The sequence below is a fragment of the Myxine glutinosa genome, chromosome 9 (genome assembly GCF_964187855.1).
Source record: "Myxine glutinosa chromosome 9, kmMyxGlut1.1, whole genome shotgun sequence".
Classification (NCBI taxonomy): Eukaryota; Metazoa; Chordata; class Myxini; order Myxiniformes; family Myxinidae; genus Myxine; species Myxine glutinosa.
The window spans coordinates 17,966,781-18,110,959 of record NC_136269.1 but is presented as its reverse complement, the minus strand read 5'-3'; the positions used below and the strand labels follow the sequence as shown (position 1 = coordinate 18,110,959).

Below are 144,179 nucleotides of genomic sequence, written 5' to 3'. Positions count from 1 at the left end.
TTGTTGAGAAAGTAGATGGGAGGGTTGTCCAGTCGGTCCTTTCGGAGAGACATTGTAAGAGTGTGAGATTTGTCAGGATTGAAAGACATGTTCCACTTGTTTGACCAGTCTGTGATTTTGTCCAGGTCTGCAGAGAGTGAGGAGGCTGCAGACTGCCGATCTGAGGGATGAGGAATGGAGCGACAGAGAGTAGAGTCGTCAGCAAAGAGATAGAGAGGATTTTCAAGAGAGTCAGAGAGATCATTGATGAAGACCAGAAAAAGCACAGGGCCCAGAACACTACCTTGGGGAACTCCAGCCTGAACAGGAAGAGGAGATGAGAGAAACCCATTCAGGGCCACACGTTGACTACGACCAGAGAGGAAGTCCGCCAGCCATGCGTGGAGATTTCCATGGATACCAAAGGAGGAGAGTTTGGAGAGCAGAGCAGGGTGCCAGACCGTATCGAAGGCACGTGAAATGTCAAGGGAGACAGCTCTAATTTCCTGTTTGGCGTTGAGGACCTCCATCCATTGTTGAGAAAGCAGAAGCAGCATGTCCAGAGTAGAGTGACCAGGTCTGAAACCAAATTGATGATCAGAGATCAAGCCATTGGAGAAGAGGAAAGATTTAATATCTGAAGCAATGATGGATTCCATGACTTTGCTGATAATTGGGAGAAGGCTGATTGGTCTGTAGTTGCTGGGATCTGTTTTTGCACCTTTTTTGTGCAAAGCGGTGATGTTGGCTGATTTCCAAGCAGATGGCAGATGACCTTGAGCAAAAGAGAGGGTGAAGAGAACAGAAAGAGGGAGTGAAAGAGCAGAAGAACATGATTTTAGGACCCGTGGGCTGATGCCGTCAGGACCAGTTGCAGAATCAGAGTCGAGGGTTGACAGAAACTTTTCCACCTTGTCAGGAGGAAAGGACACAGAGTCCAGGAGCAGCTGGGTACGACTGGGTATGGTGGGTACAGAGAGGGATGGGTTTGGGACACAAGATTTAGAGGCAAACACAGAGTTGAGGCATTCAGCTTTTTCACGTGCGGAGTCAGCCGTTAAGCCGTTTGAGGTGAGGGAGGGGATGGAGGGGGAACAAACACCAGAAACAGATTTGACCAGACGCCACCAGGATTTGGAAGAGGGAGACAGATAAGAGAGTTCGGTCTTGAGAATGGTGAGATATTGTTTCCTGGCTCTCCTGAGGGTGGAGACACACTTGTTTCGGGCTTTGTGAAAGGAAATGAGATTTCCTTCCGTTGGATTTGCTTTCCAGGAGACGAAAGCAAGTTGTTTCAGGGCAACAGCCTCACCACAAGATTCCGTGTACCATGGACGGGAGGAAGGGTATGACAACTGAAGACGAGATGGTATAAATCTGTGCATGAGAGAGAGCAATTTACTTTGAAAGAATTCCCAGGATGAGTTGATGTCAGAGGCGGTAGAGATGGGAGACCAGTCCAGATGATTGATGGCTGCTTGAAGACCGTGCCAGTTGGCCTGAGTGAAATGCCAGACTCGTCGACGCTGAGGAGGCTCTCTGAGAATGGTCAGAGAGATGTCCACTTTGACAAGCACATGATCAGATGAGCCGATTGGAGCAGAAGAAGAGCAGCAGACATTTTCAGGGAAGTTTGTCATAACCAAATCCAGAAGAGAAGAAGCTCCATTGACTGAGATCCGGGTCGGGAAATTGACAGATTGTGTCAGTCCCAGTGAGTCGCAGAAGTCCTTTGCTGAAGAGCCATGGCTGGTGAGAGAGGTACCCACACCCAGCCAACTGGCATGGTGACAATTGAAATCACCACATATGAGGAAGAGAGAGTTGGGATGGGTAGATAGAAGTTGGTCCATATTATCAGACAGTGAGATGTAGATGGAGTCATCGCTGATTGGTGGACGGTACAACACACATATGAACAAAAGGTGGGAGCGAAGGGGAAGCCGTAGCCAAAGGTATTCCTGGGGGTGAGGTGGAGAGAGGGCAGTGGAGGGCGAGTGAGGAAGAGAGTTTTTTATAAAGATAGCAACCCCACCTCCAGGACGAGGCTCAGGTCTATCATACCGGAGGAGGGAGTAACCTGGGAGAGATACCAAGGCATCAGAGATATCATGAAGGAGGAAAGTTTCTGTTAAGCAGATCACATCTGGTTTGTCAGAAGCAACCTGTATGGAGAGGTCAGTCAAGTTTGAGCGAAGGCCCCGGATGTTTGAGGTCCATACCGTTAATGAAGAGGAAGGGGGAGCATCGGGTCCAGAACAGGGGGGGGGGAGGGGTAGGGTAAGATGTGGAAGAGGAGGAAGAGGTAGGGAGAGCTGTTGAAGGTGTGTCAGAGATTTCAGAATAGCTTGGAGAAAGGGAAGAATGGGGCAGACAAAAGGTTTGATGGAGATTGGGTGAGGCACAGTGCGGTGTTTGTATGTTATTCGCATAACTCAAAAAGTATTCAACCGAATTGCATGAAATTTGGTGGGATGATTGGTTATTATACGGGACACATTTGATTAGATTTTGGGAGCAATCGGGTCAAAGGTCAAGGTCAAGGTCACGAAAAGGTCAAAATCGTGGTGTGGAGTCATATCTGCGGCGAAGGTATGCGCTCTACCGAGTGCCCGTTCTAGTTGGTCACTGAATTCAACCACCAAGTGTTCTTGAGGTCAACATAGGCCAAATGGTCAACATGGGCCAAATTTCTAAAATCGTCACTTTTCATCCTGTTGACCCGAGCTTTGATCAAGATTGTAAATTTAAATCTTCATGAAATGGACAATTTGCTGTATCATTGGTAAACTTTTGGGGGAGGGCGTATTTTGCAAGTATCGTGCTACGCATGACGTTTTCTTGTTTGTTTGTCACCGGCCTACAGGTCACAATTTTCAACCGATCTTCACCAAACTTCACCAAGTGGTAGAGTTGGTCAAATGCCAGAAGCCTATTGTTTTTGGGGTCAATAGGTCAAAAGGTCAACATAGGCCAAAGGTCACCAACTTTGCTAAATTTCTAAAATCCTCAATTTTCATCCGATTGACTTGAAATTTGAAGACCACTTGCATATCTGGTCATTGAATTCAACCACCAATAATTTTTGAGGTCAACATAGGCCAAATGGTCAACATAGGCCAAATTTCTAAAATGCTCAATTTTCATCCAATTGACTTGAAATTTGGAGAGGACTTGCATTGAATTCAACCACCAAGTATTCTTGAGGTCAACATAGGCCAAATGGTCAACATAGGCCAAATTTCTAAAATCCTCAATTTTCATCCATTTGACTTGAAATTTGAAAAGGACTTGCATATCTCGTCACTGAATTCAACCACAAATTATATTTTAGGTGAACATAGGTCAAAAGGTCAACATAGGCCAAATTTCTAAAATCCTCAATTTTCAGCCAATTGACTTGAAATTTGAAGAGGACTTGCATATCTGGTCAGTGAATTCAACCACCAAGTATCTTTGAGGTCAACATAGGCCAAAAGGTCAACATAGGCCAAATTTCTAAAATCCTCAATTTTCATCCAATTGACTTGAAATTTGGAGAGGACTTGCATTGAATTCAACCACCAAGTATTCTTGAGGTCAACATAGGCCAAATGGTCAACATAGGCCAAATTTCTAAAATCCTCAATTTTCATCCAATTGACTTGAAATTTGAAAAGGACTTGCATATCTGGTCAGTGAATTCAACCACAAATTATATTTTAGGTGAACATAGGTCAAAAGGTCAACATAGGCCAAATTTCTAAAATCCTCAATTTTCATCCAATTGACATGAAATTTGAAGAGGACTTGCATATCTGGTCACTGAATTCAACCACCAAGTATTTTTGAGGTCACCATAGGCCATCATGTCACATTGAAAACTTTTGGGGGAGGGCGTATTTTGCAAGTATCGTGCTACGCATGACGTTTTCTTGTTACTTGCAAAATCGAAGATTTTTCAAGTATATTGGTCGGTTGTGTTTGTGACTCTGTCTGTCTGTTTGTTTGTTTGTTTGTTTGTCACCGGCCTACAGGTCACAATTTTCAACCGATCTTCACCAAACTTCCCCAAATGGTAGAGTTGGTCAAAAGCCAGAAGCCTATTGTTTTTGGGGCCAATAGGTCAAAAGGTCAACATAGGCCAAAGGTCACCAAATTTGCTAAATTTCTAAAATCCCCAATTTTCATCCGATTGACTTGAAATTTGAAGACCACTTGCATATCTGGTCACTGAATTCAACCACCAAGTATTTTTGAGGTCAACATAGGCCAAAGGGTCAACATAGGCCAAATTTCTAAAATCCTCAATTTTTATCCAATTGACTTGAAATTTGAAGAGGACTTGCATATCTGGTCACTGAATTCAACCACCAAGTATTCTTGAAGTCAACTTAGGCCAAAAGGTCAACATAGGCCAAATTTCTAAAATCCTCTATTTTCATCGAATTGACTTGAAAATTGAACAGCATTTGCACATTGAGTCACTAAATAGGGAAACTAACTATTTTTGAGGTCGAAAGGTCAAAGGTCAACTCAAGGTCAACCTTCCAAAATCATCATTTTTCATCCTGTTGACCGGAGCTTTGATCAAGATTGTAAATTTTAATCTTCATGAAATGGACAATTTGCTGTATCAATGGTAAACTTTTGGGGGAGGGTGTATTTTGCAAGTATCGTGCTACGCATGACGTTTTCTTGTTTGTTTGTTACCGGCCTACAGGTCACAATTTTCAACCGATCTTCACCAAACTTCACCAAGTGGTAGAGTTGGTCAAATGCCAGAAGCCTATTGTTTTTGGGGTCAATAGGTCAACATAGGCCAAAGGTCACCAACTTTGCTAAATTTCTAAAATCCTCAATTTTCATCCGATTGACTTGAAATTTGAAGACCACTTGCATATCTGGTCATTGAATTCAACCACCAAGAATTTTTGAGGTCAACATAGGCCAAATGGTCAACATAGGCCAAATCTCTAAAATGCTCAATTTTCATCCAATTGACTTGAAATTTGGAGAGGACTTGCATTGAATTCAACCACCAAGTATTCTTGAGGTCAACATAGGCCAAATGGTTAACATAGGCCAAATTTCTAAAATCCTCAATTTTCATCCAATTGACTTGAAATTTGAAAAGGACTTGCATATCTCGTCACTGAATTCAACCACAAATTATATTTTAGGTGAACATAGGTCAAAAGGTCAACATAGGCCAAATTTCTAAAATCCTCAATTTTCATCCAATTGACTTGAAATTTGAAGAGGACTTGCATATCTGGTCAGTGAATTCAACCACCAAGTATCTTTGAGGTCAACATAGGCCAAAAGGTCAACATCGGCCAAATTTCTAAAATCCTCAATTTTCATCCAATTGACATGAAATTTGAAGAGGACTTGCATATCTGGTCACTGAATTCAACCACCAAGTATTTTTGAGGTCACCATAGGCCATCATGTCACATTGAAAACTTTTGGGGGAGGGCGTATTTTGCAAGTATCGTGCTACGCATGACGTTTTCTTGTTTGTTTGTTTGTTTGTCACCGGCCTACAGGTCACAATTTACAACCGATCTTCACCAAACTTCACCAAGTGGTAGAGTTGGTCAAATGCCAGAAGCCTATTGTTTTTGGGGTCAATAGGTCAAAAGGTCAACATAGGCCAAAGGTCACCAACTTTGCTAAATTTCTAAAATCCTCAATTTTCATCCGATTGACTTGAAATTTGAAGACCGCTTGCATATCTGGTCATTGAATTCAACCACCAAGAATTTTTGAAGTCAACATAGGCCAAATGGTCAACATAGGCCAAATTTCTAAAATCCTCAATTTTCATCCAATTGACTTGAAATTTGGAGAGGACTTGCACATCTGGTCACTGAATTCAACCACCAAGTATTCTTGAGGTCAACATAGGCCAAAAGGTCAACATAGGCCAAATTTCTAAAATCCTCTATTTTCATCGAATTGACTTGAAAATTGAACAGCATTTGCACATTGAGTCACTAAATAGGGAAACTAACTATTTTTGAGGTCAAAAGGTCAAAGGTCAACTGAAGGTCAACCTTCAAAAATCATCATTTTTCATCTGAAAAATCGTCACTTTTCATCCTGTTGACCCGAGCTTTGATCAAGATTGTAAATTTTAAACTTCATGAAATGGACAATTTGCTGTATCATTGGAAAACTTTGGGGGGGGGGGGGGGAGGGGGGGGGGGTATTTTGCAAGTATCATGCTACGCATGACGTTTTCTTGTTTGTTTGTCACCGGCCTACAGGTCACAATTTTCAACCGGTCTTCACGAAACTTCACCAAATGGTGGAGTTGGTCAAAAGCAAGAAGCCTATTGTTTTTGGGGTCAAAGGTCAACATAGGCCAAAGGTCACCAACTTTGCTAAATTTCTAAAATCATAAATTTTCATCCGATAGACTTGAAATTTGAAGAGGACTTCCATATCTAGTCACTGAATTCAACCACCAAGTATTTTTGAGATCAACATCGGCCAAAGGGTCAACATCGGCCAAAAGGTCAACATAGGCCAAATTTCTAAAATCCTCAATTTTCATCCGATTGACTTGAAATTTGAAGAGGACGTGCATATCTGGTCACTGAATTCAACCACCAAGTATATTTGAGGTCAACGTAGGCCAAAAGGTCAACATAGGCCAAATTTCTAAAATCCTCAATTTTCATCCGATTGACTTGAAATTTGAAGAGGACTTGCATATCTGGTCACTGAATTCAACCACCAAGTATTTTTGAGGTCAACATAGGCCAAATTTTTAAAATCCTCAATTTTCATACGATTGACTTGAAATTTGAAGAGCACTTGCATATCTGGTCACTGAAATCAACCACCAAGTATTTTTGAGGTCAACATAGGCCAAATTTTTAAAATCCTCAATTTTCATACGATTGACTTGAAATTTGAAGAGGACGTGCATATCTGGTCACTGAATTCAACCACCAAGTATATTTGAGGTCAACGTAGGCCAAAAGGTGAACATAGGCCAAATGTCTAAAATCCTCAATTTTCATCCGATTGACTTGAAATTTGAAGAGGACTTGCATATCTGGTCACTGAATTCAACCACCAAGTATTTTTGAGGTCAACATAGGCCAAATTTTTTTAATCCTCAATTTTCATACGATTGACTTGAAATTTGAAGAGCACTTGCATATCTGGTCACTGAATTCAACCACCAAGTATTTTTGAGGTCAACATAGGCCAAATTTTTGAAATCCTCAATTTTCATACGATTGACTTGAAATTTGAAGAGCACTTGCATATCTGGTCACTGAATTCAACCACCAAGTATTTTTGAGGTCAACATAGGCCAAAAGGTCAACATAGGCCAAATTTCTAAAATCCTCGATTTTCATCCAATTTACTTGAAATTTGAAGAGGACTTGCATATCTGGTCGCTGAATTCAACCACCAAGTATTTTTGAGGTCAACATAGGCCAAAAGGTCAACATAGGCCAAGTTTCAAAAATTCTCAATTTTCATCCGATTGACTTGAAAATTGAACAGCATTTGCACATCGAGTCAATAAATAGGGAAACTAACTATTTTTGAAGTCAAAAGGTCAAAGGTCAACTCAAGGTCAACCTTCCAAAATCATCATTTTTCATCTGAAAAATCATCACTTTTCTTCCTATTGACCCGAGCTTTGATCAAGATTGTCAATTTTAATCTTGATGAAATGGACAATTTGCTGTATCAATAGAATTTTATTCTTGGGGGGGGGGGGGGGGGGGTGGGGCGGATTTTGCAAGTATCGGATTTTGCAAGTATGACATCTTCTTGTTTAATTCTTAATTATTTTTTAAAAATGGACAAAGGAGGAAAAAAAGGGCAGGGTGTGCACCCTCCAATGACCCACCAGCCAGCCCCCTCATTCCATCTTCCTCCCCTCCCTGTGTGTGTGGGGAAGGGTGAGAGGTGGGATAAGGGGGTGGTGGGTCAAGGGTGTGGATGCACAGAGGAGAGGATGATGGGGTATATGGTGTGGTGTATGGGTGTAGTGTGTGTATGTGGTGTGTGGGCAGAGAAAGAAGGGGCAGAGTGAAAATATTTTATTTCATTTATATATATACTAGGGCATGCCCGTACTATATATATATCTAAAATTATATCCCCCCCCTCTATTTACATGAAATGGTTTGGTCCAAAGCGAACGGCTTGCGAGTACGGTGACAATCCCCCCCCCCCCCCCTCTATTTACATGAAATGGTTTGGTCCAAAGCGAACGGCTTGCGAGTACGGTGACAATCCCCCCCCCCCCCCCTCTATTTACATGGAATGGTTTGGTCCAAAGCGAACGGCTTGCGAGTACGGTGACAATCCCCCCCCTCTATTTACATGCAATGGTTTGGTCCAAAGCGAACGGCTTGCGGAGTTTGGTAAAGAAATCGCCATAGCTCGGTAACTACTTGTCCGATTAATTTAAAACCTTGAAAAGGCACATCCTCGGGTCCCCAGCAATATACCTGGCAAGTTTCAAGTATATCGGACCGGTAGTTGTCGAGAAACAGCGGTCGCGCACACACACACACACACACACACACACACACACACACACACACACACACACACACACACACACACACACACACACACACACACACACACACACACACAGAGAGATTACTGGAATTATAGATACTAGGGCATGCCCGTACTATATATATGCCCGTACTATATATATATCTAAAATTATATCCCCCCCCTCTATTTACATGAAATGGTTTGGTCCATTCGCAACGCCAAAGCGAACGGCGAACGGCTTGCGAGTACGGTGACAATCCCCCCCCCTCTATTTACATCAAATGGTTTGGTCCATTCGCAACGACCACAGAACCCCCCCCCCCCCTCTATTTACATGAAATGGTTTGGTCCATTCGCAACGCCAAAGCGAACGGCGAACGGCTAAATCGCCATAGCTCGGTAAGTACTTGTCCGATTAATATGAAACCTTGAAAAGGCACATCCTCGGGTCCCCAGCAATATACCTGGCAAGTTTAAAGTATATCGGACCCGTGGTTGTCGAGAAACAGCGGTCACAGACAAACATACACACATACACACATACACACATACACACAGAGATTAATGGAATTATAGATATATATATATATATATATATATATATATATATATATATATATATATATATATATATATATACACACATATATATATATATATACATACATACATACATATTGTTGCGGATATGGGATTTGCATCCATCCATATCCGCTTGTAAATATTCCCCTATTTCCTCAATACTTCCCAACTATCCCCAATCCCCCATTCCCTAGTCCCATTTTCTGTAAACAACACTCTGTAGACCCGACCTCCCCCTATTTCCCCCATTAAATGTCGTGCCCAGGTTCACCGCATCTCATGTAAGACAACTATAGGACATCTTGCTAGTTATTCTTAGTCTATGTCAGTTAAGGACTCGTTTCCATTAATTCTGACCCTTCGTTGCACCAGAATGTGATTGTATGGCACCGTTAGGAAGTTTAGGACCTCCCAATACCTCCCCGCAGCTCTTCCTCACGGTTCAGCAACAACAACAACAACAACAGCACGGCGGCGGCGTGCACAGGGAGTGCCCGTCCTCACTCCGGCTTGGTTGGTAGGGGGTGTTGGGAGGGCACGAGGCCTTCCCCACGAGCCGCCATCAAATATGTGCTCGACGGGGTTACCAAATAGGGGCTCCCTGTCAGCTCCTCGTCAAGGGCGGAGCCCGGTAACCCCCGCACCCAATGGGAGCGGCGGACCGGTCCCATCTGGGGCGGAGCCAACCAGCCGAGGGCGTGTCACTCCCCGCTGAGCATGCGCAGGAAGAGGGAGGTGACGTCAGATGCGCGCTGAGCTTGAAGCAAGAAAGACGCCACCTCCGAGCGCTGTGAGACCTCCCTGCATCTCTTGGACCGTGCTTGATCCTGTCCCCGAGCCAAGGTGCACCTTGTGCTATCGACTACCTGTCCCTTCCTGCCATCAATCCCTGTGTAAGTCAGCCTTGTTCCGTTTGTCTGTGGTCTGTCTGGGATAAAATAAGATTGTATTTAAGTGCCTATCTCTTCTGTGTCTTTACCTCACTACCTTGTAATCTACCCCTTTTCTCCCCCACTGTAATTATATCCTCCTCCGGAGGTCTTGAGAACTGTACCCCTTGCGTCGTTTCATCTATCCCAGTCGTTGTGTCCTTTCCATCATTGATTTAGCATAGCGCGATTTGGTCAACGTTTGGGTGGAATTGGGGTCGTCGGGGAATAACTGTTAGGTCGCGGTAATACACCACCGCTCGGTCGAAATAACATCTAACCGCGATCCGTAACAATTGGTGTCGAGGAGTGAGATTCGAGGCCCGAACCAAATTTTTTTAAAAACATCGAGGAAAAAATTTGGTCAAAATTATAAAGACACCGAAATTTGATTTTGTTTAAAAAAAAAAAAAAAACCCGAATTTTGAAGGTAGATCTATGGCAGATCTATGGCATCTATGGCAGATGATCTATGGCATCTATGGCAAATCTATGGCAGATCAAGACGGCTGGGTTCCGGTAGAGGAGAGTGAGGCAGGGTCGATCCAGGACCAAATTGAGGGACATGAGGAGAGCGAAGCAGTGAGGGCGGCAGGTTCGCAAAATGGCGCCTCGCACATGGCTACGGCGACCGCGCCCGCGACCGTAGCAGCGCCGCTGGTGGATTCGAACCTTTTTTTCCTGCAAATGAGCACCCTTATGGGACAAATGGGAGACCAAATTGGAGGTTTGAAAAACAGTATAGAGGCTCAGAGTGAGCAAATGGGGGTAATAGGGTCCAATAGCGAGAAATTGAGGGAGGACATGGGGGTCCAGATTGGAGGGTTAGGGAGTAGAATAGAGGGATTAGGAAACAAATTTGAGGGATTAGACAATAGATTAGGGGAAATACAGGAGGGGTTAACGGGGGTAGAAAACAGAATGGCCGCTCAAGAGAATCAAATGGAAGGGATGAAAAAGGGGTTAGAGGGGTTAGAAAACAGCATGGAAGGCAAATTGAGGGACATGAGGGACCAAGCGGAAAGGGAAGTTAAACAAATGGGGCAGCAGATAGAGGGGGTCAGAATGGGGGTAGAAACTAAATTGGATGCTCACAGGGAGGAAATGGAGCAGATGAGGGTGGCATCTGGGCAGGAGATGCAAGTGATGGGAGAGGAGATCAGAAGAGGTGTGAGTGAGGAGGTCGGAGGAGTGCGCGAGGAGGTGAGGCACTGTAAGGAGCGCATGGAGAAGGAGGTGAGAAAGGGGACTGTAAAATTGCAAGGTGGAATAGAGGAGTTGACGCTGGGAGTAGAACAACTGACAGTGGGACAAAAGGAGTTGGGGGACCAGGTAAAGAAGAACACAGCGGTAATAGAGGGTTTAAAATCGACACAGAAGGAGATGAAAAAGGACGTAGGGGTAATTAAAAAAGAGTGTCAGACGGTACATGAGGACCTGACGAGGAAAATGAACAAGGTGGTAGAGGTGATGGAGGTTAAAGAGCGGGAGGTGCGGGAGCACATAGAAAAAAATAAGGTGGAGTTAGAGGAAGAACTTAAGGGGGCGCACGAGGAGATGAAGGAGGTGAAGCAGAAATTAGAAGAAGTGGAAGAAGGGGTGAGCGAAATTAAGAAGCGACGGAGAGAGGATAAGAAAGAGATAAAGGAGGAAGTAAAAGAATTGGTCCAAATTCTGTGTTCGGATCGTGATGATGTGCTCATTAACCCGATGAGGGATTCGCAGGTGATGGAGGAGAAGCGAAGAGAAAGAGGACCCGGTGTAAGTGGTGACCAATATGGTCGTGCGTATGATGCGCCAGGTGATTTAATAAGCTTGGGGGTCGAGATGGACCCGGATGTTCGTGAGAGGCCAAGAGTGAGGTGTATGGCTGGTCCGGAGGGTATGGAACGAGGGTGCGAGCGAGAGGGTCCGGTGATGGGAGAGGTGCGAGGTGTGAGTGAGCAAGGTTGTGATGGTATGGAATGGGTAGCGGGTTGCGGAAGTGTGACCCATGCATCGACACCAACAGGGGTAGTTTTTAGAGGGACAGTGGAGGCACGGGAGCCCCTTGGGGGTAATGTACTGTGGGGGCCCGGCCGGTTCGGCCCCGCGCTGACCCCGCAAGGGGCGACGCACGGGGTCCGGCAGGCGGGCAACGACTCACATACGAGGTGGTCCCACAAGGTCCCATTCGCGCCGTATGACGGTGGGTAAGGGTGGCATCCCTGCCACCCTTCCCATGAATGGGGGCAGATGCGCTATAGATTATGGGGTGTATGGCAGTGAAAACTAGCCCGGGTGGGTTAGGATATTGTGTGTAATGATCTAGCGAAGATGACATTAGGTAACGTTAAGGTTAGTTAGTGACAAGGATACCTGTAGAGGGGACGCAGGTAGATTAGAGTGGATAATAATGACGAGGGAGCGCAATAGTTTAAAGGGACGACTGGGAAGCGCAAGTTTCAGAGGGGAGTAGTTAGATGAGATGATGCTGTGTGAGAACTGGACAGGTGTGTGGAGCAGTGTATGAGTAGTGAGTGTTGTGGATCAGCGCGAATGCGCTTGGGGGAGAGAAGGGTGCAGGCGGCACCAAGTATGAGAGCACAGGTGTGCAAGTACAGGTGTGTGGAATACATGGAGTATTGGAATGAGTGGTGTGGAGAGAGTTGGAGTAAGTGGTACGGAGTGGTGTGCATGGTGCGAAGGTGTGGATGGGGGAAGAGTGGACCCCTTTTCACGAGTACCCGGGGAGGGTAGTTTAAAGAATAGTTAGAAGGTATAGGTAAATTGTGGTTGGATATTGGCATTTGTGGTGCGGATGCAGAATGGTATTGTGGATGGGTGCATTGGTGTGGTGAAATTGGCTGGTCGTGTGGCCTGTTAGTATGAGTGTGAATGGTTGGGCACTCCGCCACTGTTAGATGTCGGCCAGGTGAGGCCGCAGGTGGGCTCTGGGAGCCGTTAGTGTCAGTGGGTGCCTGAGGATCCCGGGTGTGGATCGGGCAGGCCGTGCCAGAGAGGGCACTGAGGGGGTGAGAGTGCGAGAGGGCCTTCCCCAGTTAGTTAGGTTAGGGTGAGGAGCAGGTGAGCTCGGGAGGCAACAACAGTGGTGGAGGTGTGCAGGTGGGCGGACCAGCTGGGAGCGTCACACGACCCAGCCACCGAAATTGTGCGGGGGCACCGAGTGATGAATCGGGGGAGTGAGACCCCAACTTGAGAAGCACCACAGTTTGGTCAATGGGAATTGGTTTTTAGAACCCATAGTGTAAGTTGGCCAATGGATTGGCAGGGAAAGACCCCGGGTAATGTAAAGTTGTTAAAGTCATTTAGGAAATAGTTAGGATTGATGAACCTGTCGCACCCTACGCAGCCACTTACGTGAGGTGGTGATGATGACTCCACACCTGTGTTCCTTTGTTCTGTGTTGCAGGAAGGGAGAATTGCTGTGTGGATTTGTGAGACGCATCACGACGTGGATGAGACATTGGGGTGATTCCATCTCTCCCTCCTTAGGAGGGACTGATGATGAATTGGTGATGGCAAATTTTGATGTTGAGTTGGAGATGGCAGATTTTGATGAGAGTTGGAAATGGCAAATTTGATTGGTTAGGAGGGAGAGAAGACGAATTTGGTTTATGGGAGGAACGGGGAAGACAGTAGGGACGTTGTTGATGTGTAAAGTAGATGTTTATGGGTAGTGTTGTGTTTTGTGGATACAGTAAGGGGTAAGGGAGGGGCAATGTAGGTTATCTGGTGGGGGGGGGGGGGCGTACGGTAGGAACGTACCTGTCTCACCTGGTTCCCATGTGCCCCCAGTGTGCATTACCTTATATTGCGTGCACTTTTGCGCCCTTACCACCTTACTCACTTGTCTTCTTTTGTCTCCCACCTCCGAGGATCTGGCTTTGGGGCAGAGAGAGAGGAGAGAGAGGTGCTGGCTCCGCAGTTGTGGGCCTGTAATTCCGCTGCTTGCTGCCTGGATCGATACACCATATGGACCGCAATTTTTGTGGCCGCCCACAATGGACCGCAGTTCTTTTGCGGTCCAGCACCACCAGTGGATGGACCTCTGGGTCAACGTGGCACCTATGCCATACAGGTGAACCACTTTTAGTTGGCCCCCCTGACGGCCACAATTTAGAAATGGACGCGGTTGGCGCCTTTCTTTATTTCTAAAGAAGCCAGAAGGCCAAGTGCACTCCATGAAGGCAAGACCAGCGGCAGAACATCGGCCGGCTGCGACACCACCGGTGACCATGGACACTTGATTGTGCATTTATTATTGAACACTTTATTGGTGCACCGGATGGTGCTGACTGTGCATAATGGGGTGGTGCTTTTGGTGCTTGGATGGGGTGCTCTGCACATTATTAAAGGCCGTAGGGCCACAGGGCACTCGTGGGTTGGTGTATCGATGCTGGCATGCGTGCTCTCTCTATGCATAACATCTGCATGTGTTCCTCAAAGAACAGGTCCTGGATCGTAGTGTAAATATCAGTCTTGTATAAATGATGCTCCCTACCGGCTGTATGTTTAGTTTGAGGATGCTTTCCGCGATTCGGTTATCCTGTGGGTGTGTTTCTGTTAGGAGAAGGGTGCAACGTCGCAGGGGGACATATTTACTCATTTGTGAACATCTGTAAAACTGTCGCACTCAGGGTTGAGTTAATAGTAGAGGGAACTACATCTGAGTGCCACACTAACGTAGGTAAAAATTTATCGGGTCGGGTCGCCCCGAGGTAGAGAAGGGTGCAATGTTGCGGATATGGGATTTGCATCCATCCATATCCGCTTGTAAATATTCCCCTATTTCCTCAATACTTCCCAACTATCCCCAATCCCCCATTCCCTAGTCCCATTTTCTGTAAACAACACTCTGTAGACCCGACCTCCCCCTATTTCCCCCATTAAATGTCGTGCCCAGGTTCACCGCATCTCATGTAAGACAACTATAGGACATCTTGCTAGTTATTCTTAGTCTATGTCAGTTAAGGACTCGTTTCCATTAATTCTGACCCTTCGTTGCACCAGAATGTGATTGTATGGCACCGTTAGGAAGTTTAGGACCTCCCAATACCTCCCCGCCGCTCTTCCTCACGGTTCAGCAACAACAACAACAACAACAGCACGGCGGCGGCGTGCACAGGGGGAGTGCGCGTCCTCACTCCGGCTTGGTTGGTAGGGGGTGTTGGGAGGGCACGAGGCCTTCCCCACGAGCCGCCATCAAACATGTGCTCGACGGGGTTACCAAATAGGGGCTCCCTGTCAGCTCCTCGTCAAGGGCGGAGCCCGGTAACCCCCGCACCCAATGGGAGCGGCGGACCGGTCCCATCTGGGGCGGAGCCAACCAGCCGAGGGCGTGTCACTCCCCGCTGAGCATGCGCAGGAAGAGGGACGTGACGTCAGATGCACGCTGAGCTTGAAGCAAGAAAGACGCCACCTCCGAGCGCTGTGAGACCTCCCTGCATCTCTTGGACCATGCTTGATCCTGTCCCCGAGCCAAGGTGCACCTTGTGCTATCGACTGCCTGTCCCTTCCTGCCATCAATCCCTGTGTAAGTCAGCCTTGTTCCGTTTGTCTGTGGTCTGTCTGGGATAAAATAAGATTGTATTTAAGTGCCTATCTCTTCTGTGTCTTTACCTCACTACCTTGTAATCTACCCCTTTTCTCCCCCACTGTAATTATATCCTCCTCCGGAGGTCTTGAGAACTGTACCCCTTGCGTCGTTTCATCTATCCCAGTCGTTGTGTCCTTTCCATCATTGATTTAGCATAGCGCGATTTGGTCAACGTTTGGGTGGAATCGGGGTCTAGTCGGGGAATAACTGTTAGGTCGCGGTAATACACCACCGCTCGGTCGAAATAACATCTAACCGCGATCCGTAACAATATCTTAACGGAAAAGCAAAAGCGAATTTTTAATATATGTCGACACGTTGCCGTCGGTGTCATGTTGGGCGGTGTATGACACATCATGACGCGATTTTAAAAAAATATATCTCTGCATTTTCCCGCGTGTGTGGAATGTTCTCAATTATTGCTGACACCGAGTCTAAAACCATCGCTAAAAATGAAATCAGATGGCGAGTTAGATTGGAGATAAAGGCGTGAGAGAGACTCAATGGCCTTGAAGTTACAGGCCTTTGAGAATTCATTTCGTTCTATAAACGACAACTTTCATCGGATTTTCTTCCCGTTTTTTTTCAACCGAGTCTAAAACTATGTTAGCGACTGTGAAAAATGAAATGATTTATCGAATTTGATTTGAAATAAAACTGGGAGAGAGAGGAAGACACCACGGGCCTACAAAACAGGACTCAAAGCTATGCGAGTTAATAAAATGGTGGATATTTGTTTATATGAAGCCTCTCCCAGAATGGGTGGAGCTACTCTGCAAACCGAGTAAGCCACACCCCGGACAGACGTCCAACAGACAGAATCATCTACGGCTATTATAATATACTAGCGGGGTCACCCGTGGGAATCCCACGGGCATGGATGTGTGTGACATTTCGACATATTGAGTTCGATGCTGCACCTGCACATTCAGTTTTCTAAAATGGTTACTGGCAATTGATCACATCCACAAATCCACACAATTTATGTACTTTACATAACGTTAATAGGAATACATGCCCGTGTAGATGGGAAATACAGTTTGTTTGAAATAAATCACAAATATCAGAAGAAAGTTTTTAAAATTTAGAACTATTCTCACTCAGAGTTAAACATCACCGTAATATTATGCGGTTGCTTCAACGTTTTCGGTGAATTATATGTCATTCCCATCTATACGGGCATGTATTCCTATTAACGTTATGTAAAGTACATAAATTGTGTGGATTACATTGTTTGTGGATGTGATCAATTGCCAGTAACCATTTTATATAACTGAATGTGCAGGCGCAGCATCTAACTCAATATGTCGAAATGTCACACACATCCATGCCCGTGGGATTCCCACCCGTGGGAATCCCACGGGCATGGATGTGTGTGACGAATTTTAAATATATGTCGACTGTTATTTTAGGCGGTGTATTTTCGTTTATCATCATGGCGCGATTTTAAAAAATATATCTCTGCATTTTCCTCTCCAATACCTCCTCACACTTTACACACACACCGGCCCATGTTTACATACACACACACACACACACACACACACACACACACACACACACACACACACACATACACCCACACACATATACACATACACACACATGGACATCGACACACATACACACACACACACACGTACAGACACATATACACATATGCAAATATGTATACACATATGTATCCACATATACACATATGTATCCACATATACACATATATGCACATTATACACATATATACATCTATACATCTACACACACACACACACACACACACACACACACAAAAAAAACAGACACGCACACACACGTACAGACATATACACACATACACAGACATATATACACATACAACAACAACATGCATTTTAAGGCCATTTTCCCTGCTAGAGCGGGGGTTAGCCGACATACACACACATATATACACACACACACACACACATATGCACGTGCACACACACGTACACATGTCCCACATGTATATATCCCACATGTATATACATGTTTAAAGTGTACGTGCCCTTCCGCCCGGCAACGCTGGGTACTTCTGCTGGTAACTAATAAAATAAAAACGAAGAAATATCTCTCGGTAATTTCATGAAACTCGGTGGAATTGGATGAAATTCGCTCGGTGAATTCACTCGGTGTATTCGGTTCGGCTCGGTTCACTCGGTTTAAAGAAAAAGCGATAATGTCGACATGTTGCTGTCTGCGTCATGTTGGGCGGTGTATGATACTTGTTGGCTGTTGGGCGGTGATATGGTGTATTTAAAAATATATATCGATAAAATCGATAAAAAAAAGTTGTCCATCGATAAAAATGAAATCATATGGTGAGTTAGATTGGAGATAAAGGCGTGAGAGAGACTCAATGGCCTTGAAGTTACAGGCCTTTGGGAATTCATTTCGTTGTATAAACGGCAACTTTCATCGGATTTTCTTCCCGTTTTTTTTCAACCGAGTCTAAAACGATGTTAGCGACTGTGAAAAATGAAATGATATATCGAATTTTTAATATGTATCGACACGTTGCCGTCGGTGTCATGTTGGGCGGTGTATGATACACCATGACGCGATTTTTAAAAATATATCTGCATTTTCCCGCGTGTGTGGAATGTTCTCAATTATTGCTGACACCGAGTCTAAAACCATCGATAAAAATGAAATCATATGGTGAGTTAGATTGGAGATAAAGGCGTGAGAGAGACTTAATGGCCTTGAAGTTACAGGCGTTTGAGAATTCATTTCGTTCTATAAACGGCAACTTTCATTGGATTTTCTTCCCGTTTTTTTTCAACCGAGTCTAAAACTATGTTCGCGACTGTGAAAAATGAAATGATATATCGAATTTGATTTGAAATAAAACTGGGAGAGAGAGCAAGACACCACGGGCCTACAAAACAGGCCTCAAAGCTATGCGAGTTAATAAAATGGTGGATATTTGTTTATAATTATATGAAGCCACTCCCAGAATGGGTGGAGCTATGGGTGGAGCTACTCTGCAAACCGAGTAAGCCACACCCCGGACAGACGCCCAACAGACAGACAGACAGAATCATCTACGGCTATTATAATATAGATGCTCTTCAATCTTAATGATATCATTAGAGTTTAAAAGTTTTTTTGATTCCCAAGCCCAAGTCTCAATTTCGCACTTATCTTCTTCACGATAAATCTAACCCATCAACCTTTTCTCTCAACGTTGAATTTCGTATCATACAGCATATTTCTCATTGTACAACATTTTTTCTACAACACAAAACAAAGTAGTATACAGTTCTCTGTCGGCTTTGTGTTTATCAACCAATGTAAAGTTTCATTTAATCTTTTATCCAAGTTCAATTCCCATGGAATTCCAGTTGTTGCAAATTTACTCCCCGCCAAAAACTTTTGCATATCTCCTCCATTTTTATCTCCAGAGATGAATTTACACTTTTTAGAGCCACACATCGAACATGTACCTTTTGTTTAACTCCATCAGTTTTACTTTTCACAGATGATATATTTTAAGTATAGGTTTTCTTTTTACACTTGAGACAATAAATTACCGTCATTGTATTTGTTTCCAAGAAAATTTCAAACAGAGAGCGAAAACCTTTTTAGCTTCCAACATATGCATTTGTATCTTCATTTTAAAAACATCCTGAGATCCTGAGAATCCTGAGAAATTCCTTCACTTTCTTACATTTATTTTATTAAAAAATTGTAAAACCCCTCAATAGACTTGTCAATTCATTTATTTTCCTCTTCATTGCGTTGAGTGTGATTTTATTTTCTGTAATACCTCCAATATTTTTCTAATGTCACTGGTTTCCATATTTTTACATTTACTCATCTTCTCTCTATCCTCTCTCTCCCCCATCTCTCTTTATTCCTTTCTTTTCTCTCTTTTCTCCTCTCTCCTTTCGTCCTCTCCTCCTCCTCTCTTTTCTCCCAGTCCTCTTTTTCTACCTCTCATCTCTTTCCTCTCTCTCTTTTCCCTCTCCTCCTTCTCTCCTCCTCTCCTCCTCTATTTTTCTTTATTTTCTCCTCACTTTTCTCCCTCTTCTCCTTCTCCCCCTCTTCCCTCTCCACCTTCTCCTCCTTCTCCCTCTCTTCTTCAACTCCTTCCTCAATGCCTTGCTACCCTTGAACCATCTCCCCATAGAATATCAAAACATATTGTCGTGTGACTACCCTGGATTTAACACCGCACGGTGACACAGATGACCAAACGAGCTTTCAACTCCAAGGTGTTCAATCCAATGGCGGACCTTCGTTACACGCGAGGGAAAGGAGGCCGAAGAACTTACCTTCACGAGTCCACCCGATGTCCTCAACCCTGCAATAAATCAACTCAAACCGACACGGAATTAAAATGAACAAAAATACCGGATTTATTAAAGAAAATGCCGGTAACAAAGAAAACACGATAAAACTATATTCCTAATTGGAGCGCTCCCACACAGACGCGAATAAAGACAAAGTATAAAATAACTGGAAAATAAATAGATGTGATTTGTGGCACTTATCTCCAATCGGCTCTTGAATCTTGTCAGGAATCGTCAAAAATTGTCTGAGGCCTTGGCGGGAAATGCGCTCGCTGCACTGCAGTGGGCGCGAACTATGCCTCACGCACCTGCGTTCACCCAGCCACGCTCGTCTTCGTCGTCCGTGCGCGGGAAACCGCAGTTCTTGGCCCACAGCTCTTCCTCCTCACGACCACCAGCAAGATGTCGGAACTTCACCGTTCGCGATGTAGCTTTCTTGCGCAAGAGCAATAGTGACCGTTTGCTATGGATCCAGAACGAGAAGGCAAGATGTCGGCACACGACCGTTCACCACCAGATCCCAAAACGAGAAGAGAAAATGTCCGCCGTTCCACCTATTTTGTACTTGAGGCTCTGACGTCACCCGATGACATCTCCGTGTCGCTCATATCAGCGAGTTTCATCTTACCAGTGCTTGTGCCAATCAAATCCCGGTCCAATCACTGCTCTTCGGGGCGTGGCTCATGAACCTGCCTGTGCTTGTGTGCTCACCAAGTCAGTGTTATCAGCGATAGTGCTTGATGCCTGGTTTCCGGTTGGTTTTAATTAGTGTGGTTAATGGCCGATTTCCTCCTCGGTGCCTGTAGTGCGGTGTCATAAGGAACACAAGAAAAGATTACAGAGGCAATTATATACAGGGGATTAATTACCCATAATCCTTCGCCAATTAACAAACCCCACTCCTCTCATGGGGATGAAGATACACTTACACGACATCCGGTCTACACAAATTTCCTACTTATGATACATTGTAGCGGCTACCGCTGGGTTTACACAATCGCCTTGCACCTACCAAGGACGCGGAGCGATCACCATGCCGGGCTCGTCCAGGACGCCCTGGCAGGCCCGCGCTCAACTTGCCAGGCCTCGGCCGGGACGCCCGGCCACACCCCCTCTCGCCTTTCCCGGGCAAACGCTCCGGGATAATGTGTGTATATATATTGCTGCCCGATAAACTGGCTTTTCAGAGTACCCGAGTTGTTTGGTGACAATAAAGAAACTCGGACGAATTCCAGCTTTTTGTCGCGTCCATTCTTCCGACTACGTGGGAGCACAGCTCCTTCATTGGTGACCTACCGACATGGACACGGCAGTTGCCCTTAAACTGCCTACCTTCTGGGAGGCTCACGCGGCGGTTTGGTTCGCCCAGGCGGACTCCCTGTTCGCCCTGCGAGGCATCACGGCCGACGACACCCGCTTCCACCATGTGGTAGCAGCGCTCGGTTCAGCCACCGCGGCCCGCGCCCTGAGCCTCCTCGAGAGCCCGCCAGCCGCTGACAAATACGGCGCGATTAAAAAGCTCCTCCTCGACGCTTTCGCCCTCCCATCGGCGGAACGCGCACGGCGCCTGCTTGACCTGCCCGAGCTCGGCGACACGCACCCGTCCGAGCGAATGGACTACATGCTTTCGCTGCTCGGCGAGCACTCTCCGGCATTCCTGTTCCGGGAGCTGTTCCTCCGTCAGCTGCCTAGCCCGGTACGCCTCGCCCTGGCGAGCACGACGATCACGGATCCCCGCGCCCTCGCCAGGGAAGCCGACAAGATCTCCACGGCAGGCCAACGCATTGCAGCAGCGACCTGGGGCCCACCGCCGTCCGACGCAACGTCCATGGCACCCGAGCACCCGGCACGGTCAACGACCGAACGGCCGACGCAATTGGCGGCCGCAACGCCGAGCCGACCACCTCCAGCACGACGACCGGGGCCTCCACCTGACCAAGCGTGGTGTTACTATCATGCCAGGTTCGGACAGAAGGCCCGGACATGCCGACCCCCGTGCACCTTCGGCAGGCCGGGAAACGGCCGGGCCGGCGTTCATTACCAGCCATGAGCGAAGGCCACACGGGCAACTTACTTTTCATCACAGACAAAGCGTCCGGACGGCGCTTGCTGTGCGACACCGGCGCCCAACTGAGCGTCATACCCGCCTCCGATCAGGACAGGCAGTCCGCGGTTTGCGGCCCCTCCTTGGTTGCGGCCAATGGATCGGCCATCCGCACCTTCGGCCCGCGCAACATCACCCTCTGCTTCGGCGGCCAACGCTTTACTTGGACGTTTGTAACCGCAAACGTGCCCATGGCTCTGCTAGGCGCCGACTTCCTCTGCGCACACGGACTGCTGCTGGACGTCCAACGGTGTCGCCTCATCAACGTCGAGACCTTCAGCTCCCTGGTATGCACATTGAGCAGCTCCGCTCCGACCGAGCTGGCATGCGCCCTCCCAGCGGCGAACGAGTTTGCTCGCCTGCTCACGGAGTTCCCGGCCCTCACGCGGCCGACATTTTCGGCCGTCGCAGTACGACATGGGATCGAGCACCACATACCAACCACGGGCCCGCCGGTCTACGCCAGAGCCCGCCGCCTCGACCCAGCCAAGCTCGCCGTGGCCAAAGCCGAGTTCGACGCTTTGGAACACCTCGGCATCGCGCGGCGCTCCGATAGCGCGTGGGCTTCGCCACTACACATCGTCCCAAAACCAGGGGGCGGCTGGCGCCCATGTGGCGACTACCGCCGCCTTAACGACGCTACCACCCCCGACAGGTATCCGATCCCGCACATCTAAGACTTCTCCGCCCGTCTGGCAGGACGGGTCATTTTTTCAAAAATCGATCTCATACGGGGATATCACAAGGTACCTGTCAGGGCGGCCGACGTCCCTAAAACGGCCGTCATCACGCCGTTCGGCTTATTCGAATTCCTACGGATGCCATTTGGCCTCAAGAACGCGGCTCAGGCGTTCCAGCGCTTGATGGACGGCGTGCTGCGTGACCTGCCATTCCTCTTCGTTTACCTGGACGACATCCTCGTCGCCAGCACGTCCCGGGCCGAGCACCTCCTCCACCTCCGAACACTGTTCGGGCGCCTCAGCGAGCACGGCCTCATCGTCATCCCAGCCAAATGCCACTTCGGCACGACGGCCGTTGATTTTTTGGGCCACCACATCACCAAGAACGGGGCCGTGCCGCTGCCAACCAAGGTCGAGGCCATCACCACGTTTCCGCGTCCCCGCTCCATAAAGGCCCTGCAGGAATTCCTGGGAATGGTGAATTTCTATCACCGCTTCGTGCCCCGCGCTGCTCAACTCATGCGGCCCCTCTACGAAGCCCTCTGGGGCAAGCCGGCCAAGCACGACATCGTCTGGTCCGCAGCAATGGACGCGGCCTTCCAAAGCTCAAAGCGGGCCCTCGCCGACGCAACACTGCTCGCTCACCCGGTGCTCAACGCTCCCATCGCCCTCACCACGGATGCCTCCGACTACGCAGTGGGCGCCGTACATGAGCAATGGGTGAACGGGGTTTGGCAGCCACTCGCATTTTTCAGCCGGCAGCTCCGGCCGAACGAGCTCAAATATAGCACGTTTGACCATGAGCTCCTCGGTCTACACCTGGCCGTTCGCCATTTCCGCCACCTCCTGGAGGGCCGACCCTTCACGGCGTTCGTCGACCACAAGCCGTTGGTTTACGCAATGGCCAAGGTCACGGAGCCGTGGTCGGCCCGCCAACAGCGCCACCTCTCCGCCGTGTCGGAGTTTACCACGGACATCCGGCACGTCACCGGCAAAAACAACGCCGTGGCCGACTGTCTTTCTCGGGCCAGCGCGAACGCGGTCCACCTCGGCGTGGACTTCGCGCTTATGGCGGCGGACCAAACCACCGACACCACGGTGCAAGCCCTCCGGGCGGCGGACACGGGCCTCCGCCTGGCCGACATCCCCTTCGCGGACACTGTCCTGCTCTGCGACGTCTCCCAAGGCCAGCCTCGCCCCATCGTGCCCGTTACCTGGCAACGCCGCATCTTCGCCTCCCTCCACGGCCTTTCCCACCCGGGCCGGAAAGCTTCCCAGAAGCTGGTGTCGGCGCGATTCGTCTGGCACGGCCTTCGACGGGACGTCCGCGATTGGACCAGCACCTGCACAGCCTGCCAACAGGCCAAGGTCCACCGACACACCCATGCCCCGCTGGCACCTTTCACCGTGCCCGAACGACGTTTCGACCACGTCAACGTGGATCTGGTGGGCCCCCTCCCCCCATCACGGGGGTTCACACACCTGCTCACGATGGTGGACAGGACCACCAGGTGGCCGGAGGCCGTTCCCCTCGTCGCCACCACCACCGCCGACGTGGCGCAGGCTTTCATCACCACCTGGGTCGCCCGCTTCGGCGCACCGGCGGACATCTCGTCGGACCGCGGACCGCAGTTCACCTCCGAGCTGTGGGGCGTGGTCGCCCGCAACCTGGGGGTCAAGCTCCACCGTACTACGGCCTACCACCCCCAAGCCAACAGGTTGTGCGAGCGATTCCACCGCTCCATGAAGGCCGCGCTCATGGCCGGCCTTCAAGATGGCGGTTGGGCCGACCGGCTGCCGTGGGTCCTTTTGGGCCTCTGCACGGCCCCCAAGGAGGACCTCCGGGCATCCACCGCCGAGCTTGTCTACGGCCAGGCGCTACGCGCCCCGGGCGAATTCGTGCCCGACGCTACCAGTCCCTGGTCCGCAGCTCACCAGCGCTCGGACCTCCAGGAGGCCGCCCGACGGTTTGCCCCCGTGCCAACATCCCACCACGGTGACCCCCAGTCCTACGTCCCCCCAGCGCTTCGCACAGCGGAGTACGTTTTTGTGCGTCATGATGCACATCGGGGGCCACTCCGGCCGCCGTACGACGGACCCTTCTGGGTCCTGCGACGGGACGACAAGTCGTTCGTCATCGACATCGGCAGCAGGTCGGACCGGATTGCGGTGGACCGCCTCAAGCCGGCGCACGTGGACATCGACCAACCGCCACGGTTGGGCCTTCCGCCGCGGCGAGGCCGCCCCCCGTCCATGGTGCCCCCCACTCGACCGCCCACCACCACACCGGACCTTCCCCCCCCCCCCCATGACCCGCAAGGGGTCGCTTCGGCCGGGTCATCAGGACCCCCGTCAAAATTGACCCTGCCGGTGCAAGTCGATTCTGGGGGGACGTGTGTAGCGGCTACCGCTGGGTTTACACAATCGCCTTGCACCTACCAAGGACGCGGAGCGATCACCATGCCGGGCTCGTCCAGGACGCCCGGGCAGGCCCGCGCTCAACTTGCCAGGCCTCGGCCGGGACGCCCGCTCTCGACTTGCCAGGCCGCGTCCGGGACGCCCGGGCATGCCCGCCCTCGACTTGCCAGGCCGCGGCCAGGACGCCCGGCCACGCCCCCTCTCGCCTTTCCCGGGCAAACGCTCCGGGATAATGTGTGTCTATATATTGCTGCCCGATAAACGGGCTTTTCAGAGTACCCGAGTTGTTTGGTGACAATAAAGAAACTCGGACGAATTCCAGCTTTTTGTCGCGTCCATTCTTCCGACTACGTGGGAGCACAGCTCCTTCAACATCGAGGTTTCTTCTTCATCATGACAGTCGGAGCACACAAATCCATACAATTCTACTTGGACTAAGGTATTGCCTACCCCCTACAAACGCAACACAGCCCCCGCCCCCCACCCCCCTGGAACCGTAGCTCCCGCAAGGTTCATTGCAGGCGCTACCATTCCAGTCTTAACACTTAGACTCACACTTAATTAGCCTATCAAATAAATCAGGAGGGCTGTGGGAAGCGAGCCTTAGCTACTTACCGATTCTCCTTATTGTTCTACCCCCTTAAGCAACTATTCACATTTCAAATATTTACAACGCTTGAAGTCCTTGCTCCTAACTCCTGGGGCAGGAAGAGAATGTCAACACACACAAAAAAAACTACCTCAACCACAAAACTTACCAAAAATTCGAAATTCAAAAACGTTTGTACAACCCCAGTCGACAGACCACATCCCCTGGTGGATGCCACAATACCCAACGTTACCTGCAGGGCCATCCCAATGTACCCCAAATTTCCACCGGCCCTGTCCTGGTTTTACAGGTGAGTGGCATGGCTCGGTGGATTTCTCCCTCATTCACTCACACAAATCCCACAACCATTCACACACATTTCAAAAATCAACAGAGCACTAGTCTCACCCCCTGCAAGACCATGGCATATATGTCATTACACATGTGTGTGTGTTTCTACTAGGCAGCGGGGAGGTACCGTACAAGCAAGATGGTGGGGGCGCTTCAGGCTGTAGTGCCCGCAGTTCAAAAAACAAGTCGCCCGACTTACGACTTCTTCACCCCCCCATCCAAATTACTCATGTCCCAATTTAAATGAGCAAGTACTGAAGCCTGGGACTGTACGCCTCTAGGCCTTACCTTTACCTTGATGTGCAGGTAGTTGCAGGTTGGTCGGGTCCAAGAGTGCCATCCACCCTACTGAATCCCAAATTCCCATGGAGCCAATCAATTTTTCTCAAATTGCTCTTTTTATCCCACTGTACTGGCAAGTATGTGGATCCGCCTCCTCCGGTGACCTTTACTACACTACTCACTTTGGCTACGACAGCTCTGCCCCTCTATTGTGCAAGAACCATCGGGATAAGTTGAGCAGCTGAAATGCCAACAGGGCCCATGAGTGTCCATAAGGGTGCGACCCACCATCCATCCTTCAGCCCCCTGCGAAGAACACAGCTCCACTAGCCCTAGCTGGCCAATGTGGTGAGCACCTGCTGCCAACTCCACCATTCCCAAGGCCTCGGACCTGGGGGGCACGGTCGCAGTGCGTGGCATCCACATCACGTCACCTGCACCTCTCACATCCCGCCAGTCCACTCACATGCAGCCCCTAGTGCTCACACACACTTGACCACGCCCAAGGTCTAGTTGACAGCCATGCTCCCCCAGGAGACTCAATCCCAGAAGACATGGTCCACACACCTCGGCCACCCACAGCACCACGTTGACCCCCAGACTACCCAACTACAGCTTCACAACCCCGCATCCAAAATATCGGCGCCGTCGCCCCCATGGCCAGTTGAAGACTGTGTTCTACTACGTTATCCATTTTTGTCCCAGCCTTCAACATTTTGGTCTAACACACCTGGATCTATAATGGTGTCACTGCTTTCCAGTGTCCACCACAGCTTCACAAAATTCACCCTGAAATTTGAATATAACTCTCAGATTACCCATGTCAAATATTTTTTTTTACAATTCGCTATCTTCACCAAAGAAGGGTGCTTCTCCATACACCTGCCAGCCGAGCATGGCCCCGTATGCTCGGCTCGTTCCAAATTCTCAATTCAATAATCCCATGGCTCTCTTCCCAAGCCGAGAGTCCACAAATCACAATGGATCATCTGTGGAAGATCATTCTCACACCATCATGTTCCACAGATGCCCCAATGGCTGTCCCGCGGGCTATAATCATACCTGTCCATGCAGTTCGACCCGCGTTCATAGATCAGCACAGCATGGCAGGTCACCACATGCTAACTGTCCTAGAGTCTCAGGGAGAGGCTGCCAGGACGCATGCCCGGGTGGTCACCACATCAGGCCCTTATTGGCAGTCCTGTGGTGTCGCCACCAAAGCGCGACCTACAACACCTCCCCCTAATGGTCCTCATTATACACCATCCCAGGTACCTGTGAGAAACCACCTCGGATCCCCCCGGAGGTCTTAACCCCCACCAGGGTCCGGCGACCCTGCCGGCCCGAGACACTCGCTCGGGCGGCGCCCCAATGGACAAGGGACGCCACACTCCACCAGACCCCCATGGGGCCCAGGCCGTACCATGACACACATTGTCGGACCCCAATTGCAAATCCTGCCAGCACAGCCCCCCAGCAACCCCCCCATGTGGTGTACACATAAACAACCTTATGCTGCAGTTTCCCTACATATTCCATTGAGATTTCTCCTACGCATCCAGAGTCCATGCTACTTCCTATGCAGTGCTACCTTTCCTATGGTATTCTTTCACCTACCCCCATAAACGTAACATTATATTCATCTGGGTTTTGAGATATTCTTGTATCAACAATTATTTTTTCTCATAACAAGATACCAATAAGATTTGCTGATGATTTCTAAAAGAGTTTTATATTTCATAACTTTTAGAAGTTCATTTTTATTTAATATTTTAATCAAGTCTCCATTTGTGGGTTTGGCAATATCAGCATAAGACCAATTATTCTTAATTAATAAATTCCCATGTCGATGTTCTAATTCATAAGGAATGTAATATCTAACACCCTTTTCTTGTAAGTATCCTTGAATACAAAAATTATAATTCTCTTGTAGTCTTCTCCCTGCCATTTATGTATAAAAAATTCATGTTTCTGAAATATATGAGAGATTAATATAATGACAGGTAATACAAAGAGTGTACATGAGATACGTGGTGTGGACAGTGTACATGAGATACTTGGCGTGGACACGGATACATGAGATACGTGCTGCGGACATGGAGTGTACATGAGATACATGGTGTGGACACAGAGTACATGAGTTATACGTGGTGCAGACACAGAGAGTACATGAGTTATACATGCTGTGGACACGGATACATGAGTTATACGTGGTGCGGACACGGAGTGTATATGAGATACGTGGTGTGGACACAGAGTACATGAGTTATACGTGGTGTGTACACAGAGCGTACATGAGTTATACGTGGTGCGGACAGAGAGTACATGAATTAGACGTGGTGCGGACATGGACAGTACATGAGATACATGGTGCTGACACAGACAATACATGAGTTATACGTGGTGCGGACACGGAGAGTACATGAGTTATACGTGGTGCGAACACCGAGAGTACATGAGTTATACGTGGTGCGGACAGAGAGTACATGAGATACGTGCTGCGGACACGGATACATGAGTTATACGTGGTGCGGACACGGAGTACACGAGATACGTGGTTTCGGAACTCGGATGCGACACGGGCGCGTTGGATCAAACGATCGTTTTGTTTCACTTTTCCGAAAGTGTTTGAGATTTAAATTTTATCGTCGGTTTTATTCGCTTGGGAAGCGGCGTGACGTCATGGTCCGAATTGCGTCGTTTTGCGGGTTTTTGGGTTATATCGTATCTATGGGTGTCGAGTGTAGGAATAAGAAGAAGAAGAAGAAGAATGAATAACTGAGGAAGAGGAGGAGATTATAAAGACGTGTGCGCGAGGTTCGCCATGTACGGAGGTCGCCAAGCGGGATTGACCCTCACTGGGGATAAGGGGACAATGACTCCGGCGGGCCTGGCCCCTCTGCCCCGCAGTCTCAGCGCGTTGCTGAATTCCACGGGAGGCTCATGGAGGGACGTTCAGCGAACCCACGCCCAGAGAAGCCGCATCCAGGACGAGTTAAGCCGGCGTGGGGGCTCGGACGGGGCTCATCGCGTCCCCGGCAAGGCAGTGAATCCGGATGCAGCTCTCGCTCTGCTGCGGAAAGAGATGGTTCGTAGCGGGGGGAGAGGAATAAGAGGACATTGGTTTTCACACACTTCTGTTTTGCTGCCACAAAACTTGCTTTAAAAAAAAAAATTCTAACTCCGGTGGCTTTTCCTGTTCATTGCATCCCCGATGAGCTTTTCCTGCTCATCACATTCCCTGGGGTGTTTTCTTGCTCATCACATCCCCCTTGGGGGCTTTTCCTGCTCATCACGTCTATCAGGGGCTTATCCTCTACATTGCATCCCCGATGAGCTTTTCCTGCTAATCACATTCCCTGGGGTGTTTTCTTGCTCATCACATCCCCCTTGGGGGCTTTTCCTGCTCATCACGTCTATCAGGGGCTTATCCTCTTCATTGCATCCCCGATGAGCTTTTCCTGCTCATTACATGCACTGGGGAGGTTTCCTGCTCATCACATCCCCCTTGGGGGCTTTTCCTGCTCATCACATCCCTCTTGGGGGCTTTTCCTGCTCATCACATCCCCCTTCGAGGCTTTTCCTGCTCATTACATGCACTGGGGAGGTTTCCTGCTCATCACATCCCCCTTGGGGGCTTTTCCTGCTCATCACATCCCTCTTGGGGGCTTTTCCTGCTCATCACATCCCCCTTGGGGGCTTTTCCTGCTCATCACATCCCCCTTGGGGGCTTTTCCTGCTCATCACATCCCCCTTCGAGGCTTTTCCTGCTCATCACGTCTATCGGGGGCTTATCCGCGTCATTTTGCGGCTTATCAGCGTCGTTTTGCTTATCCTGTTCATTGCATCCCCATGAGCTTTTCCTGCTCATTACATCCACTGGGGGGGAGGGGGGTTCCTACTCATCACATCCCCCTTGGGGCTTTCCTGCTCATCACATCTCTCAGGGGCTTATCCTGTTTATTGCATCCCCGATGAGCTTTTCCTGCTCATCACATCTATCAGGGGCTTATCCTGTTTATTGCATCCCCGATGAGCTTTTCCTGCGCATCACATCCTCTTGGGGCTTTCTTGCTAATCCCACTCAGAGGCACACCACTCCCCCCACCCCAGAGATTTCCCCCAATTCCAACGCTGTCCTTGGCCATCTTCCCATTCAGCCACTCGTTGCACTGTTTCCCATTATCCCACTCTCCTGGGGCTTTTCCCCAGTCATCCAACCCTCTCAATGCTTCGCCCCAGAATCCCTCGTCCTTCAATTCCCATTTATCAGAATCCTCCATACCTTTTCTTGCTCACACACATTCAACAAAATGGAACACGGATGCCATGTTTCGTCACTTCCACAACAAGACGTAGGTGTAATTGAACCATTTGTGGTGAAATCCAAACTCGAGCTCGGCTTTCTTTGATCATTGTCAGCAGAACATGACATTAAATATTTATTTTACATGACATTAAATATTTATTTTGAGTTAGTGCAGATGGGAAAAACGCACCACGGTCATCCTAAAGTGTAATTTGCACTTCCCTACTGAATGGGATTCAGGGTTTCCGTAGACACGGGCTCCCTGAGGCAGCTGCACATCCCTGAGCCCGCGGTTGTCACGTGGACACGGGTTTCCGATCCGTTGGGATTCGGGCAGTTTCAGGGTGCACGGGAAAACGCCATATTTGCTCCCATGTTGTGCTCCAGGTGGGGTTGCGTCAGCTCGACCTGTCCCTGCTTTGCCAACTGTGGTCGCTGCATGAAGGTGTGGAGGCGCTGCGGGCGGCGCTGCCGCCATCTTCACCTACTCCGTCCGAGCCTGGCTCACCGCAGGACCTGGATGTGAAAACGATGGATTTGCACGCACACGTCGTCGAGCCAGCATCCATTGCGAAATGCCGAGCTCTCAATGGCGAGCCCCCTGGTGCCCTCACACGAGCTGGAAGGGGGGGTATTTGGAGATAAAAGACCCCCGGACCCTCATCGTGAGTCGGTGCACCGATTGTTCTGCGCACGGGCAGTGACGACTGACTCCACACTTAGCTGTTTAATTTGAAGAACGGCAGGGAATTCCAACCCATGAAAGGGCTTTGTTTGTTTTCAGGAGGCCCAAGGTAACAAGACCAGACTCTCTCTCGTGTCCCCGTCCCACAGGTGGTACATACCGAGCCTCACGTGCCTAAGTTTTTAATTTTCCATACAGGAGCCTAATGCCATGTTTTGAATCACATATGGATAACCTTGGACTAAATATATGTGAAAAGTTTGTTTACAAACCGAGTGTTGGAGAATCGGATGGATAGGCGGTTAGGGCTGCTTCAGGAGCTTAGGGTGATAGGAAAACAAAAACACATTAATATCGTCATTTTGACTCAATTTATTGACATTTCGCATGCAAGTATATTGAACATGAACTTGAGTAATTTGTAATGGCTTTTGTACGTTATTTGTAAGGGGAAACCAACGGTGTGATCCTGCAAAACCAATTCGCAGGTTACACTTGTGTAATGGGGTGGGGGAAAAAAATAAAAACATTGTTAAATATGAAGAATGTCCGAGTAGAATTGTTCAATTTGAAGAATGTACGAGTACAATTGTTCAATTATTTCAATGTACGAGTACAATTGTTCAATATTTGAAGAATGTACGAGTACAATTGTTCAATTAATTTGAATGTATGAGTACAATTGTTCAATTATTTCAACGTACGAGTACAATTGTTCAATATTTGAAGAATGTACGAGTACAATTGTTCAATTATTTCAATGTACGAGTACAATTGTTCAATATTTGAAGAATGTACGAGTACAATTGTTCAATATTTGCAGAATGTACGAGTACAATTGTTCAATAATTGCAGAATGTACAAGTACAATTGTTCAATATTTGAAGAATGTACGAGTACAATTGTTCAATATTTGAAGAATGTACGAGTACAATTGTTCAATTATTTCAATGTACGAGTACAATAATTGTTCAATATTTGAAGAATGTACGAGTACAATTGTTCAATTAATTTGAATGTATGTCAATTATTTCAATGTACGAGTACAATTGTTCAATATTTGAAGAATGTACGAGTACAATTGTTCAATTAATTTGAATGTATGAGTACAATTGTTCAATTATTTCAATGTACGAGTACAATTGTTCAATTATTTCAATGTACGAGTACAATTGTTCAATTATTTCAATGTACGAGTACAATTGTTCAATTATTTCAATGTACGAGTACAATTGTTCAATTAATTTGAATGTACGAGTACAATTGTTCAATATTTGAAGAATGTACGAGTACAATTGTTCAATATTTGAAGAATGTATGAGTACAATTGTTCAATATTTGCAGAATGTACAAGTACAATTGTTCAATTAATTTGAATGTACGAGTACAATTGTTCAATTATTTCAATGTACGAGTACAATTGTTCAATATTTGAAGAATGTACAAGTACAATTGTTCAATATTTGAAGAATGTACAAGTACAATTGTTAAATATTTGAAGAATGTACGAGTACAATAGTTCAATTTGACGATTCATTTGAAATCTGCAAAAACAAGTCGAATCGCGGTGCTAGTTCTGAGTCCGTTTCTGAGATGAGGAAAGTTCTTGCTTGAACCTCGTCTCAAATGATGTTTTGACCTTAAATGGATGGAAAATTACAGTTTGCTCATGGACTCTGTCGTTTTGACCTTCAATGACTTGCCGTTTGGAACTGTTCGAGTGTGTGAGAGATTTTGATCATTCTGTTAGGGCAGCACTTGCTTCCTTTTACCTTCCCAGGTTATTGTAGACATTTATTACATTTGCAAAAATTGTGCAATTTGACCTCATCTCACTTCCCCCCTTATGTGGACAGATCCCCAAATGGCTGAATTTGGTGCTGTTTCAGTTAAATTATACCCAAAAATCAAATTTTGTTACGCTTGCCAAACAAGCAACAGTGAAACAAAACTGGCCAGGGAGACTTGCCGTGCATGCTAAACAGTGGCTGCTCCTGCAACCATGAAGAGTGCCTTTCAGGCCTGTGGGTGATGGAGGGAGGGAAATACCTTCTGGCGGGCAAAGCCCCATGGTTAAAAAAAGGAGAGAAAAAAAAAAAAAAGCACTTGCTCAGGAGGTACACCCCTGCATGGGTGAGCTACTAATGGCGTCCATATGTGTCCTACAACCGTGGCACGATGCCTTTCAACAGTTGCAGGAATCCCTGCTGCAAATGCCTTTTGCCAGTCTTTCAAATATAGAAACACTCTTTGTGTTAAGGATTGGTGTTGGGAATAACAGAGATGCTTTGGACTGATGTTCAAAGTTAAAATGAAGTTTTCCATTCCCCTCGTTGCCTTTTCACTGGAATAATAATGACGTCTAACCGTGCTAGGTAGCCCACAGGCCGAAAGCTTTGCCAATGCACGTTCAGAGCACAGAAGTGCTGTGTCCACAATCCAAGATAAGTGAAACCACTTGTTTGCTGTCCGCGGGCTCCCTAAGGCAGAGGATAAGTGTAACCACAAGAACCGTCCTTGAGAGGCGCACAGATGTTTTCTTGATTTGTAGCTCACCTGCTTACAAACTAGAAAGGTCTGACATAATTGTAGACCGCTTTCACAAAAAGACAAACGGAACACTCCAAAGCTGACAGTGGCAATTTGTATTATCTTCATAAAGGTCGTTATTGGGGAAAGTTTACGATTCCTGTGAGGTTTAACCAAGGTAACGTGCGTGTGTAATGCATGGTTTTGGCACAAAGTAAACAAAAGGAGAATCGCTTGAGTTTGGAGATAGACTGACGCCCTCAACTGAAGTGCCGTCCCAGACGGGTGGACTTGTAGTCGACGCGAAGTTGGACGAAGGCGTGCAGGACGTTACGATCCAGCGCCGTGAGCTGCTCTCCGGAACACATCTGCTTCAGGTTGTCTGGAGCCACCACCAGAAGGTTGCACAAGGCGTGCAGGCTATCGAAGAGCTGCACAACCAGTGGGATCTGCACAACGGAAAATACAGAGTATTTAAACTCCGATGTACTCCCAACACTTGTTCCGTCAAATCGTCCCAAGGAAGAACCACGTCTATTTGGTATACACAGTCATGATGTGGGAGCAGCTGACTGTACAAGTAACAAATTTTAATGAACCAGCATTTTTACATTCACGATGCCAAAAATGCATAAAATCACGATACACTACAAATCATTACCCCACACACAGGGGTGGCATTAGCCATTTTGGGGCCCCATGCAAAACGCAAGTGGCCCAGTTTGCCCCTGTGAGCACTTTGGTGTCTGTCGACAGTCTGTCTGACATCTATGTATTTGGTCGCTACTTATGCAATCTCAACCACGTAAGCTTGCCAAAGAGGGCCTACGGGTCATACAGAAAAGGTTGTAGCGACTTCATTTCCCCCTCCCTCACCAGGAGCTCCCAAGGTGGGACGATGCAAGTTATCTTCGTAAATGTGTGCCATGTTGCGCCGCTCCCGGTGGTGGTGGTAGAGGGTATTACAAGTGACTTCAGAAACATCAATTGTATCACGAGTAAGAGGGCTCAGTATTATTATCATCACACTAGCTTAGTGTCGCTTTAGACTCAACTGCAAAAAAAAATCTGGAGGGATTGCCATGTTTTATTGTCTTTGGAGGGATTGCCATGTTTTAGTCTTTCTCCACCTTGGAAAGCTGCATATATAGCAGCTTGAGCATCGTTCCACCTTATTGTGGCATTTTAATGGCGTAGCCCATAGGGCAATGCCGTCTGGCACAGCGTTTTTCTGTCCGTATGGTGTATGTCCCTTCCGCCAGCATTTTGCAGGTTTATTCCCTTTAAAATTCGTCTTCTCTGCAACCATTGGTCGGATTAACACTAAATTTTCACCATAGGAGCGCTTCCTGTATAATTTTAAAAATGATAGTTATGGAGTCATAGGTCACGGGGTACATGCGCCATCTTGAAAAAACCCGAAAAACCTTGCATCTCTATATCTTTGAAACCGCACCATTTAAAATATTGAAAGGTGGCTCATTGTAAAGTACTCCCCATGTGGAATAACATATCTTAATGATGTCATCGGTGCCTTCATTTTGACGTCATTAATCGACAGGAAGAACGCTTGATCCGATCAATATGAAATTCATTCAGCATGATCAAGGGATAAATTGGTCGAGAAAAAAAAAGTCATCGGTCATATGGTTTGGCAGCCATATTTTTACAGCGTAGCCCGTAGACCAATGCCATCTGGAACAGCATTTGTCGATATGTATGTCCCTCACAAACGTCCACCAATCAGAGGTAAGGATCTGGTCACATGACAGGGGCACAGCACATCCTCCATTCAGCAGATCCAAGCCTGGCTATGCCGCTGCTAGACTGAGTCTTGTTCCAAGGCCACTTCAAATGACAAAAGTATTAAGAATAATGATAATAGCATAATAATTAATATTACATTATTGCAAAAGAATAATAACAATATTAAGAAAAATTGGCAGTAATAAAAATAACAACGTGGTCTCCCCTGGTCACTCCTGTAGATATATTTTAAATTATTTGATGCGATTAGAATAACGGTAACCCCCCATAATCTCACTCGACACCGCCAGCCGTAAACACAAACTCTCACAAGCAGATCCAGGGGCGTTCCATTATCGATCAGCTTGCTAGCGCTCGCCAAGTCAGCCGTTCCTTGACCGTTTTGTTGGAGTGGTTGCTCGAATGCTTAAGGCACTTGGCGATGCACTCGACACGCTGCTTGGTAATGGAACACACCTCAGCACATGTGCTGGAACGAGGGCCCTTTTCTGGTCCTGATATTCTGCTTGTGCCATGAAAAAAGTTAATTTCGGTAGTCGTGTGGGGGGTCCCTTGTTATCGGGGGGCCCCGTGCAATTGAATGGGATGCATGACCCTAACGCCTCACCGCTGCCCGCGCACGTGAAGCGAAAAGCGAGGTTAAGCAATTAGTTCACGTCTGCCTGTCCCTGTGTCCACAATAATCAGTTTATGAGCAAGGAATGACTTGATTTCAATTTAATGTTATATTTTGAACACAAAACGGAAAACAAACCTACCTGTAGTTTAACAGTACTTTGACTTTGTCCTGATTGCACGTGTGCAAAAAGGAGTGAGATCTTTTTTTTCTTCTCTACTCTGCCTGGGCAGTCAAACAAAATTGAAAATCAATCCTTCTATTGTGAGGAAGTAACCTCAATGCTGCACAATAGGGCTGTTCCCACGCATCAACTAGCAAGGCCTGAAATCTACCCTCTCACTATAGGATTGGGATGCCATGTCCGCAGTAACTATTGAATCCACCTGGGAATACTTCGACAAAAGCTTGTAAAGGGACTCCTTGATTTGCGTTTCTAAAAAAACAATGTAAAACGTAAATGGAAAAAGATTTTCCGACAACGTTAGAAATTGAAGATATGTTCCTGAACGGATATTTCTGGTCGTCATCCAACTCCAACCTAAGTAAAGACAGTAACTATTTAAACACAGTTCCTGAAAATAAATACCAAAGACATAATAACTAAATCAATAAAGAACGTAAATGAATGTATAAACTAGACCAGCACTTGGTACAGCATATACCTCCACCAGGCTGAACAGTTTACGTTTTGTATCCCACTGATGAGCCGGATCCGGATTCGGATCTTCACCAAAATCGAATCAATTCGTCCTTCTCACACCCAACCTGTTGTCCAGGTTTCATCCGAATCCATCCACGATTTCTTTGTGCTATATATAATTTTTGGCCCATCTCTCAATGGTAAAGAATCACTTAAAAAATTATAGTAGCTGGATCCAGATCTTCACTAAAATCTAATCATTTTGTCTGTGCTACACACCCATCCTATCCACCAAATTTCATCCAAATCCGTCCATAACTTTGAGATATCCTGTATCTGTATACAGACAGACAGGGGTGAAAACATAACCTCCACCCACTTGAGGTGGTGGAGGAAATGAATAAATTACAGGCGCTTTGAAGTAAATGTGTATGTTATACCGCACTCACTCAAAATATGTGGTGTGCAGCGAGTGTCGAGGCTTGGGAGGTGCGGGTGGAGAGGATACTGAAACGATGAGGTACTTGATTTTATTTTGGCGGCGTTATTAGTAATTGTCCTCAGTGGAGGGAGGAAGGCTGAGCACACAGACAATATTCACCAAACGCTCGAATCGCTTCACCACATCAATTTTGATGTCCAAACTAATAGCTTTTGAGCCAACCTTGTGGGAGTCTCAGCTGGAGTACTTGAGGGTAATTTAACACTCATGATGAAGGGGTTTGGCAGAGTTTGGCACAAAATAATATTAATGAAGGACTGGCGATACCTCTCACGGGTACAGTACAGACCGCATGACAGGGTGAGAGAAGTCGTGTACTGCGCACCGCAACTCACACTTCCATTGTGTGCCGGCACAAAATTAAAAACAAAATTCTGGGTAAAAACAATAAACCCGTTAATTCTAAAATTGAGGCGTAAATAGAAAATTGTTCAGTACTTTGTCTAAAGCGTCAAGTCAAAGAAACGTAAATAGAATGAGTGCAAATGGAGGACCATGTTTAACTCGTGCACCGTGCTGCTGCGCCATGAGATGTAACCTTGAGCAGTGCAGAGCTCTTGTTTCTGCACGACCAACCCAAGCATCACAGACCAGGGTGTACATGACCACTCGGCCGTTTGTACACATGATGAAAGGAAAATGTAAAATGTAGACTCACAAAATGGCGGACGGTTTGCCTGCCCTTTTTGTCTCGATTTTAGACCTTGTAACGATGTGCAAGTAACAAAGTAAATAATATTATAACAAGCAACTAAACACTGTCCAATACACTATTGTACGGTGCAGTGCCACTCCCACACAACTGCTTTCCATTCCCTCAGAGTTTGAAATATATATATATATATATATATATATATATATATACATATACAGTGTGACCCCGTTATAACGCGATCGTTGAGGTCCATAAAATGTCATCGCGAAAAAAGCGGGGTCGCGCTAAATCGGGGTTCAAGAAAATCAGCGTTCAAACTGACCCAATGTTGACCTAACATCCTAAAACAACAAATAAAAACATTCAAGAATATTAGCAATCGTCATTTACAGTTTATTTCTTTAAAAAAGTGATCGAGTGTTCCTTGCTTGAACGTAGCATGTCGCTGGCTGCGAGCGAAATCTAGAATGCTTCTGAGTTGGAGTATTTTTATGTGGTCCACCTCTTGGGTCTCCAGCCAACGGAGGCTTGCCTCGAGGTGTTCAATGGCTTCAGACACTTTTGGGGGTGGGGGTGGAGGCTCTTCATTATCATCTTCTTGTGGCTCGAGAACCGGTACACTTGCATCCGCCGGTGCTATAGTTACGTTACGGACGATCTTGGCGTCCGTCAGGTGCTCATATGTTGGGCATTCGTCGTCGGCAGAGTGCCACTGGTGTAGCTCTTCTTTGCTCCATTCAGACATTGGAAGGCCTTCTGAGCGAGCTTGAACAAACCACTCGTACAGGGAGTCAACGAGGCTGACATCTTTGGCTGTCTTCAGGCGTTTGGCTTTTAGTCCTGCTTCTTCTTCAACTTTGCAAAGTGACGCACGTAACTTTTCTTCTCGAGATTTCCAGCCACGAAGTGTCGATTCTGGTATCCCGAGGTCTCGTGCAAGTTGAGTTTGACTTTTCGTCTTGATCGCGTCAAGTGCGTGAAGCTTATCTTTCACAGAAAAAGATTTTCTTTTTCTAGCAGTTTGTTCCATTTCCGGAAGAAGTTCCGGAAAGAGCAAAAAAAAAAAGGTCCAATGACTCATCGCGTTATATCCGAATTCGCGTTAAATCGGGGCGCGTAAAATCGGGGTTTCACTGTATATATATATATATATATTTAAATGCAACTAATTATACGCTTATATTATGAAATTTGTATTTCATTCTTTCCTCTTCGCGAGGGCCAAGATTAAGAATCTCAAATAAACAGTGGATTGAGTCTCCTTATTAACGTCCTTGAGTAAAGAAATGACACCAGAATATGAAACCACAATCCCCCACATCCCCCAAACCTGGAAGTCATCGGCGGACTTGCGGTACTCGTTGAGGTCACAGATGGCAAGCATCCCCCCATTGGAACTGTACACAAATTGCTGGAGATGTTCCAAGATTAGTCTGTGGAAGCGCAAACCGAGTTCAGTCAACACCGCCTCCACGTTCTTCCCATCCATGGATCGGCGCACACGCTCCACTTGGTGTCGAACATACGTACATACTTTCGCACATGCCTGTGCAAAGACAACGTGTAATGAGGACGATACATGATCAAACTAGAACAGCACTCAGTAGAGAGCATACCTCTGCTAGGCCTGAAACGTTTGTTTTGTATCCCACTGATAGACGGGATCTAAATACAGACCTGAACCAAAATCGAATCGGCTTGTTCTTGTCACTTACCCAACTCATCCACCAACTTTTGTCATAAGTCGTCCACATCTTTTTGAAATATCATGCCACACATAGTTTTTGGCCATGTCACTAAATGGTGAGGAATCACTTAAAATAAATAAATTATTGTATCCGGATACAGATTTTCACCAAAATATAATCAATTCGTCCTTCTCACACACCTAACCTGTCCACCAAGTTTCGTCCAAATCTGTCCACAACTCTGAGATATCCTGCTATGTATCGTTTTTTTGGCCCTATCTCCCAATGGTGAAGAATCATTTAAGAAATTCTACTAGCTGGATCCAAATTTTCACCATAATCTAATCATTTCGTCCTCGTCACAGATGCTACCTCGCCGCCAAATTTCTTCCGAATCCATTAATAACTTTTTGAGATATCTTGTTGACAGACAGACAGACAAACAGACAGGGGTGAAAACGTAACCTCCATCCACCTTCGGTGGCCGAGGTAATAAATAAATCAAAATTGTCTATCAAAATAAATCCCAAGAAATGTTCCTCATAATGAGATGAATGAATAATTAATTATTTCCTGACCTTTGTTAAAATTAAAAAAAAGACTTTGGATTCATGGGGTTCAGAAAATATTTGAGACTTTGTGGAGCATCTACAGGTTTTTTTTTTGTATATAAGATTGAGGCTCGTGAAAGAGCTGACATTAGTCACACAAAAAGTCTAACCGACACATAAAACATAAGGGGAGCGGTCGACAAGATGGGGAGAGAGGGGGAAGGACACAAACACAACATTTGAGAGCAGGGACATCGGGAGATCTGTGGGAGGGAGAGGGCTTGGGGGGGAGGTATAAAACATATGGACACTGCCAGGACTTCCAGGAAAGAAGTTGGAATTTCAAAAAAGTGGATCTGGGGTGAAAAAAAATAAAAATAAAAATCATTACCCCACACACATGGGTGGCATTAGTCATTTGGGGGCTCCATGCAAAACGCAAGTGGCCCAGTTTGCCCCTGTGAGCTCAGACAAAACCTTGTACATGTACATCACCTCAGGACGAAGACTTTTCAAACACAGAACATAATTAAATATAACTCTTCTCCCCCTTCCAGGACACTACAACTGTGCCCTCGGAGTTACAACTTTGTGTTTGAAGTATTAACTCGTTTGATAATGACATGCAGCAAACAAGGGTAAGCAAGCAATCCATGTACAACTTGTACTACCCATATGGTAAATCTCACTATTAGAGGCCATCTACTTATTGCATGCAGCAATTTGAGGGTGTTGGGGGTTGATATAAAGAAGGGAAGGTAGTGTACAAGGAAGTGGTGGTGATGCCATTGTCGCACACATCTTGTATTGCACTTCATCCACATTTACCGTCTAGAGATTGTACAATCACATGCAAAACACAAAACATCAATCAACAGAATACTTTGGCCTTGGAGTGGGTTGGCAGATGGAGGGGTGGGCGGAGGGCTCCGTGCATTTTTAGCCAGTGCAGGAAAAGCGCAATTAGGAGTGGGCTAGCAGCGGATATGGCGCTTGGGGCCTAGTTTTGTAGCAAGGATCAGCAAACCAATAAGAGTGCCTTTTAAGATGTATACACGTATGGAGATCATTCATGTGGAGATAATTTTGCATCCAAAAGGAAATAGCGCAAAGAAAGCAGCCGGTCAATTTTGTTGCAGGAAAGACGGGTTAGAGATGGCGGGGGGGGGGGGGGGGGGGGGGGGGACAAGCCAAACAATACGACAGAGAGCAAGAACAAAAAATGATAAAAGCTCGAGGTACAAACAAAGGTTATAATAAAGCTTGCTTAATGCCAAATACATCGATGTTTTATGTGCAATTCCTTCCAAAGGAAACCAAATTGTTCTACAAGCGGCAGCATCAGTAATAGTAGTCTTAAAAATGCTAATAAATAAATAAACAGCAAACAAGAAATCAACAACTCCCAGGAAGGCTGGAGGAAATTGCACATTACTGGCATGCACGGGGAGGAGGAAGGCGTTACGTACCGTCGTGTACTGGTTTATAACTCTGCCCTCGTCCTCCGGCCGGAAATCAGTCTTCTTCTGTTCTGCATTCAAAATCTGTTTCATCTGTCCCACCATGCAGTTGAGTGTCCTAAAATGAGAACATGCCAAATTGTTGCCTCCTACAAGTGTCAGAATAAGGGATATGGTACGACGAATTAAATCAACAAAGCATTACCTGCGAGATCAATGGCTTTTGGTACTTCAGGCGATTATCTCGGAGTACCAAAAGGTGGTCGACACTTTGTCCAATTATTATTACCTCCACCACCTAAGGTGGATGGAGGTTATGTTTTCACCCCTGTCTGTTGTTTGTTTGTGAACAGTATATCTCAAAAAGTTGTGGACGGATTCGGACAAAATTTGGTGGAGATGTTGGGTATGTGACAAGGACGAAATGATTAGATTTTGGTGAAGATCCGGATCTGGATCCAATAATTTTTTTTTAAAGTGATTCTTCACCATTGAATGACAGGGCAAAAAACGATATATAGCACGATATCCCAAAAAGTGGACAGATTCGGACGAAACTTGGTGGACAGGTCAACACAGGACCTATGAGGACAGGACAGTGTCACAAGGTCAACAAAATGCTTTCAATTTTGGTGAAGATTCGAATCTGGATCCGAGAATTTTTAAAGTGATTTTCTTCACCAATGACCGAAGGGGCCAACAACGATATGTAGCATAATATTTCAAAAAGTTGTGGAGGACTTGTAACAAAACTCGGTGGATGAGTTGGTTAGGCGACAAGAACAAGGCGATTCGATTTTGGTTCAGGTCCGAATCCAGATCCGGCCTATCGGTGGGATACAAAACAAATTGTTCATCCTGGCAGAGGTATGCGCTGTACCGAGAGCCATTCTAGTTTTTGGTCAAGAGTTTACCCAAATACAGAAGCAGAATAAATGCAATATACAGTGTCTATTCACCAGTGGTTAGAATTAGGGAGACATGGGGGCAAATCCAACAGAGTAAGGATCACTATACATTATTGCTGTGTATGATAGCTTATTGACCATTACACATTTTGTGCAACAAACAAATCGTTTTAAAAGTATTTTACTTTAAACATTTGCCATCAAAATACTCTCCTCCCTCCCCCTTGTTTATTACAAACAGGAATCGAGTGGTGAAATGACAGGGCAGCAGGGTCACAAAACGACGGGATCCGGGTCATTATGCAGGAGTGGATGTGGGACAGGAGGGGGAAGAAGAGGATAGGGGAATGAAGTGAGATGGGAAGGAAGCAATGGTGAGTGTGGGAGAAAACAACGTGACTATGGGCAGCACATAAAGTACTGGAGAGAGGGGCGTGGGTAAACAAGACAGCTCGTCCTTTTCACAGATGAGGGAATGGAGGTGAGAGTTAAGCTTCGAAATGGAGAGACAATCCACGTGTAGGAATATGGAAGAATGCGTGTGATGTTGGCGCACTGAGGGACAATATGTCATGAGGCGTGAGGCCAAAAATGAGGGAATAGGAAAACAAGAGTGCCCCACCCAACATGCATGTGCGGGGCAAGAAGCAGACCTTGGGACTTGGCCTCCTGCTACGTTATGTCAATACAGCAAAAGTCGCTGATTTACGCTGTGGATGCGTTCCTAAAAAGTGCAACATGATATGAAACGACGTGAAAAACGATACGATTTTCCCATATACATAGTGTTATAATGGAGGAATTAATGCGTTGCCAGGGAAAAAAATTTGGTCACTCTAACTTCAAGCCTGGTGTTGGATTCACGGTAAACGTGGTTGGCTTCAGATCTTTCAGTCTTGAGTTTGAGCCCCATTGTGTCTCGAGACATTCCGATACCCAGGGGGCCAAATGAGTTTAACAGACATGGTGTGCCATAAAAGGTTTGCTGCCAAAAATCATATCTATATATATCTAGGAACAAAATGTATATGGACAACCTTGTCAACAAGCTACTGGAAATCTGTAGGAAGCCTCTAAACAACATGACCCGATATGCGAATACGGCGCATTTAGCAGCGATCAGCCATTATGGTTTATCCATGTTTCTTGAGCAATGATGACGGAAAAACTTAATTCTAACAAACCAAATATATCATAAATAAATTATTACTCCCTGAACCATTTACATCTCAATATCAAGACATATTTTGGGGCAAAACATTAAAGAATTGTTCAAAATGCACGCTCAATCCTGAATTTAATCGTTTTGTTTGTGAACGTAACATGAGAAGACGCATTTCTGTGCTGTTAGTTGTCACTTTCTGATTCACTGCTGCTGTCAAAGGTGGCAGTGTAGTGGGCACGGCTGCACTTCTTTTTCGATCCCCAACAGCGGCAGCCTTTATAACAGGCAATGTTCTTCTACCCACATGAGCAGTTTGTGTTGCAGCCCTTGGTTCAGCCACAGGAGATCGTCTGCATCATCTGCTGTGACCAGGTCGGGTGCGTGGACCGCACTGGTACCAAATTTCCATCATCCATGGCCCACCCATAGTCCTCACGAGGTTCTACACTCAGCTTGCAAATGTGAGCACTCGTCGATTGCAGTCACCAACGCCGCACGTTTGAGATGTTGTTGGAATGCGTTCTCTGTGGGCGGTAACAGCTACAGCAGAGTTGACTTGTTGTTTAGAAACTTGTGAACTCGGAGCTTTCCAAAGTCTCAGCCCTCAAAGTTATCACCCTTGTTGGTAGATACAGCGACCACAAGCTCCTTTGTCTGGTTGATTACATCTCCTGTGATCTGAGCAGGTCCTTGATCTTCGTCTGCAACGTCTTCCAATGCCGAGATGTCGGTTGTCTTGCTTCTGTATGAAGGCAGAGTAATTATGTGTGCTTCTTCTTTGCCCCAAAATGTCTTGATATTGAGATATAAATGGTTCAGGGAGTAATAACAATTTATTTATGATATATTTGGTTTGTTGGAATAAAGTTTTTCCTTCGTCCTTCATCATCTTCATTCATTCATCATTTTTTCATTCATCATCAGCCTGGTGTTGGGTTCGAATCCCGGTCGATCGCTGAATTAACGCCAGGGGGGTTGACTCAGCCTGTCATCCCTCCGAGGTCGGCAAATTGAGTCCCAGCTTGCTGGGATGAATGATCACGGTGTGTACCCCGATTTAGAATAGGCACACCGTATCCCTGCGCATCGTAAGAGCGTGACCAAGGGTTGGCGTCAGGAAGGGCATCCGGCCATAAAAACGTTGCCTCAAACAGGGAACCATGATTGTCATGGGGCCCACAAGGCTAACCCCCGCTCTAGCGGGGAAAATGGCCTTAAAACGATCATTCATTCATTCATTTCTTCATCATTGCTCAAGAAACATGGATAAACCATCATGGCAGATCGCTGCTCATGAATGAATGTGATACTCTTGTTACATATTTATGTGAATGTATGTGAAGTACCATGCAGGTCTTTGCTTCCGTGTGTAGTATATTAAGTTGTTGTGTAGTTGTTGTGGTTGGAGGGTCAGGAGCCCTTCTGAAAGAGTGGCAGGAAACGGAAGTGGCCGGAAGCGGAAGTGACGGGAAAGGGAGGAAAAAGACACGAGGGAAAGAAAGGTTCCTTCTTCCTCGCCCCGCTCCGACAAAAGGTGGAAGCGACCTTGCGCTGCGTGGAAAACGCGCCGTTTCGAAACGTCTGGCGAGAGGAGTTACCTGGGCGGTAAATACCTTTTGACACGTCCAGTCACCGTGAGTTCGTGCATGAAACCAAGCGTCCGGGACAGTTTGCCCCGTCTACAAAGACGCGTACGGGTCCGCACGTTGGGCCTCGCTCGCGTCGGAAGCCGCGCTGGGTTTTGCCCCGTCTACAAAGACGCGTACGGGTCCGCACGTTGGGCCTCGCTCGCGTCGGAAGCCGCGCTGGGGTTTTGCCCATCTACAAGGACGCGTAAGGGTCGCACTTGGGGCCTCGCGCACGTTGGGAGCACGTCCGCCCGGGGTTCGTCCAACCGCCCGTGTGCGGAGAGGAGAGACATTGACCACGGAGGGAGTCAGGAGTGGGGCTCACGTGAGGAATGTATAAGATTAAGATGGCCATCTTAGAGTTTGTGTAGATGAGTTCACATGGTTGTAATATTGATTGCGCCTGGTTGTGTATTGTTGATTGCTCGGGGAAAATCTCCGTGGTTGTGTCTTTGAAAGTGTTTGGTATCATTACCATTGGAAATATATACTTGCACATCAGTTGTCTCCGGGGTGAAATTCCTATGGATTGCGTGGCGAATGCGCCTATATAATACTATTTGCTGGCGAGGGTCCTCTCACGGTCCGGGGGTCACCGAGACCTGGTATGCACTGAGGGGACCACGTAACAGAATTGGGGGCTCGTCCAAATTACGATTTGCGGTTTCGCAATTGGGTCTACGTCCGGGATCTAAAAGTGTATAAAATAATAAAATAATAATATTTTTGGTAATTAAAATTTATTAATTAATTATTAATTGGTAATATTTTTTTTTGAGAAATTGGGTAAAATCTTGGGTGAAGGTTAACAGGTGTTAACGATAGACACCATGGCGTTTGTGGCACAGAACTTTGGGGTAACACCGAGTGAGGCACAGTTCCGAGCGTTGCTAAAGTCGGACCTCTTGAAATTGGCCAAACATTTTAACTTGGAGGTCCGAACTAATTTGAGGAAGGCAGAGTTGCAGGCCACGGTGATACAATCTATGGTGGGATTAGGAAAATGGGACGAGTTAGCCTGGGAGTGGCTACCCGAAGAACCAGAAGACGTTGAGCTCCGGAAACTGGAGTTGCAGTTACGGAGCCAGGAACGGATTAAAGAAGAAGAAAGGAAAGCAGAAAAGGAAAGAGCAGAAGAAGAAAGGAAAGCAGAAAAGGAAAGAGCAGAAGAAGAAAGGAAAGCAGAAAAGGAAAGAGCAGAAGAAGAAAGGAAAGCAGAAGAGAGGAGGGAAGAGAAACAAGCAGAGGAAAGGAGAGTGGAAAGAGAACTCCAGGAAAGAAGAGAAAAGGAACAAGCAGAGGAAAGGAGAGCTGCAAGGGACCTCGAAGCAGAGGAGAGAAAAGCGGAAAGGGAATTAAAGGAACGTGACATGGAGCTTCAGCGGGAAATCAAGTTCAAGGAGCTGGAGTTAATGAGAGAACGGGGAGAGGCACCACCCTTGCTGACGGGGTCGACACCTAACCAGAAAACCTGGGATGTGGGCAGACATGTGAGGCTGGTTCCACCGTTCAGTGAAAAGGAAGTCGCGAAATTCTTCCCACACTTTGAGAAAGTGGCTCGACAATTAAACTGGCCGGAGGAGGCCTGGACCATACTCGTACAAAGTGTGCTGGTGGGGAAAGCTCAGGAAATTTATTCGGCGCTACCAATGGACCAATGTGCAGATTATGAGGTACTGAAGAAGCACATCCTCAAGGCCTATGAGTTGGTTCCGGAGGCTTACAGGCAAAAATTCAGGAATGCCAGGAAGAGGGAGAGTGAGACCCATGTGGAGTTTGCCAGAGTGAAAGAAAACATGTTTGATCGGTGGTGTGAGTCAAAAGGAGTCGGGAAAGACTTCGAGACATTGCGGGACTTGATCCTGGTGGAGGAATTCCAGCAGTGTGTCCACGAGGACATCAAAGTGTACCTGCAGGAAAAGAAGGTACCAAAGTTGTGGGACGCAGCCACCATGGCAGATGATTATGCCTTAACCCACCGAATAGGGGTCCACGAACCTAACTCCTCGCCTAGATCTCCGCAGGGGAGGTGGGGAACAGCAGGTGCGGAGAACGACCATACATGGCGGCGGCCTCGAGATGATTATGGGGACAACTATGATACCCCACCGGTTCGAAATCAGAGGGATGCGGGCCCAAGACAAACTTATAGTTCGGGGGGCCCGAGGCAGACCCCGAGTTTTTCCTCCGGGCCTACTTGCGCGTTTTGCAAAAAACCTGGACACTTGATGTCCAGTTGTTACCTCATGAAAAGGGACAACCCAGAGCGGAGTCCGACTATTACAACTCCGAATGCGATGGCTAGCGTAAGAAATCGCCATCAAGAGGGTTACCAACCATTTATTTCCGAGGGGTTTGTGTCACTGGATGGAGCCTCGACTAACCGGAGACCGGTTAGGATATTGAGAGACACAGGGGCCCATCAATCTTTAATGCTTGAAGGCATTTTGCCATGGTCCGAGGAGACGGCAACGGGGGATAGTGTTCGTTTACAGGGGATCGGGGGCGGTGTTAGTGCTCCCCTTCAGGTCATCCAGTTGGAGTCCGATTTGGTGTCAGGACCGGTCACCGTCGGTTTACAAGCCACGTTTCCTGTAGAGGGTGTATCTGTGGTTCTCGGGAATGATTTGGCCGGGGGTCAAGTTTATGGTAACCTGAGGGTTGATAAAGAGCCCAGCAGGGAAAATAACACCACACCAGCTCGGGATGGTGACAAAAGTGCCAAGTTATTTGTAGGGGGACTGAACTTCAAAACAGAGGAAGAAGTTCTGACCTCTGTCTTCAACAGATATGGGCCGCTGGTGGAAGTGCGGTTGGTAAGAGACTGGGAAACGCAACAGTCAAGAGGGTTCGGCTTTGTCACGTTTGCCAGCACAAAAGACGCCAGAGAGGCAGAGAAGAATTGGAATGGCAAGGATTTGGAGGGTCGGACCATAACAGTAGGGAAGGCATTTCGTAGGCGTCGAGAGGTCTACAGGAGAGGACAACTGGGCGGTAGTTTTGGTGGTGGCCGCAGTCAATATTATTATGGAGGCTCCCTGAGTTACGGCCGCTCCCGAAGGAAGAATGGGCAAAGTAGTGGCCGAGAAGAAGACCGGTATTCAGGGGACTACAGGGACCAGTGGTCCCACCCTAATTATTAGGGACGTTCTGAGAAGTTGAAGCACTGAAGGCGGCGGAGCCGCCGAGCCAAGATTCCTACACGAATTAACCGTGAACGCCGTTCCTAAAGGCGTCCATGTAGTGAACTTTCCTGCACGGACTAACCGTGAACTCCACGTTCCTCAAGGCGCCCATGTAGAGAACTTTCCTGCACGGACTAACCGTGAACTCCACGTTCCTCAAGGCGCCCATGTAGAGAACTTTCCTGCACGGACTTACCGTGAACTCCGCGTTCCTAAAGGCATCCATGTAGTGAATACTCGGCTTGGCCTCCCGGAAAAGTGCTATCGAGTGGCTTAACTGGCTTTATTTTTAAGTGATAACTGTGCCCGGGGGGAACTGATAATGTGGGGGGGTTGAGTTATCTGGTTTGTTTCTCCAAATTGGCCGGCAAAGAAAGTTTTCGCTGGGTTCAAACTTTCTTTCTTGAAGGGGGGGAGTGTTACATATTTATGTGAATGTATGTGAAGTACCATGCAGGTCTTTGCTTCCGTGTGTAGTATATTAAGTTGTTGTGTAGTTGTTGTGGTTGGAGGGTCAGGAGCCCTTCTGAAAGAGTGGCAGGAAACGGAAGTGGCCGGAAGCGGAAGTGACGGGAAAGGGAGGAAAAAGACACGAGGGAAAGAAAGGTTCCTTCTTCCTCGCCCCGCTCCGACAAAAGGTGGAAGCGACCTTGCGCTGCGTGGAAAACGCGCCGTTTCGAAACGTCTGGCGAGAGGAGTTACCTGGGCGGTAAATACCTTTTGACACGTCCAGTCACCGTGAGTTCGTGCATGAAACCAAGCGTCCGGGACAGTTTGCCCCGTCTACAAAGACGCGTACGGGTCCGCACGTTGGGCCTCGCTCGCGTCGGAAGCCGCGCTGGGTTTTGCCCCGTCTACAAAGACGCGTACGGGTCCGCACGTTGGGCCTCGCTCGCGTCGGAAGCCGCGCTGGGGTTTTGCCCATCTACAAGGACGCGTAAGGGTCGCACTTGGGGCCTCGCGCACGTTGGGAGCACGTCCGCCCGGGGTTCGTCCAACCGCCCGTGTGCGGAGAGGAGAGACATTGACCACGGAGAGGAGAGACATTGACCACGGAGGGAGTCAGGAGTGGGGCTCACGTGAGGAATGTATAAGATTAAGATGGCCATCTTAGAGTTTGTGTAGATGAGTTCACATGGTTGTAATATTGATTGCGCCTGGTTGTGTATTGTTGATTGCTCGGGGAAAATCTCCGTGGTTGTGTCTTTGAAAGTGTTTGGTATCATTACCATTGGAAATATATACTTGCACATCAGTTGTCTCCGGGGTGAAATTCCTATGGATTGCGTGGCGAATGCGCCTATATAATACTATTTGCTGGCGAGGGTCCTCTCACGGTCCGGGGGTCACCGAGACCTGGTATGCACTGAGGGGACCACGTAACACTCTATTGTGAGGAATCTGTGAATGATAACAGAACAGGTACACATCATGCCATAATATTGTAGGAAACAAAAATAAACCTGGACAAGTTGATGAATAAATAAACACAGACGTGTGATGTGTTTTGACTCAATAATACTAAAAACAGGAGAACAAGTTAATTTGGTAATCCCACTGGTAGGTTGAATGAATGAATGAATGAATGAATGATCGTTTTAAGGCCATTTTCCCCGCTAGAGTGGGGGTTAGCCTTGCGGGCCCCATGACAATCATGGTTCCCTGTTTGAGGCAATGTTTTTATGGCCGGATGCCCTTCCTGACGCCAACCCTTGGTCACGCTCTTACGATGCGCAGGGATACGGTGTACCTATTCTAAATCTGGGTTCACACCGGGATCATTCATCCCAGCAAGCTGGTACTCAATTTGCCGACCTCGGAAGGATGACAGGCTGAGTCAACCCCCCTGGCGTTAATTCAGCGATCGACCGGGATTCGAACCCAGGATCCTAGGATCCCAAGCCGGCACCCTAACCACTAAGCCAACACCAGGCTAAAATAAACATATTAACATAGAGTTAACCACTCTTATCCAATCACTAACCACTAAATTGTTTAGATGCTTCAAAGTGCGCTTAGAAAGACAAAGTTACAAAAGGTGGTTGTTTTATCAAGAAACATGGATAAACCATAATGTATGGTTTATCCATGTTCCTTGATAAAACCACCCCATAATATCAAAGTGGAATTGTTTTTTAAAAAATTTACAAAATATTTTATCACAGACATCCAGTCACAGACACACACGGGCAACAAAGAAATATATATTTTCATAAGTACCTGTTTTCAACACCATGAGTCGATACTTCGTAGAAGCGCCTTTGTCAGCGAATGGAGCTTTGAGTCTTCTTGGGTATGCCTGTATCAGCCTTGCACATCTGGATTTGGGGAGGTTCTCCCATTCCCCCTTGCAAATTTGCTCAAGCTCTGTCAAGTTTAATGGGGAGCATTGGTGAACAGCAATCTTTAAGTCTTTCCATAGATTCTCAATGGGATTCAAGTCTGGGCTTTGGCTGGGCCACTCAAGGACTTTCACGTTCTTGTTCTGAAGCCATTCCAGTGTTGCTTTGGCTGTATGCTTGGGGTCATTGTCCTGTTGGAATGTAAATCTTTGCCACAATCTAAGATCTCTTACACACTAAAGCAGGTTCTCCTCAAGGATTTTCTGTATTTGGCTCCATTCATTGTTCCCTCTATCCTTCCAGATCTTCCAGTACCTGCCGCTGAAAAGCATCCCCATAGAATGATGCTACCACCACCCTGCTTCACGGTAGGGATGGTGTTAGATGGGTGATGAGTTGTACTTGGTTTCCGCCAGATGTAGTGCTTTGCATTCAGGCCAAAGAGTTCAATTTTCATCTCACCACAGAATCTTTTGTCTTATGCTCTGAGTCTTTCACGTGACTTTTTGCAAACTCAAGGCGTGATGTCATGTGCCTTTTTCTCACGAGTGGCTTCGATCTGGCCTCTCTCCCATAAAGCCTAGATTTGTGAAGTGCTCCAGAGACTGTTGTGCTTGTGGCAGGTTCTCCCATCTCAGCGAAGGAACACTCTAGTTCAGTGAGGGTGGACATTGCGGTCTTGGTCACCTCCCTGACTTGTCCGGTTGCTCAGTTTGGTCGGACGGCCAGCTCTTGGAAGAGTCTGGGTAGTTCCATATTCTTTCCATTTCCTAATGATGGAGCTCACTGTGCTCCCGGGAACTTTCAACATTCCAGAAATTGTTTTATACTCTTCCCCAGATCTATGCCTACTCACAATTCTATCTCCGAGTTCTACGTACAGTTTCTGCTCTAACATGCACTGTCAACTGTGGGACCTTGTCTAGAAATGGTGTTTCTGTAAGTTTCTAAAAAAAAATAAAAAATTCCACTTTCACATTACAGGGTATTATTATGTGTAGATCAGTAACAAAAAAAAAATCTCAGTTTAATCCATTTTAAATTCAGGCTGTAACAACAAAATGTGAAAAAGTCAAGGGGTGTGAATACTTGAAGGCACAGTGTTTAATCATTACTGAGATACCGACCTGTTAATCAATACTGACCTGTCTATGCCAGTAGCAAGTTTAAACTCCATCTGCTCAATCACTTCCTTCTTCCTCTGCAAACACTCGGTCATTTTTGAAGATGAGCTGAAGAGAGGAATCCGATAAATAATCATCATATACTACCACAGCCCTGACATGGTGGAGTTATTTTTAAGTGCAGTTTATTTATAAGATTGAACCGTGAGGGTCTGCGAGCTTGCCGTTTACCCATTACAACATGGCTCCCGATACACACTCAGTTTTCCCATTACACCATGGTTCCCAATACACGCCAGTTTTGCCGATTACACCATGGCTCCCGACAAGAGCTCAGTTTTCCCTTTACACCATGGCTCCTGATACGAGGTCAGTTTGCCCATTAAAACAAGGCTTCTGATACATGCTAGTTTTGCGGGTTACACCATGGCTCCCGATACGAGCTCAGTTTTCCCATTACACCATGGCTCCTGATATGAGTTCAGTTTGCCCATTAAAACATGGCTCCTGATACTTGCTCGGTTTTCCCATTACAACATGGCTCCTGATACGTACTCAGTTTTCCCATTACACCATGGCTCCTGATATGAGCTCAGTTTGCCCATTAAAACATGGCTCCTGATACTCGCTCGGTTTTCCCATTACAACATGGCTCCTGATACGTGCTCAGTTTTCCCATTACAACATGGCTCCTGATACGTGCTCAGTTTTCCCATTACAACATGGCTCCTGATATGCATTTGGTTTGCCCATTAAAACATGGCTACTGATACTCGCTTGGTTTGCGATTACAGCATGGCTCCCGATACGTGCTCGGTTTGCCATTATAACATGACTCCCGATACGTGCTCGGTTTGCCATTATAACATGACTCCTGATACGTGCTCCGTTTGCCATTTCAACATGGCTCCCAATACGAGCTCGGTTTTCCCAGTAAAACATGGCTCCCGATACGTGCTCGGTTTGCCATTATAACATGACTCCCGATACGTGCTCCGTTTGCCATTTCAACATGGCTCCCAATACGAGCTCGGTTTTCCCAGTAAAACATGACTCCCGATACGTGCTCGGTTTGCCATTATAACATGACTCCCGATACGTGCTCCGTTTGCCATTATAACATGACTCCTGATACGTGCTCCGTTTGCCATTATAACATGACTCCCGATACGTGCTCCGTTTGCCATTATAACATGACTCCCGATACGTGCTCCGTTTGCCATTATAACATGACTCCCGATACGTGCTCCGTTTGCCATTATAACATGACTCCTGATACGTGCTCCGTTTGCCATTATAACATGACTCCCGATACGTGCTCCGTTTGCCATTATAACATGACTCCCGATACGTGCTCGGTTTGCCATTATAACATGACTCCTGATACGTGCTCCGTTTGCCATTTCAACATGGCTCCCAATACGAGCTCGGTTTTCCCAGTAAAACATGACTCCCGATACGTGCTCGGTTTGCCATTATAACATGACTCCCGATACGTGCTCCGTTTGCCATTTCAACATGGCTCCCAATACGAGCTCGGTTTTCCCAGTAAAACATGGCTCCCGATACGTGCTCGGTTTGCGATTACAGCATGGCTCCCTATACGAGCTCCGTTTGCCATTACAACATGGCTCCCAATACGAGCTCGGTTTACCATTACAACATGGCTCCCGATACGAGCTCCGTTTGCCATTACAACATGGCTCCCAATACGAGCTCCGTTTGCCATTACAACATGGCTCCCGATACGAGCTCCGTTTGCCATGACAACATGACTCCCAATACGAGCTCGGTTTGCCATTACAACATGGCTCCCAATACGAGCTCCGTTTGCCATTACAACATGGCTCCCGATACGAGCCCGGTTTGCCATTACAACATGGCTCCCAATACGAGCTCCGTTTGCCATTACAACATGGCTCCCGATACGAGCTCCGTTTGCCATTACAACATGGCTCCCGATACGAGCTCGGTTTGCCATTACAACATGGCTCCAGATACGAGCTCGGTTTGCCATTACAACATGGCTCCCAATACGAGCTCCGTTTGCCATTACAACATGGCTCCCGATACGAGCTCGGTTTGCCATTACAACATGGCTCCAGATACGAGCTCGGTTTGCCATTACAACATGGCTCCCAATACGAGCTCCGTTTGCCATTACAACATGGCTCCCAATACGAGCTCCATTTGCCATTACAACATGGCTCCCAACACGAGCTCGGTTTACCATTACAACATAGCTCCCGATACGAGCTCGGTTTGCCATTACAGCATGGCTCCCGATACGAGCTCGGTTTGCCATTACAACATGGCTCCCAATACGAGCTCCGTTTGCCATTACAACATGGCTCCCAATACGAGCTCCATTTGCCATTACAACATGGCTCCCAACACGAGCTCGGTTTACCATTACAACATGGCTCCCGATACGAGCTTGGTTTGCCATTACAACATGGCTCCCGATACGAGCTCGGTTTGCCATTACAACATGGCTCCCGATACGAGCTCGGTTTGCCATTACAACATGGCTCCCAATACGAGCTTGGTTTGCCATTACAACATGGCTCCCGATACGAGCTCCGTTTGCCATTACAACATGGCTCCCGATACGAGCTTGGTTTGCCATTACAACATGGCTCCCAATACGAGCTTGGTTTGCCATTACAACATGGCTCCCGATACGAGCTCCGTTTGCCATTACAACATGGCTCCTGATACGAGCTCGGTTTGCCATTACAACATGGCTCCCGATACGAGCTCGGTTTGCCATTACAACATGGCTCCCGATACGAGCTCGGTTTGCCATTACAACATGGCTCCCAATACGAGCTCGGTTTGCCATTACAACATGGCTCCCGATACGAGCTCGGTTTGCCATTACAACATGGCTCCCGATACGAGCTCGGTTTGCCATTACAACATGGCTCCCGATACGAGCTGGGTTTGCCATTACAACATGGCTCCCGATACGAGCTCGGTTTGCCATTACAACATGGCTCCCGATACGAGCTCGGTTTGCCATTACAACATGGCTCCCGATACGAGCTCGGTTTGCCATTACAACATGGCTCCCGATACGAGCTCGGTTTGCCATTACAACATGGCTCCCGATACGAGCTCGGTTTGCCATGACAACATGGCTCCCGATACGAGCTCGGTTTGCCATTACAACATGGCTCCCGATACGAGCTCGGTTTGCCATTACAACATGGCTCCCGATACGAGCTCGGTTTGCCATTACAACATGGCTCCCGATACGAGCTCGGTTTGCCATTACAACATGGCTCCCCAATACGAGCTTGGTTTGCCATTACAACATGGCTCCCGATACGAGCTTGGTTTGCCATTACAACATGGCTCCCGATACGAGCTCGGTTTGCCATTTCAACATGGCTCCCGATACGAGCTCGGTTTGCCATTACAACATGGCTCCCGATACGAGCTCGGTTTGCCATTACAACATGGCTCCCGATACGAGCTCGGTTTACCATTACAACATGGCTCCCAATACGAGCTTGGTTTGCCATTACAACATGGCTCCCGATACGAGCTCGGTTTGCCATTACAACATGGCTCCCGATACGAGCTCGGTTTGCCATTACAACATGGCTCCCGATACGAGCTCGGTTTGCCATTACAACATGGCTCCCAATACGAGCTTGGTTTGCCATTACAACATGGCTCCCGATACGAGCTCCGTTTGCCATTACAACATGGCTCCCGATACGAGCTTGGTTTGCCATTACAACATGGCTCCCAATACGAGCTTGGTTTGCCATTACAACATGGCTCCCGATACGAGCTCCGTTTGCCATTACAACATGGCTCCTGATACGAGCTCGGTTTGCCATTACAACATGGCTCCCGATACGAGCTCGGTTTGCCATTACAACATGGCTCCCAATACGAGCTCGGTTTGCCATTACAACATGGCTCCCAATACGAGCTCGGTTTGCCATTACAACATGGCTCCCGATACGAGCTCGGTTTGCCATTACAACATGGCTCCCAATACGAGCTTGGTTTGCCATTACAACATGGCTCCCGATACGAGCTGGGTTTGCCATTACAACATGGCTCCCGATACGAGCTGGGTTTGCCATTACAACATGGCTCCCGATACGAGCTGGGTTTGCCATTACAACATGGCTCCCGATACGAGCTGGGTTTGCCATTACAACATGGCTCCCGATACGAGCTCGGTTTGCCATTACAACATGGCTCCCGATACGAGCTCGGTTTGCCATTACAACATGGCTCCCGATACGAGCTCGGTTTGCCATTACAACATGGCTCCCGATACGAGCTTGGTTTGCCATTACAACATGGCTCCCGATACGAGCTCGGTTTGCCATTACAACATGGCTCCCGATACGAGCTCGGTTTGCCATTACAACATGGCTCCCGATACGAGCTCGGTTTACCATTACAACATGGCTCCCGATACGAGCTCGGTTTGCCATTACAACATGGCTCCCTATACGAGCTCGGTTTGCCATTACAACATGGCTCCCGATACGAGCTTGGTTTGCCATTACAACATGGCTCCCGATACGAGCTCGGTTTGCCATTACAACATGGCTCCCGATACGAGCTCGGTTTGCCATTACAACATGGCTCCCGATACGAGCTCGGTTTGCCATTACAACATGGCTCCCGATACGAGCTCGGTTTGCCATTACAACATGGCTCCCGATACGAGCTCGGTTTGCCATTACAACATGGCTCCCGATACGAGCTCGGTTTACCATTACAACATGGCTCCCGATACGAGCTCGGTTTGCCATTACAACATGGCTCCCTATACGAGCTTGGTTTGCCATTACAACATGGCTCCCGATACGAGCTTGGTTTGCCATTACAACATGGCTCCCGATACGAGCTCGGTTTGCCATTACAACATGGCTCCCGATACGAGCTCGGTTTGCCATTACAACATGGCTCCCGATACGAGCTCGGTTTGCCATTACAACATGGCTCCCGATACGAGCTCGGTTTACCATTACAACATGGCTCCCAATACGAGCTTGGTTTGCCATTACAACATGGCTCCCGATACGAGCTCGGTTTGCCATTACAACATGGCTCCCGATACGAGCTCGGTTTGCCATTACAACATGGCTCCCGATACGAGCTGGGTTTGCCATTACAACATGGCTCCCGATACGAGCTGGGTTTGCCATTACAACATGGCTCCCGATACGAGCTGGGTTTGCCATTACAACATGGCTCCCGATACGAGCTGGGTTTGCCATTACAACATGGCTCCCGATACGAGCTCGGTTTGCCATTACAACATGGCTCCCGATACGAGCTCGGTTTGCCATTACAACATGGCTCCCGATACGAGCTCGGTTTGCCATTACAACATGGCTCCCGATACGAGCTTGGTTTGCCATTACAACATGGCTCCCGATACGAGCTCGGTTTGCCATTACAACATGGCTCCCGATACGAGCTCGGTTTGCCATTACAACATGGCTCCCGATACGAGCTCGGTTTACCATTACAACATGGCTCCCGATACGAGCTCGGTTTGCCATTACAACATGGCTCCCTATACGAGCTTGGTTTGCCATTACAACATGGCTCCCGATACGAGCTTGGTTTGCCATTACAACATGGCTCCCGATACGAGCTCGGTTTGCCATTACATGGCTCCCGATACGAGCTCGGTTTGCCATTACAACATGGCTCCCGATACGAGCTCGGTTTGCCATTACAACATGGCTCCCGATACGAGCTCGGTTTGCCATTACAACATGGCTCCCGATACGAGCTCGGTTTGCCATTACAACATGGCTCCCGATACGAGCTCGGTTTACCATCACAACATGGCTCCCGATACGAGCTCGGTTTGCCATTACAACATGGCTCCCTATACGAGCTTGGTTTGCCATTACAACATGGCTCCCGATACGAGCTTGGTTTGCCATTACAACATGGCTCCCGATACGAGCTCGGTTTGCCATTACAACATGGCTCCCGATACGAGCTCGGTTTGCCATTACAACATGGCTCCCGATACGAGCTCGGTTTGCCATTACAACATGGCTCCCGATACGAGCTCGGTTTACCATTACAACATGGCTCCCAATACGAGCTTGGTTTGCCATTACAACATGGCTCCCGATACGAGCTCGGTTTGCCATTACAACATGGCTCCCGATACGAGCTCGGTTTGCCATTACAACATGGCTCCCGATACGAGCTCGGTTTGCCATTACAACATGGCTCCCGATATGAGCTCGGTTTGCCATTACAACATGGCTCCCAATACGAGCTTGGTTTGCCATTACAACATGGCTCCCGATACGAGCTCGGTTTGCCATTACAACATGGCTCCCAATACGAGCTTGGTTTGCCATGACAACATGGCTCCCGATACGAGCTCGGTTTGCCATTACAACATGGCTCCCGATACGAGCTCGGTTTGCCATTACAACATGGCTCCCGATACGAGCTCGGTTTGCCATTACAACATGGCTCCCGATACGAGCTCGGTTTGCCATTACAACATGGCTCCCGATACGAGCTCCGTTTGCCATTACAACATGGCTCCCGATACGAGCTCGGTTTGCCATTACAACATGGCTCCCGATACGAGCTTGGTTTGCCATTACAACATGGCTCCCGATACGAGCTCGGTTTGCCATTACAACATGGCTCCCGATACGAGCTTGGTTTGCCATTACAACATGGCTCCCAATACGAGCTCGGTTTGCCAATACAACATGGCTCCCAATACGAACTCCATTTGCCATTACAACATGGCTCCCAAAACGAGCTCCATTTGCCATTACAACATGGCTCCCAAAACGAGCTCCATTTGCCATTACAACATGGCTCCCGACACGAGCTCGGTTTGCCATTACAACAAGGCTCCCGATACGAGCTCGGTTTACCATTACAACATGGCTCCCAATACGAGCTCGGTTTGCCATTACAACATGGCTCCCAATACGAGCTCGGTTTGCCATTACAACATGGCTCCCGATACATGCTCGGTTTGCCATTAGAACATGGCTCCCGATACATGCTCGGTTTGCCATTACAACATGGCTCCCGATACGAGCTCGGTTTGCCATTAGAACATGGCTCCCGATACATGCTCGGTTTGCCATTACAACATGGCTCCCGAAACGAGCTTGGTTTGCCATTAGAACATGTCTCCCGATACATGCTCGGTTTGCCATTACAACATGGCTCCCGATATACGAGCTTGGTTTGCCATTACAACATGGCTCCCAATACGAGCTCGGTTTGCCATTACAACATGGCTCCCGATACGAGCTTGGTTTGCCATTACAACATGGCTCCCGATACGAGCTTGGTTTGCCATAACAACATGGCTCCCAATACGAGCTCGGTTTGCCATTACAACATGGCTCCCGATACATGCTCGGTTTGCCATTACAACATGGCTCCCAATACGAGCTCGGTTTGCCATTACAACATGGCTCCCGATACGAGCTCGGTTTGCCATTACAACATGGCTCCCAATACGAGCTCGGTTTGACATTACAACATGGCTCCCGATACATGCTCGGTTTGCCATAACAACATGGCTCCCGATACGAGCTCGGTTTGCCATTACAACATGGCTCCCAATACGAGCTCTGTTTGCCATAACAACATGGCTCCCGATACATGCTCGGTTTGCCATTACAACATGGCTCCCGATACGAGCTCGGTTTGCCATTACAACATGGCTCCCGATACATGCTCGGTTTGCCATTACAACATGGCTCCCAATACGAGCTCGGTTTGCCATTACAACATGGCTCCCAATACGAGCTGGGTTTGCCATTACAACATGGCTCCCGAAACGAGCTCGGTTTGCCATTACAACATGGCTCCCAATACGAGCTCGGTTTGCCGTTACAACATGGCTCCCAATACGAGCTCGGTTTGCCATTACAACATGGCTCCCAAAACGAGCTCGGTTTGCCATTACAACATGGCTCCCAAAACGAGCTCGGTTTGCCATTACAACATGGCTCCCAATACGAGCTCGGTTTGCCATTACAACATGGCTCCCGATACGAGCTCGGTTTGCCATTACAACATGGCTCCCAATACGAGCTCGGTTTGCCATTACAACATGGCTCCCGATACGAGCTCGGTTTGCCATTACAACATGGCTCCCAATACGAGCTCGGTTTGCCATTACAACATGGCTCCCAATACGAGCTCGGTTTGCCATTACAACATGGCTCCCAATACGAGCTCGGTTTGCCATTACAACATGGCTCCCAATACGAGCTCGGTTTGCCATTACAACATGGCTCCCAATACGAGCTCGGTTTGCCATTACAACATGGCTCCCAATACGAGCTCGGTTTGCCATTACAACATGGCTCCCGATACGAGCTCGGTTTGCCATTACAACATGGCTCCCGATACGAGCTCGGTTTGCCATTACAACATGGCTCCCAATACGAGCTCGGTTTGCCATTACAACATGGCTCCCGATACATGCTCGGTTTGCCATTACAACATGGCTCCCAATACGAGCTCGGTTTGCCATTACAACATGGCTCCCAATACGAGCTCCATTTGCCATTACAACATGGCTCCCGATACGAGCTCCATTTGCCATTACAACATGGCTCCCAATACGAGCTCCATTTGCCATTACAACATGGCTCCCAATACGAGCTCGGTTTGCCATTACAACATGGCTCCCAATACGAGCTCGGTTTGCCATTACAACATGGCTCCCAATACGAGCTCGGTTTGCCATTACAACATGGCTCCCAAGACGAGCTCGGTTTGCCATTACAACATGGCTCCCGATACGAGCTCGGTTTGCCATTACAACATGGCTCCCAATACGAGCTCGGTTTGCCATTACAACATGGCTCCCGATACGAGCTCGGTTTGCCATTACAACATGGCTCCCGATACATGCTCGGTTTGCCATTACAACATGGCTCCCAATACGAGCTCGGTTTGCCATTACAACATGGCTCCCAATACGAGCTCGGTTTGCCATTACAACATGGCTCCCGATACGAGCTCCGTTTGCCATTACAACATGGCTCCCGATACATGCTCGGTTTGCCATTACAACATGGCTCCCAATACGAGCTCGGTTTGCCATTACAACATGGCTCCCAATACGAGCTCGGTTTGCCATTACAACATGGCTCCCAATACGAGCTCGGTTTGCCATTACAACATGGCTCCCGATACGAGCTCGGTTTGCCATTACAACATGGCTCCCGATACGAGCTCGGTTTGCCATTACAACATGGCTCCCGATACGAGCTCCGTTTGCCATTACAACATGGCTCCCAATACGAGCTCGGTTTGCCATTACAACATGGCTCCCGATACGAGCTCGGTTTGCCATTACAACATGGCTCCCGATACATGCTCGGTTTGCCATTACAACATGGCTCCCGATACGAGCTCGGTTTGCCATTACAACATGGCTCCCGATACGAGCTCGGTTTGCCATTACAACATGGCTCCCGATACATGCTCGGTTTGCCATTACAGCATGGCTCCCGATACGAGCTCGGTTTGCCATTACAACATGGCTCCCGATACGAGCTCGGTTTGCCATTACAACATGGCTCCCGATACGAGCTCCGTTTGCCCATTACAACATGGCTCCCGATACGAGCTCGGTTTGCCATTACAACATGGCTCCCGATACGAGCTCGGTTTACCATTACAACATGGCTCCCGATACGAGCTCGGTTTGCCATTACAACATGGCTCCCTATACGAGCTTGGTTTGCCATTACAACATGGCTCCCGATACGAGCTTGGTTTGCCATTACAACATGGCTCCCGATACGAGCTCGGTTTGCCATTACAACATGGCTCCCGATACGAGCTCGGTTTGCCATTACAACATGGCTCCCGATACGAGCTCGGTTTGCCATTACAACATGGCTCCCGATACGAGCTCGGTTTACCATTACAACATGGCTCCCAATACGAGCTTGGTTTGCCATTACAACATGGCTCCCGATACGAGCTCGGTTTGCCATTACAACATGGCTCCCGATACGAGCTCGGTTTGCCATTACAACATGGCTCCCGATACGAGCTCGGTTTGCCATTACAACATGGCTCCCGATACGAGCTCGGTTTGCCATTACAACATGGCTCCCGATACGAGCTTGGTTTGCCATTACAACATGGCTCCCGATACGAGCTCGGTTTGCCATTACAACATGGCTCCCGATACGAGCTTGGTTTGCCATGACAACATGGCTCCCGATACGAGCTCGGTTTGCCATTACAACATGGCTCCCGATACGAGCTCGGTTTGCCATTACAACATGGCTCCCGATACGAGCTCGGTTTGCCATTACAACATGGCTCCCGATACGAGCTCCGTTTGCCATTACAACATGGCTCCCGATACGAGCTCCGTTTGCCATTACAACATGGCTCCCGATACGAGCTCGGTTTGCCATTACAACATGGCTCCCGATACGAGCTTGGTTTGCCATTACAACATGGCTCCCGATACGAGCTCGGTTTGCCATTACAACATGGCTCCCGATACGAGCTTGGTTTGCCATTACAACATGGCTCCCAATACGAGCTCGGTTTGCCATTACAACATGGCTCCCAATACGAACTCCATTTGCCATTACAACATGGCTCCCAAAACGAGCTCCATTTGCCATTACAACATGGCTCCCAAAACGAGCTCCATTTGCCATTACAACATGGCTCCCGACACGAGCTCGGTTTGCCATTATAACAAGGCTCCCGATACGAGCTCGGTTTACCATTACAACATGGCTCCCAATACGAGCTCGGTTTGCCATTACAACATGGCTCCCAATACGAGCTCGGTTTGCCATTACAACATGGCTCCCGATACATGCTCGGTTTGCCATTAGAACATGGCTCCCGATACATGCTCGGTTTGCCATTACAACATGGCTCCCGATACGAGCTCGGTTTGCCATTAGAACATGGCTCCCGATACATGCTCGGTTTGCCATTACAACATGGCTCCCGAAACGAGCTTGGTTTGCCATTAGAACATGTCTCCCGATACATGCTCGGTTTGCCATTACAACATGGCTCCCGATATACGAGCTTGGTTTGCCATTACAACATGGCTCCCAATACGAGCTCGGTTTGCCATTACAACATGGCTCCCGATACGAGCTTGGTTTGCCATTACAACATGGCTCCCGATACGAGCTTGGTTTGCCATAACAACATGGCTCCCAATACGAGCTCGGTTTGCCATTACAACATGGCTCCCGATACATGCTCGGTTTGCCATTACAACATGGCTCCCAATACGAGCTCGGTTTGCCATTACAACATGGCTCCCGATACGAGCTCGGTTTGCCATTACAACATGGCTCCCAATACGAGCTCGGTTTGACATTACAACATGGCTCCCGATACATGCTCGGTTTGCCATAACAACATGGCTCCCGATACGAGCTCGGTTTGCCATTACAACATGGCTCCCAATACGAGCTCTGTTTGCCATAACAACATGGCTCCCGATACATGCTCGGTTTGCCATTACAACATGGCTCCCGATACGAGCTCGGTTTGCCATTACAACATGGCTCCCGATACATGCTCGGTTTGCCATTACAACATGGCTCCCAATACGAGCTCGGTTTGCCATTACAACATGGCTCCCGATACGAGCTCGGTTTGCCATTACAACATGGCTCCCAATACGAGCTGGGTTTGCCATTACAACATGGCTCCCGATACGAGCTCGGTTTGCCATTACAACATGGCTCCCAATACGAGCTCGGTTTGCCGTTACAACATGGCTCCCAATACGAGCTCGGTTTGCCATTACAACATGGCTCCCAAAACGAGCTCGGTTTGCCATTACAACATGGCTCCCAAAACGAGCTCGGTTTGCCATTACAACATGGCTCCCAATACGAGCTCGGTTTGCCATTACAACATGGCTCCCGATACGAGCTCGGTTTGCCATTACAACATGGCTCCCAATACGAGCTCGGTTTGCCATTACAACATGGCTCCCGATACGAGCTCGGTTTGCCATTACAACATGGCTCCCAATACGAGCTCGGTTTGCCATTACAACATGGCTCCCAATACGAGCTCGGTTTGCCATTACAACATGGCTCCCAATACGAGCTCGGTTTGCCATTACAACATGGCTCCCAATACGAGCTCGGTTTGCCATTACAACATGGCTCCCAATACGAGCTCGGTTTGCCATTACAACATGGCTCCCAATACGAGCTCGGTTTGCCATTACAACATGGCTCCCAATACGAGCTCGGTTTGCCATTACAACATGGCTCCCGATACGAGCTCGGTTTGCCATTACAACATGGCTCCCAATACGAGCTCGGTTTGCCATTACAACATGGCTCCCGATACATGCTCGGTTTGCCATTACAACATGGCTCCCAATACGAGCTCGGTTTGCCATTACAACATGGCTCCCAATACGAGCTCCATTTGCCATTACAACATGGCTCCCGATACGAGCTCCATTTGCCATTACAACATGGCTCCCAATACGAGCTCCATTTGCCATTACAACATGGCTCCCAATACGAGCTCGGTTTGCCATTACAACATGGCTCCCAATACGAGCTCGGTTTGCCATTACAACATGGCTCCCAATACGAGCTCGGTTTGCCATTACAACATGGCTCCCAATACGAGCTCGGTTTGCCATTACAACATGGCTCCCGATACGAGCTCGGTTTGCCATTACAACATGGCTCCCAATACGAGCTCGGTTTGCCATTACAACATGGCTCCCGATACGAGCTCGGTTTGCCATTACAACATGGCTCCCGATACATGCTCGGTTTGCCATTACAACATGGCTCCCAATACGAGCTCGGTTTGCCATTACAACATGGCTCCCAATACGAGCTCGGTTTGCCATTACAACATGGCTCCCGATACGAGCTCCGTTTGCCATTACAACATGGCTCCCGATACATGCTCGGTTTGCCATTACAACATGGCTCCCAATACGAGCTCGGTTTGCCATTACAACATGGCTCCCAATACGAGCTCGGTTTGCCATTACAACATGGCTCCCGATACGAGCTCGGTTTGCCATTACAACATGGCTCCCGATACGAGCTCGGTTTGCCATTACAACATGGCTCCCAATACGAGCTCGGTTTGCCATTACAACATGGCTCCCAATACGAGCTCGGTTTGCCATTACAACATGGCTCCCGATACATGCTCGGTTTGCCATTACAACATGGCTCCCGATACATGCTCGGTTTGCCATTACAACATGGCTCCCGATACATGCTCGGTTTGCCATTACAACATGGCTCCCGATACATGCTCGGTTTGCCATTACAACATGGCTCCCGATACATGCTCGGTTTGCCATTACAACATGGCTCCCAATACGAGCTCGGTTTGCCATTACAACATGGCTCCCGATACATGCTCGGTTTGCCATTAGAACATGGCTCCCGATACATGCTCGGTTTGCCATTACAACATGGCTCCCAATACGAGCTCGGTTTGCCATTACAACATGGCTCCCAATACGAGCTCGGTTTGCCATTACAACATGGCTCCCAATACGAGCTCGGTTTGCCATTACAACATGGCTCCCAATACGAGCTCGGTTTGCCATTACAACATGGCTCCCAATACGAGCTCAGTTTGCCATTACAACATGGCTCCCGATACATGCTCGGTTTGCCATTACAACATGGCTCCCGATACATGCTCGGTTTGCCATTACAACATGGCTCCCGATACATGCTCGGTTTGCCATTACAACATGGCTCCCAATACGAGCTCGGTTTGCCATTACAACATGGATCCCAATACGAGCTCGGTTTGCCATTACAACATGGCTCCCAATACGAGCTCGGTTTGCCATTACAACATGGCTCCCAATACGAGCTCGGTTTGCCATTACAACATGGCTCGCAATACGAGCTCAGTTTGCCATTACAACATGGCTCCCGATACATGCTCGGTTTGCCATTACAACATGGCTCCCGATACATGCTCGGTTTGCCATTACAACATGGCTCCTGATACGAGCTCGGTTTGCCATTACAACATGGCTCCCAACACGAGCTCTGTTTGCCATTACAACATGGCTCCCGATACATGCTCGGTTTGCCATTACAACATGGCTCCCGATACATGCTCGGTTTGCCATTACAACATGGCTCCCGATACATGCTCGGTTTGCCATTACAACATGGCTCCCGATACATGCTCGGTTTGCCATTACAACATGGCTCCCAATACGAGCTCGGTTTGCCATTACAACATGGCTCCCGATACATGCTCGGTTTGCCATTACAACATGGCTCCCAATACGAGCTCGGTTTGCCATTACAACATGGCTCCCAACACGAACTCTGTTTGCCATTACAACATGGCTCCCGATACGAGCTCCGTTTGCCATTACAACATGGCTCCCAATACGAGCTCGGTTTGCCATTACAACATGGCTCCCGATACGAGCTCGGTTTGCCATTACAACATGGCTCCCGATACATGCTCGGTTTGCCATTACAACATGGCTCCCGATACGAGCTCGGTTTGCCATTACAACATGGCTCCCGATACGAGCTCGGTTTGCCATTACAACATGGCTCCCGATACATGCTCGGTTTGCCATTACAGCATGGCTCCCGATACGAGCTCGGTTTGCCATTACAACATGGCTCCCGATACGAGCTCCGTTTGCCATTACAACATGGCTCCCAATACGAGCTCGGTTTGCCATTACAACATGGCTCCCGATACGAGCTCGGTTTGCCATTACAACATGGCTCCCGATACATGCTCGGTTTGCCATTACAACATGGCTCCCGATACGAGCTCGGTTTGCCATTACAACATGGCTCCCGATACGAGCTCGGTTTGCCATTACAACATGGCTCCCGATACATGCTCGGTTTGCCATTACAGCATGGCTCCCGATACGAGCTCGGTTTGCCATTACAACATGGCTCCCGATACGAGCTCGGTTTGCCATTACAACATGGCTCCCGATACGAGCTCGGTTTGCCATTACAACATGGCTCCCAATACGAGCTCGGTTTGCCATTACAACATGGCTCCCAATACGAGCTCGGTTTGCCATTACAACATGGCTCCCAATACGAGCTCGGTTTGCCATTACAACATGGCTCCCAATACGAGCTCGGTTTGCCATTACAACATGGCTCCCGATACATGCTCGGTTTGCCATTACAACATGGCTCCCAATACGAGCTCGGTTTGCCATTACAACATGGCTCCCAATACGAGCTCGGTTTGCCATTACAACATGGCTCCCGATACGAGCTCCGTTTGCCATTACAACATGGCTCCCAATACGAGCTCGGTTTGCCATTACAACATGGCTCCCAATACGAGCTCGGTTTGCCATTACAACATGGCTCCCAATACGAGCTCGGTTTGCCATTACAACATGGCTCCCAATACGAGCTCGGTTTGCCATTACAACATGGCTCCCAATACGAGCTCGGTTTGCCATTACAACATGGCTCCCAATACGAGCTCGGTTTGCCCATTCCAGAGGAGACTATGATGTGAGGCCATGCATGCAGACCTTTCCTTGTTAGCCAATTATTCATCAACGACGAAACTATTTACATTTCTGCACATAAATAAGTAAACGAGCATCCTCAATTTTCCTGACGTCCAACCTTTATAACACGTTTAAAGTGAAACACAAACTTTACAGCGAGTTTAAGCAATAATCACATTGGTTTAAAGACTCATTGGTTGTTAAACAATCTATTTACATGAACAAACATACCCAGTGAAAAGGTAAGAAAATTTCGGATTAATTTCCTTTTAAATCTCTGCGAAATAAAACAAAAAATTATATGAGACTTTGAGCACAGGCACCTGATCAGAGGCATGAGGTGATCACTGAACTGCTTGTCAAATAGGTGGAAGATTGTGTTGGCTTGATGGACCACATCCAGGAAATAGAGGGATGTGTTTCTGGAATCAGCAGATGGGATGGCTTCGAAGAGAGATTATGGGGGTTGGAGGAGAGAGAGAGGACATGACCACTTCCAACAAGAAATAGTCATGAATTACATCATTGACACCGAGGATCCTCACACAGTCATTATAACAACAAAAAAAACTCATTCGATTTCTTATGCGATGAAAGTTTGAATCCACAATAACCAAACAACCGAGGCAGGCTTGCCACAGCAGTAGGGATCAAAAGGCGGGACTGGCCCGTGATTTGGTACCGTAGCCTAAAAACTAATAGCTCAACTCGCTTCGCTCGTTTCACTACAAACAACAACAACAGGCATTTTAAGGCCATTTTCCCTGCTAGAGCGAGGGTTAGCCTTGCGGGCCCCATGACAATCTCTTCCATTTTGCCATATTTTCTGCATCTCCCCTTGTTAACCCCCTTTCCCGCATTTCTTCTTCCACCACCTTCAGCCAAGTGTTTCTCGGTCTTCCCCATCCTCTACTTCCTTCTACATTCATTTCCATCACTCTTCTCAACCAGTCACTTTCATCCTTCCTCAACACATGACCAAACCATCTCAACCTGTTCCTCTTCACAGCATCCATTACAGGCAATATTCCCATCATCTTTCGCAAGTCATCATTTGTCTTCCTCTCTCTCACCGATACTCCACACATCCACCGAACCATTCGCATTTCCAGCCTTCGTTGTTGCTCTACGTCCATTACCCATGTCTCGCTCCCATAAATCATAACACTTCTCACACATGCAGCATACACCTTTCCCTTCAGCTTCAACGACACTCCCCTCCTCGTCAGCACGCCACTCAGTTCCCGAAACTTCTTCCATGCACATCTCATTCTAGCAACCGTTGCCGAGTCTGATCCACCTTCTCCATTCAGTATGTCTCCGAGGTAGCAAAATGTTTTCACACCTTCCAGCTTCAGTCTCCAAGATCCAACTCAACATTTCCTCCATCTACAGCTCCCTCTGTGCACACCTTACACTTGAATGTAGCTGCCACACTGGTTAATGACCCTCTCAGACCACTACATTTTTGATGAACCCACTCAGCGCACATTGTACATTGAATGGAGTTCACTCCGACACCCTTCCTGCACACAGCACACGGCCATTTCCCAGTTCATTCCACCTCACCACATGCTTTACCTCTTGCCATCACCTTCGTCATTCCGATATTCACCTTCAGACCTTTTGTCTCCATACATTCCTTCCACTTGTTCATCTTCTCCTTCAATCCATCCATACTCTCCGCAATCAACACCAGATCATCTGCATGAAACAACTCCCACGGTAAACTCTCCTTTACATTCCGAGCCAGCACCTCCATCACAGCTACAAATAGTGGTGGACTTAGTACAGACCCCTGATGCACTCCCACCTTCACCTCAAACTCACCACTGTTCCCGTCCTTCGTCCTTACAGCTGTGCGTGCTCTTTTGTACATTGCCATCACGACTCTGATCAACCATTCCTCCACTCCTAACTTCCTCAATGCCCATGTCACTACTTCACGTGGAAAATCTATCGAATGCTTTCTCCAGATCAACAAATCCAAGAAACAAGTTCTTCCTCTTCTCCATGTGCTTCTCCTGCAACTGCCTTACAATAAAAACTGCGTCTGTCATTCTTCTTCCTGGCATAAATCCAAACTGCATTTCGTCTATCTTCACTTTCTTCCTTATCCTCCTCTCTAACAACCTTTCCAATACCTTCATTCCATGCTCCAATAACTTTATCGCTCGATACGAGCCACAGTCCAGAGGGTCACCTTTCCCCTTGTATAGAGGGATAAGGGTACTCAGTTCCCAATCCACTGGAATGCGGCCTTCTTTCACCACCAGATTACAGATCTCTGTCATTCTCTTCACACCCCAACTTCCCGCTGTCTTCGACATATCTCCCCCAACTCCCGTCGGCCCTCCCGCTTTTCTACTCTTCATTGCTTTCATCGCTTCCTCAACTTCCTTCTCAGTTATCTTCTCTGCCGGTCATAAAACTGGGTTACTCTTTATGTTGCCATCCCATCGGGACCAAGAGGAGGGACTGGACTGTGATTTGGTATCGGAGACTAAAAATGAATGATAGTGAAACGAGCGAAGCAAGTTGAGCTATTTTGAGTTTTTAGGCTACGGTACCAAATCACAGGCCAGTCCCTCCTTTTGGTCCCAACTCACAGTATCCCTCTCCCCACAAAGATAAATAAGTCTGGTCAGCTATCCGGAACATGTCTTTCAATAAAACAAAGTGCTATACTCTCACTCCGTCCTTCCACAAGGATTGACTGTCAAACAGCCCACCAAATCCAACCCCCTCTCTCTCTGCACTTCCACAAGGATTCAATGTCACCCCACCAAATATAACCATCCACATGTCCTCCCCCATCTTTGAGGCATTTCCCCCAACTCACCCCTGGAAGAGGCCTAATCCCCAAAGCTCCTTGGCCTTGTATCTTATCAGAATGAAGAAGCAGTCTTGCTCGTTGACCCCTTTAAACTCGTGCGTCATGTACTGGTGTGGCTTACCGGAATCGCCCTCACTCCAGTGGAAACCAGAGCATTCACTACCCCCTGATGTTTTCTGCTCATTTCTTTACCTGGTCGATACTGGACTCGTAAATGCCATCATGTCTGCCCAAAACACCTCAACTGGCACCCCCTGGTGTGTGCTCATGGCCATTTTGATTGGATTATATTTCCTACATTAAGTGGGTTTTCGTTATATCGGATCACGAGTGTAATTTCTTTCTTTCTTCATTTATTTATTTTCCCGTTTTCATGTCCGTTGATCTTTTACCCCAGAATTCTCCATTTTCGTCATCCTGTGCGCCTTCTTCTGAGGGGGCACCTCCGGGACACAAAGGTGATCCCGGGGGAGGAGGCTGTTTCACAGCACCACTTGGTTGTCTGCGACATAAGGGTGAAAGGTGCGAGGAGAGCTCGGCGGGTGAAGTACCAACCGAGAATGAAGGTGTGGAGGTTGAAAGAGGTGACAGTGAGGGAGGCATTAAAAGAGAGGCTGAGTATGGTAGAGGATGATGTGGTTGAGCTTGAAAGTGGTTGGTTGTCAATGAAAGATAGCCTGTTGGGAGCCGTTGGTGAGGTATGTGGATGGACAAAAGGACCACCGAGGCACACGGAAACATGGTGGTGGGATGACGAAGTTGGAAAGAAGATTGACGAGAAGAGGATGAAGTTCAAGGAGTGGCAGAAGGCGAAGGGTATGGGGGCAGAAAAGGCAGAGCATGAAAGTTATAAGGTAGCCAAGAAGGCTGCAAAGAAAGAGGTAGCAAAGGCACAGGAGGCATGTAGGAAAATGTTCGGAGAACGCTTGGATTTGGAAGAGGGTCAGAGAGCGGTATTCAGGATTGCAAAGCAGATAGCGAAAGAGAGGTGTGATGTGATGGGGGTGAGTTGCTTGAAGGATGAAGTGGGACAAATCGTTGTGGACCCAGATGGAATTAAAGGAAGATGGAAGAGATATATGGAAATACTATTGAATGCAGAGAATGAATGGGATGGCAACATAGAGAGTAACCCAGTTTTAGGGCCGGCAGAGAAGATAACCGAGAAGGAAGTTGAGGAAGCGATAAAAGCAATGAAGAGTAGAAAAGCGGGAGGGCCGACGGGAGTCGTGGGAGATATGTTGAAGGCAGCGGGAAATTGGGGTGTGAAGAGAATGACAGAGATCTGCAATCTGGTGGTGAAAGAAGGCCGCATTCCAGTGGATTGGGAACTGAGTACCCTCGTCCCTCTATACAAGGGGAAAGGTGACCCTCTGGACTCTGGCTCGTATCGAGCAATAAAATTATTGGAGCATGGAATGAAGGTATTGGAAAGGGTGTTGGAGAGGAAGATAAGGAAGAAAGTGAAGATTGACGAAATGCAGTTTGGATTTATGCCAGGAAGAGGAACGACAGACGTGCTTTTTATTGTGAGGCAGTTGCAGGAGAAGTATATGGAGAAGAGCAAGAAGTTGTTTCTTGGGTTTGTTGATCTGGAGAAAGCATTCGATAGGGTTCCACGTGAAGTAGTGACATGGGCATTGAGGAAGTTAGGAGTGGAGGAATGGTTGATCAGAGTAGTGATGGCAATGTACAAAAGAGCGCGCACAGCTGTAAGGACGAAGGACAGGAACAGTGGTGAGTTTGAGGTGAAGGTGGGAGTGCATCAGGGGTCGGTACTAAGTCCACTACTATTTGTAGCTGTGATGGAGGTTTTTGCTCAGAACGTAAAGGAGGGTTTACCGTGGTAGTTGTATGCAGATGATCTGGTGTTGATTGCAGAAAGTATGGATGGACTGAAGGAGAAGATGAACAAGTGGAAGGAATGTATGGAGACAAAAGGTCTGAAGGTGAATATCGGAAAAACGAAGGTGATGGCAAGTGGTAAAGCATGTGGTGAGGTGGAAAGAACTGGGAAGTGGCCGTGTGCTGTGTGCAGGAAGGGTGTCGGAGTGAATTCCATTCAATGTACAATGTGCGCTGAGGGTTCATCAAAAATGTAGTGGTTTGAGAGGGTCATTAACCAGTGTGGCAGGTACATTCAAGTGTAAGGTGTGCACAGAGGGAGCTGTAGATGGAGGAAATGTTGAGTTGGATCTTGGAGATGGCGTGAAGCTGGAAGGTGTGAAAACATTTTGTTACCTAGGAGACATGCTGAATGGAGAAGGTGGATCAGACTCGGCAACGGTTGCTCGAGTGAGATGTGCATGGAAGAAGTTTCGGGAACTGAGTGGCGTGCTGACGAGGAGGGGAGTGTCGTTGAAGCTGAAGGGAAAGGTGTATGCTGCATGTGTGAGAAGTGTTATGATTTATGGGAGTGAGACATGGGTAATGAACGTAGAGCAGCAACAAAGGCTGGAAAGGGTGGAAATGCGAATGGTTCGGTGGATGTGTGGAGTATCGTTGAGAGAGAGGAATACAAATGATGAATTGCGAAAGATGATGGGAATAGAGCCTGTGACGGATGCTGTGAAGAGAAACAGGTTGATATGGTTTGGTCATGTGTTGAGGAAGGATGAAAGTGACTGGTTGAGAAGAGTGATGGAAATGAATGTAGAAGGAAGTGGAGGACGGGGAAGACCGAGAAAGACTTGGCTAAAGATGGTTGAAGAAGAAATGCGGGCAAGGGGGTTAACAAGGGGAGATGCAGAAAATAGGGCAAAATGGAGAACATTGTCATGGGGACCGCAAGGCTAACCCCCGCTCTTGCAGGGAAAATGGCCTTAAAATGCCTGTTGTTGTTTGTTGTTGTGCCTTCTTATAATAAACTGTTATTCTGTAAGAACATGTTCGGTGTGGTGAACGGCCATTGCAGATTTAGTACTCGAGAAACTATTTTGGTGCAGCTGTAATGGCAAATCCCCAGCGTAAGTTGATAAATTTTAAAATATGGATTTTATTGGATTTATCACACTCTAGTCACTGTGCCTGCCACACTTTTCTCAACCCCACTCATCCACTAGTGAAACTAAATCGAGAGCCTGACAGGTTAATTTAATGTGGTGCAGCACAGGCATGGTGGGCCAAATGGCCTCCTCCTGCATAAAAGTTCCTTGTTAAGATTTACTGGTCTCATATCGATGTGGTCACAAACTTCATCGTGACCAACAGACATTATCAGGTTTTGTATTTGTGTGCATCAGAATCCCATCTTTACTTCATGCAATGTAAAGACAGCACTTCAGTATTTTCCGTGAACTTCACAGGAGGGAATGCTGATTGGAAAAATCCAATATGCGCTATTTCCGTATTTACCACCATAAACAGACGTTTTCCTGCCTGGCAGACATCTGATCACGGTGACATGCTTCCAAGCTTTTGTACCCGGATAACTTCTACAAAGATACCTCAAAAACCACCATGGGAGTAATTCACATAATCGTGGTCATGATGCGTTAGCATTGCACCCCATCCCGATGAAATGGGTTAAGAAACGAATCAGCATATCGGAATAGCACCTCAATTAAATTTTAGATTTTTTTTTTAAGCTGTTGTTTTCATCAAGTTTAGTTCGAGTACAAAGCAGATGTGTATGGGCTTTGCATTTTGGGATGCTTTCTGGTTGTGCGTCCCTATTATTTTCACCTCTAACTCCCAGTCCCTTTGACTTTTAAGCCGCGAACCTTGACCCTCCATGTCAAAATGACATATTTTCACCCCCACATTCTCTGTGACCCTTGACCCCACTCTGCCTCGCTCACACACTACATCAACCCTCACCACGACCCCGTCTCCCACATTTTCTCTGACGAAGGGTTAACACCCCAAACGGCAGCTTCTTGTTTCCCCACAGTGGTTAGCATACTCCGATCAGCGACCTGTTGATTTCATCCATCGTTATATCTTGTCAATAATGTCTTGGGTGGACCATATCTCCAAACTGACCTTCAGGGCTTGCAAACGTCTTGATATTCTCCACAGAAGTCCATTCTGAGCTAACAAAGATCATCACGGTGTGCAAGGCCCTCATCTCGGAGTACTATGAAGTATGGCTCCACAGTTTGGGCTGGTGCTGCAGTTTCTTCCCAGTTTGCCCCACTAGAGGCATTTAAGTGCAGAGGTGTTCAAATTATTGCAGAAGACCGAATCCAAGCCTCTTTCCAAACAAGGAAGGTGGACTCTTCATTTTTCTACCCCCTCACTTTTGGTGTGAGTTCCCTGCACAATGCCCCTCTCTTCTCTCCATCCATCCCTAGTCCCCCCGTATGTCACACACACATTCTACCAGAAACCCACGTCTGGTTTCCCCTCACAAAGTGTAAGCTCGATGCTCACCCTTCATTGTACTTTTCTATCGTCCGTTGTCTTGTGCTCTTCTCTCTGATTTTTCCAAGACTATTGCCCATTGTTAAATTATGGTTTCTCATTTACTGCTCCCAATATGTGCAACTCAAACTGAACAGATGCCTTTTCTTCCCTGCCATAGTCGTTTTACATGTTTGTGCTTTTTTGTCCACCTATCCCCTATTATTTAACTCAATGAGCCTCAACATCTGGATACAAAAATGTAAATAAATAAAAACTTACCCAGAAGAGCAAGTTCCAAGGCGTAGTCCATGTGTTCATTGCAGAGATATTCCACCACAATGTTGAAAATGCGAACAGCATTCCGAGGAAGGTCTGACTGATCTGACAACTAGGAGGGAATCGGTGAGGACGATTACCCGGCAACAGCAACTTATTCTCGAGGCAATAAATAATTTACAAAAATAAATAAATAAATTGATGACTTCTATCTGTGTCATCCTCCATTCCATTTCACATGTGCAGTGCTTTTACTTAAAGACTCATGGTTAAAGGTTTAAACTCATGGTTTAACTCTTGAAAGTTAAAGACTCAAGCCCAAATTAAAACAAACGTCAAGAAAAACCTCAAGTTGCGCTCCATGATACAGACCTTCTGACACCTCTCAAACGCCATCTTGGATTCTTGTAGAAGGCTTATGACGACATCCTGTGACAGAAATGTTTCACCATGCGTTTCCACCACTGGACCCAATGCCAGGTTCGTGCGCTGCCGAATACGTTCCTTTAGATCTTGGATGCTGTGGAAAGACAGTACAACCGCCAAACAACCATTTTGAAAAAGACTCAACGATAGAAGGCACACATTCCCAAAAGGGGCAAGAATGGCATTCCATTAATGGCATGACTACTGGGTACAGACATGCCACAATTTTGTGGGATTGTTATGGCACAAGTCTCCCACGTTCCCACTCGTAGTCTTAAATTACCCCCACCATAGTCTTAAATACACTTCAACCAACTGACGAAAGACTGGAATAAGAATATGGTTTAGTTTAAATAAGGCAATTTAATTACACATGGAAACTTACAATACACCTTACATATACTCATCAATAAACTACCAGCATATGCATGTCTGTCTGTCCGTCTGTCTGTCTGTCTGTCTGTCTGTCATTCTCACTCGTTCTGAGCAAACCTTCAAGACCGTCCTGGAACTCTGTTACTGTCAAAACCATGACATCTTTGGTGGTGATGTAATCCGATCAATCCTTCGAGAGAGACCCAGACATGTCTGGTGATGTCAAAACCATGAAATCTTTGGCGGTGATGTAATCCGATCAATCCTTCGAGAGAGAGACCCAGACATGTCTGGTGATGTCAAAACCATGAAATCTTTGGCGGTGATGTAATCCGATCAATCCTTCAAGAGAGAGACCCAGACATGTCTGGTGATGTCAAAACCCTGAAATCTTTGGCGGTGATGTAATCCGATCAATCCTTCGAGAGAGACCCAGACATGTCTGGTGATGTCAAAACCATGAAAACTTTGGCGGTGATGTAATCCGATCAATCCTTCAAGAGAGAGACCCAGACATGTCTGGTGATGTCAAAACCATGAAATCTTTGGCGGTGATGTAATCCGATCAATCCTTCGAGAGAGACCCAGACATGTCTGGTGATGTCAAAACCATGAAATCTTTGGCGGTGATGTAATCCGATCAATCCTTCGAGAGAGACCCAGACATGTCTGGTGATGTCAAAACCATGAAAACTTTGGCGGTGATGTAATCCGATCAATCCTTCGAGAAAGACCCAGACATGTCTGGTGACGTCAAAACCATGACATCTTCGGCGGTGACGTAATCCGATCAATCGTTCGATAGAGACCCAGGCATGTCTGGTGATGTCAAAAGTATGACATATTTGGCAGTTATGAACTTTGATTGGCTGTTCATAAATTACCAATCAATTCCAGATTTCAAATCCAATGAACCGAGGACCTGTACACTTCAACAGTCAACACTCCTTTCTGCCAAATTTGATTAACAAACCCCATATAAACGCATCAGTTTTAAAAGAGAATTAAAACACGGTATTACAGAGGTACACACTCACAACACCACCATGACTGCATTCACAGCAAGAAAATGCACTTTTTGCAATGCCATTCATAACGTAGAACCAAGAAAATGGTTGGAGACCAAAAAGGTGAGAAAAACACTTTCTTCAGGAATGTCAATGCTCACATAAGAACATGGACACAATATACATCATGGCCAAATAAAACAATTGCACTACAAGCTCTTCTGCTGACCTTCCAACGGCTATTGGCCGTTTCTGGTGATTTTTGGACTCATAGAAACGCTGGAGAATGGTAGAACTGCGATTTCTGAGGTGGTCAATTTCCATGTCGATGTAGTTCTCCAGGTAGGACAAGAATGCAGCTTTGGTGAGCTTGGCCAGATATGAATGATGGTCTGTACCAATGTTGAGTTCTGCAAGATGCTTGGATAGTGTCAGTGTTCTGGGGAATGGGTTAGAGGAGTCGGGAGAAGAGAGAGGGTGGTGGTGGGGGGGGGGGGGGGTAGAAGGGGGGAGAATGGAGGGAGGTTATCACAGCAGTAGTAATGTATGTGGTAAAGGCAGAGTACAAGTGTTGAGGAGATTGTCTGTTAATAAAATAAGAGGTAGTCTGTTATCTTCATATTAGTGCCTCACTGAGGGATGCCACTATTTAATAAATAAATCTCAAAACTTAATCACAGCCGGATTGAAAAAGAAAATGTTTAAAATTCAAATATGTATCAGTACAGCCAAAGTGTGAAGAATGTTGTGCTGCATTTGTATAATACAGGGTGTTTCAAAAAGATTTATACAACTTTCACTTCCTGCCATTTTTTTCTCTGATGAAGACCTATACCGTTTTCCTTTTCAGGGTTTGGTGGTGTTATTGTGATATTTGTTCCCTGGGATTTCTAGCTCCGTATCTCAACAACTATGCCATTGACAGTGGAGCAGAAGACAAAAGTGGTGGTTCTGTGGTATGAGACTAAATAAAACTGTGTTTTATTTACTTAAACAGCTACTTTCTGAGCACATTTTGAGAATGACATTTTAGATTCTTCGTCGAATTTCACAACTTTTCTGTTGTTTCTCGGAAAAATGTTTTGGTGCATAATAATCTAGACAAGTTACTCTTTCTATCCATATAAAAATGTCAATTTGGTCTCTGTGGTCATATTTTGACTCTCTTCAGCTTTTTCTCGCAAAGAGAAATGCCGACAAGTGTCTGGTTTTGCCAGAGCGCGTCACATATATGAAAGAAAAGCAAGCAACTCACAACCCCACCTGGCAACTCGCAATATATATATATATATATATATATATATACAGACTTGGCATTTAATATGGAATTTTTTTTTTTTCTTGACGGGTTTACTTTCTTAACTCAGTATATCAATCTGGTGAGTTTCTTTTACACTTTGGTGATTTATTTGTTAAAAGAACCATGTCACTGATTGTCCCAGCAAGAAGTCAACAACAGGATTATATCACAGGTGGCGTGGCAAAATGTACGGACAGGTGCATTTGATGATTGGCTTCACAGTCGGGTATACAAGGGTTGTTGCGTTCTGTATTAGTGGAAAACAACTGCTGCACGTCTCCAAAAGTTATTGCCGCTTCCTCTGGAGATGGTCCGTCAACTCGACAATGCTGTTTGTCATGGAGTGGTGGCTTTACGAAATTACGGCATGAAACAGCGTGCTATTGCCCGGCAGTATGGCATCACTCAAGGTCAGGTGTCAAAGATCCTGAAACGAAATGCTCAGAGGGGTGTCCCTACTCCAATACCGAGGCCAGGACGTCCCCGCAGAACCACAAGGAGGGATGATTTCCAGCTGCACCGGTTAGTCCGCAATGGCCGTACCAAGTCAGCTAATCAGCATAGGGCTGAGTGGCAGCAACTGACAAATGTGCCTGTATCCAGAAGGCTAGTCAACCAACGACTGGTTCAAGCAGGCTATCGTGCCAGGCGTCCCCTGAGAAAGCCACGCCTGACCAGACAACACCGCCAGCACCGATTGCAGTGGGCCAGAGAGCACCGTCAATGGCAGCCAGGACACTGGAATCACGTGATCTTCAGTGACGAGTCTAGATTTCTGGTCTATCATCAAGATGGCCGCGTCCGAGTGCGCAGACAAGTGCATGAAGCCTACAACAAAGATTGTATAGTGCCAACAGTCCAAGCTGGAGGTGGTGGGGTGACCGTTTGGGCTGCTTTTCATGCAGGGGGCAAAACTGACCTGGTTGTTCTGAATGGAAATCTGAACCAGTTCAAGTACAGGGCCATTCTGGAAGAAACATTGCTTCCATTTGCTCGTGCAGCCTTTCGAGGAAACTTTGTCTTCCAAGATGACAATGCACGGCCTCATCATGCTCGCATGATCCAACACTTTCTTGCTGACCGTGGTGTAGAGCATATGGAGTGGCCTGCCATGTCACCGGATATGAATCCGATAGAGAACTTGTGGGCAGAATTAACGCCTCAAATCGCAACTTGGACCAGCAGCCGACCTCTGTGCGTGAATTGCAGCAGGCTATTGTCACTGCATGGCAAGCGATTCCTGTCCAAACCTTGGCAAATCTCGTGAACAGCATGCCTCAACGTGTACGTGCTCTCCTGAATGCTCGTGGGGGTTACACGAAGTACTGAACTGTAATTTTACTGTCCGTAATCCCAGTCGTAATTTAACTTTTGTTAAAAAATTTTTTGGCTAATGTGCAAAATAAAGAGATACTTCTGGAAAACGTACAGATGTTTAACACAGTACTGTCCATGAATTGAGTTTGATATCAGTTTACATCACTTTCAAGGATCAATTTATTTGTTTCAAAATGTCAAATGTGGTTTTTGTTTCTTTTAAAGGTCACATTAACAAAATCTAGAATAATTTCAACATAATTCCAATGAACTTTTGGTTCTAAGACATCTTGAAAAGTAAGTTCACCCCCACAAAAAAAATATTCCATATTAAATGCGAAGTCTGTGTGTGTGTATATATATATATATATATATACATATATGAAGAAATAAAAGCTGACATTCTGTACTCTTGCATCTGTATTCATATTTTGATCTCGCACCCAAATTTCTTGAGTATATAGCAATAATAACAAATTTGACCTCACTGTTCCATTACTTATGGAGGGCACTGTATTTAGAGAAGAGGATGAGAGAATGGCCTAGAGGGATGCACACTCGCCTGGGTTTGAAGCCTGACCCAGCTACAAACTGTCATCAAAGTGTTTCACAGGCAGGGCGATTCATCAATGTGTGTGCCATCTCTCGAATGGATGTTTAACTGGTATTCCCGTATGCCAGCATTAGTTGGTGGTCGTTAAAAAAAAAAAAAAAAATTCCAGAGTAGCCGGGACCCGAAACAAATTACATTCCTGCCCTATTTTTTCTGATTTCTCCTGATTGGGTGTACCTGTGGATATTTGGAGAGACGAGCGTTTCCTGGGAAGAATATGTTAAGTGGTGTGTTTTTGGGGCCTTTAGTCTTGTTTTTATTAAAGTTTAAAATTTTGCGTGGTTTGAGGCCTCAAAGCTGCGTAGGCCGTGAGATTTAAAAAAATTAATGAGTCTAAATTCATTTTTTCAAGCAAATGATGTATTTCATTCATGCTTGACATTAAAAGCTCAGACTGAAAACTGAAGTTACAGATCAATATGTAGTCTCATTTGTTTCTTATTTCTGGGGTATATACAAAGAGTTTATTTAAGGTGAGTTAACTCTTTTCCAGCTACTGCATATATTTAAACAATACAGTAAGTGCTGCGAAAAACTTCGTACTAATAAATTGAATACGTGGACAATGAAATACAATACTGTATTTGTCGTTTTTTATTTCGATTTACTAATTGATCATTGCTGTGTTCTTTAAAGTTATATCAAATGTTTGTTGCTGGAGAAATTGGAGTGAGGAAGAAAAGATGAATGAGAGAATCGACCGGCGATTATGTTGTCGGTGGAAGTGTGTTTTATTTGATTTATTTACTTTTAGACATTTTAAGTGACAAAATACAGCAGAATACCAAGATAGTTCTTTATTGACGAGTAATGATGAGGAGGTTGCAAGTAATACAACTTCAAGCACGGTGATTGTGGTGACACAATATTGAATATGTAATGATCCATATAATAATTTCCTTTCACTTTTATGAGCGGGAGGAGTAGAGGGGAGAGAGGGGAGAAGAGCGGGGAGAAGAGCGGAGAGAGAGGAGAAGAGGGGAGAGAGGGGAGAAGAGCGGAGAGAGAGGAGAAGAGCGGAGAGAGAGGAGAAGAGCGGAGAGAGAGGAGAAGAGCGGAGAGAGAGGAGAAGAGCGGAGAGAGGGGAGAAGAGCGGAGAGAGAGGAGAAGAGCGGAGAGAGGGAAGAAGAGCAGAGAGAGAGGAGAAGAGCGGAGAGAGGGAAGAAGAGCAGAGAGCGAGGAGAAGAGCGGAGAGAGAGGAGAAGAGCGGAGAGAGAGGAGAAGAGCGGAGAGAGAGGAGAAGAGCGGAGAGAGGGGAGAAGAGCGGAGAGAGAGGAGAAGAGCGGAGAGAGAGGAGAAGAGCGGAGAGAGAGGAGAAGAGCGGAGAGAGAGGAGAAGAGCGGAGAGAGAGGAGAAGAGCGGAGAGAGAGGAGAAGAGCGGAGAGAGGGGAGAAGAGCGGAGAGAGGGGAGAAGAGCGGAGAGAGAGGAGAAGAGCGGAGAGAGGGAAGAAGAGCAGAGAGAGAGGAGAAGAGCGGAGAGAGAGGAGAAGAGCGGAGAGAGAGGAGAAGAGCGGAGAGAGGGGAGAAGAGCGGAGAGAGAGGAGAAGAGCGGAGAGAGAGGAGAAGAGCGGAGAGAGAGGAGAAGAGCGGAGAGAGAGGAGAAGAGCGGAGAGAGGGGAGAAGAGCAGAGAGAGAGGAGAAGAGCGGAGAGAGGGGTGAAGAGGGGAGAGGGGAAAGAGGGGAGAAAGGGTAGAGGAGAGAGGGCAAGCCCCACCAACACATTCTGTGGAACCTCTTGGGGTCCCAGCGGGTGTCCTAAGTGGGTGGGAGGTTTCATGAATTTCTCAATGCTTTGATGATTTTGAGTTTCTACTCGTACGAAACTGCTCCCTCTCCACATGTAAGCTAATTCACGGGTTTGACATTCACAGTTTCGCCATTTACTGCATGTGCAAACAAATTCACTGGTTCGGTAGTATCTCAATACAATTGAGATTTTGCGTTTCCACCCGAACGTAGCTAATCTTTCTCTGTGTGTGAACATGTGGCGGCATCATTTTGCCTTTGATGTTATAATATAAAAATATGCTTGAGCTCTGGTTGATAGAGGGATTTCCGGTACTGGGTGGGGCTGGAGGAAAGACGAACGGGTTTGTCGGTTGTTGTTTTTCATAAAAGAATTAACTTCAGATTCCGAACGCCTCAGACGTCTTTTCACCACGTGAAGCTGCCGCCATTTTGGTCGAAGCATCCGCAGCTGTGGTTTACACAAGTCGAAGCGCAATTTGACACCGTGAACATGACTACCAAGTTGACGTGGTTCAAATACATTGTTGGCTCCTTGTCACCAGAATATACGAAGGCTGGTGTTGGCTCAGTGGTTAAGGTGAAGAGGATGAAGAAGTGGCTGGCTTTAGGTCTTAAGGTTGCAAGTTCAAGCCCTTGTCGTGCAGTTGAAACAACACCACGTGGGTTAACCAAGCCTGCCATCCTTTTCTCCTTCCATCCCCTCTCTTACCTCAAACGGCAACACAACTGACACTGCCCGTGAAAAAGCTGAATGCCTCAACTCTATTTGCCTTAAAATATTGTGTCCCAAACCCATCGCTCTCTGTACCCACCTTACCCAGTCGTACACCCAGCTACCCCAGGACTTTGTATCCTTCTCTCCCGACAAGATGGAGAAGTTTCTGTCAAACCTCGACTCTAATTCTGCAACTGGACCAGATGGACGGCATCAGCCCACGGGTCCTAAAATCCTGCTCTGCCTCTCTCTGCCTCTCTCTCTCTCTGCCTCTCTCTCTCTGCCTCTCTCTCTCTGCCTCTCTCTCTCTCTCTCTGCCTCTCTCTCTCTCTCTCTCTCTCTCTCTCTGCCTCTCTCTCTCTCTGCCTCTCTCTCTCTCTGCCTCTCTCTCTCTCTGCCTCTCTCTCTCTCTGCCTCTCTGCCTCTCTCTCTCTCTCTCTCTCTCTCTCTCTCTCTCTCTCTCTCTCTCTCTCTCTCTCGCGCCCCCTGCTGGTCGTTGGTGAGTCGTGCGTGGGTGTGGCAATCATGGCTGCTGTGGGTGAGGAGCTGTGAGTACTGTGTTGTGTTGTTGCCTTTCCCATCCCCCTTTTCACTCCCTCTGTGTCCTTGTACGTGTTTGTGAAGTTTTCCCGGTGTTTTTCCTTCTTTGTTGAGACAAGAGAGAGAAAGAGAGCGCGCATGGTGAGTTTGGTGCGAGTCCTAAAGAACCTTGTGTTCTTCGGGCCTGTGCTCTGCTTGCCGTGTTCTTCATTATCGTCGCTTATCGGCTCCCTTATTCTTTTTCTTTTCATTTTACCTTCGCCTGCAGGCGTTGCTTGCGATAGGTTCTATTTTGTTTTGTTTTTTCAAATTTTTCCTTAGTTTTGGTTCATTTAATCGCTATGGCAAACAGTCGTTTGCAGAACAGCATTTACGAGTCACTTACTCGTAAAAATGGGGTAATAGTTAGTCCACCCGACGGGGTTCGGGTCGATGACGTCGTGATGGGCTTGGGTGAACTCGTTGGTTTTGAAAATGTGTTAGCAGCTTCAAAGATGAACCAACGAGTTGTTGTTTTTCTTTCCGAGGAGCGCTATGTCGCTCAGGCGGTTGAAACTGGTTTGTCCTTGCCGCCAGATATTTTCGTTAACGTTAGTATGTTGGACTGACCGGCGGTGAAAATCACTTTGTCTAATTTACCGCCTTTTGTTAAAAACGAACAGATTTTGTCCGTTTTAAAACAGTTTGGCACCGTGGTGTCAAAAATCTCCATGATTCCCTTCCGTTTGCGTTCGGATTCTACAGTCCGCCATATCATGTCCTTTCGGCGGCACTGTTACATGGTGTTAAAAAGCAATGCTCAATCGCTCAATGCCTCAGCTACGTTGGTCGTTGAAAATCGAAATTATCGAATGTACATCGCAACAGAGACAATGACGTGTTTCACGTGTGGTGCCTTCGGACATTTAAAAGGTGCTTGTCCGAAGTGTATATCCGGTGGCACATCCAGACAGTCAGGAACAAACGCCGATCCTAGTGGCACATCTAGACGGACAGAAGCAAATGTCGATCTTCGCAATGATAATGGCGCGTCTGGGACGGCAGATCAGCCTTCACATTCGAGCGCGGAAATCGATAATTCACCGGCTGATGACGCGGGTTTTATCACCGTGTCCTCCAGGAGGAGTTATAAAAGAGGAAGCGGTAATGAGGACGCACAGGCGAGCGTTTCGAAAAAGATAGCGCCGTCGAATGAACGTAATGTTTCTTTTTTAGAAACAGAAGCTCCTGCAGCTGGTCTTCTGCTGCAGAATAGGTTCAGTGTGTTTGCTGAAATGGAAGAAGACGTTTCCGTTCTTTCCTCTCATGAACAAGGACCAAGCGCAATGCCCCAAGATGTTGTGGTAACCACCCCGGTTACTGAAACTAAAGTCAAGAACCACAAACCTGCTCTCGTCCCGCGCCCTGCTGACGATGAAGTGTCTGAGGTAATGGAGGCAGAAGAAGCAGCAGCTCCAGAAGGAGAGTGCAAAGCCTCTGATATAAAAACGTTAATTCCTGTTACGGTTTTTAAAACTCCCGCTGTGGAAACAGCTGCACCTTTAGTAGAAGACGATATTCCCGTTATGAGAGCATCGGTTTCGGTGTGTGAGGGAAAAAATGAAGACCTTTTGGATTACGACTCAGATGGGGCCTCGTCGCTTGCCTCTAGTGCTAGTAGCGAGGTCTGGAATGACCCAGCAATAGCCAAGGAACTGGAGGGTGATGATGATGATGATTTATCACCCATGGAAATTCTAAAGTTTCTTCAGGACACCTTTCGAAAGAAAAAGGTTAAAATTATAACCTTCTTCCCGAACCTGTCTGGCTTTATAAACTCCTCAAGACGTCTCCTCCTTAAGGCTGAACAACTTGGTGTGACTGAGTCACAAGTATTTCGCCTTAGAAAGTGTGTATTGAAAGCTCGGAAAGAGCTACAAGCACACCCCAACTTCCCTTTACATGATAAACCTTCCCTACCTACACCATGACCTTCTCTGTTGTAACTTTAAATATAAATGGGGGACGTTCACCCCTGCGTAAAGCTCAGGTAAAGTTGCTTGTCGAGCAAAAACATTTCGATGTTGCTCTTTTGCAAGAGACAAGATGTAGCTCTTCGTGCATGAGCGAATGGACTCGCATCATGAAAGGACAGTGGTTCTTTAGTAGCTTGACCTGTCCTAGTGCTGGAGTGGCTATCTATTTAAATCCTTCTTTCTGTCCTGAAAATGTCACTTTTAAGGAGATTATTAAAGGGCATTTAGTTTCAGTTAATTTCTTTTATAATGGTTATAAACACACTTTAATAAATGTATATTCACCCAGTACGAGCACAGAAAGATTAGTTTTTTTCACACAGTTAGAAATGTCCCTCACACACCTTGATTTTGATGGTCTTGTTTGTCTGTGTGGGGACTTTAATTGCACATTGTATCCCACCCTTGATCGTAATGGAGAAGAGCCCCACCCATCAAGTACAGCCCCCTTAAAGAGAGCATTGTCCAAATTCTCCCTTATGGATGTATGGAGACTCCAGAACCCATCTGCACGGCAATACACGTGGTGCCGATGTGCAAATGGCCGGCTATCTCTTGCAAGGCTAGATAGATTTTACATCAATAATGACTCTCTAAACGTCATAGATCATGTTGACGCCATCCCAAGTGGTTTTTCGGACCATCACATGGTTGTTCTTCATATACTCTCCCCGGCTCGAAATCGTGGCACTGCCCATTGGACCTTCAATGTGAGTTTTCTGCAAGATGACGCTTTTCCTGTCGCCTTCCGAGCCTTTTGGGAAGTTTTATTACTACGGAAGCCTTCCTACTCCTGCCTCGCACAATGGTGGGACAATGCGAAAACTCATATTAGGACCTTTTGCCAGCAATATAGCTCCTTTTGTACAAAGAATGAATCTGCGCTGCAATCTCTAATTGCAAAAGAAATATTGTCTCTCCAGTCAAGCCTTCCAACTCCCAGTGCCGAAAGGACTAGTTCTCTAATAGCAACGAAGAAAGCACTCCTTGCTCAACTCTGTGCAAAACAAGCCAGAGGGGCTCTAATAAGGTTACGGATGGAGAACTACAGCTTTATTGATACTCCTTCCAAGTTTTTCTTTGCCTTGGAAGCACGAAAAAAGAGAAACCAGCAAATAACTTCGCTGCAGGCACCAGGAGGCCGAACAACACACGATCCAAAAGACATTAGAAGCTTGACAAAACAATACTTCTCTGACTTGTATTGTGCCAGAAACATTAAAGAAGACATGATTCGTTCCTTAACCACTTCTTTGCCCACCTTGTCCGAACCTGCATGTCAACAACTTGACAAGGAAGTGACTCTTGACGAACTTTTTACTGCTTTGCAAACTTTGCCCACAGGTAAAGCTTCTGGACTTGATGGAATCCCTGCAGAGTTCTACAAAACCTTCTGGGATTTGTTGGGACCTGAGTTGCTTGACCTCTTAGTTGATAGCCTACGATCAGGCTTGTTACCAATCAGCTGTCGCAGGGCTATACTTGCTCTCATACCTAAGAAAGGAGACCTCCAGCAACTTAAAAATTGGCGTCCCATTTCGCTCCTCTGCACGGACTACAAGATTTTCTCAAAAGTTCTTGCCAACCGCCTCAAACCTCTGATTGGGGAGATTGTACACCCCGATCAATCCTATTGCATTCCTAAAAGGACAATACACGATAGCATTTTTATTGTACGTGACATGATTGATATTTGTATTGCTGAACATAGAAATGTTGGTCTGGTGTTTTTAGACCAAGAAAAAGCTTTCGACACGATTGATCACTCTTATCTCTTTGCTGTTTTACGGGGGTTTGGTTTTAAGGAAAATTTTATTTGTTATATTAAAATATTGTACAATAATATTTTTAGCTTGCTCAAAGTAAACAACATCTTAAGTCAGCCTTTCCCTGTTACCAGGGGTATTCGTCAAGGGTGCCCCCTGTCTGGCCTTCTATACTCCCTGTCAATTGAACCTTTACTACATCGTTTACGCACACGGCTACAAGGGTTTTATCCTCTGCCGTTAGAAAATCCCGTAAAGACCATTGCTTATGCGGATGACCTCTGCGCAATTGTGCACTCCGATGACGATGTTCGCGCTCTGGTTGAGTCTGTCGAGGAATTTAGCCTGGCAAGCTCGACTAAAGTTAATTGGGAAAAGAGCAAAGCTTTTTACTTAGGTCCACAGAATGAAACTCCCCCTCCAACCCTACCAGGGCAGCTTGTATGGACCAATGAAGGAATACACTACCTCGGTGTCTTTCTTGGAACTCAAGATTTTATTTCAAAAAACTGGGAGTCGCTGATTACCAAAACTGAGCAGCGGTTGATAAAATGGAGGGGACTATTGAGGCAGCTTTCCTTCCGGGGTCGTACTCTGGTCATTAATAATCTCGCGGCATCAATGCTCTGGCATGTTCTCAAGGCACTGCAGGCCCCAGGTTTTATCCTTAAAAAACTTCAAAGCTTTTTTGTAGATTTTTTTCTGGGGGGGAAAGCACTGGCTCCGGCCAGGAATACTAAGCCTGCCGACTGCAGAAGGTGGACAGGGGCTAATAGATGTGACGAGCAAAGTGATGGCTTTTCGCCTCCTTTCAGTACGAAGGCTTCTATACTCCGACGTCCCATGGAAAGCCTTTGCCCTTTGTTTGCTTAGGCAAGCTGGGAAACTTGGCTATGGTGACGAGCTTTTTCTTCTTGATACGAAGCACGTGGATATGACATCGGTCCCATTGTTTTACCGGAGCATGCTGGAAGCATGGCAGGCTGTTTCTTTTCGCCGTGACACCAGTGCTTACTCCCTGCAGATGTTTTTAAATGAACCAATATTTTTAAATTCTTTCTTTGATGGGGTCTGTAGTGACAGATCTTTTATGCAAAAGTTTATTGATGTCGGCGTTACCAGAGTAAAACACCTCAGGAACCCCTTTGTACATAGATGGAAGCCAGCTGCTGACATTGCCGTGGCCACCAGTGTGAGGTCTATCAGAGTTATTGGCAGAATTTTCTCTGTGATTTTACGGACCTTTAAGCGAACCGGGTTAAAATGGGACCCAGACATAGAAGATGCCCTCCATCGATCCCAATGTCCTTTCCCAAATCTTTTAATTTTATTTCAAAGTTTTAGGCTCTTTAACCAGATGGAGAAATCCTCAGTGTACAATCTATGTGTTCTCACTCTTCTTCCTGGCAAACCTGCAGAGCCACATGCTCATTGGCGAGCGCTGCTTCAAGCTAACCGTTTCGCAACAATAAACTGGCAGGTGATGTACAAAGAACCTACTGTCAAGCGCTCGGGTGATCTACAATGGCGGTTAGCGCACAATATCCTGCCTTGCAACATCCTGTCCCACCGTATATGTCCTGAAAACTCGGAATTGTGCCCCTTTTGCGACACCCCAGAGACCATTTTTCACATTTTCATTGAATGTTCAAGGTTGGCCTCGTTTTTTAAAATCCTGTCACGTGTGATCTGGGGGCTCGGTTTGACTTTTACACATTGTGTTTTTATATTTGGTTTTAATGTCTTGTATCAATGTAAAAATGAATGTCTTTTAGCAAACTTTCTGTGTTCTGAGGCAAAACTTGCCATTTATTTATCAAGGAAACGAAAACTGCAGAACACTGACGTTTTAGTTGATGACGTTTTAACTGTTTTTAAAGCATTGGTTACATCGCGTGTCCTTTTTGAGTTTGAAACTCAAGATCCTGCTTTATTTAAAAACCGGTGGTGTTCGAAACAATCCTTATGTGGTATGGTTGGTGGTGCTCTAACAATCAATTTATAAGTTTTAAATATTGCTTCTCTGTTACCCCTTCCTTTCCTGGTTATTTCTTTTTGATACCTGTACAAACATCCTTTACCATGTAAAACTTGTTTTCCTTGCAATAAAGGGGAAGAAAAGTCAAAAGTCTCTCTGCCTCTCTCTCTCTGCCTCTCTGCCTCTCTCTCTCTCTCTCTGCCTCTCTCTCTCTCTCTCTGCCTCTCTCCTCTCTCTCTCTCTGCCTCTCTCTCTCTCTGCCTCTCTCTCTCTCTGCCTCTCTCTCTCTCTGCCTCTCTCTCTCTCTGCCTCTCTCTCTCTCTGCCTCTCTCTCTCTCTGCCTCTCTCTCTCTCTGCCTCTCTCTGCCTCTCTCTCTCTCTCTCTGCCTCTCTCTCTCTCTGCCTCTCTCTCTCTCTGCCTCTCTCTCTCTCTCTGCCTCTCTCTCTCTGCCTCTCTCTCTCTCTCTCTCTCTGCCTCTCTCTCTCTCTCTCTCTCTCTCTGCCTCTCTCTCTCTCTCTCTCTCTGCCTCTCTCTCTCTCTCTCTCTCTGCCTCTCTCTCTCTCTCTCTGCCTCTCTCTCTCTCTCTCTCTGCCTCTCTCTCTCTCTCTGCCTCTCTCTCTCTCTCTGCCTCTCTCTCTCTCTCTCTCTCTCTGCCTCTCTCTCTCTCTCTCTCTCTGCCTCTCTCTCTCTCTCTCTCTCTCTCTGCCTCTCTCTCCCTCTGCCTCTCTCTCTCTCTCTCTGCCTCTCTCTCTCTGCCTCTCTCTCTCTCTCTGTCGCCACCTATCGGCCGTCGGTACGTTGGGTGTAGCGTCATGGCGGCTGTGAGCAACTGCTCTGTGTTTTGGTGAGTTCGTCGTGAGTTTTCCCCCCTCTCCTGCCCTCCCCTGCCCCCCCCCTCCCTCCTTTTCCATCCTGTGTGCTTTGGCATTTGTTCCCATCTGTTCTACACCTTTGCCTTCGAGAGAGAGAGGATTGAGAGCGGGCCCATTCTGGGCGCGGCCTACTGGCGTTGACGGCGCGTTGTAAGCCATTTCTGTGCTTATAATGCACGTTTATTTTTTACTTTAGTTCGTTTTTTTAGGTTTGATACCCTCTTGTCCGGCTCGGACAAGCGGGGAGAGGGGGGGGGGGTATTTTCGCCGGAATGGCGAATGCACGCTCTCGTCGCGATGACTTTGAAGGCTTAACCAGGAAGCACGCGTTTGTGTGCGTGCCTCCGGATGGAGTCCCTGTCGAGGACATCATCCTCGCTGTGGGGAGCATTGTTGGAGATGAAAATATACGTGCAGCTTCGCGTATGAACCAGAAAGTGGTGGTGTTCGTTTTGGACGAGGAACTCGTCCATGACGTGGTAAGCGCGGGAATAACCACGGAAAGCGGTCACTTTATGATGGCATCGCCGCTATTAACTCCCGCGACGAGAGTGGTTATTTCCAACGTACCACCATTTATCCCAAATGACAAGTTAATGACCGTGCTATCACGGTACGGTAAAATGGTATCGAGGATTTCAACAATCCCTCTTGGGTGTCGGAATGAACGTGTTAAGCACGTAATGAGCTTCCGCAGACAGGTATATATGGTCCTTCCAGACCGTGGGGACGACACAGGCCTCAATATCACTTTCAAAATTAATTTTGAAGAGGCAAATTTCCAGCTATACGCATCGTCCACCACCTTAGCATGCTTTCAGTGTGGAGCGTATGGACATTTAAAACGTTCTTGTCCCAAAGCCTCGTGTGTCAGGTGTGGCAAGACGGGTCACACTGCCATAGTTTGTAAGGAGGAGGTTGCTCTGCTAATGAATACGCCAGGGGGAGGGAGGTAAACGCTGCTCCACTAATGAATACTCCCAGTGGGAGGGAGGTTAACGTTGCTCCACTAATTGAGATTCCCAGTGGGGGGGAGGCTATCGCATTGCCACCGCCTAAAATTCCTAATGAGGGTGAATCCAGTGTTCCAAGCGTGAACGTATTTATTCTTCCTCAGCAAAATGTTGAAATGGACACTGATAGCAAGGTGGGGACGAGTAAACGAAGGGCTCCGGATGATAGTGACTCATCTGGAGCAGGTAAAAAGGTCGTGCTCGATTTGCAGGCTGTTAGTGAAAAAACTCTTCAGGATGCACCTGGAATCTCTCTGCAAAGCGCGGACCAAATAAATAAAGAAGAAAACCCAGAAAAGAGCATCAGGGTTCAGCCGCTAAAACAACGCGCTTCCATTACTCACACAGACGACGTTAATGATGTAAATACTTCAGGCCACGATACCGTGAATGGCGCATCATTGATCCAAGCGAATGTCGCCGAACAGGCTGACATCCATAATAAATCTGCCAATATAGCAGAAAAGAGCGGAAACATAAATCCACAGGAATGTGGGAATAATGATTTCATGCCAATTGAGGAAATCAGTAATCAATGTGCTGATGTTTCCCAAACACAGCACTGCGTGGACCCCCCAGACAAGGGAAGGCTAGGTTGCATAGCAGGAGAAGAAAACGGTATTGACCCAGACCCCATTGGACCACTTTCTGATTTATCAGAATCGGAAGAGGAGGTGGAGGTAACAGCATTATCACAATTAATGCCAGATCAACCCCCAACCCCTCCCCATATTGTTCTCTCATTCCTCAATGAAACGTATAGACAGCGAAATGTCATCATTGGGGATCATTTCCCTGATTTGGCTCCCTTTATTCAGGCTGCAAAACTAGTCATAAAAAAATCTGAGGAACTAAACCTAACAAAATCGCAGTTTCATCGACTAAAGAAAATCATAACAAAGGCAAAGAGTGAGTACTCACAGTGTCAGACAAAATTTACTAATGAGTGATGAAGACGCTTAATCTTGCAACACTCAATATAAATGGTGGTGGGGCCAGTCACATCCGCCAGATCCAAGTGAATAGTTTATTCAAAAGGAAACAAGTCGATGTAATATTACTGCAAGAAACTCATATTACTGAGAAGGTTGAACATGACTGGAGCAGCATGTTCAAAGGTAAATGTTTCTTCAGTAATATGTCATCTGTATCTGCTGGAGTGGGGTTTTTGCTAAAACCAGGACTTGTACCTGAATCTTGCCTCTTTCAGGAGGTGATTCGGGGACGTTTTGCCTCCCTAGAATTGGTGATCAATAGCTTGAAGCTTATTATTTTTAATGTATATGCACCAAGCGAGAGTACTGACCGTAAAGCCTTCTTTACTGAAGTGATAAACCATTTAAATTTGCTTGACCCAAATCAGTGCATATGCATGGGGGGAGATTTCAATTGTACGCTAGAGCCCAAAATAGACAGAAATTCACCGGAACCACATCCCGAGTCCCACGGTAACCTCTCCCAGTTCCTTTCAGGTGGGGTTTTTTTTGATGTATGGCGATTGATGCACCCAAATGACCGGCAGTTTACATGGTGTCGATGCTCCAATGGCCAAGTATCCTTAGCGAGGCTTGACCGCTGGTACATCACCCCACGATTAAGGAATATTGCAACCTCCTCAACTATTACCCCTTCCATCTTCTCTGACCACCACATGGTCACGATGGGCCTATCTTTCCCACAATTCAAACGGAGGAGCGCCTATTGGAAATTCAATACAAGCCTTTTGGATGATACCCTGTTTAAGGAAGCCTTTCGCATCCTATGGATAGCAATAGTTGGAAAAAAGCCCCTCTTTGCTTCCACTAACCTTTGGTGGGATAATATGAAAACTCATATACGACTTTTTTGTCAACAATTTAATTCCCACATCACCCATGAAAATCAAATCACATTGGCACGGTTGGAAACCGAAATTCTAAAACTGCAAAACAAAATGGCAGAGCAGGAAAATGAGGCAAATTATAAATTGCTCCTTGAAAAAAGGACCCAACTCCGGGAACTATTACAGGAGAAGGCTGCAGGACTGCTAGTTAGACTGAGAGTAAAAAGCATCAAAGTATCGGATAGTCCTAGCAAAGCCTTCTTTCACTTAGAAGCTGAAACGAAGCCTCCCCAGCTTATTTCATCAGTTAAGGACCCCAGTGGGAATGAAATTACAAGTTCTGATGGGGTAAAAATCACTATTAGAAAGTATTATTCTGAACTATTTGCTAAAAAAAGATATATATGAGGATAAAATAAAATGTTTTACCTCCCATCTCCCAACCCTAACTGAGACTCAACGCCTGGAGCTGGATGTGCCTTTAAGCCTTGATGAATTACAGCGTGCCCTGGTTGGAATGGAATCTGGAAAGGCTCCTGGAATTGATGGCCTGCCAGCTGAGTTTTACATGGAATTTTGGGACATTTTGGGCCCAGAACTATTGATTGTAATCCAAGAATCCTTGCGAAAAGGTGTAATGCCACTAAGCCTAAGGAGAGCAGTGGTGAGTCTTCTCCCAAAGTCAGGAGACCTCCGGCGGATGAGAATTGGAGACCGGTTTCAATAATGTGTACCGACTATAAACTGTTTTCCGAAAGCAATGGCAAATCGCTTAAAAAAAGTCATTGGTGATCTGGTTTTACCTGATCAGACATTCTGCATCCCCAGTCGTTCGATTTACGACAACATTTTTTTCGTGCGGGATTTAATGTATGCTCGCCATGACCAAAATGATTTTGGAATATGTTTTCTAGACTTTGAAAAAGCCTTTGACAGCATTGACCATGTTTTCTTGTGCCATGTTCTTGAAGCATGTGGGTTTGGGGTAATTTTCAGGGCCTTTATAACTTTATTGTACACTGACATCTCCAGTGTAATTAAGGTGAACAATGAACTGGTTCCCCCCATAAAGGTTCAGAGGGGGGTACGGCAGGGTTGCCCAGTCTCAGGTTTGCTTTTTGCGCTAGCAATGGAGCCATTTCTTTGCACACTGAGAAAGAATATCTCTGGCCTGACCTGTTTTCCTGGAAGCCCACCAATGACTATATCGGCCTATGCAGACGATGTTTGCGTCATTATAAAAAACCACCAAGACATTGTTGCTCTTGTAAAGTCCTTAAGAACCTTTTTCATGGCTTCATCTCTGAAGGTTAATTGGACGAAAAGCAAAGCTCTTTGGGTGCCATACCTTAATAGCTGCCTACCTGTCTCAACACATCTGCCTGCTCTTCCAGAAAACTTGGAGTGGAAAACAGATGGTGTTGATTACCTTGGTGTGTCCCTGGGCTCTACACAATTTGAGAAAAGGAATTGGGAAGGTGTGACCGGAGAAATAGACAGGAGGCTGAACCTGTGGAAAAGAGCCCTACCGCACCTCTCATTTAAGGGCCGAGTCTTAGTGGCAAACAACTTGGTTGCTGCAACGTTGTGGCATCGCTTTATTGCCTGCAACCACCAGAAGTGTTGCTGGACAGGATACAGGCCAAACTTGTGGACTTTTTTTGGGGAGGCCATCATTGGCTGCGGCCAAGTGTAATATGCCTTACTTCATCGGAAGGTGGTCAGAGCCTTGTTCACGTGAGATCCCGTCTCATGGCTTTTCGCCTGTGCTCCATTCAACGCCTCCTATTTGGTGAAAACCTGCCAAACCATGCCTTGGCTTGCCATATTTTACAGCAGGCGGGTAGACTCGGCTATGGTCTCGAAGTATTCCTGACTCACCTCAAGTACGTGAATACATCAACGCTCCCCATATTTTACCAGAGCCTTCTCAGTGCCTGGGAAAGACTTTCCGTGAGCCGTAAAGCGGACACCTACTCCCCAGGGATGTTCGAGGTTGAACCCCTGTTCTTCAACCCTCTCTTCCCTGATGTTCTCAAGAGTCGCCATTTGTGCCAACGCTTTATTGAGGCAGGCATAAACAAAAGTATGGCACCTTCGGCCAAACTCCGGTGTCGGGTGGAGGAATGTGGAGGAAATTTCAACCTTGACGGCGATTCGGTCCAAGAGGACAATTGGAACGATTTTGAGGAAAGTTGTTCAAAAACGTCATCAGCTACAGAAACTTTGGACTTGGAATACTTTTGGACACCCCAACGAGTCCCCGTTTCCGAAACTGATTTTTGCCTGCTTTCCCAACGAACTTCCACCTGTAAGCACAGGGACAAGTGTATTGCATGCTGAGAGCAGCAAGAGCCTGTATAGGTGGTGGTTATCTCAAGTTCTTGGTATTCCTCCGCTAAATGGAGTAGCACGATGGAAGAGGCTACTCCCTGCCGGGCCCCCCAATGAACCTGTATGGGAATCAATGTATAGTAAGCTGATCAACAAAAGAACAGGTGATCTTCAGTGGCGCCTTGCCCACGGGATCATCCCATGTAATACATATGTATGGAATTTTGCCCCAATATCTGCATGTTGCCCCTTTTGTTCTGTAAATGAGGATGTTTTTCATTTTTTCATTGGCTGTGAAAGACTTTTTCCTTTATTTGAATGGTTAGACTTTGTGTCGTTCAAAATGAATTTCAGATTTACTTTTCGATCCTTTATTTTTGGGCTCAAAAAGAGACGGCAACACAACAAGGACTATGAACTGTTGTGCTTTTTTGTAGCTACAGCAAAGCTTGCCACTTACCTGTCCAGAAAGGAGCAGCGGAATGGTAAGCCCATTCATCAGTGCAAGGTCATGACGTTTTTCAACGCACTGTGTGCTGCAAGGCTAAAACATGAGTTTGAGTTTTCCAAGAGCATGGGCGAAATTGATGGATTTGTGGAAAAATGGTGTTTGAAAAGTGTCTGTGAAGTCCGCCAAAACGAGTTGGTATTATTTTTCTCATGATTGTTCATAATTTCTACAATTCATAATAGTGCTGCAGAGGATTGCATTTGTTTTCGGTAAAAGTTGAACTGATCAACGCATATATCTGTATTGTTTCCTCGCTTCATCGTTTTCTCTTGTTTTTGGCTTTGTTGATTTTATACACTGTACATCCATGCACTTTATAATTTTTGGAATAAAAGGACGTCAAAAGTCAAAGTCTCTCTGCCTCTCTCTCTCTCTCTCTGCCTCTCTCTCTCTCTCTCTGCCTCTCTCTCTCTCTCTCTGCCTCTCTCTCTCTCTCTGCCTCTCTCTCTCTCTCTGCCTCTCTCTCTCTGCCTCTCTCTCTCTCTCTGCCTCTCTCTCTCTGCCTCTCTCTCTCTCTCTCTCTCTCTCTCTCTCTCTGCCTCTCTCTCTGCCTCTCTCTCTCTCTGCCTCTCTCTCTCTCTGCCTCTCTCTCTCTCTCTCTCTGCCTCTCTCTCTCTCTGCCTCTCTCTCTCTCTCTCTGCCTCTCTCTCTCTCTCTCTCTGCCTCTCTCTCTCTCTCTCTGCCTCTCTCTCTCTCTCTCTGCCTCTGCCTCTCTCTCTCTGCCTCTGCCTCTCTCTCTCTGCCTCTGCCTCTCTCTCTCTGCCTCTGCCTCTCTCTCTCTCTCTCTGCCTCTCTCTCTCTCTCTGCCTCTCTCTCTCTGCCTCTCTCTCTCTGCCTCTCTCTCTCTGCCTCTCTCTCTCTGCCTCTCTCTCTCTCTCTGCCTCTCTCTCTCTCTCTCTCTCTGCCTCTCTCTCTCTCTCTGCCTCTCTCTCTCTCTCTGCCTCTGCCTCTCTCTCTCTCTCTGCTCTCTCTCTCTCTCTCTCTCTGTGCCTCTCTCTCTCTCTCTGCCTCTCTCTCTCTCTCTCTCTGCCTCTCTCTCTCTCTCTGCCTCTCTCTCTCTCTCTCTCTCTGCCTCTCTCTCTCTCTGCCTCTCTCTCTCTCTGCCTCTCTCTGCCTCTCTGCCTCTCTCTCTCTCTCTGCTCTCTCTCTCTCTCTGCCTCTCTCTCTCTCTCTGCCTCTCTCTCTCTCTCTGCCTCTCTCTCTCTCTCTGCCTCTCTCTCTCTCTCTGCCTCTCTCTCTCTCTCTCTCTGCCTCTCTCTCTCTCTCTGCCTCTCTCTCTCTCTCTCTGCCTCTCTCTCTCTCTCTCTCTCTGCCTCTCTCTCTCTCTCTGCCTCTCTCTCTCTCTCTGCCTCTCTCTCTCTCTCTGCCTCTCTCTCTCTCTCTGCCTCTCTCTCTCTGCCTCTCTCTCTGCCTCTCTCTCTGCCTCTCTCTCTCTGCCTCTCTCTCTCTCTGTGCCTCTCTCTCTCTGTGCCTCTCTCTCTCTCTCTCTGTGCCTCTCTCTCTGCACCTCTCTCTCTCTGCACCTCTCTCTCTCTGCACCTCTCTCTCTCTGCACCTCTCTCTCTGCCTCTCTCTCTCTGCCTCTCTCTCTCTCTGCCTCTCTCTCTCTCAAGGTCATCTGCTTGGAAATCAGCCAACATTACTGCTTCTTCCTCTTCTTTCTTCCATTTCTTCACATCATAGACCATCAATGTACCATTGCCATAGTCACTCAGGCATTTCACTGAAACACCTTCATGCTTTCGCAACATCCCCACTTTTTGCTTAATATCTAGCGATAAATGCTTCTTTTTCGAAGCACTATTAGCTTGTCCGGATATTGAAGGCCTTCGACACTATTGTGATACAGGGGGTATTGCACAAACAACTATGCACACAAAGCTATAGAGCATAATGCGGTGATGCCGATTTGGACGAACATGCCACTTCCCATGCCCATCTTCAGTGGTTGTGCAACACCACTTCCGTGGCGCTAAGTTTCTGATGCAAAATTATTGTATATGGGTGATTAACCTTTCAGTAGGCTTGCACAATAAAAGGGTGAGAAAAATTGTCGGCCCGTGGTGTTTCAAAATTTGCCATTTTTTGGGGTGCTGGATAAGTGCTCCTCAAATTGCATAGAGAAATATCTAAATATGGAGAAAGACGTCCCAGTAGAGAAAAAGATATTCAAGAAGAGAAAAGATATGCAAATGTAGAAAAAGATATCTGAATATGGAGAAAGACATCCAAATACATCGAAAGATATCCAAATATATTGAAAGATATCCAAATGTTGAAAAAGATATTCAAATATAGAAAAAGATATCCAAATGTAGAGGAAGATATCCAAAAATGGAGAACGACATCCAAGGACATTGAAAGATATCCAAGTACATTGAAAGATATCTAAATATGGAGAAAGATATCCGAATATAAAAAAAGACATCCAAATACATTGAAAGATATCCAAATGTAGAGAAAAATATCTAAATATGGAGAAAGTTTTCCAAATACATTGAAAAATATCCAAGTACATTGAAAAACATCCAAATACATTGAAATATATGTATATATGGAGAAAGATATCGAAATATAGTAAAGGACATCCAAATACATTGAAAGATGTCCAAATGTCGAGAAAGATATCTAAAGATGGAGAAAAATATCCAAATACATTGAAAGATATCCAAGTGTAGACAATGATATCTAAATATGGAGAAAGATATCCAATGTAGAGAAAGTTATCTAAATATGGAGAAAGATATCCTAATATATTGAGATAGGGGGCATCTCCGGGACACAAAGGTGATCCCGGGGGAGGAGGCTGTTTCACAGCACCACTTGGTTGTCTGCGACATAAGGGTGAAAGGTGCGAGGAGAGCTCGGCGGGTGAAGTACCAACCGAGAATGAAGGTGTGGAGGTTGAAAGAGGTGACAGTAAGGGAGGCATTAAAAGAGAGGCTGAGTAGGGTCGAGGATGATGTGGTTGAGCTTGAAAGTGGTTGGATGTCAATGAAAGCTAGTCTGTTGGGAGCCGTTGGTGAGGTATGTGGATGGACAAAAGGACCACCGAGGCACTCGGAAACATGGTGGTGGGATGATGAAGTTGGAAAGAGGATTGACGAGAAGAGGAAGAAGTTCAAGGAGTGGCAGAAGGCGAAGGGTACGGGAGCAGAAACAGCAGAGCATGAAAGTTATAAGGCAGCCAGGAAGGCTGCAAAGAAAGAGGTAGCAAAGGCGCAGGAAGCATGTAGGAAAATGTTCGGAGAACGCTTGGATTCGGAAGAGGGTCAGAAAGCAGTATTCAGGATTGCAAAGCAGATAGCGAAAGAGAGGTGTGATGTGGGTGAGTTGCTTGAAGGATGAAGTGGGACAAATCGTTGTCGACCCAGATGGAATTAAAGGAAGATGGAAAAGATATATGGAAATGCTGTTGAATACAGAGAATGAATGGGATGGCAACATAGAGAGTAACCCAGTTTTAGGACCGGCAGAGAAGATAACTGAGAAGGAAGTTGAGGAAGCGATAAAAGCAATGAAGGGTAGAAAAGCGGGAGGGCCGACAGGAGTTGTGGGAGATATGTTGAAGGTAGCAGGAAGTTGGGGGTGTGAAGAGAATGACAGAGATCTGTAATCTGGTGGTGAAAGAAGGCCGCATTCCAGTGGATTGGGAACTGAGTACCCTCCTCCCTCTATACAAGGGGAAAGGCGACCCTCTGGAGTGTGGCTCGTACCGAGCGAAAAAGTTATTGGAGCATGGAATGAAGGTATTAGAAAGGGTGTTGGAGAGGAGGATAAGGAAGAAAGTGAAGATCGACGAAATGCAGTTTGGATTTATGCCAGGAAGAGGAACGACAGACGCGCTTTTCATTGTGAGGCAGTTGCAGGAGAAGTTCATGGAGAAGAGGAAGAAGTTGTTTCTTGGGTTTGTTGATCTGGAGAAAGCATTCGATAGGGTTCCATGCAAAGTATTGACATGGGCATTGAGGAAGTTAGGAGTGGAGGAATGGTTGATCAGAGTTGTGATGGTAATGTACAAAAGAGCGCGCACAGCTGTAAGGACGAAGGACGGGAACAGTGGTGAGTTTGAGGTGAAGGTGGGAGTGCATCAGGGGTCGGTACTAAGTCCACTACTATTTGTAGCTGTGATGGAGGTGCTGGCTCAGAACGTAAAGGAGGGTTTACCGTGGGAGTTGTTGCATGCAGATGATCTGGTGTTGATTGCGGAAAGTATGGATGGACTGAAGGAAAAGATGAACAAGTGAAGGAATGTATGGAGACAAAAGGTCTGAAGGTGAATATCGGAAAGACGAAGGTGATGGCAAGTGGTAAAGCATGTGGTGAGGTGGAAAGAACTGGGAAGTGGCCCTGTGCTGTGTGTAGGAAGGGTATCGGAGTGAACTCCATTCAATGTAGAATGTGCGCTGAGTGGGTTCATCAAAAAATGTAGTGGTCTGAGAGGGGTCATTAACCAGTGTGGCAGCTACATTCAAATGTAAGGTGTGCACAGAGGGAGCTGCAGATGGAGGAAATGTTGAGTTGAATCTTGGAGACGGCGTGAAGCTGGAAGGTGTGAAAACATTATGCTACCTCGGAGACATGCTGAATGGAGAAGGTGGATCAGATTCGGCAACGGTTGCTAGGGTGAGATGTGCATGGAAGAAGTTTCGGGAACTGAGTGGTGTTCTGATAATGAGGGGGGTGTCGTTGAAGCTGAAGGGAAAGGTGTATGCTGCATGTGTGAGAAGTGTTATGATTTATGGGAGCGAGACATGGGTAATGAACGTAGAGCAGCAACGAAGGTTGGAAAGGGTGGAAATGCGAATGGTTCGATGGATGTGCGGAGTATCGTTGAGAGAGAGGAAGACAAATGATGAATTGCGAAAGATGATGGGAATAGAGCCTGTGATTGATGCTGTGAAGAGGAACAGGTTGAGATGGTTTGGTCATGTGTTGAGGAAGGATGAAAGTGACTGGTTGAGAAGAGTGATGGAAATGAATGTAGAAGGAAGTAGAGGACGGGGAAGACCGAGAAAGACTTGGCTAAAGATGGTGGAAGAAGAAATGCGGGAAAGGGGGTTAACAAGGAGAGATGCAGAAAATAGGGCAAAATGGAGAAGATTGTCATGGGGACCGCAAGGCTAACCCCCGCTCTAGTAGGGAAAATGGCCTTTAAAATGCATGTTGTTGTTGTTGTATATCATAATATAGAAAAAGATATCCAAATACATTGAAAGATATCCAAATGTAGAGAAAGATATCTAAATATGGAGAAAGATATCCAAGTATAGAAAAAGATATCCAAATACATTGAAAGATATCCAAATGTAGATAAAAATATTCAAATACATTGAAAGATATCCTAATATAGAAAAAGATATCCAAGTACATTGAAAGATCTCCAAATGTAGAGAAAGATATCCAAATACAATGAAAGATATCCAAATTAGAGAAAGATATCTAAATATGGAGAAAGATATCCAAATTTAGAAAAATATATCCAAATGTAGAAAAGGATATCCAGTTACATTGAAAGATATCCAAATGTAAAGAAAGATATCCAAATACATTGAAAGATATCCAAATGTAGAGAAAGATATCTAAATATGGAGAAAGATATCCAAGTATAGAAAAGGATATCCAAATACGTTGAAAGATATCCAAATGTAGATAAAGATATTCAAATACATTGAAAGATATCCAAATGTAGAGAAAGACATCTAAATATGGAGAAAGATATCCAAATATAGAAAAATATATCCAAATACATTGAAAGATATCCAAATACATTTAAAGATATCCAAATGTAGAGAGAGATATCCAAAGGTAGAGAAAGATATCCAAATACACTGAAATATATCCAAATGTCGAGAAAGATATCTATATATGGAGAAAGATATCTAAATATAGAAAAGGATATCCAAATACATTGAAAGATATCTAAATATGGAGAAAGATATCCAAATATAGAAAAGGATATCCAAATACATTGGAAGATATCTAAATATGGAGAAAGATATCCAAATATAGAAAAGGATATCCAAATACATTGAAAGATATCTAAATAAGGAGAAAGATATCCAAATATAGAAAAATATATCCAAATACATTGAAAGATATCCAAATACATTGAAAGATATCCAAATGTAGAGAGAGACATCCAAAGGTAGAGAAAGATATCCAAAGGTGGAGAAAGATATCCAAAGGTAGAGAAAGATATCCAAATGATATCCAAAATATCCAAAGATATCCACTCCCACCCGCAACCTCCTCTGAAAGATATCCAAATACACTGAAATATATCCAAATGTCGAGAAAGATATGCAAGTATAGAGAAAAATATCCAGATGTAAAGAAAGATATCCAAGTATAGAGAAAAATATCCAGATGTAAAGAAAGATATCTAGACATAGCCACAATAAATATTGAGCTCTATGGTTAGGGTTGAAACAGAGAGATAGATACAGAAAGATATCGAGTGATGGAGAGATAGTTGTTAGGGTTAGTGATTCGTGCCCACATCACCCCTGTCCTTTACAAGCATCACTGGCTCCCCATCTCCTAGAGAATCCAGTACAAAATCCTCCTCTTGACCTACAAAGCCCTCCATAACCTGGCCCCATCCTACCTGGCTGACCTCCTCTCCAGACACCCGCAACCTCCGCTCTGCTGGTACCAACCCCCGCCCCCCCCCCCCCCCTCCATCCAGACCAAATTTAGATCCTGGGGGGACAGGGCCTTCGCCATCGCTGCTCCCACCCTCTGGAACTCACTACCTCACACCATCAGAGACTCCTCCTCACTCACCACATTCAAAACATCACTCAAGACCCACCTGTTCAACACTGCATTCAACATTTAACCCACAGCATCTAACCCCTGACTATCTCCTCTCCTTCTCCCTCCTTTGTGCTTTGAATATTTCCCTATTGATTCTTCTTTTTTGCAATTGTTTTTATGTTTTGCTATGCATTATGTTTTGCACTCTGTCAAAGCGTCTTTGGGCTTCCTGAAAAGCGCTATATAAAATAAATGCATTATTATTATTATTATTATTATTATTATTATTATTATATAAAGTGTATTTTGTACACAGGTGGATGACAAAATGCCTCAAGAGCCAGATTCATTTTTCATTCATGTGCCAAATACTACAAAAACGTTCAAATTTTATCATGCAAAGCAAATGACAATATTGCCAAACACAGAATGTGCTGTCACCATGAGGAAGAGAATATTTACACGTGTTTCCAACTCCACATGCCACAATGAGAAAAAAAAAAAAGATTTACGGTCACTCACCGGCTGTAGAGTTCATGAAACCTGCAGAGATACTGTTCCACATCATTCTTCAGGCTTTCCTCCAGTCGCTCATGCACATAACCCTGAAACAAGTCGAACATTCACAACATTCACATTGAAGAGTTCCCTTCATGAGGAGGGCGCTTCAAACATTTCTGGGCTATTGGTTTCAGTAACAAGACACCTGGGCTGTGGAATCTTTGGTTTTAATACAGAGGGAAAGGCTCATGGAAGAGATATACAAAACAAGGAGCGAGGGCAATAAACAGCAGAGCAGAGAGGGACAGGTAGACCATGGATATAGGTAAATTGTCCAATGATAGAGTGCACCTGTTTATAATAAAAGCGTTTTGCTTGGAAAGCCAGTGGTAAAGTTTATTTCTTCCTGATGTGCACGAATCTCCCCGATATACTGACCATTTGCATAGGATATTGATATTGTTGTAGGAATGATTTATAGGGGCGAACTTTGCATAGGATAGGATAGTTATCTCCCATATTGAATGTATTAGAATAAGCACGAGGCAACTTAATTGTGATATGAGATATGCGTCGTTTTTGTATAGAAAGTAATATACCTGCTTCCAATGTTTGTGTCTAAAACTGCCATCCCTTAATAATCCATATTTAATTATATTGCCCTTGTAAATCTGTCTTTTGTGCTTTAAAGGGATCTAACAGGCCATTAGGTACAAGCTTGGGCAGGAAACGCCACGATCCCCACACCATCAATCAGGACCATCTGAGTGACAGGTCGGTGGGTTGCTCCTCCACCCGTCAAACTGGGCCTCTGACAAATTGCGGCCGAGAGTTGAGGGGCTAAGTACTTTAACAGTGTGGGTGGCATTGATAAGGGTGGGTGTAACCCGGGCGGGGGTGAGCATATGCCAGGAACCATGCTGGGGAGGCTGTATGTGAGTTACTGTGGGGTTTCACCTGAACGGACCCGCCGTTTGCTGTTGCTGTTGTCTCCACCATGCCCACCCACAGCAAGCCATGTCCACTCTCCTCATGCCAGGATCGTATATTGTTCCTTTGCCTGCTCATGTCTCCTCAAGGGCCAGGCCGTGTCCTGTATTTTCTGTCCTGTGGAATTTTCTTCTGTGGAATGATTGGGTCTTAAGACAGATAAATAAGGTTCCCGTTCATTAGTTCATCCATCTAGTAGTGGGTTAAGGGGTGCTCATTTGCTCATTGTTGTTTGCTACGTCTGTATTCCTGTCCCGTCTTCTTCCATTACATTATAAAACCATTTGGTTTCCGGTAAATTTAAAACCACTTGGTGATCGCAGTTGCAATTATTGTGCATGTCCGTTAAGGGCCAAATTTGGTTCGGGCGTTTAGCGCCATAACGAGGCTATGCCATATGCCCAACGACTCTGCTCGGTGATTACTTGAGATCAAGCCTACGGCACCGAACAATTGCAGAACATCTACTGGTTCAGGGGCTTCACTCGCACGGTATTGTGGTGGGCAGACACGTGATCCAGACTGGAACAACAAAATAATTCGGCCACTGCCACGACTTTCACCCAACCCAGTTTGCTGGGATTCAAGCTGAGCATCCCAAAGGACCTGATGACTTCAACAATATAATATCAAAGCAGCTCGTACAATTTCACTTGCTCTCGATCCGATTTCGCACCGAACTAGCACTTCACATCAAAATTTCAAATGCAAATTGTCCTAAAAGAAGTATTTTATTCTGCAACTATTCATAGATCCGAAAGTAATATGATTTTTCAAAAATAGGCAAAGCAATCAACGATGCTGGCGTGCACCACTGCTCTCTGGGCGGGAGTATCCGTGCAAGCCAACCGAAGACAGATGGCCACTTAGTGTTGAGGAAAGTGTGTGATGAAGACACCAAAATTATATCACCGACCTGTTAGGGTTAGCTTTATGTGACAGCTTTATCACACATTTTGGTGATGATTGTGTAAAAGGGTATGGAAAAGCATGTAGAAAACCACAGGTGGGACAGACAGACAGATGGAAAGTACACCTATAGTCCCCTCCAGGTGAGGGAATAATTAGTGACAAAATCCCCTTTTTGAAGAGCAAAAGCAAACCTTGAGCTTCGTTTCGTAGATACTTTGTACAAGACGAGCCATCACGTTCTCAGGTGACATAAACACATCTCCAACTTGTCGGCTCACATGCTGGCAAAGCAGAACGGCTTCCTCAAACGGATCTCCGAACAGAAACTTTCCCTGTAACAGCAACGGACCGGACCACAGGCTTTGTCAAACACAAATGTGTCCGCCGACGAATATAAATTGACAAATCGGGAGGAAACGTCTGGATATGCCAGTGGTGAATCCTCCGTTAAAATGGAGGACTAACCCACCCTTCACCCAATTTCAAAAATTAAAACAGAAAAACCGATAATGAATTGTAAAAATTGGGGTTATAGATTATATAGACATTTATATAGATTATATAGACACTATTATAGACAAGATTCTTCAATCTGCCCCAGATTATACACAAGCAATAAAATATGTCCATTGGGTGCAAACATTACAGATATACAGTATATAACCTTGAAAATGAACTCGATGACGTTAATAAATTGAGGTTGTATTGTATGGCTGTAGCTATGTCAGCAATATTCACTTGCCGATTGGTCACAGCACTGACCAATCGTGTGTGCCCGATTTTCATTTCACTTGTCAATTGGTCACGGCACTGACCAATTAGTGCAACTGTTTTTCCCAGCATCGTATTCGTGTCTATCTGCATCAGTAAACAACGGTCCATATAAGTGGTGCAGTGAATCAAACGCTTTCATCTACCTCGCGCTTTCCTCTACCTCGTGCTTTCCTCTACCTCGCGTTACCTCACCTCTCACAGTGGTGATTACAATATTGGCGATTACGGTGCGGCGTCTTTATTCCTAGCTTTCCTCACCTCGTGGCTTATCCTGGTGATTACTATATTGATTGTGGTGCTATCCTTGACAATTTCACGTTTCTTTGACTCGCCGGACACAGTGGCCATCTGCGTTCGGAGGGCCGACACAGGTACTCCCGCCCAGAGTGGGGGAGCCAGCCAGCACATGATAATCAATGTTTCTTCCCTCACCCTCTCCCCCAAACTTCTTGCAATTTCCTCCCCATCCTTTCCCTCTCCTAATGTTCTAGAATCCTTGCTTCTCTTCCTTATCTCATTTTAATTTAATCAATTTATCCTCACTCATCACCCACCCCGCCACCTGTGCATAAGGAATCAATGGCTCTTCGGAGATTATCAAGTTTGGTAAACTAAACTTAGTTTGTCGGCAGCACTCATCAGAAAGACCACAATTACCAGGTAAACTTGCACTGCTGTAACTCAAATTTTTAACCATGCAGCCCGTCCAGTTCAGACGTCTATGTTGGACAGGACAAGGCCACACATTCAGCACAGTGTGGCTGGCTAATGCCAAGTCATGTGCCCAGATCTGCACACTGCTCACCTCCTGGCACTGCTCGATGTACACATCCACACAATGGGAATATCCCTATGGGACACAAGAAGAGACAGAGTCATGAAAACGAACAGATTCAGCATACGTTCATTTTTACAAATCCCGTTCACCGAGAGACACGATTCGACCATAGGAATTGACCATGGGCAGGTACACCCGATTACCTTGAAATGCAGCATGACGGCCGCCATCTCTCGCATGCGAGCAATATCCCCGCGCTTCTGTGCCGAGGTGAACTCGATAATGAGCTGGTGCTCCATGTCATGGTACTTGCCTGCCAAGGTAAAACAGCCTGCTGTGACCAAGCTAGCCTCCTCTTCGCGAAGGACACTGTGGGATCTTTCACGTCCACCAACTATGCTAGCGGATGGGACACTAGCCCAGTTTAACGTCCATCCGAGGGATGGCACACTGATGAATCACCCTGCCTGTGAAACACCGGGATGACAGTTCATAGCTGCATTGAGATTCAAACCCAGGCAAGACGGCTCAGAAGCAAGTGTGCGTGTACCTCTATGTATGATACTGGCCATCCTGGCAGCCCCAACAGCATACTATGATCAAGTTAATGAGGTGCTCTATCATTACCAATCGAGTGCAACAGCATGCAGCGTTTAACGTGTCAAGATGGAAAATCTTGAATTGTATTTCTGATCTACTAGAAACAGATAATAATCAATTTCCGAAGGCAGTCGGATAATTTGTGTTGTAGATACATACAATAAACCAACATCTGGAGATATTTGTCACATATATCTATAAGTAGTTTAAAACCATAATACATGTGTGTCAATCACAAACGTGTGTAAAACGTAAACACCTGAAAGACATGTACATGTATATTGTACAGACACTTGTGGAGTGTCCTTGTAAATGTTTGTGACCTTTTCAGATGATGTCCAAACACGAGTAAGAGGTGTCGCTGGAGAATGCAGTCTGCAAATTTCACCTTTGTAAGTAACTAATGGTTGCAACCCCTTATCACCAGAGGAAACCTTGTGTGGTTCTATGAGGTAACCTCATTTACCACAAAGTGGAATTGTGGTTAGAGTGCCCACTCCGAGTCTGGGAGGTCGGGGGTTCAAACCCCAGAAGAGTTATACGCAATACTTTGAAAATGGTAAATGCTGCTTCCTTGCTTCACGTTCAGCATTTAAGAAGGTTACAGCATGTATAAACCACCATAGGTTGGCAACCATTGTACAGGCTTGATGGGCCAAATAGCACCATCTTGTGTCAAAGTTCCTTGTAAGGGAACTTGTATTATTATTGAGCTTCTAAGCCGACAGGCGGACAGCCTATTGTTTTTGTAATGATTATTTATCCCTACACTTTTTGGAATCCATCCAACCATCATGCTATCTCCTCCTAAACGGCTGGGCAGAAGTTCATCAAACTTGGTCGTTATGATCATCTCGTGGCAATAAGGTGCAAGGGCAGCATCGTATTTGGCCCTTGCACCCTGGGGCAGGGTCAAAAGGTCAAATACCAACTTGAACAACTGTCTTCGACGTCACGACGTCAACCGATATGCCTCCGCCCACATTATTACATCATCATACATACTTGTACTAAGTTTGATTTAAATCCCTTCTGCTGTTCTCAAGTTATCACATTTGTACCTGACATAACCTCTGACCTTTGATCTGTTGATGCCATAATCCAATCAGTTCGTCTTTGCATCATATATACTTATACCAAGTTTGTTCAAAATCCCATCACTCGTTCACAAGCTGGCACGGAAACTTAATTTTAACTTAACGTGACCTCTGATCTTTGACCCCAAACTCTAAGCAGGTCATCTTTACATCATTTTCCATACCTGTACCCAGTTTGAATTATATCCCTTCAGCCGTTCCCAAGTTATAAACCTATTAGACTTTGACCTTTGACCTCTTGACTCCAAAATCAAATCAGCTCATCTTTGCATCATAATGTATGCTTGTACCATCATTGGTCAGAATCCCATCACTGGTTCACAAGTTATCACGGTAACAGGATTTTTACCCAACATGACCTCTGACCTTTGACCTCGTGACCCCAAAATCTAATCAGTTCATCTTTACCTCATTATACATAGCTGCACCAAGTTTGACTAAGATCCCTTCAGCTGTTCTCACGTTATCACGGTAACAAAAACCTATCACGGACGGACGGACGGACGACCCAAAAGCATAATGCCTCCGGCGACTTCGTCGGCGAAGGCATAAAATAAAATTACAGGCACATTTTAAAATTAAACTTTGTATATGCAATCAACATTGGGGGACACATGAAATTTTCAATGATGTTTTGGATTGGAACCCCAGTTCATGTCCCAGCGCGTGGGGCTTTAGGATCGCAGAGGTGAAAACGGATTTATTTATTGAACTCAAAATTTGATATTAGGTCATTTCTGGTTGAACCTTTTGCCATCTTTCAATTAATTAATTATGTTGCAGGTACATCATAACACACATTTCACCCCTGCACGATTACTAGGTGAACCGAATCACTGTCGAGTGGCTCTCCTGGTGCTCGGATTTTGTTTTCAAATTTGCTCGAGGTGGGAAGCGTGGGGATTTGTGATGGCGTGCCATCGACTTCACACTAATTTATTATTCTAGTTTTATTTATTTATTCGAGAATTTATTATTCCACCAATTGTTGCAAAACTAATAGTTAGGCAGTTAAGAGGAAGCATCGTTCATTTTTTCAGGAAAGCACTAAATTTGGCACAGATGTAGTATGGACCTATACAATTGTTTCCTGAGGGGCGCCCAAAAATTCAGAAAATTCAAAAAATCCAAAAAAATGTCCTGGATGCCGTGAAAAAGGGGAGAAAACGGGTATTGATTCGAACTGTAGATTGTGGTCTTGGCAATAGCACACGACTTTACCTATCAGTCACACGGTGTGGAGGAACTCTGGATTGCCATTGGCACTGGTAAAAGCTACCACAACCTTGCCATCCATAAAATTGCCAACGGCCTTGGCCGCAGGAAGTCCGAGTCTAGAAAGATATGTTGCCATCCTCTATGACCGGACTACCGAGATAAAGACAGTGAATGACATGCACCGACACTTGTTCATGAAGAAGCCAAGAACAATTGATCACATTCCCCCAACAGCAGACGCCTTCGAACAACACCTAAAACGTGCATGTTTTCAGGCTGGACACATATGGAATCAGGCACCTGTGCCCTACCCAGAACTTCCATCACCAGCTGATTGGGGTTGGATGAAAACAGGGACTTCTTGGACACCAATTTGGACCACAATACCACTGATACAGGAGGCATGTTCAGAGCTTACAAGCTGCGGGCAGCCGCAGTAAGTCGGCCTGTAAAGGCAACTGTAAATGCTCCAGGACAAATCTGCCCTGCACATCACTGTGTGACTGCGATGGACAGTGCTTGTAGTACTACGCGTCTGTGCGAGAGCCTCCACCTTTCAAGTGCCCACAATATTTTAAGTTAAAACTGCAACTGTGTGTAACTTTGATTAATTAATACCATTCCATTGTTATCAGAGACCAATAAAACAATGTGTATCACTTGGAATTGAAATTTTACCTAAAATACTTTGAGAGATTCAAGGAAAATGGAAACACCATGGCGGCCATCTTGAAATTAAAGATGATGGATGCCAATCTTTATGCAATTGATCCCATTGGATTCAGAGACCATGAAAACATGGGGTAAGACACTGGAACTGTGGTGTTATCGCTCATAGTATAGAAGTTATTGAGGGAAATAGGTCACAAAGGGCGGTCATGTTGAAATTCAATATGGCGGCCACCAGGGGTTCTGAATTTTTGAGCGCCCCTCAGGAAAACAATTGTATAGGTCCATACTACATCTGTGCCAAATTTGGTGCTTTCCTGAAAAGAATGAACGATACGCCCTATTTTTCGGTCTTGCGCAAAAAGATCTTGCGTGAACCCTGGTGTTGGGCTAGTGGCTAGGGTGCCGGCTTAGGATCCTAGGATCCTGGGTTCGAATCCCGGTCAATCGCTGAATTAACGCCAGGGGGGTTGACTCAGCCTGTCATCCTTCCGAGGTCGGCTAATTGAGTACCAGTTCACTGGTAATTCCCTGTTTGTCGTTAAAGGTGGCAAAAAGGGTTGGCGTCAGGAAGGGCATCCGGCTATAAAACATTGCTTCAAAAAGGGGACCAAAAAAACAACAACAACCACGGTGCCCGAAAAAGGCCAACCCCCGCTTTGCGGGGAAAAATGGCCTCTAAAGGTGGTTATTTTTTTATTATATAACTGCCTAAGTATAATTTTAAAATGATTAATTAATTAATAAATAAATAAATATTTACAGCTGGATATGCCAATTTGCACATGTTTATAGCACACCCTTGTAACTTGATCTAAACGATTTTGTTTTTTAGAATTCTGTCCTGTATTGGTGGACATCTTGGATTCTGTCTCAAACATAAAACAATATTCTCCAGAACTACTAAAGCAATCATGAAATTTGGCAGACAGCTAAAGTACCCCTAGGCCTTATTGAAATGTGGGTGTAAACCTTCTGCTCTAAAAAGTGGAAGCTGGTCACGTGTTGAAATTGTCGCATGAGCATGGCCATGAATTCTGAGGTAAAAATGGCCCATGAAGTTCGACTCTCACCAAATTGTAAAATATCATTGAATGCCCCATGTCTCAGGTTTTACTGTAATTTGTGGAAAGATGGATTTTATTTCACAATTATAAGATTTTAAATGATATCCACGAGGTAAAATGGCCTCTAAAATTTTACCTTTATCGAAGTCATTATTATCACTGAACACTCTGATCAAGTTACTATCACTGAACAAGTTTTGGTACAATGGATGGATTGTTATGGGATGCTTTATGTATTCTCTCCTGCCGAAAATGAACTTGGGCTCCATTTTCCCAGAAAAACGTATGAATGGGGCTCCACGTGTGTGGCAGATTTGGACTACTTGGAAGCCGACAGCACTGCTTGGAGTTGTAGTGACTATTATTATTGATTGTTAGGCTTCCGGTGAGGTTCCCACTGGAAGCCTGTTGTTCTTGTCAGGATTATTATTCTCAAAATAAATTGTGGAGACACTTCCGAGAAAACCGTAATAGCGAGCTCTATGAAACTTTAACTCGTTATATATACCAACGTAACTTCGTGAATCATGAATTTTGTTTTTGCAATTTTGACTTACATTGGCTGCCATTGCCTATGACGTCATAAACTTTAATGTCATACATATGATCAACTATGGATGTGGGAAAAATAATTTTCAACAACGATGTCATAAGTCACATAATATGGCAGGAATATTTGATTTAAGGAAAACCTTTAAACATGTTTTTCTCCAGAACTGCTGAACGGATTAATACGAAATTTCATTTGTAAGATCAACTCCCCATGAAGAAAAATGATTCTGAACTATGGAATCATCAGTCATGTGGTATGGTGGCCATCTTAGATTTAAGAGAAAAAAAATTGAAAATCCAAATATCCTGAGCCGCTTAACCAATCCAAACCAAAATTTACAGATATGATCGACTATCCATGAGGAAAATTTATTGAAAATGATGAAGTAATCAGTCATATGGTATGGCGGCCATTTTTCCTGGAAGCCTATTATCACTGCTCACAGTTCTAGTTGTTATTATTATTATTATTGTTATTATTATTATTATTTTTATTATCATTGTTAAATGCTGGCAGTTTTATGAGGAGGAAAATAAAGCATGCAAGAAGGTATTCAAGAAAGAGCCTGTTCAACATAGTGTGTGGTGTTATCAAGTAAATGAGTGCAGGTGTGAGGTACAGCAACGTACTGGCAATTCGGCCCTTCACTCCAGAAAACCTAAAAACAAAATGAAAAGGCAGCAATTTACTTCAATTTTACCAAACACATTTCATAAAAATATTAAATCTTCATGCAATTATGCTTAGCACAAAAATGAATTAAGCTTTAAATTTGAACTTAGGCAGAAACTATTGGTTACGAAGGACACACGAGGTGGTTGCAAATACAGAACGAGTCGAGAGGTCGACACAGATAACGTGTGGCTCAACGCATGTGCAAACACCTTTCAAAAGGCAGCTCTTGTGCAATGAGATGCAACTTCTGGATGATGTCAGCGGCATCTTGGATCTACGAAGACCCACCAGAACAATTAAAAAGTTACAGTACCGACATGTGCATTTTATTATGTAATATGGCATCGTCACTGGTGATGGGGGAAATTTGTTAAGTATCCACAGTGCATTCAGAAAGTATTCAGACCCCTTCACTTTTTTCACATTTTGTTATGTTGCAGCCTCATGCTGAAATCGTTTAAATTCATTTTTTCCCTCATCAATCTACACTCAATACCCCATAATGACAAAGAGAAAACAGGATTTTAGAAAGTTTTGCAAATTTATTAAAAAGAAAAAACTGAAATATCACATTTACATAAGTATTCATACCCTTTGCTATGACACTTGAAATTTAGCTCAGGTGCCTCCCATTTCTCATGATCATCTTTGAGATGTTTCTACACCTTGATTGGAATCCACCTGTGGTAAATTCAATTGATTGGACATGATTTGGAAAGGCACACACCTGTCTATATAAGGTCTCACAGCTGACGATGCATATCAGAGCAAAAATCAAGCCATGAGGTCAAAGGAACTGCCTACAGAGCTCAGAGACAGGATTGTGTCGAGGCACAGATCTGGGGAAGCCTATAAAAGTGTATTTTTTATTTTACAAAAAAGAAAAAAAATGAAATACAGAAATATCGAATTTACATAGGTATTCAACCCTGTCAATACTTCGCAGCACATTTGGCAGCGATTACATCTTTGAGTCTTCTTGGGTATGTCTGTATCGGCTTTGCACATCTGGATTGGGGGAGTTTCTGTCATTCTTCCTTGTAGATTTGCTCAAGCTCTGTCAACTTGGATAGGGAGCGTCGGTGAACAGCAATCTTCAAGTCTTTCCACAGATTCTCAATGGGATTAAAGTCTGGGCTTTGGCTGGCCACTCAATGACTTTCAGTCCTTGTTCTGAAGCCATGGCAGTGTTGCTTTGGCTGTATGCTTGGGGCCACTGTCCTGTTGACACATAAATATTCGCAGTAGTCTAAAGGTCTTTTGCACTCTGAAGCAGGTTCTCCTCAAGGATTTGCCTGTATTTAGCTCCATTAATTGCTCCCTCTATCCCCACAAGTCTCCCAATCGCGGACGCTGAAAAGCATCCCCATAGCATGATGCTGCCACCACTATGCATCACGGCAGGGATGGTGTTAGATGGGTGATGAGCTGTGTTCTGTTTCCGCCAGATGTTGCACTTTGCATTCCGGCCAAATAGTTCAAGTTTATCTCATGAGTATCTCACGAGCTCGTGGTTTCTTTTCTCGTGATTTCTTGTGAGAAAAACTCCAACTTGCTCTCGGAGTTTTTCATGTGCCTTTTTGCAAACTCCAGGCATGCTGTCATGTGCCTTTTTCTCAGGAGTGGCTTCCGTCTGGCCACTCTCCCATAAAGCTTAGATTTGTGAAGTGCTTCAGAGTTCAGACACTGTTGTCCTTCCGGCAGGTTCTCCCATCGTTTGGTCAGACAGCCAGCTTTAGGAAGAGTTGGGGTAGTTCCATATTCTTTCCATTTCCTAATGATGGAGCTCACTTTGCTCTTGGGAACTTTAAACACAATAAATTGTTTTATACCCTCCCCCAGATCTATGCCTCCTCACAATTCTATCTCTGAGCTATACGGACAGTTCCTTGTCCTTCATGGTAGAGTTTCTGCTCTGACATGCACTGTAAACTGTCGGACCTTATACAGAAAGGTAAGTTTCTTTTTAAATCATGTCCAATCAATTGAATTGGCCACAGATGGACTCCAATCAAGTTGAAGAGACATCCCAAGGCTGATCAAAGGAAAGTGGATGCACCTGAGTTCAATTTGGAGAGTCATAGTAAAGAGGTTGAATACTTATTGACTCAAGACATTTCAGCTTTTCATTTTTAATTAATTTGTAAGAATTTCTAAAAATAAATTTTCACTGGCATTATGTTTTATGTGTGGAACAGTGATGAAAAGAAAATCGCAATTGAATCCATTTTTAATTCAGGCTGTACCTAGAAAATGTGTAAAACGTGAAGGGGGTATGAATACTTTCTGAAGGCACTGTGCACCTGCTGCGAGTCAGCTGTGACCACTAATCTGTCGAGTTGTCAGAGAACCGACACGACTCATTTACTCATGATGATTGACAGAAATCCACGATAAAGCAATGAAGAGAAATAAACAAAACCATCAAAAGTGAGAAAATAAAATGGCACCTTGTTGCGGTTGGAAAACACTTCTGAGCTAATGCTGCCGTTCAAAAACTCGTTAAAGTACTTCATGAGGCTCTGCGCCTCCACAGCACGCTGCCGCGGAGCATTCACGCCCTCAAGCTGGTCGCCGAGGTGGCACACCTTTGTGGCCACATTGCTAATATGGTCATCCAGCTCCTGGAAATGCTTAAATGCCACCTGTACACACAAAACATTAATAATGTTATTCTACAAGAAAAACAATCACAATGGCCCAATCCAATACACGACTGTGCAGTGCAGTGTTGCTCCCACACAATGAATTACATCTGCTTCGACCCTACGAGGTATCTACCTGCAAAACGAATTTTTTAAAATGAATATGAAGTTTTAATTCAATAAATATTGTTTGAAGATATGAAGATTCCATTCTGATTCACAAAGAAGAAGTCACGAAGGCTTGACTGGCCTATTGCCCTGGTTCCTCGGGTAAAGATATTATAAAAATGAACATTCAAGTTTCCACTTTAAATCATCAAACAAATTTTGTAAATTTTAAGAAGATTCAGTTACAAAGCAAGAAGAAATAAATAAATAAATAAATAAAAGACAACAATGTCAGTGAGGTTTCAGTGGCACACTCCTTTCAATTCAAAACAGCAACAGACGTTGCCTTTATTGTGGACACAAGTCGGGTCGACATGTCTCTTGGCCTACTCACTTATGCGAGTGAAATGGGAAATTCCAGCCCCATGACACGATCGACGTGAAAATGTTCCGACAATCTTTTTTTTTAAATAATCGACCTATTGAAACAGGGTGTAAAGTTGCGCGGTCCGACCATATTATTTGAACGGTTATTGGCGAGCTCGTTATAGGAGAGAAGAACTCGCTTCCACAGCGAGCAGTTCATTCATAGGTTTGAATCACCATTGGAATCACCACGATATCTCAGAAGAGGAAGAATCCAACATCATAGATGTGAGGGATCTTTGGGTCGCTCCCGGGAGATCGGTCGGCTATCACAGTGCCGCAGGCCTGTTCGAGCAGAATTGACCGGGACTAATCATCAACAACACAACATCTCACAAACCGACGGGCTCACGACGTGTATGGAAAAAAGCAGCATCTTGGAGCTTTTCATCCTTTAAAGGAAATGGAATTCCAACTGGCTGTCCTGTTTGCCAACATTTGCTGGAAGACAGAAATCCCATAGTTTCTCCAAAAGGCTCGACCATATACAATGGTACTGATGGTCCTCTCTAAATGAATGAGACAAATCAGCCCAGGTACATTTGCTAATAAATAAAAACTGTGACTTGCTTCAACTCAGGCACCAGGTTTGTATATTTTCCACACGAACCTAACTCCTGTCAAAAAAATAAAATCATTCCATCATTACATATTTCCAAATTCCAAGGATGTAGCTGTGAGTGGGGTAGAAGCTTTTATGGAAGGTGACAACACAATTTGTACGGTGTGGAAAAGTGGAAGCCAAACTAACAGCCAATCAGGGGACTGCACACACTGCACATGCTGAGTCACATGACCAATGCACAACAAAATACAGCACTTAGGGGGGAAAAGGGGGTGATTTTACAAGCTTCCGTTATGGTGAATTTATAATGAAAGACATTCACTAGATTTAACTTTAAACGAACCATACCTGATTGCTCTTCAACAGCTCCTCCACATGCCGTGCGTATTCCCGTGCCTCTTTCTGGCAAGACTGCTCCAGTTTCTCCACCTTGCGCTGGATGCGGTCATCGAGCAGTTTCAGATCCTGGATGTGGCAAGTGAACTCTTCCAAAAGCCTGCAAAAACAAGTAATACCTTGAAGCGCCAAGCTTCAGTCAAGTTGGATTTGTACTTAGAATTAGAGGATTGGTATTGCATCCAGAAATCTTCAGAATGGAGAAGACAACAACGTCAAGTGACACCTGAATTAATATACGTACAGCTCAGTGCTTTTTGATCTACCCCAAATATGTACCTCAATTGAGTAGACACCTGCCAGCTCCCAATGCTAACTTGTATGGGATCAACTGAAGGCAACATTGGCGAGCATGAACAAGCGGAGAAACTTGATCTTCCAGACATGTTCAAAATCTCACGATATATCACATTGTTTACTCCCGCTACTGACAGATTTCAAAGATTTGGGTTGTGCAAAGTAGTCACCAACATTCTAGTTTTGGATGACGTTCCTGGATACAATGAAAACCTTGCTACGGACACAAGAGCTGAACGAGAAGGAGAATGCGTCTGCCGAGCCGCTCATCTCCGGTCGGCTCCACGCACCCAGCGTCGCATCACCGTTACCGGTGAGATGATCGCGGATGGCATATGGTGCCGAGCAACGGGAGTGTGGTGCAACGCAACAAATGTTAATTGGCCGAGCGAATTAACGTTATGTGCCACTTCCTGCAATCTATGAGCCAATCTAAAAACTGAGCAATCAACCCCTCAGTTGCCTTACGCTGCACCCTGCCATCAAAACAGACAAGATAAGTCAGGATAAGAATTCTTAATAAACAAGGCGTTACTTGATAATGCACGCATTTACAGGTGAGGCAATTCACGATCATATGTGAAGAGCATGCATACATTCCCCTTACCCCGAAGCGAAGCGTGCCATCAGGTCCTTGTACTGTCACTTAACATTCAACATTAACTTTGGCACCAAACATGCATCCAATGCTGAAGGGAGAGATGGGCAAGGGAGCAAGATGGAGGTGAGAGAAAAGGAAGAAAGAAGATGGGGACATGTCGAGCCACTGCACATCTCGCACTAGCCTAGTTGAGCAAGGGCAGCCCAAAGTTTTTGGTACAAGATGGAGCTTTGGTCCACACACCACCACACTCCATTGCGGTTCCTCCCTCGGTGTTGCAACGTTCGCTGTGCAGACTGTGCAGGTTGTTGACACGAATGTTCGTAGAGTGACAGTACAAGGATCCGACGGCGCGAATGTTCAGCTTGCTTCTAATCAGCAGCAAGGTCATGGAAACCATCATCACAGTTGATATGAAATCCTTCCTCGCCTCCAACAACCTCATCTCAAATCACCAATTTGGTTGCAGACCAGGTCACTCCACCTTGGCCTGGTGCTTATACTCTCCCAACAATGGATGTTGGCCCTCAAAGCCCGACACAAGATCAGGGCCGTCTCTCTGGACATATCTCGTGCTTGTGATACAGTCTGGCATCCCAGATTACTCTCCAAACTCCATGCCTATGGCATCCAAGGCTAACTCCACACATGGATTGCAGACTTCTACTCTCGTAGCCAACGTGTGGCTCTCAACGAATCCTTTAATCTCCTCTCTGTCAAGTCTGGAGGGTCCCAAGGCAGTCTTCTGGGCCCAGTCCTATTCTTGATCTTCATCAATGAATCTCGATCTATGCATCATCAATTAATCTATGCTTCTCGTGAAAATCCCCTTTATCCATTTGCTGATGACTCCACCCTCTGCCATGACATCCTTCATCCTTCAGAGAGGCAGGCTGCAACCTCTTCCGTCTCTTCAGACCATGATAAATCACAAGATGTTCAAACACTTAGAATATTATTACATGTCTTTCAATTCTGACAAATCTAATGTATTGTATCTCTCTCTGAAAGGACCACCTAGCAAACCATCCTATCTACTTAGCAACCCTCTTGAGGAGGTTCAGGCATTCAAAATCCTGAGTCTCACTCTTACCCATGATCTTTCTTTGGCAAACCACATTTCAAAATTGGCCTCCAAAGCCTGCTGCAGACTAGGCATCCTCAGTCGTACAAAGTCCTTCCTTGGCACACCTGAACTCCTATTCACCTGCAAGGCTTTCATGTGCAGCTTGATGGAGAACTGCTCTCCCCTATGGGCCAGCTCCCCTGCCTCACACCTTTCTCAGCTTGACATCATGGAAACCAAGGCCTTCAAGATAATTGGAATCTACCACGCTGACGCCGAGTGTATGGGTCTATCACTCACCATCATAGACAGGTCGGTGGTCACCGACTTCTACCACCTCCTTTCTGGTCTTGCACCCTCTACTCTTTCAGTGCTTTGTCCCTCCCAGGTTTCTGAAGGTGTCACAGTCCACAATCAACCCCCTTCTGGTAAAACTAAATAAATCCAGGATCACTGATCATCTCCACTCATTACTTCCCCCCCCCCCCCCACCCCCTCCCTGCCTGTGGAACCAACTTCCACAACCTCTTCAATCTGGTAATTCTTTCCTTCAGGTCTTCAAGACAGCTGTTCACCACCATCTTAGATCGTCCCCAATCAAAAAACATGATCCTTTCTTTGTACCCTCGTTAATGCCCTACGCTCATCCTTCATCCTTCCAAATTTCCAGTTTCCCTCCTGTCCACCCCATGCATCCTATTTTCCCCCCCCGTTCCTCCCCAAACCCATTGTTTTTCCACCTCTCTCTATCTTGGTTTTCTACTCTGCTGTTGGTGTTCCCCCCTCTCTCTGCTGTTCCTTTTGTCCTGTTGCATCCTGATCCATTCAGTGTCCTAGTACCAGCTTTTTCCATGAGCCTCGACTATGTATACAAGGAAAAAATTACACGAACATAAAATTTAAAACCCTCGATGTGGACGAGGTGAAAGGGTCTGCCGATGAAGCCAGATTGAGGGAGTGCAGCGAACGGGAAGCAAGTCGAAAATGTACAAGGGTGGGAAGTGAAAGAGGTGTGAGTGCGAGAGGGAAAATGAAAGATAAAAGAACAAAAGGAGCTTACTGGTCTCCCCTCTGGGCTGGTGCTCCTGCCTCACACCTCGCTCGTCTTCACGCTGTTGAAACCAAAGCGTTCAGAATCATTGGAATCTCCCGTGATGAAGCTACCTCCGAGGGCCTTTCACTTACTCACCGCAGACAGGTTGGTGGTCTTTCCGTCTTCTACCGACTCCTCTCCGGCCTTGCTCCCCCAGCTCCCTCTGGGCTCTGTCCCCCAAATATTCCTAAAGGTCGCATAAGATCTGCTGCAACCCTCTTATGGTTAAACTGCCAAAATCAAGACTCTCTGCTCACCTTCACTCTTTCATTCCTCTTTTCTCCCACCTCTGGAACAAACTCCCCCACTCCCTTCAATCCCACTCCTCCCTCCAGGTCTTTGAAACAGCTGTTCACCACCATCTCTTATCTTGCCCCATCCAAAACCTTGATCTTTTCTACCCCCACTAATTTCACCCCAAATCCTCTTTTTTGAAATACCAACTTCTTTCCTGGAAGTCCTTGGTGTCCTTGTGTTTATACTTCTCCCACCGCCCCCCCCCCCCTTCCCACGCTGCCTCCCCCCAAGCCCTCTCCCTCCCACACATTCCCGATGTCCCTCGCAAATGTTGTGTTTATGTGCTTCCCCTTCTCTCCCCATCTTGTCTACCTCTCCCCTTTTTATATACTTTGTTTATTTGTCTGTTTGATTTGTTTGTGTGATAAATGTTAGCTCTTTCACGAGCCTCGATTATGTATACCAAAAAAAAAAAAACAAACAAACAAACAAGGGAAGCGAAAGTGAAAGACGTAAGAACAAAAGTGAATGCAAAAGACGAAGCCGGATGGACAAGTGTGCGGACAGCGCAAGCTCTCAGGGAGACTTTTCCCAAGCAGGAAGACTCATTTACCCAGACGGAGGCTCTCTATCTCTGTCTCTGTCTCTCGGCGACTCAGACTCTCGGCGCGCTCGTGCTTGAGCACCTCAAATTATGTCGCTCCCAATGATGATGGAGTTCCTTCTGGTGCTGACTGTGTGGCACAAAGACGATTTGAGGCAGCTTTTAGGAGATTACTCCGGACGTTTGGGAAGAGAGCAAAGCTGCTGTACCGAACGCATGGAATAAATGACCGAGAACAGTTTTCTTCGTGCTATTGGAAATTGATGTAGACAGCGAGGAGAAGCAGAAAAAGAACATGTATTGGACATCTCTCTATACACTCAACGGATATCTGCTCACATGAACATCAGACACAACGAAACAATACGCACTATGCAATAATTCAGTTTAAACTTGGAATATCTCTCTTTTACCCCCTTAGAGCCAAAACAACTATACTTTCAATATACCACCCAGGGCTTTAATGTATGCAGAAACGCAGCAAAGGACCAGCATGAAAATGTGTGTGTGTGTCTATGTCTGTGTCTATGTCTGTGTCTGTGTAAAAGGGGGAGGGGCTCACCAAATTCAGTACCTTTTTGGGTCAAAATGATCACCTCCCTCCTTGATGCCGACGCCGGTGCAGCGCCATGCCAGGCGCTCCACGTAATCATCTGCATTAAAAGGCTCCTGAAGAGGTGAGGAAGCAGGAAGGATACCTCTGAGAACAACATCATCAAACTAGAACAACACTTAGCAGAGAACAAACCTCCGCCATGCTGAACAGTTTATGTTTTGTATCCACTGATAGGCCGGATCGGAATCCAGACCTGAACCAAAATCCACATCACTTTGTTCTCGTCACACACCCAACCTGTTGTCCAGGTTTCATCCGAATCCATCCACGATTTCTTTGTGCGATATATAATTTTTGGCCCATCTCTCAATGGTGAAGAATCACCTAAAAAATTATAGTAGCCGGATCCGGATCTTCACCAACATCTAATCATTTTGTCTGTGCTACACACCCATCCTGTCCACCAAATTTCGCCCAAGCTTACATTCACCCTCACCTCACCTCACCCACCCTTACATTCACACTCACCTCACCCACCCTTACATTCACACTCACCTCACCTCACCCACCCTTACATTCACACTCACCTCACCTCACCCACCCTTACATTCACACTCACCTCACCCACCCTTACATTCACCCTCACCTCACCCACCCTTACATTCACACTCACCTCACCCACCCTTACATTCACACTCACCTAACCCACCCTTACATTCACCCTCACCTCACCCACCCTTACATTCACACTCACCTCACCCACCCTTACATTCACCCTCACCTCACCCACCCTTACATTCACCCTCACCTCACCCACCCTTACATTCACACTCACCTCACCCACCCTTACATTCACACTCACCTCACCCACCCTTACATTCACACTCACCTCACCCACCCTTACATTCACCCTCACCTCACACACCCTTACATTCACACTCACCTCACACACCCTTACATTCACACTCACCTCACCCACCCTTACATTCACCCTCACCTCACCCACCCTTACATTCACACTCACCTCACCCACCCTTACATTCACACTCACCTCACCCACCCTTACATTCACCCTCACCTCACCCACCCTTACATTCACACTCACCTCACCCACCCTTACATTCACACTCACCTCACCCACCCTTACATTCACCCTCACCTCACACACCCTTACATTCACACTCACCTCACACACCCTTACATTCACACTCACCTCACACACCCTTACATTCACACTCACCTCACCCACCCTCACCTCACCCACCCTTACATTCACCCTCACCTCACCCACCCTTACATTCACACTCACCTCACCCACCCTTACATTCACCCTCACCTCACCCACCCTTACATTCACACTCACCTCACCCACCCTTACATTCACACTCACCTCACCCACCCACCCTTACATTCACCCTCACCTCACACACCCTTACATTCACACTCACCTCACCCACCCTTACATTCACCCTCACCTCACCCACCCTTACATTAACACTCACCTCACCCACCCTTACATTCACCCTCACCTCACCCACCCTTACATTCACACTCACCTCACCCACCCTTACATTCACACTCACCTCACCCACCCTTACATTCACCTCACCCACCCTTACATTCACACTCACCTCACCCACCCTTACATTCACCCTCACCCACCCTCACCTCACCCACCCTTACATTCACCCTCACCACACCCACCCTTACATTCACCCTCACCTCACCCACCCTTACATTCACCCTCACCTCACCCAACCTTACTTTCACCCTCACCTCACATAACCTTACATTCACCCTCACCTCACCCACCCTAACATTCACCCTCACCTCACCCACCCATACATTCATCCTCACCTCACCCACCCTTACATTCACCCTCACATTCACCTTCACCTCACCCACCCCCCTAACATTCACCCTCACCTCACCCACCCTTACATTCACCCTCACCTCACCCACCCTTACATTCACACTCACCTCACCCACCCTTACATTCACACTCACCTCACCCACCCTTACATTCACCCTCACCTCACACACCCTTACATTCACACTCACCTCACCCACCCTTACATTCACCCTCACCTCACCCACCCTTACATTAACACTCACCTCACCCACCCTTACATTCACCCTCACCTCACCCACCCTTATATTCACACTCACCTCACCCACCCTTACATTCACACTCACCTCACCCACCCTTACATTCACACTCACCTCACCCACCCTTACATTCACACTCACCTCACCCACCCTTACATTCACCCTCACCCACCCTTACATTCACCCTCACCACACCCACCCTTACATTCACCCTCACCTCACCCACCCTTACATTCACCCTCACCTCACCCAACCTTACTTTCACCCTCACCTCACATAACCTTACATTCACCCTCACCTCACCCACCCTAAAATTCACCCTCACCTCACCCACCCATACATTCACCCTCACCTCACCCACCCTTACATTCACCCTCACATTCACCTTCACCTCACCCACCCCCCTAACATTCACCCTCACCTCACCCACCCTTACATTCATCCTCACCTCATCCAGCATTACATTCACCCTCACCTCACCCACCCTAACATTCACCCTCACCTCACCCACCCTTACATTCACACTCACCTCACCCACCCTTACATTCACACTCACCTCACCCACCCTTACATTCACACTCACCTCACCCACCCTTACATTCACCCTCACCCACCCTCACCCACCCTTACATTCACCCTCACCACACCCACCCTTACATTCACCCTCACCTCACCCACCCTTACATTCACCCTCACCTCACCCAACCTTACTTTCACCCTCACCTCACATAACCTTACATTCACCCTCACCTCACCCACCCTAACATTCACCCTCACCTCACCCACCCATACATTCACCCTCACCTCACCCACCCTTACATTCACCCTCACATTCACCTTCACCTCACCCACCCCCCTAACATTCACCCTCACCTCACCCACCCTTACATTCATCCTCACCTCATCCAGCATTACATTCACCCTCACCTCACCCACCCTAACATTCACCCTCACCTCACCCACCCTAACATTCACCCCACCTCACCCACCCTAACATTCACTCTCACCTCACCCACCCTAACATTCACCCTCACCTCACCCACCCTAAAATTCACCCTCACCTCACCCACCCTAACATTCACCCTCACCTCATCCACCCTAACATTCACCCTCTGCTCACCCACCCATACATTCACCCTCTGCTCACCCACCCTGACATTCACGCTCACCTCACCCACCCATACATTCACCCTCTGCTCACCCACCCTAACTTTCACCCTCACCTCACCCACCCTAACATTCACCCTCACCTCACCCACCCTAACATTCACCCTCACACCCACCCTAACATTCACCCTCACCTCACCCACCCTAACATTCACCCTCACACCCACCCTAACATTCACCCTCACCTCACCCATCCTAACATTCACCCTCACCTCACCCACCCTAACATTCACCCTCACCTCACCCACCCTAACATTCACCCTCACCTCACCCACCCTAACATTCACCCTCACCTCACCCACCCTAACATTCACCCTCACCTCACCCACCCTAACATTCACCCTCACACCCACCCTAACATTCACCCTCACCTCACCCATCCTAACATTCACCCTCACCTCACCCAGCATAACATTCACCCTCACCTCACCCACCCTAACATTCACCCTAACATTCACCCTCACCTCACCCACCCTTACATTCACCCTCACCTCACCCACCCTTACATTCACCATCACCTCACCCACCCTTACATTCACCATCACCTCACCCACCCTAACATTCACCCTCACCTCACCCACCCTAACATTCACCCTCACCTCACCCACGCTAACATTCACCCTCACCTCACCCACCCTAAAATTCATCCTCACCTCACCCACCCTAACATTCACCCTCACCTCACCCACCCTCACATTCACCCTCACCTCACCCACCCTAACATTCACCCTCACCTCACTCACCCTAACATTCACCCTCACCTCACCCACCCTAACATTCACCCTCACCTCACCCACCCTAACATTCACCCTCACCTCACCCACCCTAACATTCACCCTCACCTCACCCACCCTAACATTCACCCTCACCTCACCCACCCTTACATTCACCCTCACCTCACCCACCCTAACATTCACCCTCACCTCACCCACCCTAACATTCACCCTCACCTCACCCACCCTGACATTCACCCACCCTAACATTCACCCTCACCTCACCCACCCTGACATTCACCCTCACCTCACCCACCCTAACATTCACCCTCACCTCACCCACCCTGACATTCACCCTCACCTCACCCACCCTAACATTCACCCTCACCTCATCCACCCTAACATTCACCCTCACCTCATCCACCCTAACATTCACCCTCTGCTCACCCACCCTAACATTCACCCTCTGCTCACCCACCCTAACATTCACCCTCTGCTCACCCACCCATACATTCACCCTCTGCTCACCCACCCTAACATTCACCCTCACCTCACCCACCCTTACATTCACCTCACCCACCCTTACATTCACACTCACCTCACCCACCCTCACCTCACCCAACCTTACATTCACCCTCACCTCACCCACCCTGACATTCACCCTCACCTCACCCACCCTAACATTCACCCTCACCTCATCCACCCTAACATTCACCCTCACCTCATCCACCCTAACATTCACCCTCTGCTCACCCACCCTAACATTCACCCTCTGCTCACCCACCCTAACATTCACCCTCTGCTCACCCACCCATACATTCACCCTCTGCTCACCCACCCTAACATTCACCCTCACCTCACCCACCCTTACATTCACACTCACCTCACCCACCCTTACATTCACACTCACCTCACCCACCCTTACATTCACCCTCACCTCACCCACCCTTACATTCACCCTCACCTCACCCACCCTTACATTCACACTCACCTCACCCACCCTTACATTCACCCTCACCTCACCCACCCTGGCATTCACACTCACCTCACCCACCCTTACATTCACACTCACCTCACCCACCCTTACATTCACCCTCACCTCACCCACCCTTACATTCACCCTCACCTCACCCACCCTTACATTCACCCTCACCTCATCCACCCTCACCTCACCCACCCTAACATTCACCCTCACCTCACCCACCCTTACATTCACCCTCACCTCACCCCGCTCACCTCACCCACCCTAACATTCACCCTCACCTCACCCACCCTAACATTCACCCTCACCTCACCCACCCTGACATTCACCCTCACCTCTCCCACCCTGACATTCACCCTCACCTCACCCACCCTAACATTCACCCTCACCTCACCCACCCTAACATTCACCCTCACCTCACCCACCCTGACATTCACCCTCACCTCACCCAACCTTACATTCACCCTCACCTCACCCACCCTGACATTCACCCTCACTCACCCACCCTGACATTCACCCTCACCTCACCCACCCTTACATTCACACTCACCTCACCCACCCATACATTCACCCTCACCTCACCCACCCTGACATTCACCCTCACCTCACCCACCCTGACATTCACCCTCACCTCACCCAACCTTACATTCACCCTCACCTCACCCACCCTGACATTCACCCTCACCTCACCCACCCTGACATTCACCCTCACCTCACCCACCCTGACATTCACCCTCACCTCACCCACCCTGACATTCACCCTCACCTCACCCACCCTTACATTCACGCTCACCTCACCCACCCATACATACATTCACCCTCTGCTCACCCACCCTGACATTCACCCTCACCTCACCCACCCTAACATTCACCCTCACCTCACCCACCCTAACATTCACCCTCACCTCACCCACCCTAACATTCACCCTCAGCTCACCCACCCTAACATTCAGCCTCACCTCACCCACCCTAACATTCACCCTCAGCTCACACACCCTAACATTCAGCCTCACCTCACCCACCCTAACATTCACCCTCACCTCACCCACCCTAACATTCACCCTCAGCTCACCCACCCTAACATTCACCCTCACCCTAACATTCACCCTCACCCTCACCTCACCCACCCTAACATTCACCCTCACCACATTCACCCTCACCTCACCCACCCTCACCTCACCCACCCTAACATTCACCCTCACCTCACCCACCCTAACATTCACCCTCACCTCACCCACCCTAACATTCACCCTCACCTCATCCACCCTAACATTCACCCTCACACCCACCCTAACATTCACCCTCACCTCACCCATCCTAACATTCACCCTCACCTCACCCAGCATAACATTCACCCTCACCTCACCCACCCTAACATTCACCCTAACATTCACCCTCACCTCACCCACCCTTACATTCACCCTCACCTCACCCACCCTTACATTCACCATCACCTCACCCACCCTAACATTCACCCTCACCTCACCCACCCTAACATTCACCCTCACCTCACCCACCCTAACATTCACCCTCACCTCACCCATTCTAACATTCACCCTCACCTCACCCATCCTAACATTCACCCTCACCTCACCCACCCTAACATTCACCCTCACCTCACCCACCCTAACATTCACCCTCACCTCACCCATTCTAACATTCACCCTCACCTCACCCATCCTAACATTCACCCTCACCTCACCCAGCATAACATTCACCCTCACCTACCCTAACATCCACCCTTACATTCACCCTCACCTCACCCACCCTCACCTCACCCACCCTAACATTCACCCTCACCTCACCCACCCTAACATTCACCCTCACCTCACCCACCCTAACATTCACCCTCACCTCACCCATTCTAACATTCACCCTCACCTCACCCATCCTAACATTCACCCTCACCTCACCCACCCTAACATTCACCCTCACCTCACCCACCCTAACATTCACCCTCACTTCACCCATTCTAACATTCACCCTCACCTCACCCATCCTAACATTCACCCTCACCTCACCCACCCTGACATTCACCCTCACCTCACCCACCCTTACATTCACACTCACCTCACCCACCCATACATTCACCCTCACCTCACCCACCCTGACATTCACCCTCACCTCACCCACCCTGACATTCACCCTCACCTCACCCAACCTTACATTCACCCTCACCTCACCCACCCTGACATTCACCCTCACCTCACCCACCCTGACATTCACCCTCACCTCACCCACCCTGACATTCACCCTCACCTCACCCACCCTGACATTCACCCTCACCTCACCCACCCTGACATTCACCCTCACCTCACCCACCCTTACATTCACGCTCACCTCACCCACCCATACATTCACCCTCTGCTCACCCACCCTGACATTCACCCTCACCTCACCCACCCTAACATTCACCCTCACCTCACCCACCCTAACATTCACCCTCAGCTCACCCACCCTAACATTCACCCTCACACCCACCCTAACATTCACCCTCACCCTCACCTCACCCACCCTCACCTCACCCACCCTAACATTCACCCTCACCTCACCCACCCTAACATTCACCCTCACCTCACCCACCCTAACATTCACCCTCACCTCACCCACCCTAACATTCACCCTCACACCCACCCTAACATTCACCCTCACCTCACCCATCCTAACATTCACCCTCACCTCACCCAGCATAACATTCACCCTCACCTCACCCACCCTAACATTCACCCTAACATTCACCCTCACCTCACCCACCCTTACATTCACCCTCACCTCACCCACCCTTACATTCACCATCACCTCACCCACCCTTACATTCACCATCACCTCACCCACCCTAACATTCACCCTCACCTCACCCACCCTAACATTCACCCTCACCTCACCCACCCTAACATTCACCCTCACCTCACCCATTCTAACATTCACCCTCACCTCACCCATCCTAACATTCACCCTCACCTCACCCACCCTAACATTCACCCTCAGCTCACCCACCCTAACATTCACCCTCACCCTAACATTCACCCTCACCCTCACCTCACCCACCCTAACATTCACCCTCACCACATTCACCCTCACCTCACCCACCCTCACCTCACCCACCCTAACATTCACCCTCACCTCACCCACCCTAACATTCACCCTCACCTCACCCACCCTAACATTCACCCTCACCTCATCCACCCTAACATTCACCCTCACACCCACCCTAACATTCACCCTCACCTCACCCATCCTAACATTCACCCTCACCTCACCCAGCATAACATTCACCCTCACCTCACCCACCCTAACATTCACCCTAACATTCACCCTCACCTCACCCACCCTTACATTCACCCTCACCTCACCCACCCTTACATTCACCATCACCTCACCCACCCTAACATTCACCCTCACCTCACCCACCCTAACATTCACCCTCACCTCACCCACCCTAACATTCACCCTCACCTCACCCATTCTAACATTCACCCTCACCTCACCCATCCTAACATTCACCCTCACCTCACCCACCCTAACATTCACCCTCACCTCACCCACCCTAACATTCACCCTCACCTCACCCATTCTAACATTCACCCTCACCTCACCCATCCTAACATTCACCCTCACCTCACCCAGCATAACATTCACCCTCACCTACCCTAACATCCACCCTTACATTCACCCTCACCTCACCCACCCTCACCTCACCCACCCTAACATTCACCCTCACCTCACCCACCCTAACATTCACCCTCACCTCACCCACCCTAACATTCACCCTCACCTCACCCATTCTAACATTCACCCTCACCTCACCCATCCTAACATTCACCCTCACCTCACCCACCCTAACATTCACCCTCACCTCACCCACCCTAACATTCACCCTCACTTCACCCATTCTAACATTCACCCTCACCTCACCCATCCTAACATTCACCCTCACCTCACCCACCCTGACATTCACCCTCACCTCACCCACCCTTACATTCACACTCACCTCACCCACCCATACATTCACCCTCACCTCACCCACCCTGACATTCACCCTCACCTCACCCACCCTGACATTCACCCTCACCTCACCCAACCTTACATTCACCCTCACCTCACCCACCCTGACATTCACCCTCACCTCACCCACCCTGACATTCACCCTCACCTCACCCACCCTGACATTCACCCTCACCTCACCCACCCTGACATTCACCCTCACCTCACCCACCCTGACATTCACCCTCACCTCACCCACCCTGACATTCACCCTCACCTCACCCACCCTTACATTCACGCTCACCTCACCCACCCATACATTCACCCTCTGCTCACCCACCCTGACATTCACCCTCACCTCACCCACCCTAACATTCACCCTCACCTCACCCACCCTAACATTCACCCTCAGCTCACCCACCCTAACATTCACCCTCACACCCACCCTAACATTCACCCTCACCCTCACCTCACCCACCCTCACCTCACCCACCCTAACATTCACCCTCACCTCACCCACCCTAACATTCACCCTCACCTCACCCACCCTAACATTCACCCTCACCTCACCCACCCTAACATTCACCCTCACACCCACCCTAACATTCACCCTCACCTCACCCATCCTAACATTCACCCTCACCTCACCCAGCATAACATTCACCCTCACCTCACCCACCCTAACATTCACCCTAACATTCACCCTCACCTCACCCACCCTTACATTCACCCTCACCTCACCCACCCTTACATTCACCATCACCTCACCCACCCTTACATTCACCATCACCTCACCCACCCTAACATTCACCCTCACCTCACCCACCCTAACATTCACCCTCACCTCACCCACCCTAACATTCACCCTCACCTCACCCATTCTAACATTCACCCTCACCTCACCCATCCTAACATTCACCCTCACCTCACCCACCCTAACATTCACCCTCACCTCACCCACCCTAACATTCACCCTCACCTCACCCATTCTAACATTCACCCTCACCTCACCCATCCTAACATTCACCCTCACCTCACCCAGCATAACATTCACCCTCACCTACCCTAACATCCACCCTTACATTCACCATCACCTCACCCACCCTCACCTCACCCACCCTTACATTCACCCTCACCTCACCCACCCTAACATTCACCCTCACCTCACCCACCCTAACATTCACCCTCACCTCACCCACCCTAACATTCACCCTCACCTCACCCATTCTAACATTCACCCTCACCTCACCCATCCTAACATTCACCCTAACATTCACCCTCACCTCACCCACCCTAACATTCACCCTCACCTCACCCACCCTAACATTCACCCTCACCTCACCCATTCTAACATTCACCCTCACCTCACCCATCCTAACATTCACCCTAACATTCACCCTCACCTCACCCACCCTAACATTCACCCTCACCTCACCCATTCTAACATTCACCCTCACCTCACCCAGCATAACATTCACCCTCACCTACCCTAACATCCACCCTTACATTCACCCTCACCTCACCCCCCCTAACAATAACATTCACCCTCACCTCACCCACCCTCACCTCACCCACCCTAACAATAACATTCACCCTCACCTCATCCTGCACACAATAACAGCGAATGGGATTTCCCCAAGGAATTGTTCTGAAGGTGAAAAAGAGAAACCAAAGTATAAAATATTCTTTTTTTTCCAGCAAAAATTTAAAACAACATCGAGTCGGAATCCAATCCAATCCAATCGGGCGCGCGAGTGGGATAAACACCGTGGTTTCCGCCGGAGTGTCAAACATACCCCGAGGCCTCGGCCTACTCACCTCGAACAGCTCTGGCGCGGCCATGGTGATGTTCGACCCGGAACACTCGCCCCAGCGCGAGGCGGCGCTATGGACGGACCTGAATGGATGAGGATTGAGGCGACGCACCGCCCCCCAAGCGTGGGACACGCCCACACATCGGACACGCCCACAGCATAAATGGTCATTAAAACGAAGTCCGAGGGGTATCGATCGATGATGTGCAAAAGTGCTCCTCTGGAATGTATAGCACAAAACCTATAATAATAGGGGCATCGCCCCCTGGGCGTTCACCTGGTAGAATAAAGCAGTATACTACATTGACCAAAGGTATTTTAAACGAATTTCAATGGTTGCGAGGAGACAGAGCAACATATCGGGGTTTTAACCAGAAGTTTGGAATTCCATCTGAGCCTGGGCTTTTACAGTTTGTCATTTTTTATCGTTGTTGTTTTATTGTTTTCTTCATTAAACATTACTCAATATTCCTTTCGATGTTGTTTTTGTTTTTCCGAGTTTTGGATCCAATCCACCTCTTTGTTGTGTTATTTTGGGCCTTCATAGATTCCTTTGGAGTTTTAAATATTTTTTTAATTCAGTAATTTATCAGCCGTTTGCAAAACTCTTTGAAATTTGTTGAATGCCACAGTAGTGGGGTCACTTTTCTGGGACCCCGTAACTATTTTGCGGAGAACTAAGTTTGAAGGTGGATTTGGGTACTTTAAGACATTACTGTAGGAGCTGTGCTCCAACGTAAATCGGAAGAATGGACGCGACAAAAAGCTGGAATTCGTCCGAGTTTCTTTATTGTGTCAAATCAACTCGGGTACTCTGAAAAGCCCGTTTATCGGGCAGCAATATATATACACATTTATCCCGGAGCGTTTGCCCGGGAAAGGCGAAAGGGGGCGTGCCCGGGCGTCCTGGGCGAACTCTGGAAAGGCGAGTCTGGACATGCCCGGGCGTCCTGGACGAGGCCTGGCAAGTCGAGAGCGGGCATGCCCGGGCGTCCTGGACGAGCCCTGGAAAGGCGAGGCTGGGCGTGCCCGGGCATCCTGGGCGAGCCCGGCATGGTGATCGCTCCGCGTCCTCGGTAGGTGCAAGGCGATTGTGTATACCCAGCGGTAGCCGCTACACACGTCCCCCCAGAATCGACTTGCACCGGCAGGGTCAATTTAAGGGGGGTCCTGATGACCCGGCCGAAGCGACCCCTGGCGGGTCGTGGGGGGGGGGGGGTTCAGTGTGGTGGTGGGCGGTCGAGTGGGGGGCACCGTGGATGGGGGGCGGCCTCGCCTCGGCGGAAGGGCCAATCGTGGCGGTTGGTCGATGTCCACGTGCGCCGGCTTGAGGCGGTCCACCGCAATCCGGTCCGACCTGCCGCCGATGTCGATGACAAACGACTTGTCGTCCCGTCCCAGGACCAGGAAGGGCCCGTCGTACGGCGGCCGGAGTGGCCCCCGATGTGCGTCATGACGCACAAAAACATACTCCGCTGTGCGAAGCGCTGGGGGGACGTAGGACTGGGGGTCACCGTGGTGGGACGTTGGCACGGGGGCAAACCGTCGGGCGGTCTCCTGGAGGTCCGAGCGCTGGTGAGCTGCAGACCAGGGACTGTTAGCGTCGGGCACGAATTCGCCCGGGACGCGTAGCGCCTGGCCGTAGACAAGCTCGGCGGTGGACGCCCGGAGGTCCTCCTTGGGGGCCGTGCGGAGGCCCAAAAGGACCCACGGCAGCCGGTCGGCCCAACCGCCGTCCTGAAGGCCGGCCATGAGCGCGGCCTTCATGGAGCGGTGGAACCGCTCGCACAACCCGTTGGCTTGGGGGTGGTAGGCCGTAGTACGGTGGAGCTTGACCCCCAGGTTGCGGGCGACCGCGCCCCACAGCTCGGAGGTGAACTGCGGTCCGCGGTCCGATGAGATGTCCGCCGGTGCACCGAAGCGGGCGACCCAGGTGGCGATAAAAGCCTGCGCCACGTCGGCGGTGGTGGTGGAGACGAGGGGAACGGCCTCCGGCCACCTGGTGGTCCTGTCCACCATGGTGAGCAGGTGTGTGAAACCCCGTGATGGGGGGAGAGGGCCCACCAGGTCCACGTCGACGTGGTCGAAACGTTGTTCGGGCACGGTGAAAGGTGCCAGCGGGGCCTGGGTGTGTCGGTGGACCTTGGCCTGTTGGCAGGCTGTGCAGGTGCTGGTCCAATCGCGGATGTCCCGTCGAAGGCCGTGCCAGACGAATCGCGCCGACACCAGCTTCTGGGAAGCTTTCCGGCCCGGGTGGGAAAGGCCGTGGAGGGAGGCGAAGATGCGGCGTTGCCAGGTAACGGGCACGATGGGGCGAGGCTGGCCTTGGGAGACGTCGCAGAGCAGGACAGTGTCCGCGAAGGGGATGTCGGCCAGGCGGAGGCCCGTGTCCGCCGCCCGGAGGGCTTGCACCATGGTGTCGGTGGTTTGGTCAGCCGCCATAAGCGCGAAGTCCACGCCGAGGTGGACCGCGTTCGCGCTGGCCCGAGAAAGACAGTCGGCCACGGCGTTGTCTTTGCCGGCGACGTGCCGGATGTCCGTGGTAAACTCCGACACGGCGGAGAGGTGGCGCTGTTGGTGGGCCGACCACGGCTCCGTGACCTTGGCCATTGCGTAAACCAACGGCTTGTGGTCGACGAACGCCGTGAAGGGTCGGCCCTCCAGGAGGTGGCGGAAATGGCGAACGGCCAGGTGTAGACCGAGGAGCTCACGGTCAAACGTGCTATATTTGAGCTCGTTCGGCCGGAGTTGCCGGCTGAAAAAAGCGAGTGGCTGCCAAACCCCGTTCACCCATTGCTCATGTACGGCGCCCACCGCGTAGTCGGAGGCATCCGTGGTGAGGGCGATGGGAGCGTTAAGCACCGGGTGAGCGAGCAGTGTTGCGTCGGCGAGGGCCCGCTTTGAGTTTTTAAAGGCCGCGTCCATGGCTGCGGACCAGACGACGTTGTGCTTGCCCGGCTTGCCCCGGAGGGCTTCGTAGAGGGGCCGCATGAGTTGAGCAGCGCGGGGCACGAAGCGGTGATAGAAATTCACCATTCCAAGGAATTCCTGCAGGGCCTTTATGGAGCGGGGACGCGGAAACGTGGTGATGGCCTCGACCTTGGTTGGCAGCGGCACGGCCCCGTTCTTGGTGATGTGGTGGCCCAGAAAATCAACGGCCGTCGTGCCGAAGTGGCATTTGGCCGGGTTGACGATGAGGCCGTGCTCGCTGAGGAGCCCGAACAGTGTTCGGAGGTGGAGGAGGTGCTCGGCCCGGGACGTGCTGGCGACGAGGATGTCGTCCAGGTAAACGAAGAGGAACGGCAAGTCGCGCAGCACGCCGTCCATCAAGCGCTGGAACGCCTGAGCCGCGTTCTTGAGGCCAAACGGCATTCACAGGAATTCGAATAAGCCGAACGGCGTGATGACGGCCGTTTTTCGGACGTCGGCCGCCCTGACAGGTACCTGGTGGTATCCCCGTATTAAATCGATCTTCGAAAAAATGACCCGTCCTGCCAAACGGGCGGAGAAGTCTTGGATGTGCGGGATCGGATACCTGTCGGGGGTGGTAGCGTCGTTAAGGCGGCGGTAGTCGCCACATGGGCGCCAGCCGCCCCCTGGTTTTGGGACGATGTGTAGTGGCGAAGCCCACGCGCTATCGGAGCGCCGCACGATGCCGAGGTGTTCCAAAGCGTCGAACTCGGCTTTGGCCACGGCGAGCTTGGCTGGGTCGAGGCGGCGGGCTCTGGCGTAGACCGGCGGGCCCATGGTTGGTATGTGGTGCTCGATCCCGTCGTACTGCAACGGCCGAAAACGTCGGCCGCGTGAGGGCCGGGAACTCCGTGAGCAGGCAAGCAAACTCGTTCGCCGCCGGGAGGGCGCATGCCAGCTCGGTCGGAGCGGAGCTGCTCAATGTGCATGCCAGGGAGCTGAAGGTCTCGGCGTTGACGAGGCGACGCCGTTTGACATCAACCAGCAGTCCATGTGCGCAGAGGAAGTCGGCGCCTAGCAGAGCCATGGGCACGCTTGCGGTTACAAAAGTCCAATTAAAGCGTTGGCTGCCGAAGCAGAGGGTGACGTTGCGCGGGCCGAAGGTGCGGATGGCCGATCCGTTGGCCGCAACCAAGGAGGGGCCGCAAACCGCGGACTGCCTGTCCTGATCGGAGGCGGGTATGACGCTCAGTTGGGCGCCGGTGTCACACAGGAAGCGCCGTCCGGACGCTTTGTCCCTGATGAAAAGTAAGTTGCCCGTGTGGCCGGCGCTCATGGCTGGTAATGAACGCCGGCCCGGCCGTTTCCCGGCTTGCCGAAGGTGCACGGGGGTCGGCATGTCCGGGCCTTCTGTCCGAACCTGGCATGATAATAACACCACGCCTGGTCAGGTGGAGGCCCCGGTCGTCGTGCTGGAGGTGGTCGGCGCGGCGTAGCGGCTGCCAATTGCGTCGGCAGTTCGGTCGTCGACCGTGCCGGGTGCTCGGGCGCCATGGGCGTTGCTTCGGACGGCGGTGGGCTCCAGGTCGCTGCTCCAAAGCGTTGGCCTGCCGTGGAGATCTTGTCGGCTTCCCTGGCGAGGGCGCGGGGATCCGTGATCGTCGTGGTTGCCAGGGCGAGGCGTACCTGGCTAGGCAGCTGACGGAGGAACAGCTCCCGGAACAGGAAAGCCAGAGAGTGCTCACCGAGCAACGAGAGCATGTAGTCTGTTGTGAAAATCAACCAGATCCACAACTTGTTCCATATGTATGGTTTAATCTCAATCAGATCTGTAAATCATCCTGTAAAGTACATCATGCAACATACATGTCAGGATCTAGGCATCATATGAGAAAGATTGAATATATCAGTCAATGCAAGCAAACCTAGAATATAGGCGGGTACGTACCATTCAATTCTACATGGCATTGCATAATGATGTCGCAGGAGTGGCCTCGAGTCGCGGACGTCCGAGGTCTTATAGACACCGCCCAGCGGTTTAAGGGAGCACCACACCTGGGTTCAACTTTGGTACAATTTCACCACATTCTCCCCACCGTTAGAACTATACTGCCGCTCGGCAGGAAGCGAGTGCGCGTCAGCATTAATGGATTGAGGAAGTCATCATTTTATTATTGGGGTGTTAAAAACATATTTCCCTATAAAGTCAGTCGGTCCATCCATAGCGGTCAGGGTGGCGAAATTACCCTGCCAACACAGGGTCGGAAACTACCGGGTACGACATCCCCAAGCCCGGAGTCCCCCTGCTTCGGAGTAGCCGCTGGAGGCAGGTGTCGGAGGGGCACCTCAGTGCCTTCACTGCTTCAGGCAGGGGTGGATCAGGCGAAGGGAGGGACGGTCACGTGGGTCACAATAGTCTAGTCTTACAGCGGGGTCGTCGGCACAGTAGCGAGATAGGATACGTTGTACCTTGGCGAAGAGCGAATGTCCATTCGTCGCAAGGCAACACATGTGTAAATCAGTAAGCCTCTTTACAGTAAGCTGTAACCGTAAGTAAGGTTACATGACAGGAGGCCATTACAGTAAGTCCATTGCAGTCTGTACCTGCCTAGGCTCCCAAGGGTACATGATCGATCCATGTTAGGTCCATGTCATGGAATTACAGTAAGCAAGTACAGTAAAGAATTACAGTAAGCTGTAACAGTAAGTAAGATGACATGACAGGAGGCCATTACAGTAAGTCCATTGCAGTCTGTACCTGCCTAGGCTCCCAAGGGTACATGGTCGATCCATGTTAGGTCCATGTCATGGAATTGCCGAGGGAGAGAATCGATGAGAGCCATAACGAGAGTTACTCGACACCGGCAGCGGCCCTGTTGAATCACGAGACTCGAGCGTCCTCTGACGGCAGCTCATACGCATTACAAACTCTTGTTTCGGCACGTGAATCTACCGTTGGCAGCGATCCTTCGCACGAGACACGAGCGGCCTCTGAAGGCTGCCTGGACGACCGGCATGGCTGATTACGACGACGCACAAAACGACCGGAACGCGCCTCCCCAGCGAAGCGTGCAGAACCTCCACGATGCATACGGCAATCCCGTCCTGCAGTACAGCGCTCGGAGGATCGGAGAAGATCGGCTTTACCGGCTGCCGAGAGAACGTCCCGGATGGACGACAAAAACGACCGAAACGCGCCTCTCCAGCGAAGCGCGCAGAACCTCCGGGATGCATATGGCAATCCTGTCCTGCTGTACAGCGCTCGGAGGATCGGAGAAGATCGGCTATACCGGCTACCGAGAGGATGCCCCGGATGGAAGGATTGTCCCATTCAAAGCGAATTGAATTGTCCCATTCACAAACCGAGAGAGAGTCCCGGCTGGACAAACCTTGCTTGTCTCAGCGTTGTCCCGGATGGATTGTCTAGATGTCGAGATGATTGTCATGCTAGATGTCCCGGATGGATTGGCCATCCACGGATGTCCGACCGATCCATCCATTCAACGCCTTCATTGCATGGCACGGATCCAGCCGGATCGCGGATCGATCGACCATCCACGGACGCAAAGACTCAGAGACCCAAAGACAGCCATCGCCCCGGATGGACTGTCCATCCATGCTAGATGTCCCGGATGGATTGTCCATCCACGGATGTCCGACCGATCCATCCATTCAACGCCTTCATTGAATGGCTCGGATCGACCATCCATGGACTCAAAGACTCACTCAAAGACACAAAGACATCCATGGACGTCATCCTGGGTCCCCACAAGGGGCGAGGTGGGAGTCGTTATACCGAACGGCATCCGGATCGCGGATGGATTGTCCATCCCGGGTCCCCACAAGGGGCGAGGTGGGAGGCGTTATACCGAACGGCATCCGGATCACGGCATCCAGATCGCGGATGGATTGCCCAACCTCCTGGGATCCCACCCCCCCCCCACCCCCCCACCGAGGTTGCAGCGGCGCGCTGCATACCGAAGTCAGACGACCTTCACAGTCTGGGTCAGTCTGAGTCACAGTCAGTCTGGGGCAGAGGGAAAATGGAATCAGACGAGGCGTCTCGCAGTCTCGAAATGTGCGTGGATACGAGCCAAGAGCTCTGTCCGATAAACAACAAGCCCAGAGTCAAGGGCGAGCAGGCAGTACGGTGCCCCCGTTACTTGCGCAGGAGACAAGGGAGTCGGGCGCTTCGCTCAATGTCACCATTTCACGAGGTCACCGTGTACTCCCTAAACGGCGCGGGCGCGCGACCTTGAGGTAGCGCCGCGTTACGTAGTTTACGTAAAGGACATTTGGTACGTAGTTTACCAAGGTACATGGAAATGTAAACGAATCCCCGATGATGAGATCGCGTGAAGCACGCAATTACGTTAATGACGTCGTAGGGCAAACGCGTGATTAGTCGGTGACGTCATCAATTGGTTCGGGCGCGTGCGGGTTCGTTGGCGAAACCGAAAGTCGTCCTCGGCCTGTCGAGCCAGCGTGGCACGCTGAGACGAGAGGGCGAGCACGCTGGGCCGCAATAATTTGCACGGCCTGAAGTAGCGTCTCGTTCGATGGCTTTCGGGCCGGGTTTGTCCGGGGTTGAAGCGGGGAATAGCGGCAGCGGCAGCAGTGCAGTAGTTATCAACGGTATCTAGCATGATACTGTAACGATTTTGAGAAGTGTAACGGGTTTTGAGAAGTGTAACGGGTTTTGAGAAGTGTAACGGGTTTTGAGGAGTGTAACAATTTTGGAGGAAGGGTAACGGATGTGAAGAGTATGGTTTTGGTATGGTAACATCCTGGTAATGTAAATAATGGTCGCAGCCGTCCTCCTAATTAATTTCATAGAACATACACGCAGGTCACGATATATCTTTTAAATAGTGTATTTCCTTATTCCATGTAGGCTAAGTATGTGTTTTCCACTAGATTGACTTTGCATTGTATCAAACAAAATAAGCGTAGGCCCTTCCAATTTCCCCAAAACCTCCCTTCCATTTGCCTTCCGCATTTTGGCTGGTTTTCTTCAAACCACCATTGGCCACGAGGTAAGGTTGGAGAAGAAAGGCGTGTCTCCACCTCGTCAGAAGAGGGCAGGAGTGAACCGGCCCTAACAGCCAATCAACACCGCGGTGAGTGACCCGGTAGGCGTGCCCTCGGAGCCGGCGGCTTAATTCCGCCGGAGGTGATAAAAGCGACTGCAGGGGACTGCTTTACGAGTCCAGATGAGAGATGACTGGAGAGAGGCCTTGAGAGATACGCTGGGGGATGACCTGGAAGAGGAGCGCAATCCACCGCAAGCCCTACCTACCTACCTACCTGCCTGCCTGCAATACCCCCCTGTCGTTGGAGAGACGCGCTGAACGGAGGGAGACGGCTCCACCCCAGGAAGAGGAGCAGGTGTGCCGAGCCAGCGCGTGACGGCCGCGGATACGCGACGGAGGTTTTCCCGCCAAAACCGCGAGGGGTGCTGCGGCCTCCGACCTTGCCTTCCTCCACGCGTCCACCTCAGCTATTCCTTCCTGCAATATCCACCGTGTGAGTGTGAACGTCCTGTCCTACTCGTTTGTCTTGGGGATTAAGTAAATGAAATAGAATAAGTTAACAATGCACTGTGTGACTGCTCTTTTCCATCTATTGCTGTAAATAATATTGGTCGCTCTAAAATATTGCTTGTGTGTGTATAATAAATCTGTTCTTCCTCCGTATTCTTCTTCTTCTTTTTCATTCTCTTGCGATCGCTTTAGAGATTTCCCGATTGAATATCCGTGGGGCGATCTGGTCAACGTCGGGTGAAATCGGGTTTTAATCGGGGAGTAACTGTTCGGACGCGGTTAAATACACCACCGCTCGGTCCATATAACATCTAAAAGCCGCGTCGGTAACAATTGGTAGTCAGGAGATGGGATTCGAACCTGGGACTAAATTTATTTAGCCCAAATTTTGGACACCAATTGTGTTAGTACCGTAACAATTGGTGTCTGGGAGTGGAATTCGGGTCCCGAACCAAATTTTTAAAAACATCTAGAAAAAAAAAATTTTTGGTCAAAATTACGAGCTGCCGAAATTTATTTTGTTTTATAAAGCAAAACCCGAATTTTGAGATCGCGCCATGGACAATCAAGGCGATCGGATGTCGGTGGGAGAGATAGACAGGGTGGAATCGACCCAGGACCTCGGGGAAATGTATGTGGAGGAAAGGGAGGAGGAGAAAAATGGCAATGTGGTTGCGGAGGTTTCAGACGCACAAAATGGCGCCCTCGCGCACGTGGTTGAGGAGGCCACGGTCGCGGAACCAATGAGCGCGACCCAAATGCAAGCCTTCATGACCCAATTCATGGTGGAAATGCAGAAAAAAAACGACAGTATGGAACAAATGGAAAGCAGAATTATGGGGCAAATGGGGGTAATGAGGGACGAAGCGAGGGGTACCGGTGGGAAGTTAGACAATAATTTTGAGGGATTAGACAAGAAATTTGAGGGATTAGACAAGAAATTTGAGGGGTTAGACAATGGGATAGAAGGGGTGAAAAATGGGTTAATGGGGTTAGAAAATAGGATGGAGGACAAATTGCGGGAAATAGGGGAACAATCCGCCCGGGAAATCGAACAGATGGGGAACCAGATGGAGGAAATACGACGAGGGGTGAGTGAGGAGGTCTCGGGGCTACGCGAGGAGGTAAAGCGAGGCGAAAAGCGTATCGAGAAAGAGGTGAGAAATAATACGGTAAAGTTACAGGGGGGAATAGAAGACCTGACGAAAGGAGTAGAACAGCTGACGGTGGGACAAAAAGAACTAGCGGACCAAGTGGAAAAGAACACTGCAATCATCGGGGGTTTAAAAGCAACACAAAAGGACATTAAAAATGAATTAATAGCGACACAAAAGGAATGTCAAATGGTACATGAGGGATTGACGAAGAGGTTGGAAGAGGTGACAGAAGTAATGGAGACGAAGGACCGGGAGGTAAGGACGCACATAGAAACGGTTAAAGTAGCAATGGAGGAAGAAATCGAGGGGGCGCACCGGGAGCTGAAAGAGGTAAAGGAAAAATTAGAGGAGGTGGAAGAAGAGGTGAGTGAAATTAAGAAGGGACGGACAGAAACTAAGAGAGAAATCCGGGAGGAGGTGATGGAATGTGTACAAGGTCTGTGTTCAAATCATGATGCGGTGCTCACTAACCAAATAAAAAGTTTGCAGGTGGCAGAGAAGGTGCGACGAGGTACGGAGGTGAGTGGCAATGTACATGATGTGAGGGGAGATTCAGTCGGCTTGGGGATTGGTTTGGATCCGGGTGTTCGTGAGAGGCCGTTGGTGAAGTGTGCGACAGGTCTGGTGTGCGAAAAAAGAGGTGTGCGAGAATGTCCGACCATGGGGTGTGTGAGGAAAAAGTGCACGCCGAGGAGTGAGTGTGCCGTCAAGAGTGAGTTGGTCGAAGCGCGTGTGCGAGGGAGCACAGGGAAGCGCGGTGTGGTGAGTGTTACGGAGGAAGTAACGAAAAAGTGTGCGCGGGAGGATGCGCGAGAAAGGTGTGTAACGGACGGGTGCATGGGGAAAGCGCATGCTGTCAAGAGTAAGGGAGAATGCATGCCTGTGGTGAGTGTTACGGAGGAAGTAACGAAGAAGTGTGCGCGGGAGGATGCGCGAGAAAGGTGTGTAACGGACAGGTGCATGGGGAAAGCGCATGCTGTCAAGAGTAAGGGTGAGTGCGCGACCGAGAGTGGAGGTGAGAGTAGTGAGAGTGAAACGGAGCGTGAGCTGGTTGTGATAGGTGAGCGAGGATGTACACCTGGGATGGAAGGATGCACACCTGGAATGGTAGAGCGTGAGTGGGAATGCACGCTGGAATTGGTAGTGAGACACGTGGTTGGGTGTGCGGGTGAGAGCACACCTGTGATTGTCACAAAGGAGGTGACCGAGGAGGGGGCGCGAAGCGGTGTATTGGTGAGGTGTGCGAGCAACGAATGTGTGCCAAAGTGTTCGGTGGTCAGGTGTGTGACCAAGTCGGTGAGCGGAGTGAGTGTACCGAGGTGTGAAAGAAAAGGTACGAGGAGAATGGGAACGGCTGCATGTATGAGCAAGAAAGAGGTAGCGTATGCATGTAAGCCTGCAGGTGAAGCGTCGACGGTAACCGGGTTAAAGGTTAGGTCGACTTTTAGCCGGATCGGGCCCTCGGTGCGTGCCGGGCTTCGCGTGCCGCGAGAACCAGCGGAGATCCGAGCCACGGCGGGTTCGAAAGGACCGCCGTGCGCGATCCACGCTGGGCCTCGCGTGGAGCGGCCGCGTCCGGGCTCCACAAGGCGGAGCGGGCAGCTCGATAGGAAGGGTCGTCATGGCGACCACTTTCTATTGAGACGTGCCGGCAGGTCGAGATCGGGACATTGGATGGCTCCACGCCGAAGTGGTGCATGGGATCTCGGCCCGGGTAAGCCTCCGTCCCTGCCCCGAATGCGGGACGTATCCAGCCGCTGGCAAAAAACGACCCGCGTTCATTGCTCGGCTGTACGAAGCCGGGCTGTAGATGTGAATTGGCGCACCGAGAGGATGTAATAAGTAGACGGGTGATGTGAATTGGCGCACCGAGAGGATGTAATAAGTAGACGGGTGATGGTGATAGTGATAGTAGTGATTTGAAACGAAATTTAGAAAAGTGAATAGAATTGGCAGTAAATGGAAAATTTTTGAATTGTTGGATTTGGACGAGCGAAATTGGTAGTGAGAGACCCCCGATGTGGTGGGATGGCAAATCCACCATCCCTCACAGGTGGGGGCAAATGCGCTATAGATTATGGGGTTTATGGCAGTGAAAACGAGCCAGGGAGGGCTTGGATAATGATAGGGATCTAGCGAAGATGACCTTAGGTAACGATAAGGTTAGTTAGTGACTGATACCTGTAGTGGGGACGCAGGTAGGTTAGTGTGGTTGATAATGACGTGAGAGCGCAATAGTTTAAAGGGACGACTGGGAAGCGCAAGTTTCAGAGGGGAGGAGTTAGCTGAGATGATGCCGTGTGTGGGAGTGATTGAACAGGTGTGATTGCACAGGTGTGCAACTGAACAGGTGGATGGAGCAGTGTATGAGTGAGTGATGGTGATTGTGTATTGTGATGACCAAGTGGTCCAGGAAGAAAGGAGGGTGCAGGTGGCACCAGGTGAGATTGCACAGGTGTGCAACGACAGGTGAATGGAGGGCAGGTGTATGGAATAAATGGTATGGAGTATTGGAATGGATGGTCGTGGAGTGAGTATGGTGGAAATTGTGGAGTGGAGTGGATGGTGCGAAGGTGTGAATGGGGGAAGGGTGGACCCCCATCACGGATACCCGGGGCGGGTAGTGTAAGTGTTAGGTAGAGGGTATAGGTAAATTGTAGTTGGATATTGGCATCTGTGGTGCGGGTGACAGAATGGTATGTGGATGGGTGCGTTGGTGTTGTGGAAATGGCTGGGCGTGTAGCCTGTTAGTGTGTGTAGTTGGTTTGGGCACTCCACCACTGTAAGGATGTCGGCCAGGTGAGGCCGCAGGTGGGCTCTGGGAGCCGGTAGTAGTTGTGTGGATGGGGCCCGAGGATCCGGAGGACGGACCCGGGTAGCCCAGTGCCAGAGGGCACCAAGGGGTGACAGAGCCAGGAGAGGGGCTGTCCCCAGTTAGTTAGGTTAGGGTGAGGAGCTAGGTAAGCTCGGGTGGCAACTACAGTGGTGGAGGTGTGCAGGTGGGTAGACCTGTTGGGAGAGGTACACGTCGCAGCCCAGAAATTGTGCTAGAGCACCGGGAGATGAATCGGGGGAGTGAGACCCCAAATTGAGAAGCACCACAGTTTGGTCAATGGGAATTGGTTTTTAGAACCACATAGAGTAAGA

General features: G+C 47.6%; 1 protein-coding gene across 2 annotated transcripts; it reads right to left on the bottom strand.

Moving 5' to 3' along the window:
- Window positions 1-31,701: 31,701 nt before the first annotated feature.
- EXOC5 (exocyst complex component 5) lies at window positions 31,702-131,499 on the bottom strand. Of its 2 annotated transcripts, none has more exons than XM_068129533.2 (18): window positions 131,427-131,499; window positions 120,672-120,766; window positions 116,152-116,299; window positions 114,510-114,704; window positions 112,269-112,333; window positions 112,014-112,042; window positions 106,384-106,493; window positions 106,208-106,252; window positions 104,820-104,960; window positions 102,748-102,830; window positions 77,147-77,356; window positions 75,482-75,629; window positions 75,113-75,221; window positions 67,974-68,094; window positions 52,134-52,220; window positions 41,770-41,878; window positions 39,392-39,494; window positions 31,702-34,327 (listed from the first exon to the last, which is right to left on the bottom strand). In XM_068129533.2, exons 1-17 carry the CDS (start codon window positions 131,448-131,450, stop codon window positions 39,429-39,431), a joined length of 1,785 nt encoding a protein of 594 aa, XP_067985634.2. In that variant the 5' UTR covers window positions 131,451-131,499; the 3' UTR covers window positions 31,702-34,327; window positions 39,392-39,428. The 2 variants fall into 2 exon arrangements, with proteins under 2 accessions (XP_067985634.2, XP_067985633.2); XM_068129532.2 differs by having other exon boundaries at window positions 39,392-39,607; window positions 131,427-131,489.
- Between the last annotated feature and the right edge of the window lie 12,680 nt (window positions 131,500-144,179).

Excerpts from the sequence above, each read along its gene's own strand:
- EXOC5 (XM_068129532.2), bottom strand. The coding sequence starts at position 131,450 with ATGGCCGCGCCAGAGCTGTTCGAG. Across the intron at positions 114,705-116,151 it reads AGCTGTTGAAGAGCAATCAG|GTGGCATTTAAGCATTTCCA; the intron begins GTATGGTTCGTT and ends TTGTGTGTACAG. Across the intron at positions 34,328-39,391 it reads AGTCCGCCGATGACTTCCAG|ATCCCACTGGTTGTGCAGCT; the intron begins GTTTGGGGGATG and ends TCCGTTGTGCAG.